We start from the raw sequence: 136,797 nt of genomic DNA on the forward strand, positions 1-136,797 counted from the left end.
CCTATGGGGCCTTCCTAGAACAGACTCCAACCCCTGCCATATCCTCCACCTGCCTCTTGTCTGTAGAAAAACTACTAGCTTCCTAGGCCTTCCCCAAGTCCTGTGTGAGTGAAAGTCACTCAGTTGTGTCCGACTCTTTGCTACCCCATGGACTGTAAAACCCATGGAATTCTCCAGGCCAGAATACTGGAGTAGGTAGCCTTTCCCTTCTCCAGGGGGATCTTCCCAACCCAGGAAGCAAACCCAGGTCTCCCAACTGCAGGTAGATTCTTAACCATCTGAGCCACCAGGGAAGCCCAAGTTCTAAAGAGTACATTAAATCAGAGAAGTGAGAAAATGCAGAAAGAAAAACAGTCAAGCAAGACAACATAAGAATAGATTAGCTATTAAAGTCAAGGAACTTTAGTTCCTCCTCCAGGCCTATAGTTAATATTCTGAGCTGTGTCCTCTGAGCTGTTTTGCAGATACCCAAATCCCACCAGGTGGAAGAAGCTAACTGCCTGCTGCCCATAAGCACACAGACTCCAGGCCAGTTAGAACTAGCAGGTTGATGATGTTGACTCCTGATTACCTCACTACAAACCAATCAGAAGAATGTCGGAGCGCTGATCACGCATCGCCAGGCCCCCTCCCTCACCCTGTCTTTAAAAACCTTCCCTGAAAGCCTTTGGGGAGTTCAGGACTTTTAAGCACTGCTTGTCCTGGACTTCTTGCTTGCTGCCTGCAATAAACACTCCATTTTCCTTCACCACAACCTGGTGTGGGTAGATTGGCTTTGTTACGTTCAGACAAACAGACTCAAGTTTGGTTTCCTGACAGTTCAGCCATACAAACAAAATTTAATGTAGCTTATTTTGCAAGAGTAACTTGCCTGGGGTCATTCCTTCCTTCTGTCTCTGGAAATCATAAGCACAGCTGAAACTGTTTCCCAGAATTGGTGTGAGGGAACCAATTCCCTATCACTTAAGAAAATCCCAGCATTATTAACATAACCAATCACGGTGAAGATTACAGTCAACAGCCTCTCACTGTCCGAGCTGCTTTATAATAACATACCCTGAGCCTTATTCTGTGTTTTGCTTTGAAAGCTCTCTGTTCAAGAACTGTCTTTTGCACAATCAACTTTTACTATTGACAGTTACCACTTCGACTATTCATGGGCTCCCAGGTGACGCAATGGTAAAGAATCCACCTACCAATGCAGGAGACCCAAGAGACACGAGTTTGATCCCTGGGTCAGGAAGATTCCCTGGAGCAGGAAATGGCAACCCACTCCAGTATTCTTGCCTGGGAAATCCCATGGACAGAGGAGCCTGGAGGGCTACAGTCCATGGGGTCGTGAAGAGTTGGACACACTGAGCGTGTGCACACACACACATACACGTGTAATGATTCGTGGGTTTATTCCTATTTCTGCAGTTTTGACAGGTTGTGTAAGGCTTTACCCCTATTCAAGATATATAACCAGAACTTTATCTTTGCACTGTCTAGCCACAGCCGTATCAGACCGGAAGAGCAAACACCAGAACACAGCACCATGGTTCTTCTCGGGTGAAGGGTCAGGGCTGATTTTAGTTCGTGTGCAGGTTTGTGTGTATGTATTTTCTGCAATGAGCATGAGTTACACCTGGGGTTGGGAAACTAGCAATACTCTTAAAATGTCAGGCACCTGGTCAGCCCAAGTGCTGAGCATCAACTTTTGTTCAAGAAAAGCTTAAAGACCTGAGGGGGATGAATTGACAACTTTTGCAGGCGGTGGGGCTGGCTAAGGGGATCGGGGAGGAGGGCCACGTTGGAAAGCTAGGTTTCCTGTGTTCCTGTGAACTTGACCCGGTGGGGCAATGGTGAAGATGGGGGCAAGAATCCCAGAGTTCTGCCTCACCTGGTTCTGAGAAAACCAAGGCTGAGTCTCAGCCCCACTACTCATTCAGCAGCGACAGATGCTTCCTGCACATGGCAGAGTCGGCCTAACAAGCAGCCACAGCCCTGCCCTACCCGGGCTTGGGGCTCAGCTCGAGACAAACACCAAGCAGGTGATTGCAAAACCTGCTCCATAGTTGTAGTTGTGGTCCATGCTTTCCACAGAGAGCACTGAGGAGCTGGCCTGGTCCAGCTGTGGGAGAGGGCCAGGGCATGCTAGGAAGAGTCAGCAGGGAGGGCATGTGGGCCTGGGGCTTGGTGGGAGCATGTAGGGTTAGATGAGAGGTGGTTGGGGGTGGGCTGGTTTGCTTGTGAAAGAGGGGCTCCCTTTGCTGTCCCTCACTAGTGGCTAGCCTTGTGCTGGAGCAACAAGAATACCAAAAAGGAGGACTTCCTGGTGGTCCAGTGGCTAAGACTCTTGAGTTCTCAGTGCAGGGGGGCCCAGGTTCGATCCCTGGTCAGGGAACTAGATCCCACATGCCACAAAAAAGATCAAAGATCCTGAGTGCCACAACTAAGACTGGCACAGCCAAATAAATAAATATTAAAAAAAAGAAGAAGGGACTTCCAGTGGTTCCAACTCTGAGCAGCCAACACAGGGGTTGCAGCTTTGACCCCTGGTAGGGGAACTAGGATCCCACATGCCATGCAGCATGGCCAAAAGATAATAATAATAATTTTTTTTTTAAAAAGAATAAAACAAAAAAATAACGGAAATTCCCTGGCAGGCCAGTGGTTAGGATTCTGCACTTTCACAGCCAAGGGCCAGGGTTCAATCCCTGGTCAGGGAACTAAGATCCTACAACATGTACAGCATGCCCCCCTCCCTCAAAAAGTGTCAGTATTAAATATATATAAATATACACACACAAAATAGGCTTCCCAGGTGGCACTAGCAGTAAAAATCCGCCTGCCAATGCAGGAGACATGGGTTCGATCCCTGGGTAGGGAAGATCTCCTGCAGGAGGAAATGGCAACCCACTTCAGTATTCTTGCCTGGAAAATGCCACGGACAGGAGAGCCTGGTGGGCTACAGTCCACAGGGTCGCAAAGAGTCGGACACGTGTGCACATACAAACGATCTAGTTAATATCACTGGCCCTGGGAGGAGCAGATGCCAAACAGGCAAATGCAGAGACGCGGGCAGAACAGGCACCTCCTCAGAGCCGGGCCTTGAGCAAGGCAGCCTCACTGTGGGATTTCCCTGTTGAGAGTTCGCTAAGATACTCCATCGTTCTGCTGCCTGGTATCCACTGTGGCCAACTGCCTGGAGAGACCTCAAACTGACTCGAGCCCCTTCACACACCCGCACACCCTAGATAGCAGCCTGTTCACCAGCAAACACATGCTCTTGTGATCAAGAGTCTCCCCACTGCCTTCTAGTGCCTCTATGTCTAAGACCCCAGTTCAGTTCAGTTCAGTCGCTCAGTCATGTCCAATTCTTTGCGACCCCATGAACCGCAGCACACCAGGCCTGCCTGTCCATCACCAGCTCCCGGAGTTCACCCAAACTCATGTCCATCGAGTCGGTGATGCCATCCAGCCATCTCATCCTCTGTTGTCCCCTTCTCTTCCTGCCCCCAATCCCTCCCAGCATCAGAGTCTTTTCCAATGAGTCAACTCTTCACATGAGGTGGCCAAAGTACTGGAGTTTCAGCTTCAGCATCAGTCCTTCCAAAGAACACCCAGGACTGATCTCCTTTAGAATGGACTGGTTGGATCTCCTTGCAGTCCAAGGGACTCTCAAGAGTCTTCTCCAACACCACAGTTCAAAAGCATCAATTCTTCGGCACTCAGCTTTCTTCACAGTCCAACTTTCGAGCAAAACCCTACTCTTTTGGCTTGAATTAACCAATCCAGTCCTAGTCTGAGAACCCCTAAGTACTCCACAAAGGGATCCTGATAAAGGACTACGCCCCAGGGCCTGCCTCTCTCTGCTTCTCTGCACTCTGCCTAGGCCTCCTGCATGACCCCTCCAGGCACGCGGTGTACCTCCTCCAGGACCTGTGAGTAATAAATTTCTCTGTTTCCATTTCTGTTGTTGACCCTCTGCCAGCCATCAGTTGCCCTGTCTTCACTCACATATGTTAATTTCACAAAATCACAACATTCCCCCCTAACAGCTGGGGAGTAAGGAAACATGGTGGTCAGTCACTGTTAACTCTCTCCTTGGCTGGGGCTTGGTCCCCAACCTTGTCCCTGAACGTGTGAATGCCCTACTTTGAGCTTCCCTGTAAGCTCCTCTCAGTTGTGAGGGCGGGCTTTCTCATGCTGACCCAGCCACCCTTCATCCGCTTCCCTCTGCCCAGGTCCTCAGGACTCAGGAGGCCCAACCACTTCCAACCCCTCATCATCCCCTCTCCGCTCAAGCCCATCAGAACCATCCTGTAACCCTTGCTGAAATGGGTTAATGCTTCTTCGCCTGACATCTCCATGTTAGTCTCTCTTGCATATTTCAGTTTCATCAAATATTCATGGAGGGCTCACAGTGCAGCAGGAGCTAGGCTTGCAGAGAGACCTGATGCCTTGAGGACATTGTACAACAGGAATAGGTCGGTATCTGCCTTCTTGGACCAGGGGCACAGGTGGAATCCAGCAGACAGGGTCCCTTCTTCCCAGCTTGTCTAGGGCTCAGTCAAAAAGTCATCCCACGACTTCTGCCCACCATGTAAGGGGCAGGTTGAGGAGGTCAGGAACTTGCTGGCCAGAGGCAGTGGGGGACCACTGAAGGCTCAGGGTCGTGTTAAGAAACTCGAGGAGGGAGGGATAACGTGGAGGCTCGGCTGGCATGGAGGGCCAACAGGAGCAGGGCTAAGCCTGTGCCCAGGCAAGAGGACTGGACCTACGCGCTGGAGGCAAGGGCTGACCACTGGGGCCGGTGCGGAGGTGACAGCGTGCTCTTGGGTGACTGCACATGAGGCTGCAGAACCGGTTCTAGTTTCCAGTTCGGGTCACGGGGCTCAGGAGTCCGACCCGCCTCTTGCCCAAGCACCCCACCCCGACCTTGCGGCCCTTGAGATTATTCCGACGCCTCCTACCGCCACCCAAGGCATCGCGGAGGTGCGGGCAGAAGGAACCTTCTCGGAGGCCGCCCGACATCTAGAGACTACTGCAGCCAGTTGCGAAACCGACTGGCTTTTGGCTTTTGCAGCAAATAATAAAAAACAACCCGGCGTCGCGGCAAACGGTCCAGCTGCCTAGGCGGCCTTCCAGGCCCAGCGGAAGGGCCCGGCCAGGCCCACGCATGCGCGGCACCCTCAGCCACCAACCAGGACTACAACTCCCGCCGTGCCCCGCGCCCGCCGCCCCGCCCCCTGCCGGGCCGCGTGCCTCCCGGAAGTGGAGCCCCGGGCGGGGGGCGTCTCCGACCTTTACGCGGCGGCGGCGGCGGCGGGAGCCGGGAGTCAGATGCGGTCGAGCAACGCCGGAGATGGCTTCGGCTGGAGGCGGCGACTGCGAGGGCGCCGGGCCCGAGGCGGACCGCCCTCACCAGCGGCCCTTCTTGATCGGCGTGAGCGGCGGCACCGCGAGCGGCAAGGTAAAGGGCTGGGCGGCGCGGCGGGGCCTGCGAGTCACCCTGGGCGCCCCCGGGTCTCCGCGCGGCCTGTCGGGCCTCATTCCAGAGGGAGACCCCCGCCTCTAGCTGCCTCGAGGTGCCCCCCACCCACCTCCCGGGCGTGGACAGGGCCGGGGGCGGAGGGGCTGGGGCCGCGGCGGGCCAGGCGGGGAGCGGGTTGCTGGACCCCGGGGCACCCCCGCAAGCTCCCGGCTGGCCTGGCCGCTCGTGGCCTCCGGGTCCGCGTTGCCCCTGCTGGTGCACCCCAGCGCCCTCCCCGCCAGGCGCAGCCGCTGACCCGGCGGCCGCTCGGGAGCTGATGCGCCGGGGTGGGCGTCTCCAGGCGGGGCTCCTGTTTGTGTGTTTCCCAGTCCACTGTATGCGAGAAGATCATGGAGCTGCTGGGACAGAATGAAGTGGATCACCGGCAGCGCAAGCTGGTCATCTTGAGCCAAGACAGGTTCTATAAGGTCCTGACTGCGGAGCAGAAGGCCAAGGCTTTGAAAGGACAGTACAACTTCGACCACCCAGGTAGAGGCTCTGAAGGTGGGGAGAGAGTGAGGGAGAAGGGCGGACCGTGGAGACTGGATCCAGAGTTGGCCGTGGATGGTGAAGAGGCCCCGGTGGTCCCTGGCTAAACCTCTGTGGAGCAGATTGGGGTTAAGCCCGGGGTCTCTCCTGTGCACTCTGGACCCTGCAGGAGCTCCAGGCTCCATCGGTTGGAGCCGGTCAGGGAGTCTGCAGCTCAGAAGGGCCTTCAGGCCCACGGCTCTGCAACAGTTGTGGTAGTGGAGAAAACTAAACGCCTTCTTGCTATCAGGGGCCTGCTATGCAGACCGTTATTTCCCAGAACTAGAAGCTAGACGCCTAGCTCACCTACCTCCCGGAACTGGCTGATCAGGAGATCCGTGTGTTCAGACTTGTGGGTGGGACAGCGGCCCAGGCGGTGACACTGCCCGGAGGACAGGTCCAGCCTGTGGTTTGCAGAGGGCCTTGCTGATGGAAGCCGTGGGGGCTCCTCCGGGCCAGACATTCCTTAGGGTCGTTGGCAGCACTCGCACCCAGCAGACCCCAGGGCCGAGCGAGTTCTCAGCATAAAGACTTGCCCTGTTTTCTGTTCCACCCCTGCAGATGCTTTTGATAACGATTTGATGCACAGGACTCTGAAAAACATCGTGGAGGGCAAAACGGTCGAGGTCCCCACCTATGATTTTGTGACCCACTCAAGGTAAGTGGGTGGTTCTGGGAGGAGAGGGCTGTGTCCGGGGGACTGGTGAGGACACCCCTCCCGCCCTGGGGCTGTGCCCCACTGGTTCCCAGGACAGCCCCCCTTATCCATGCCCAGGGTCTGATGCTGATGGCAGGCTTCTCCCCTGGCCTGTCCCGCAGGCTTGCGGAGACCACGGTGGTCTACCCTGCAGACGTGGTCCTGTTTGAGGGCATTCTGGTCTTCTACAGCCAGGAGATCCGGGACATGTTCCATCTGCGCCTCTTTGTGGACACTGACTCCGACGTCAGGCTATCTCGGAGAGGTAAGGCAGATGCAGGCCCCTCTGCCCCTGGCCAGGCTGGCCCCAGGCCCCCCCGGCGTGTGCAGGCCCCTGCTCTCTCCTATCACTGCAGTTCTCCGGGATGTGCAGCGGGGCCGGGACCTGGAGCAGATCCTGACGCAGTACACCACATTTGTCAAGCCAGCCTTCGAGGAGTTCTGCCTGCCGGTACCGCCTTCCACTTGCCCAGGGACCTCCTTTCCCCTCTTGTCAGAAGGCCCCCCGGTGCCCATTCTGAGAGCCGAGTCGTGGACGGACGCGGTCTGCTGTATACGTGGAGAAGTTAGCCTCTCGTTCCCACAGTCCCAGGGAGTAGTCTCAGCTGGGAAAGGGTCCTTTGTCCCTCGCACCCCTCCTCCCCACACCAGGCTTCACCCCGTGCACCGGCGTCGCCTCCCCCCGGGCCCTCGTCTGCATCTGTCCGGGGCACTGCTCGTCCACTGCCCACACTGTGCCTCTCCTTCCCCCGAGCCGTTCTGAACGGGAGCAGGGGGCCTCCGTGGGGGCAGGGATCTCTGTCTGTTGGCTGCCAAAGTGCTGTCTGGCACACAGTAGGTGCTTACAAACTTCTCCACACTGTGTGTCTCTCGGGGGTGGAGGGAGGTCCAGCTGGTGTGTCGAGGAGGGATTCACTGTGTGCGGCCGTCTGTCTTCTCCCTCTCGCCTCTCTCACTGGATAGGATGGCGGAGAGATTCAAAGGGAAATTTCACAGTATCGTTTCTCAAAGGGTAAAGTGAGGTACAGAGGAATTAGAAGCAGGATTCCTGCTTTAGATAAATGGGACAAAGGAGTTCTGTCTTTGCTAGTTCATGAAAACATTTTATTTTACATTCATGGTCTGGGAGTTTCTAGAAAATGATTAGGAAATTGATTGTTCCGCAGTCTCTTATCCCCAGAAAGACACTTTTGAAAAGTAGGTGGTTTACCGTGAAGCTCTGGACACTAGGTGTGATCGGGTGCGCCCGGATGGAGGCAGAAGTGTGCTCAGCCAGTCCCTCCCCGCCTTCACAGGGAGCCTCGGCGAGGTGACCGAGCTGCCCGTGTCCCAGTCGCTAGGACCTTTCTCAGCCCTCTGCTGGTCGCCCTCGCCTGCCCCCACAGCCCAGCAGAGTGGCCCAGCCCCGTGGGAGTTCAGCCTTGGGTCTCCTCTGCCTGCAGACACGGCTGCCCTGGGACCCAGTCTGTCCCTGTTCCCCCCCACCCCCGCAGCTCATCTCTTGGGACAGGCCTCCTTGGCCCAGGCCCACACACCGGCGGTGCTCAGCTGTCTGCGGGCCCCCTTCCCCCGCCAGCAGCACTTGGGGGTCCCTCCTTGGCGGCACCATAGTGCCGGACAGGAGTGGGCTACTCGGTGTGGGAGCAGAGGAGAGGCGGAGCAGGAAGGGGAGCAGGTCCCGCGACTTCCTGCCTGGGGTGCAGCCCTGCTCTCGCAGGGTTCCACACCCTGTGCACTGGGAGGGTGCCCCACCTCAGCCGGCCCAGAGCACCCAGCAGTCAGCGCAGACCACTGGCCCTGACGGCGGTGCTCTCAGAGACGAGCGTCTCCGAGAAGCCGGCAGACGCGTGCCATCCCTTCCCGCTGCTTCGGGTCAGCTTCCCTCGCTTCTGGGCTCGTGGCCTCTCACCTGAGCCCCTGCCCCCGCCTCCTCACCCTTCAAGGTGGTCTGCGCGTGCGCCCCGCATCTAGGCCCAGGCACGCCCAAAGCATCTCACAAGACCCTCCTTTTCTTGCCTTGTAGACAAAGAAGTACGCAGACGTGATCATCCCTCGAGGGGTTGACAACATGGGTAAGGAGCAGGCCTGTGCCACACTCCCCCACCAGGGCCATGCGGCAGGCCTGGCCCGTCCAGGTTACTGAGATGCCGCTGCGGGGCGAGGCCCATCCACGTACATGTGTGGCAGAGGTTCACAACACACTTAGAACACGCAACATGTTTTACACCTTAAGGTGACATAGCATATGACATCAGTTAAGTTTCAGTAAAGGTGGTGTGGGAAAAAAAATACACGGAGGACTGCTTGACAGGGAGGCCCTTGTTGGCAGGAAGTATTACATCCAGGGTTAGTTAACAGAAACCCGCGCCACCACGCCAGGTCGATTTTACTGTGCCCAGCCCCAGCGGGCACTGGTCTACCTGCTGAGGCTCGGTGGCAGGCGGATGCCTGTGGAGGGAAACGTGTGCCTCGCGGGTGGCGGTGGGTGGCGGCTGGGCGGGCGGGCGGCTGACCCCGCCCGTGTGACCCCACAGTGGCCATCAACCTCATCGTGCAGCACATCCAGGACATCCTCAACGGCGACATCTGCAAGTGGCACCGCGCGGGGGCCAACGGGCGCAGCCACAAGAGGACATTCCCGGAGCCGGGGGAGCACCCCGGGGTGCTGGCCTCGGGCAAGCGCTCGCACCTTGAGTCCAGCAGCAGGCCCCACTGAGGAACGGGCTGCTCGGCACCCGGCGGGCCCAGAGAGGCCCGCCTGCCCCAAAACATGCGGCCACAGATGGGGCGCTGTCAGGGTCCCGGCTAGCTAACCCTGGACGAGTCATCCAGGCGGTATGACAGGTTCTCTGCCGGAGGCCCTGACCTCCTCTCCCGCTTCCTCACGTCACGGGGGCTGGAAGCGCTCTTTGCTGCTGAGAAAGGCCACAGAACATGGCGGTACGCGAGGCCCATGTTTGGGAGAACAGCCTGGTCGCCGTGATTTTGATGGTGAACCCCCGGCAAGAGAGACTAGTGTGACCTGGTTCACTCACGTGTAACTGGAACACAAGTTTGAAGATAACCCTCTTCCGTTTTACTTGTTATACAACCACATTTTCTGTTTACTCTGGTTTCCTAACACCATGCTCGCTGTGACCTAGTAACCCAACTTCATGACCCTCCAGTGGGTCGTGGTCCTGGTACACACTGATCTGGTACGCAAGGAGCCAGAGAGAGGCGTCCTTCCTTTTGGCCTGTGCTCCAAAGGCAGAGCCAGGAGGGAGCCCTGGGGAGCAAACTTTTCCTTAACCGGCACCAAACACACAGATGGGGTCCCCCTGGCCCAGCCCTGGCCTGCTTTCCTGCAAGCAGTGTCCTGCTTGGCACCCTGGAGCCCAGGCTGCCATCTGGACAGGCCTTTCCTGGTGTTGCCCATGGCCAAGGTGTGTGTGGATCAGGAAGCGTGAGCAGATGCTGTGGCCCACAGTGGCCCTGTGCTTGCCTGGTGACCTTGCCTAGTGGTCTAGGCAAGTGGCCCTCTGCTTGCCTAGTGACCAGACACTAGTGGTCTTGTCCTGGTTTGTGCCCCATTCCATGTGGCAGCTGTTACTGTAAAAGTGGTCCCTCCCCTTTGCCGCCAGCTTTCGAGTACTAGTTACACAGGGACGTTGGGTGAGCTTGGCTGAGCTCGAGGGCCGGTTTCTGATGACTATGACGGTTTTGTCAAGTTTACTGTTCTTTTTGGAGAGAGAACCAATAAATAACACCAAATGTGAATGCCAGTTTGTCCCTTTTTAATTACATAAAAGCAGAATCAGGACCAGGAAATGTGTGGATGATAGGCTACACACAGCAGGCTCTGGGTGGGGGTTGGAGTCACAGCTGGCCTCCCCCAGCCCCCTTGGGCTGGCGTTCGAGGTCTCACAGGCCACTGAACCATGAGGGGGAGTCCCCGGGGCCTCCCTAAGTCAGGAGCAGGGGCCCAGGTTGAGCCCACCACCAGCCTCTGAGCAAGACTGGGCCTTGTCTGGGTCGACTAGAACCAGCCCCTCCCTGCCTTTTGGCTGTCGTGCGTTCCACCCAGCAGCTCCACACTTGAGTGAGTGCATGGGGCTCTTATAAGGCGGCTGTGAGGAGGTGCTCTTTATGATCAGGGAAAACAGACTGCTGGAAACAAGGTGCCTGTCGGAGGGCCATTTCTTCAACGAGACCAGGGCAGAATCTCAGCCAAGCCCATGTCCACCAAGCTCAGAGCCCCTCTGCCAGCCCGCAGGAAACACGCCTGTCTAAGACCTTGTCCCGCCCCAGCCCTGCCGCTCGCCAGTGAGTCCGTGTCCCACTAGTATCTCCGGATCAGGATGTCCCAGCTGTCTTTCCAGCGAAGGGCCTTGAGCTCACTGGGTGACAGCGGCCTGTCCCCGTAGGTCAGCGGGCGCAGCATGTTCGACACGTGACAGGCGGAGGTGAACCATGCCACGACCAGGGCCGTGAAGAGGCTCCTCTGGAGCTGGGACCTGCCAGCCCGGAGCAGAGTCCGGTGAGGGGGGCTGGCCCTTTCCACCGCAAGGTCCCCTCGGCACCCCGGCCAGAGTGTCAGCGCTCGTCAAGTCTGGCCTGACCCACTCGGCGCCCCTCCTCACTCGCTCTGCTTCCTGAACTCCACACTCCTGCTCTGTCGCAGCAGTGGGAGCACGGAACCTCCCTCCTGAGCTGCCCCGGGCCCAACCTCCAGGACCCGCTCTGGTTTACAGGCCCCCTGGTGTATCTGCTGGGCACCACACGCCTCCCTTTCCTTTCTTTGTTCCTCTAGGCCAAAGGTCCTTCCGTGTGTATCCCCTGGTTTCACCTCCCACCAGCCTTAGCTTTGTGCTCGGAACCCCAGGAGCCTTGCTAGTGCCTCTTCTGGCTAACCCTGTCCACACCACGCTGCAATCACCATTCATGACTCCCCCTGGACCCCACCCCCCTGACCCAGGGCGCGTGGCTGCCAAGGCCTAGTACCTGCACAGGTGGTCGCTGACGTGCTCCAGGACCACGGGCAGCAGCAGGATCTGGAAGGTGAGCGCCGGCAGGTAGTGGTAGAGGAAGAGCGTCTTCTCCATCAGGAAGAAAGGTATGTAGTTCACGGCCCAGCCCCCAGCGCACAGAGCCCCGGCCAGCACCCAGCGCAGCCAGCGGTCTGCAGGGAAGGCCATCTTGAGCCGGGAGGCTCCCTGCCGCCGGGCAGACTCACCTTGTCATCCACATGCGAGCCCGTGAACTCGCGGCCCCTGTTTTCTGTCTCCTATCCCAGCCCCTCCACCGTCTCTGGAAGAGCAGACTGTGGCCTAAGAACCTCCCGGACTTCCTGCTGCCCCTGCTGTCCCAGTCCTGAGACACGCCAGCCCTGGGCCAGGCCCAGCTCACTCCTGATTCCCCACGGGTCTCTGGTCTCACTCCTCAGGGGGCAGGGCAGGCCTGCACTGTGCACCCGCCCAGGAGCCGGGACTAGTGGACAGAATGACCAGCTCAGCTGAGCCCAGAGAGGGTGCATCCCTGCCCCTGGCGGCCTTTGGGGCCCACCCCAGGCGTTGGCTCCTTTCCTGTATCAGAACGGTTTTAAGGGAGGTTCTGTTCTTGCAAACCACCCGCCCCCAAGTGCCTCCTAGCAGCTCTGTCCCATCAGCCATTTCCAGGGGTGCTGGGGTCAGGGAGCAGTTCAGGCCCGACACCTGCATGGCCCTGGAGAAGTCTTGAAGGTGACATGGGGACTGGAGCGTGGCATCCTGTCTCTGGGGAAGAGACAGAAGTGCCCTCGGGGCAGAAACACAGAGGTGGCCCAAGGCCACGCTTGCTGATGTAGCCCTAAGCACATGGAGCTCTGGCCCAAACCAGAGGGACGGGGCGTGAAAGGCACGTGGGCCGCGGCACAGACCCTCAGGGAGGTCGCAGACTCTCCTTCTGCGTCTGAGCAGATACCAGACAAACAGCAGGGCGTACGCCAGTGTGGCGAGGCTGGCCGAGGCCCAGATTACAACGTTCCCGAGCAGGTGGATCTGCGCCTGTGGGAGGGAGAGGCCGGTTGGTGTGCCTTGGGGCAGGCGCGGGCGCTGCCCACCCTTGGCCCTCGCGGCCAGGACGGACGTGTGAAGGTGCTCGGCTCTGTAAGTGGAATCAGAGCCGGGAGTGGATGGGGTTGTTTCTGGACAGCAGAGTGGCTCACAAGGAGGGGGACGGGGGCCCTGATGCAGAAGGTCCTCAGTGCCCGCTTCTCAGCAAGCCACGGCCTCCCACATCTGCAGAGGAAAAGGGGGTGCACCCCCTAGCTTAAGTCACTACCAGGTACCGACCACGTGCTGCGTTTTCCCTGCCAGGTGAAGACACACTAGACAGGGAAGCAGAGCACTGACCGGCCTGGACACCAGGTGCCAGAAGGGGAATCAAGTGGGATGGTTTTAAAAACCATGTCGGCTGGGCAAGGGGAACCATGCGCCGCCATGGCAGCAGCAAAGCCGGGTATCCCTCCCTGCGGACGCGTGGGGACCTGACCCCTTGGCACCTCAGGGGAGCTTGGGCCCCGTGCTGCCAGAGCACTCGGAGAACAGCAAGCCCTTGGCTTCTGTCAGGACGGCGCGGGAAGGCCGGGGCTTGGGCGGATGCAACGGCTGCTCTTAACATCACAGGCCTCGGGCATGGGCTGACTGCCCGCCGACGCTGTGCTTACACTGGTCCTGGGGTGCACCCAGTAAGCGATGTTGGTGTCCAGCATGACCCAGTCCAGTGGCGTGGAGCTGTACTTGTGTTCCGAATCGTCACTTCTCACCGTCAGCATCCGCCACTGCAGACAACAGAGGCCACCAGGAATCACCGGACAGCCAGATGCCCTTCACAGGGAAGGGATCTGCCAGGGGACGGAGTAAACCACTGCCCTTTTCAAGGGGCGTCCAACCTCAAGTTCACTCAGGTCACCCGCAGAGGCAGCCCAGGAGGTGCCTTTCCCGGGTTCCAGTTTGTGGATTAAGGGATGGGATGGGGCGGTAAGGGTGCCTTGACACTGGGGACGCTGAGTGCCCAGTTCCGACTTCCCTGGGGCTGTGCCGTGTCGACCGGACCTGGGAGCAGTGCCACACTCCTGCATGTCTCCTTGGCTCCTGACGGTCACTGCCAGCAAAGCCACACAGCAGGGGGGCCGGGGGCTGACGGTGCCGGGCACGACATGGAGAGGACACAGGGCAACGGCCCTCCCTGCCAAGGCAGGTCCCAGTTTGAATGCTGACGCTGGACAGATCATGAGGCCCTCCCGGCGAGGGGCAAGGTCAGCTGCCCATCCATCTGCCCGTCACCTGTAGCTCGGAGAATCTGGCCATGAAGCTGAGGTTCCTGCTGATGTCCACCTGGGTCGGGGAGTGCAGCTCCAGCTCCCTCTCCTTCTGCTCCTGGCCTGGCAGGCATACAGGGACCGGAGGACGCAAGCAGAACCCAGTCAGGGAGCCGCCCACGGCAGCCGCCGCTGCTTTCCAGAGAACCCGCAGGACACGGTGCACGGTCCCCCACCCGCCCGGCCGTCTCTCCAGTCAAAAGCTCTCCTTGCCCTGCCTTCCGGTGGCACTGTCCCCCTCGCCCGCCCGGGAGGGGGTGCGGGGGGACGGGGAGGGTCCACAGTAGGGCCTGGAGCCCGCGGGCTGTCCCGCCCCCAGGAGCCGCACGCTCACTCCTGCCGTAGCGATGCTCCTCCACATTCCACACCGTGCTCTCGTGGTAGGCCCGAAACAGCTTCTCCCCCACCACTTCCAGCTGCCGAAAGCCCCAGTCCGGGAGGGGCACTCCACTCAGCTGGCAAAGCAAGATGGTGGGGGGATCATGATGGAGGGCCCGGGCCCGCCCAGCTTGGGGGAGCCCACCCCAGGTCACCCACAAGGGCAGTGGCTCTCCTTCAGGGAGCTTCACGCCAGGGTTCAGTTCTGCGCAGTTACAGAGACCCCACAATCCCCCACGGCCCCCCTTCAGTCTGTCCCTCTGGGCAGGACCGAGGAGGCGGTCGCTGACCTTGAGGATGGCCGAGGTGTTCACGTGCACAAAGCGGACCTCTGACAAGATGGTCTTCCAGACATCCGTGTCTGACTCCCTGTTCACGATGTCCTGTAAAAGCAGATCTAGGCCATTAGTTCACTCTTTTTCAGATTTCCTTAAATGTAAAGATGAAGACCAGTCACCACGGTGAGACTGGCTTGGTCTGATACAAGGGGACAGTCCCCCAAGGGAAGCTGACACAGCTGATCCCAGACAGTGCCATCTTAAGTGCGGATAGCCTTTCCAGCGGGGATTTAAGGATGGTGCTCCTCCCTGAGCTTCTGTGATGCCTGCTCCCTGAGACCTCAGGCCAAACATGAGGACAGTGCAGCGGAAGGTGAGAGACTGTCCCCGCGAGACTCCACCCTGAGAGGGGGCTCCTGGGGATAGGGAAGAAAGAGCTGACACTGGAAGAGCTTGGCGGGTGCCTGGCACGACCCCGGGAGGTCCTGTGGCTACTGACAAGCCAACACCAGAGGGGCTGAGCAGGAGCAGGACAAGGAGGCCACACCCTCCGCTTGGCCATCCTCTCTGCCCATCATGGAGCTTCAAGTCCTGGAAATGGGCAGGTGGGGCTGAAAGGGGCTGAGGAGCAGAGAAGGGGTCAGCGATGGGCCTCACCAGAGAGGGGAGCAGGCAGGACCTTCAGGACAACCCTGAGGACAAGGAGCTGGGGTGACAACCACATCAGAGCAGCCTCAGGGGAAGGACAGAGGCAGACACATGGAGCACCCGTGTGCGGCACCCAGGGCCCGGGCCCCGCTGGGCACGAACACAGAGGCGGCCTTCACGGCCCCTGGCTTCACCTCACACCTATTGAGGGGCTGGTGCTACGAGGGAGCGGGTATGGAGGCTGAAGTGAGGCGCGCCTCTCCCAGAAGTAAGCCCAGTGCGATCACGGCCCTGCTATTGCGTTTTGCACTCACGACCCTGACTTCAGATGGTCCAGCAGCCCAGCCATGGAACTTCCCTCCTGCAGCCTGGCCCAGGACACAGTGTGCCAACCCTGAAGAGCCCGCAGTAGGGCCCAGGGCCCAGGGGGGCAGTGCCAGAAATTGCCCCCACTCCTCCATGGCCCTGCCTGTCCGCGGGCGAGGGTTGATCAAAGAGGCTCCGGGTGTGTCCAGGCAGCTGGTCTGAGCTCACTGTGGGAGGGGCCTCCTCCCTGCAGCACTTCAATACCCACCCACCATCCCGCAGCTCCTTCCTGGACACAGGAAAATCCCCTGGCTCCCCCTTTCTGTAGAACAGGGGGTCACTTGTTCCAGAGCACTGTTCGGAAAGGGCCATGATGCCCATGCTCGAGGTGGCCGGGGACTCACCAGCCGCCAGAGGTTCTGGGGGGGCATGGAGATGTTGTAGTCAACATAGCAGGAGACCTCCTGCGCGTGGGGGCTCAGGGGGGCTGCGACGTCATGCCTGGAAAACCAAACAGCGCTGCTGGGGGCAACTGAAGCTCTCATGAAAGGCACTCGCTTTTCTTCAAGGAGAAAAAAAGCACTTTTTTCTCAGGAAACAAAGCCAGCTCAACCTTCAAGCACCTCGGCTGCCATTCCCCGGGGCGCTAAATCCCTCATGGAGGGCAGAGGCCCTGCAGTGACCACGCCTCCAGGGACGCACATGATGGGGAAGTAGGGGGATGTCCATCTAAACCACGGGCTCAGCATCCCCTCTGCAGAGGATAAACCAAGCTGGGAGCACAGCCTGGACACTGGGGGCTCCCTAATGGCAGGTCATGGAAATGGCAGGGGCACCAAGAAGACTGTTGGAAAACAAGTGCCCAGGGACGTCAGTTCCCCTTGTTTACTTTCAGGGAAACCATGCTTGATCGGACTTTGTGTGGGACCACATCAGGGGAGGACCCGCAGTGAGCAGTAAGGAAGAGGCCCTCACGACCCTGGAAAAGTCAGATATGACTGCAGGCCCTGTGAGTGCCACGAACAACACTGACCCCGGCGGGCACAGTGCGCAAGAAATGCTTTTGGTGCAGGGAGATTTCAGCTGACCCCTGAATAAAGTGACTGCATGGGGGCTTTCCTGGTGGCTCAGTGGTAAAGAATCTGCGTGCCAATGCAGGAGACACGGGCTCTATCCCTGCTCCAGGAAGGTCCCACCTGCTGCAGGGCAACTGAGCCCGTGCTCTAGAGCCCGGGAACTGCAACTATGGAGCCCGCGCAGCACCGCTGCGGGAGCCTGAGCTCTGGAGCCAGTGCTCCGAAACAAGAGCAGTCGCTGAAGTAGAAGCCCAAGCACCCCAGCTAGAGAGCAGCCTGCAGGCAGCAGTGAAGACCTGGTGTGGCCAAAAGTATAAATGAATAAAATCATTCTTTAAAAAAATGAAAGCGTGGGCCATGGTGGGGATGGCAGTGGGGTCTGAGCTGAAAAGCATTCCAGGCAGAGTGAGCAAAGGCCCCAGCGAGGCTGCATGGGGTCATTTTGGGGACAGCGGGGGGCTAGGGTGACTGGCATGAAGTCTACCAGGGAGTCAGTGGGCCAGGTCCCGGAGGGGGGCAGCAGCCAGGGGAGAGTGGGGAGTTATTCTGAGTGTGACAGTCACACTGGGTATCCCTGGAGGCTCCTGGCAGAGACGTGAGGTTGGTCAAGTGCGAGTTTTCAGAGGGAGCAGTGCCTGCCATGTGCAGAGGGTGGGTGATTCCCAGCAGGACTGGGAGTGAGGGCAGGAAGGACTGGAGCCCCGTGGATTTCCCGACCCAGGGACGGCAGAAGGGGGAGAGGACAAGGCGGACGCGGCGTGGAGAGCCCAGATGTCCAAGGGGGGAGGGCGGGGTCCCTGAGGCCATGTGGATGACCTGAGAGGCCGGGTGGAAGGACAGCAGAGGTGGCCCAGAGGTCAGGCCAGGTAGGGTTCCTGGCTCTGTCCCCCAGCTCACAGCCTTCTTGAATTTGCTTCTCCTTTCAGCAGGTGCCCCCATCTGCCAGGGCGCCCCACACTTCACTCTGGGTGGCACTCTCCTTCCCAGCCCGCACGCCATCACTGAGGTCTCCCCTCCCCGCCCTCGACACCTACTACAGAGCGGGACCTGAGGTGGTAACGCAGGCACGCCCGCTCTGAGCAGCGGCAGGGACTCACGTGTTGAGGAGGCGGGTGGTCATGCCGTGCACCAGCTGCACAACGTCGCCGTGCCGCACGGGCCTCGGGGGGTTGTTCACCACCAGCTGGTGCCTGGAAGAGAGCACGGCCGGATTCGGCGGTCCTTGCTCAGGCTCTGTGGAGTCTCACAGCCACCCCATCAGCATGTTCCTCATACGAGGAACGTTTTATTTAACTCTTTTCTGAAACTTCAGGTCACTTTCCACGCATCCTGGCATGGCCCCCTTTGTCATCATCACATTGACCGCAGCTGTGCTGTACTTCAGTTTGAGTCTGAATTTGGCAATAAGGAGTTCATGATGTGAGCCACAGTCAGCTCCAGGTCTTGTTTTTGCTGACTGTTTAGAGCTTCTCCATCTTTGGCTGCAAAGAATATAATCAATCTTATTTCGGTGTTGGCCATCTGGTGATGTCCATGTGAAGAGTCTTCTCTTGTGTTGTTGGAAGAGGGTGTTTGCCATGACCAGTGCGTTCTCTTGGCAAAACTCTATTAGCCTTTGCCCTGCTTCATTCTGTACTCCAAGGCCAAATCTGCCTGTTACTCCAGGTGTTTCTTGACTTTCTACTTTTGCATTCCAGTCCCCTAACATGAAAAGGACATCTTTTTTGGGTGTTAGTTCTACAAGGTCTTGTAGGTCTTCATAGAACTGTTCAAATTCAGCTTCTTTAGCATTGGTGGTTGGGGCATAGACTTGAATTACCATGATATTGAATGGTTTGCTTTGGAAATGAACAGAGATCATTCTGTCGTTTTTGAGATTGCACCAAGTACTGCATTTCGGACTCTTTTATTTGTACCACATTTTGGACTCTTTTGTTGACTATGATGGCTACTCCATTTCCTCTAGGGGATTCTTGCCCACAGTAGTAGATATAATGGTCATCTGAGTTAAATTCACCCATTCCAGTCCATTTTAGATCGGTGATTCCTAAAATATCAACATTCACTCTTGCCATCTCCTGTTTGACCACTTCGAATTTGCCTTGATTCATGGAGCTAACATTCCAGGTTCCAATGCAATATTGCTCTTTACAGCATTGGACCTTGCTTCCATCACCAGTTACAACCACAGCTCGGTGTTGTTTTGGCTTTGGTTCTGTCTCTTCATTCTTTCTGGAGTTATTTCTTCACTGATCTCCAGTAGCATATTGGGCACCTACCGACCTGAGGAGTTCATCTTTTAATGTCCTATCTTTTGCCTTTTCATACTGTTCATGGGGTTCTCAAGGCAAAAATACTGAAGTGGTTTTCCATTCCCTTCTCCAGTGGACCACATTTTGTCAGAACTCTCCACCATGAGCCGTCTGTTTTGGGTGGCCCTACACGGCATGGCTCAGATCATGAACTGGTTATTGCCAAATGCAGACTTAAACTGAAGAAAGTGGGGGAAACCACTAGATCATTCAGGTATGACCTAAATCAAATCCCTTACAATTATACAGTGGGAGTGAGAAATAGATTTAAGGGACTAGATCTGATAGACCTAGTGCCTGATGAACTATGGATGGAGGTTCGTGACATTATACAGGAGACAGGGATCAAGACCATCGCCAAGAAAAAAAAATGCAAAAAAGCAAAATGGCTGTCTGAGGAGGCATTACAAATAGCTGTGAAAAGAAGAGAAGCGAAAAACAAAGGAGAAAAGGACAGATATACCCATTTGAATGCAGAGTTCCAAAAAATAGCAAGGAGAGATAGAAAGCCTTCCTCAGTGATCAGCGCAAATGGAGGAAAACAATAGAATGAGAAAGACTAGAGATCTCTTCAAGAAAATTAGAGATACCAAGGGAATGTTTCATGGGCTCAACAAAGGACAGAAATGGTATGGACCTAACAGAAGCAGAAGATATTAACAGGTGGCAAGAATACACAGAAGAACTGTACAAAAAAAGATCTTCATGACCCAGATAATCACGATGGTGTGATCACTCACCTAGAGTCAGATATCTTGGAATGTGAAGTCAAGTGGGCCTTAGGAAGCATCACTACAAACAAAGCTAGCAGAGGTGATGGAATTTCAGTTGAGCCATTTCAAATCCTAAAAGATGATGCTGTGAAAGTGCTGCACTCAATATGCCAGCAAATCTGGAAAATTCAGCAGTGGCCACAGGACTGGAAAAGGTCAGTTTTCATTCCAATCCCAAAGAAAGGCAATGCCAAAGGATGCTCAAACTACTGCACAATTGCACTCATCTCACACACTAGTAAAGTAATGCTCAAAATTCTCCAAGCCAGGCTTCAACAGTATGTGAACTGTGAACTTCCAGATGTTCAAGCTGGTTTTAGAAAAGGCAGAGGAACCAGAGATCAAATTGCCAACATCCATTGGATCAAAGAAAAAGCAAGAGAGTTCCAGAAAAACATCTACTTCTGCGTTATTGACCATGCCTTAGACTGTGTGGACCACAACAAACTGTGGAAAATTCTGAAAGATGTGAATGAATACCAGACCACTTGACCTGCCTCTTGAGAAACCTGTATGCAGGTCAGGAAGCAACAGTTAGAACTGGACATGAAACAACAGACTAGTTCCAAATATGAAAAGGAGTACATCAAGGCTGTATATTGTCACCCTGCTTGTTTAATTTCTATGCAGAGTACATCATGAGAAACGCTGGACTGGAAGAAACACAAGCTGGAATCAAGATTCCCAGGAGAAATATCAATAACTGCAGATATGCAGATGACACCACCCTTATGGCAGAAAGTGAAGAGGAACTAAAAAGCCTCTTGATGAAAGTGAAAGAGGAGAGTGAAAAAGTTGGCTTAAAGCTCAACATTCAGAAAACGAAGATCACGGCATCCGGTCCCATTACTTCATGGCAAATAGATGGGGAAACAGTGGAAACAGTGGCAGATTTTTCTTTCTGGGGCTCCCAAATCACTGCAGATAGTGACTACAGCCATGAAATTAAAAGACACTTACTCCTTGGAAGAAAAGTTATGACCAATCTAGATAGTATATTAAAAAGCAGAGACATTACTTTGCCAACAAAGTTCCATCTAGTCAAGGCTATGGTTTTTCCAGTAGTCATGTATGGATGTGAGAGTTGGACCATAAAGAAAGCTAAGCGCCAAAAAGATGGTTTTGAACTATGGTGTTGGAGAAGACTCTTGAGAGTCCCTTGGACTGCAAGGAGATCCAACCATTCCATCCTAAAGGAAATCAGTCCTGGGTATTCATTGGAAGGACTGATGTTGAAGCTAAAACTCCAATACTCTGGCCACCTGATGCAAAGAACTGACTCATTTGAAAAGACCCTGATGCTAGGAAAGATTGCAGGCGGGTGGAGAACGAGACGACAGAGGACGAGATGGTTGGACGGCATCAACAACTCAATGGACATGAATGTGAGTAAACTCCCAGAGTCGGTGATGGACAGGAAGGCTTGGCATGCTGCAGTCCATGGAGTCGGAAAGAGTCGGACACGACTAAGCGACTGAACTGAACTGAACTGTATTGTACCTGCTAGGAACGCTGCTATGTCCCTGACTGCGGGCTTCTTTGCACAGACTTGGTCCCGAAGCTACGAGGCGGCCAGCGACTGAGGCCAGGCTGTCCCCCAACCTGTACTCACCTCCCGGGGTCCTTGACAATCCACCAGTTGTTGACGTCCTTGAAGGGGTAGCAGGTCACCTGCTGCTGGTGGGAGCTGCCACGGCCGTTCTCATATCTGCAAGAAGGTGCAACTGCGGGTGGGGTGCCAGGGGCCCACGCCCTCCCCCAAGTCCCTACAGGCGCCACCCAGCGAGGTGTCAGATATGTTTCCATCCCAGAGGGGCTGCTCCCCCCATCGATCGTATATAATGAGATTCAGTGACACCAGGGTCCGAGAGCTCCATTTCTTTTATCTCACAAACTCCTTCACATGAAGTGAAAGCTGGTAACAGCAAAAATGTAAAGAAAAAAAAAAAAGCCCCAAAACATGGTATAATCTCTGGATTGAAAACATGACTCTCCTTACTTACATCATAGGGTAGGTGCTCTGGTGAGAGTGAAGCCAGCAGGGCACGGGTTGGCCAAAGACATTCTTCAGGGTGACCTGGGAACCGAAGGCCACCTCCAGGGGCTGACCTTGCGTGACCCTTGCCAGCCCGCCCTGAAACAGGAGCACAAGGTTGGCCAGTGGAGGAGAGAGACAGAGAGCACACACGTGACTCCCAAGCCAGCCCCTTTGACAGCCCCTCCCCACATCCGGGCCATAGTCACACCATCAACTATGGTCAAGTATGACATAATACTGGCACCTTACATATTCCCAATGAGTGGAGGCAGCCCCCGGGGAGGCGGACCCCTCGTCCCCTCCCACGCCACTAGCATATTCAGAATTAGTGTAGAGAGAGTGAAGACATGCCTCACTTCCCCGATTTGGTTTTCCCTCTGATGCTCGCCTGGGGCGGTTTACATTAAGAAAACCCTGAGTCTAGTGTGGCCGTCTTTCTAGGGTGGCAGTTTTACCTCCAAGCTGGCCTGGAAGGCACTGGACATGATCTGGTCGTGGGGCCCGGAGCGGTAGAGCAGCAGCAGGTGGATGTAGAAGAAGAGCAGGTACACAAGGGTCGGGAGCGCCACCAGGGCCACCGCTCGGGCAAGCAGGTGGCAGAGCACGCGGACCTGCCAGAGGACGGAGGGGACATCACCCCACCCAGGGGAAGCGGCCCCAGGCCAGTCCTCCTTTCAGGGTTCTCATCCTGCTCCCTGCCCCGACAGCCAGCCCTGCCTCACCCCCGACCCCACCATATCTCTGCCCTGCCCTCAGCTCCACCCCCACCCCAGCCCCGCCTCCTGCTCCCCCAGGATCAGCCTCACTCCTACCCCAGACCTACACCCTTGATCCCCACCAGCCCCACCCCACCCCTGATCCCCCAGCCTTGCCCCCCCCCCAGCCCTGCCCCCAGGCCAGCCCGGCCCCACCCCTTGGCATCAGCACCTACGTTTGACAGCGTCTGGTCTCCTATCACATGCCAAGCGTGGACAGCGGCAACCCCGAGCACCAGCAAGTATGTGAACACACCCACGTACTTGATGCTAAAGACACAGGATGAAGAGGAAGTCAAGACGAGACACATGTGGAGGCAGTGGCTGCCGCCTCAGACCCAGTGCACCAGACTCACCCAACTGCACAGGAGCAGGCCACGCCCGTCAGCACCAACCAAAACCACCATCTTGGGGAGAAGGGCCTGGAGCAAAGCACAGAAGCAGAGCTGAGGCCTTGGAACGTTTCCCCCGAAGGCCAGAGAAGGCACAGCCTCAGAGATCTCAGCTGGCTACGCCGAGCTCCAGGTACAAGGGAAAGATTTCTCATCTCCCCGAAGAGCAGTCCTCCTGATATAACTTCTCCTTTGGGTCAGAAGATGTTTCCACGTAGTTTACATTATAGAGAGATGAGAATTATTTATGAAGTCAGTAGCCAAGAGCCAGTGGAGGTGCCTGGGGCAGCTGTCCCCCGTGGAAGGGTATCAGACCTGCTCAGGTGGACAAGCCCCCGGACTCCTCTGTCTCATTCTCCATACCTGTGTTTCTGGGAGTTGGAGAACTTCAGGTAAGACAGCACAGCCAACAGATTGAAAAATATCAGCACTGATTCCAAAAGCATTAACCTTGACTGAGTGATGAGAGCGTTCTCTGTTGGGAGAAGGACACGGGCATCAGGTGTCGGGGAGTAAGAGTGAATGTCCACAAAAAAGGGTCCTTGCCAAACCAGAGTCTGGAGGTGAGAAGTGGGGGCTCGACCTGGCTGGAAGTTACTGGCCCTCCTGAACCTTCGTTTTCCTCATCTGCAGGAGAAATACCAACTCTGCAGGGTGCCTGGACATTCTAACACTCTGTGGGCATGGGCCCCAGTTAGGGTTGACACTCAACAGACATGAATTCTGGTTTGTTTTTCATCTGACTTAACTTCATTTGTTCACAGACTTGGGCTGAGAGAGTCCGCTCTGAGGAATACCCACTCATTCCTGAATCTGTCTCCACTGGTCAAGGGGGGTGGGGCACGGGGGAGGTTCTCATTCAAGGACAGACTGGGTTGCCAGGGGCGATGGTCCAGGGGTGGGGGTGCGTACACAGGAGCATCATTTGGGCAGCCCCGCTACATGTTGGCTGCCCCTCCACAACATCACTGTCTGAACACACAGACCTATGCACAACCCCCGGCCTGGGAGTGGGGTGACTGCCAGAGTCTGATCTGGACACCCTGGACACGCTTCCTTCTGTCCTGCGAGCAGCAGACACGGGAGGGGGCACACCCACTGAACCCCGAGCCCTCCTGGGCCACAGAGACACAGAGATCAGTGCTGGGGTCGCCCTGGCCCCGCGGAGCAGGGGGACGCCTGGGCCTCACCGATCAACACCAGCAGAGCGGCCCCCGTGGCGGCACAGTGAGAGAAGCCGAGCTCCCGCACGATCTCATAGGCCATGGGCACCGACAGGGCCCCCGAGAGGGCCGGCAGCAGGCGCAGGGACCACACGGGCACATTGCTGCTGTATTCTGGAAGAGCGAGCACAGAGGGGCTGAGCGCATGGGGCACATACCCCCCTCCCTACACTGCCACATGTCCTCACACAGCGCACGTGCCCACGGACCACAGCACAAGTCTGCAAGGCTGGGTCTCATCAGGGACCGAGTGTGTGGGCCTCGGCTTCATGTGGTCGAGTGCCGGTTCTCAGTAAGTACGGGAACCTGAGGGCTCTGAAATGAGTTAACGCTTATTTACAGATTTACCCAATCTGTTTCCAAAAACACTGTGGCAACACATGTATATGTACAAAAGGTATTTGCCACATACAGTGGCATGCACAGATGCCACGTACAGCGTGCTATGTGTACCAAAGACCAAGGGCAACACGCTTATGACAAGTAAGCACTAAGGAATTTACTGGACTTTTTGAAAGTCTTTCACTTGTACCCAAGCTATTTATCATACCCTGGATTCAGATGAATAAGCTGTAGTTGTTAATCTCTAAGATAGCTACTTCCTCTCAATTCTAATACGTGCACATTAATAAGGAAGATGACAATGATATTTTACCTGCTCCAATTCTGTTCCACAGAAAGTTACCATCGAATCCTCCTAAATAACCTAAAACAAAAGATGAATCAATAACTATCCTGTTCAGTAAATACCTCTGAAGCACCAAACTGCGGCAGGCAATAGGCGAACAATGATAAAGAAAAGAATAAGACCCACGGAGCAACTAAGCCAGTGTGTCTATGTGTGGCAACTACTGAAGCCTGTGCACCGTAGAGCCTGCGCTCTGAAACAAGAAGCCTCTGCAATGAGAAGCCCGTGTGCCACAATGAAGACTAGCCCCCCTTGGCACAATCAGAGAGAGCTGGTGCAAAGCAATGAAGACCCAGGATACCCCCAAACAGATAAATAAATAAAATAAGACACCGCTTCTGCCCTCTTGAACTTCCATGTTTAAGTGTTAAAGAGCCACTTCTCTTACTAAGAAATCCTACCTCCCAAGGCCAAAAGCATGTGGCCAAATGGTGGTCCACTGCCGTCCAAAAAGAAGATCCGCTTCATGTAGAAAGAGATGTACTGCCCGTAATACACTTCATCAAAACTGTAAAGCAAACCCACGTTATGTTCAGCTAGAGATCCTAACTGCACAAAAGGTACGAGGGTCAATGTACACCTTTGCTTCCAAATGACTTTGGAGAGTGACCAGTCAAGGTTGGAATCTTTGCTCCAAGTGCATGGCGTCCCTGAATACGAAGACACGTGTGCAGCACCACATATCCACAAGGATAGGAGGGAAAACGCCCCCCTGGAAGTTGGGCATTCAGGAGGCTTTCCTGACACAGATTCTACTTCTCTCCCTGTGTGTAGGTTAGGGTGTACCACGAGCCAGTCTACCAAAGGCCTCCTGGACACAAAGCTGATCTGGCTGTCCACCTGCGTGTCTGCAGCTGAGAGTCAGAATAAGAGCTGGTGACCCAACAAAACAGTCGCAGGTGTAAAAGGGAGAGGCGCCAACTGCAGCAAACCTCTTTCAGACAATCAGGGATGTTTGCTGACACGGAGGAACTGCTGTCAGTTTCTTAGGCATGATGATGCTACTGTGACCCTGTGATTTTCAAGAATCCTGATCTAAATCGATACTAAATTGTTTAATGAATGAAATATAGTGTCTATGATGTGCTTCAAAAAAATCCACTGCAGGGAGGGAATTGGCTATTAGCTGGTAACTGTTGCAACTGGGTGACTAACATATCATTCTCTGTACTTTTGTATATGTTTGATGCTTTCCATAATAAAAAGTTAAGTGAAAAGAAACACATATATTAATCACATCATTAACAGCCCTTTAATAATAACAACAATTTCTCATTATGACAAAGAACACACTCTACCATCAGCGAGGACTCGCTTCCAAATTCCTCAGTCTTCTGCCCTCCACTCTCTGGACTGTCAAAGGTCACCCATCATGGATACTGCACCTACTACTGACCTACGGGGCAAGACTGAACAGGTGGACTCTGCAGGGGCTGTCCTGGGGACCAGCTGGTCTCTCCTCTAACAGCCAAGGGATCCATCACCAAGGAAGCCCAGAAGTTGGCTCTCCCATTTTATGGGGCTCAAAAAGGCACTTCCAGCCATCAATGCACTGAAAAAAATTACAGTTCCTTCTGGAGGCCCCCAGAATCAAGTTGCTTGACTTACACCACGGCCCTTGGATAAGCAAGCTGCCATAGTCGGCTCAGCAATCCCATCGCGGTCAGAGCTACCATATTCAAGTTTACCTCAGCGGTCACCATCACAGGGTGCTGCAAGAATCCCAACATCTTGCAGAAAAGCAGGCCGGGGGAGGAGGATGCCCTGGAAAAGCAGAGGAAAAGCTGTCACCAAGAACACCGGTGGCTCCCTTGAAGGCTAGGAGGCTGTGACATCAGGACCCTCTTTCACAAGCAGTCACACGCGGTGAGGTGGCCACCTCAGGACTGAAGAGTCCCTCACTCAGCACCACCCGCGGAGCCCTTCGGGTCAGTGACAGCGTTGGACCCCGGGGCCCCTGCCCACCTGGGCAGTGCGGCCGGCTGACAGCCGCTGACCTCCGTCCGTCCCCCACCCCAGAGACTCAGAGCCTCCCCGTCTGCGCCAAGGGCCGCCCTCCCGTCGCGTCCCCTTTCTCACCTCGAGGGCGCGTGTACACCGGGCACCCTGTTTCTTTCCCGAGGCTCCCCCCATCCCTCGGGTCCACTTTTCTCTGGAGGCTGCAGGTGCCGTGGGGGCCACCCTCCCCCGCGTTCTCACAGCAACGCCGCCTCTGGCCTGCGGCGGCCCCCTTCTGTCCTCAGGGCGACAAGCTTCCCTCCTGCTGCTACGTCGGCCCAGGGCACCCCCTCCTCTCCGGGGACCCTGTCCTCCCTGGGAGCCCCTCTTCTCTGCCCGGCACTCCGCTTCTCTCCCGCGAGTTTCACCTGCCCGGGGGGCCCGACTGGGCTCTGGCCCCCGGCGCCACAAACGTACTGCTGTTTCTTCAGGTTCCCGCAGAGCCGCTCCCTGCGCCTCAGACCTGCTAGGCCGACCGTTGGTAGGGGGTGAGGCCGCTCGGCACTCTTCGCTGCCCACTGGTCCGCTCGACGCTCGACTCGCCGTGCCTGCGGAGCCTGCCGGGGCAGGGAGGGTGCAGTGCGCATGCGCACTGGGCGAGCCGAGATCGGCGGTCCAAGAATGTGTGACATCCCGGAGGGCTATCAGTCTCCCGGCTGGGGAGTCTAGGTTCCTTTGCGCTACGGGACACATGGCTACATCTGTTAAACGACACAGTGCGAACATATCGGCATTTCGATCGGTGTGAGGCGGAGGCTCATCCCCGGCGGTGCCCCCCACCCTCCGGCCCATGGGGGCCCTCCGAGCCTGCTCTGCAGCGGGACAAGGCGTCTTCCAGTCAAGGGAATGACCCGACGATTAACGGGCAGGAAAGCAGCCCTGCTCTTCAGCCCACCTTCGTTTATCTGGGAGTCAGTACTCCTGACGGGCTTTCCTGGTGCCTCAGCGGTAAAGAACCCGGCCTGCCAATGCAGGAGAGGCGATTCGATCCCTTGGGTGGGGAAGATTCCCTGGAGAAAGAAATGGGAACCCACTCCAGTATTCTTGCCTGGGAAATCCCGTGGACAAAGGAGCCTGGCGGGCTACAGTCCATGGGGTCGCAGAGTCGGACACGACCTAGCGACTAAACTGCATGGAAGGATACTGCAAGTCTAATAAGGAATTACGATTCTTTCCTGCCTTCCCCCCGTCACCCAGCATTAGGTGGTAGTGCAGGTGACTCACCCCAGCTGTGTAGAGGGAGGGAGCGCAGGCTCACCTGCTTGCAGCCAGAGGGCGTCCTGGGACCCAGAGGAGTGGGGCTGGGCTCTCAAAGTAGGGGCCGTCTGGTCCTGAGGACCCAGGGCCTCCTGCCTGTTGCCCCCCCACCCCCTCCCTCACAGCCAGGCTCCTGCAGATGTGAATTGCCGGTTCCCAGGAGCAGGGAACCCAGGGCCCACGCCTGCCCAGGGTTTCTTTTTGGAAAGGGTTAAACTTACTGGATATGTTTCCTACATCCTTACCTGGGGCCAGGCATTGTACTGAACGCTCCCATGGCCTCTGCATCCACAGTACCCTGCCCAGTAGGTACTGTTTACAACCCACATCTTGTAATTATGGAAACTGTGGCTCTGGGCGGAGGTGTCTCTCCCAAGGTGACACACCTAGTGGAGGGCAGAACCGAGAACTGCTGCTCAGACCCAGATCCTAGCTTTCCATCCTTCCTGGCCCACACCCGGCCTGCTCTGCTTTCCCAGCCCAAAGTACCGCAAAACTTTGTACTTTATTACCGCTCCTATTACAGCAAAACAAAAGGGACATTAGAAGTGGCAACAAAACACAAGTCAAGCACTTCACTTCTGTGACCCACCCACTCCTCAAGGGGAGTGGGGTGAGGGGGGGCAGGGGGCAGGCAGTGCTAACGTCCACCCACTGCGAAGACCCACCTTAATAACCCCAGGCTTCAGCCCCTCCTTGCCCTCAGGTTGCCCAGTCTCTCTTAATTTCTACACATGGGGAAGACGCTTCCATTTCTAGTCAAGTGACAAGGTGGAGGAACACACAGCCTAACAAAGCATGTGTGGTTTCAGTGGGTCTTTTTTTTTAAACTTTTTTATTTAAATAAGGAGAATTCTTTCATATGGAAAGAGCTAGTACAATCACATATTTGAAAGGAGAAACAACAGGTACTGAACCGGAGGGAAGGGTGAAGGAGGGTGTCACCATGGCCTGGTAAATCCAGGGTTCCATTTTCCCATCTAAGGTAAAAGCTCCCCCAAACCACATAGAAACAAGCTGCACATTACACCTTTTAGCCATCGTCTGCCCTTTCAAATATCTGGTCTACATGAAAAGACAAAGAGCGGAAAGGCCAAAATAAGATAAAAAAGAAACAAAAACAAAAAACAACCCTCTCTCAACAAAAAAACCCGAACGCTTTTCACTATGCAAGGCATGAGGTCGAAAGCTTGGTGTGCAGGACCCCCTTTTCACAGTGGAAGGAGGTCATCCACAGAGAGCCTCAGCAGAGAGTTCCACTATGAGGCTTTGTAACATGCTGAAGGCAGGGCCTCGGGGACACTGATGCCTCTTGGAGGTCACCTAATTGGGGTGGAGAAATGGTGAACGGCAGGATGGATGCGCCTGGAAGATCACTGGCCAGATATGCACTGGTGGTCCCGGTGGAGGGCATGGCTGGATGACAGCGTCTGACCCCAGCACTGAGCTGCTCCTGTCCTGGTGATGTCTTACGTCCGGTTCACTTTTCAAACTGGAAGAGCCAGCTTTCTGAAGTCTGCATTTCCCAGTCATCACAGAACAGTACTAAGTTCAAGTACCCTAGCATCCTTGGTGCTCAAAGGCCATTTCCAACAGACCTAACCCAGGCCAGCTCTGCAAGAAGAAAAATGGGACAAATACAGATTTGAGAGGTAACGTGCAGCTACTCGACGGAGGGGAACCACACAGGAGGGAGGGGGCTTCAGCCGCTGCCCCCACGCTGCCTCAGCAGGCCAGTTCTGAGACCATGCCTGTGAGTGCACACTCAGCCTCCACAGCCCTTGGCAAACCTCATCAGCCGTCCAGAAGGCAGATCTACAAGACAGGAGGGTGAGGGCAGAGCTGGGAAGAAATGATGTCAGAAGTTGCTGCCCTGACCATGGCTTTGGAACCGGACTGACCGATTTCTCTGGGTAATAGTCATTCCTTAGTTTTCTCCCTGTAGGAACCTGGAGCCCAAAATGTAGGAATTCCAAGTTTGAAAACAGTAACATTGATTCAAAACAGGAAACAAAAACCAGACCAAATACAGCTGGCAAAGAAACCTTCAGGGAGTGGATGAGGCTGCATGGGTACATGAGCTCACGCTCTTGGGTTTTACCACATAGAGGAACTGATGCTGGACGACACACAGTACTAAAGGGTCACTGGTTGCAGAGGAACAGGATGCATCATTGGCGACCAGGGTGGAACAGCCAGCATGGGAAAGAAGGGTAATCTGAGTAGCTGAAGGCCAAGTGAGAGGGCTCTGACCCCTGACCCTGCCCAGGAGCAGAAACGTTGAGTGCTAGTCTTTACGTGTCCTGGCTGGTCGACCCAAGGCTTTCTGGCAGAGGCCTCTGTGTGGATTTGCACTCTGAGGATGGGGATGTGAAGGCAAAATATGACCCCAAGTCCTATTACCTGGAGATTGGCTCTAAAACCACATGAAAGGAGAGAGACTGCCCCCCAAGACATCTCTGCACTAATTACTGCATTTCATCAGACCAAGGAAGGGATGGCGTGCTGCCCGCCATCTGCCTCCAGAGTTCAATGTAAAATCTGTGTCTCACCCAGAAAGAGACTGCAGCTTGGGCACACAAAGGTGGTAAACGCACTGAACTTCACATGCAATTTTCCTGGCCTTTCCTGCACAGAATAATTCAGACATTATATATAAATAGAGCAGTGAAACATTTACTTCTTTTTCCACCTAGACCTACGACATCAATACATATAAATAAATTCTAGTGTTTTGTTTTTATTGGGGGTGGGAGGAATACAGGGGTAGGTAGAGAAAAGGGCTGGAGAACAGGTGACCCTTTTTTTTTTTTTTCTCAAACAGGAAGTATTGTCACTCTGAGGGCAGGTTCACCTGAAAGGACACATCTTAAAGAGTTTGTAACAGCATCCAGGCCTGTCCTGCTGAATTTCAAAACGAGAAAGCCTTTTTTCCTTTTGACCATGTGCACTGGAATCAGGTGTGAGGGGTCTGGCCACGTTTCTGTCTGTGAGTCTGAGGCCCCTGAAGGGGCCACCGGAGGGGAGGGGAGCCCTGTCTCAGTGGGGACAGTAGCCAGGCGCTTGCAGGGGAAGGGAGAAAAGGGCAGGTGAGCACACAGGGAGCTCCGTCCAGGGGCAGCCCTGCAAGAAAGGACTTCAGAGTAAAGATTCCGGGGAGGAAGGAGAAGAAAAAACAAAAAAACACGCCAGTGAGAAGTAAGGTCTGAGTGGAGGCAAGGAGGGGAGTGCCGGACACCACTGATTAAACGCTGAAACCCTGCACCTTTTGCCAGAAGCCTGTTGTTCCCACACTTCCTTAAAGCAGCGAAGAGCAATGAGTAACTACAGCGGTTCCTAAGGCCCTTCTTTCGCAGTGTTCCGCACTAGACAGAGCCTCGAGTCTCAGCCCGAATAGCCGTCACCACCTGGGGCAACGCTGCAGGTGGACCCTGCGGGCCATGCCGTCTCCCTGCTTCCCATCCTCCGAGCCAAGTCTTCCCCAGACCTGCCAGCAACAGCAGGTTGATGAGCGCTTAGTTCTCTCAAGAGCATAGGCAAAACTTCAAATTTCCCCTCACCTTTCCTTGGAATTTAGGATGATTTCCTTCTAGTTCTTATTTTAAAAGCAAACAGAGACCTAGCGTAAAATGTCTCCACATTTGGAAGGCAATAGCTCTGCACATGTTAAGAGGCTAGGCAGGCTGTTTTGGCAGCATCGCCAGCCCTGCACTCGCCCAACTCCCCTTGGGCCCTGCTCTGGCCTCTGGAAAGACTGGAGACCCCACTGCCCCCTTAGGCCTCTCCGGCCCCACAGCCTGGGCCTGCAGCTGGGAGGGGAGAAAAGGAAAGCAGCAAGCCCTCCCGCCTCCTCCCAGAGCTCAGGCCGAGGCTACAGACCCGACCACACCCGTCACCTCTAGTGACAACGGTCTAGGCGCCTGTCGCCACAGAGGACAGCGGGGTTTCCAGTGCCGAGCTGCAGGAGAGGTGGATGGACAGAGGACCCAGAGAGACAAGGCAGCTCGGAAGAGAGGGGGCATGAGAAGACATCAGGCCCTGTGGGTGCAGCAGGCACTGATAGGGGGGCAGGGGGGTGGCTGGTGCTGTCAGCTCGCACTGCCCTGGTCAAGACAGGAACACACCACTGCCTTTTATTTCCATGATTCACCTCAGGTTCCCAGCGGTCAGTGTCCCCACCAGCTTTAGGAAGAGTCTGAGATAGAAGTTCTGTGTCATTCTTAGGCTAAAAACATCAGTGTCAATGGGCTGACCATAAGCTCCCTGTGGTCATCAGCCCAGAGGCTGGAAGCCATCAAAATGCCAGCCCATCTGCCCGCTCCCCGCCCCCCGCAAGTCACTGCTTCCCAAGCTCAGGAGCAGTGTCTGAAACCACTTCTTTCTGCAAGTAACCAGCGGAGAGAGAGCAGGAGAGGCGTGCTCCCAAGCATCACCCCTGCCGGTACTGCAGTGACCTACCACATCGAACAGGGGAGGTGACAGGAGGAGGTCAGGGAGAGGGCAGCAAAGGACAGATAAGAGTCTAGCTATACATAGCTTGTGTTTCTGTTTTCTTTTCCTTTCTCTTTTGTAAAAACCTGTAGCTGCTTTTTAAAACAAAAAGCCTCAAACTAAAACGGCCCTGCTGCCAGCCCACGGTGCCCGGGGACGGGAGGCGGGGAGGGGAGGAAGCGGGAGAGGGCGGGGTTAGTCTGCACGGCATGACGCTCGGTCACTCTGCGGTCGTGATGGAAAGGAGACGGGAATGGAGTCGTTTGCTTGTTCGTTTCGTATTAAAGCAAGCAGGTCAATGCCAGAGATCCATGGGTACAAGCCGGTTGGACAACGGAGCTTTCGGGAATGGAGGAGAGAAGGGAGATCTCGAAGTCCGGGCCAGGCAGGTGGACAGGGGATCCCTCGGCGAGACTCCCCAGCGACGGGCGGCGGCGAGGCCAAGGGCAGAGTCCTCCCGGGCAGGCCGGGCCCAGCCCCTCAGGCCTTGCTCTCCTCCACCTTCACTGCCCGGGGCTTGATCGCTCCGGTTCGCTTCAGCGGGGAAGCGGCTGAGGGAGGCTCCTGCAGCTTCACGGCTCCCAGGCCGGGCTTTTCATCCACTCGCTGCTTTGCCTTTGGACAGATAGACAGAGACAGAGGAAGTCAGCCTTGTGCGGACATACCTGCCAGGAACCATGGCCCCACCACCTGCTTCCTGCTCCTACGTCAAGAGGAAAGCTACCCTAAGAGGCCCATCTTTCAGTCAAGGACCAGACTCAGAAATGCCTCTCCTGGGCAGGACCCTGGCCTGAGAAGGCTCTGCTCCCTCCCAGGGCGCTGAGTGCAGTGATTCAGAGAGGCAGGAGGCCCGGGTCCCGGGGAAGCATCTGTGCCGCCCAGGGGCCTCTGCAGGAGTGGCCCACCCAAGGCCACCCCAGGGACCTTCTCAAATCAGCGCACCCCAGCCTGTGCTGCAGGAGCGGGGGGCCTCTCAACCAACTCAGCCTCCCAGATCCTCAACCCTCCCGACTCCCATTTTGTGGGAGCCTTTCCCCAAGCCCCTAATGTGACCTCCAGAGTCACAGCCAGGAGCCACTTACGCTGCAGCTCTGCACAGTGAGGGGTGTCACCGAGTGAGCAGCCTGGTTCTGCCCCTCACACGGTGGTGTGAGTTCTCAAGGAAGCTTTAGAAGCTCAGGCCTAGCAACTCAGAGAGTGACCCTTGGGGAACTGAGTTAGGAGAAGTGAACTGAACAACAGAGCCTCTACTTCCACCAGCCAGGAAGGCTGTCTTGCTAACATCCCACACCTGACTTGTCTGAGCTCTGGAGCCCGGTCACATTTTACAGGAGTGAAGAGATCGTGCCAAAGGCAAAGATGCTGAGCCAGCCCTCTCGTTATAAACAGGAGAATGTCAGTCCATCTAGACCCCACCCGGCCAAGAGAAGAACGAGACACAGCACTTACTAGGCCAGCACACACAGGCACACACGCCAGGCGCATACGCGCCCGCATACCCCCGGCTTCTAGAGCTGACCCCCGGGCCTAACCGGGTCCCAGTGCCTTCACAGCCCAATTGCTACGGAGGGAGAGTCCCCCTTCCGGCGTGACCTCCTCCATGGAATCCGCATCCTCCCTTCTCAGCAGGACAAGGAAGGATCCAGACGCCCGGCAAAAGGAGAAGCGCCTTCTCCAGGAGGGACGCAGGCTCCCAGCGCCACTCTCTAAGCGCCAGGGCATGTCTCTTTCTAAGAGGAGCACGCAAACAGGCTGGACAGTCCCTCCTCTTTTGGCACTTGGCGACGGGCCTAAGCATCCGGGGCTGGAGGGTCTGGAAAGCCATCTTCTACCTGTTGAACGTAGTGTCCCTGCACAGAGCCCATGTTAACTGCTGATCCAGAGGGCTTCCCACTGGGGCTAGCAGAGCTAGGCCTGAAAAAACCAAAGGAGGGGGTGAGAACACACGCGTCACCACGGAAATGGAGTCAAGCCTCCATCGGAGGACACAGACCCAGACAGCCAGAGCACAGGGGGCGAGGGTGTCGCCACGGGGCCCTGGCACCTCCAACCCAGTTCACAGGGACACACCTGAGGGGCGGTGGCCAGGTCCCACCATGGGCAGACACCGACCAAAGGACAGTCACCAATCGTCTCTCAGGTTTGGAGGGTCTGGACCAACTTGATGCTCCAGACAAAAGGGCTATAAGACCTGATACATGAAGGGACTCCCTGGTGGTCCAGTGGTCAGGACTCCGCTTTTCACTGCCGTGGATCTGGGTTCAATCCTTGGTCAGGTTATTAAGATCCCACAAGCCGACTGCCACGGCAGGTACATATGTGTATATATAATTGATGAAATAAATAAAAAATAAAAACGAGCTTAAACTCCAATAGGAGTTTAGACTTTAAAAAGAAGGGAACTCCCTGGTGATCCAGAGGTTAGGACTCAGTGCTCACACTGTTGGGGCCCAAGTTCAACCCCTGGCTGGGGAACTAACACCCTGCAAGCTACACAGCGTGCCCCCCCCCACCAAAAAAAGCCTGATACATGAGCTATGCCAAGTATCCTTCTGGTCTTCATTTGGGAAGTAGAGGGTAGTGGGTAGCAAACAATAATACCAGAAGTAATAAAAATGTAAATCATCTTTCTACATGTGTACCACTGATAGACAACTAGCTCCAAGGATGTTAATTAACCAGGTGCTGTGTGGCAAAAAGGGCCTCCCTGGGGGCTCGGTGGTAAAGAATCCGCCTGCCAATGCAGGAGATGTGGCCTCGATCCCTATGTAGGGATGATCCCTTGGAGAAGGAAATAGCAACCCACCACTCCAGTATTCTTGCCTAGGAAATCCCATGGACAGAGGAACCTGGTGGTCTATAGACCATGGGGCCACAGAGTCGGACACCACTTAGCGACTAAATAACATGTGGAGAAGGATTCTGTGGTCAAAAGTCATGAGAAGAGCTCAACAAGACCCCCTGAGGGCCAGGGGAATGTAAGCCCTCTGCTGAGGTGCGCCCTGACTCCCCAGCAAGCCCTCCCGGGCTCACACCCCCCTGCCAAGTATCTGGTCAAGGAACCCTTCTTTGACAGGGCATGCATCCGAAGCCCTGTCTCCAGAAAACTTGGGCAACACTGCACTATAAACCACTCCCATTCTCCCAACCCCACTAAGACACCAACAAAGGCTACCAGCTACGCTTGTCTTTTCTAAGCATTCTCCCAAGAACAAAGCCGCTGCTGCCATGCCGACAGCGAATGGACACAGGCGACTCTTGTTACGTGAGCGTGCCTTTTCCGGGTTTGCCTCCAAGGAAGGCTCTCCAATCAGATGGGATAAAACCTGCCTGTGGCAGCAGGGGAATCCCTTTGTGTCTGAGCTTCCTTTTTCTTACCCAAACTCACTGTTTGCTGCTGCTGCCCACAGATACTTTTTACAGGTCTATAGTTTTGGCCTGTATGAAAAATATGCTTGAAAACAACAAGAAAAAAAGTCAAGCCGAGAGAGTGAAAATAAGAACAGGAAAGATAACAGAAACAGGGGGCGACTGACAAGAACCCCTTTCTCAGGAACTGCATGCAGCTGGAGGACTGACGTGCAGGAGGGCGACTCGGCCTCCACACTCCGGGTCGAGGGGGCAGGCGGCTGGCTGTGTGGGGGGGTAAGCTCAGCCATAGCTACGCGGTCATCTCGCATAGGCACTGCAGGTCACGCACACCAGTGTTCCTCATGGGCAAACAGGAGGGAATTCCAGGAACCCTCTACGGTCAACAAGAGTCGACTGTACCAACCCTTGGGCCAGACCCCAGAGTGTGGGGCCTTCCCAGCCAGTGCAAAAGCTGTCAGAACTGGACGCTCCCTAACTTCCTAACATACTAAGAACTGCTGACCCTTGAACAACTGCACGGAGTCCACTTACACGCAGATTTTTTTCAATATACACCTACTACATAGCCCACAGTCGGCTGAATCCTCAAATATGGAACCGTGGACATGAACGGCTGTGAAGTATGCTTGACTTCTCAACCGCATGGAAGGTTAGCACCCCTACCCCCTGTAAGTTCAAGGGTCAGCCATAACTCAGCCCATGGCTTACATACACCAAGCCCCCTCTGAATCCAGCAAGCGACCTGGGACTAGAGGTGGAGGCGGATCCAGAGGAGGTCCACTCGCGCCCTCGAGCCCAGAGCAGCAAGCCCTGGTGGGTCAGAAGCCCACGGGGGACATGCGGCCTAGGGAGAGGAGTCCCCGCTGCAGAGTGCGCACCCCCATGCCAGGGAGTCTTTTATGAAGAACCTGGTGAGAAGGCTGCCAGTAGCCAGGGTCGGCCCTGATGTTTCCGTGACATCAGCCTTTCCTCTCCCTATCTCTCCACAAAGTTCTCTGGCATCAGAACAGTTTATGATAAAAAAAGCAGAACCAACCCCGAGTCTCCTGCATCCCCGCACTGCAGCTTCCTGGTGACAGGTGGGCTGACAAAGGCGACCCCACCTCAGCGCCCTGCTCTCCCAGGGCCCATGACTGCGCCTTGAGGGCTCGCTGTGAGCACCCAACCCCAGGGTGGTGCTTTACCTGTAGGTCTGCGGTGACGGCACGGAGCCTCCTGCAGGAACATTCTGTTTACTGTCGGCAAAGTGGAAGCCCTTCATCTCCATCTGAGAGGACTAGAGACGCCGGGAAGGGGAGCGACAGAGTCACAGCAGGGCCCTGGGGACGGCTGCCCCCACACCACCACCCTGGGCAGAGCTGGGGCTGCGGGGTGGGGGTTGGGGGTGCCACGAGATGAGGAGGATGGACACGCACCACCGAGGCCGCCCTGTGTGGAACCTGGAGCTGGCAAGGGCTCTGGCCCCCGGACCTCAGCAGCAGCCCCTAAGGCCCTCCTGACCCGTGCACCCAGGCCTGTCCATGCTGTAGTGACAGGTGAGCAGGAGCTCCTGCCTTGGGACCGAGAGGACTTGGCAGAGAGCAGGAAGCCAGCCATCTGGTGAGGCCCAGAGCCTCCACGCTGCACGACAGCTACGGCTCCTGACTTACAAGGAGGGTCCCCCAAGGCCAGGACTCCCCCGCCCCGCATCCCAGGATCATAGCAAGACAGAGTGAGCCTCACCTCTCTGCTGGTGTTGAGGATCGAAGGCTGGGACCCAGGGGCGAGGATCCTGCGGGGGGCCCCGACTGAGAGGCTCTGCGCCTGGGGCAGCTGGATGGACTGTGGCAGGAGCAGGGGCTGCTGCCCGGAGCCGTACCGGGGCAGAGGCAGCTGGGAGCCAGGCAGGGGCATCGTCAGCTGCTGGACAAGGGGCACAGTCAGGAGGATGGCACGCATGTCCAAGAGCAAGCCCATGTCACACTTCAGGGTCTCTCATTCCAAAGGAGGAAGCAAGGGCCCCCCTAGCAGAACAGATTCTTGACAGACTGCAGCAGCAATCACCCTAATTTTGCACTCTCGGGAGAGCAGGAGAAGAGAACCACAGGCTGGCTGCAGGGGTTGAGGGGAGGGAGAGAAAGGTCAGCGAAGGCCAGAGACCTCCTCCTAAGCAGTGGCCCAGCGAGTCCCCCAAAGAGGAGAGCTGGAGAGCAGCTGGAGGGCTGTCTGTGGGCCCTTTTGTGGCACAAAAAGGCAGGAGTCCCTTATGCTTTGCCTCCAAAGGCGACAGAAAGCAGCCGGGGTCCAGGGCTTAGGGCTCCCAGTGTCTCTGGGTCCTTCTGAAGGCTATTATGATAGGACAAGGCGGGGACCACCAGGCCCAAGGGAATGCTCCTGAAGGCTGGAGCGAGGTGTGAGAGAGCAAGGAGGTGGGCCCGGAGACCCAGGAGGGGGGCCGGGGGCCCCCACGTGTCGTCTCTCAGTCCCGTCCCTCTTCATCTCCTGCTACTGAGCCCACAGTGGGGGTCAGAAGGGCCTACTGGGGCCGCGTCACTGAGACGAGTGGCACTCGCATGTGCCCTGGGCAGAGCCCTGATGGGGGTGAGGGCGGGAGCGGGGTAGACAGGACGAGAAAGGCCCAGACTCTGAATACTTTTCAGAGGTACAGCTGACGGAATGGGCTTAGGCATCAACAGGGGCTTGGGGGGAACAGAAACAGAAAGATGACCCTGCTGGACGTGAAGTTTGCTTCCCTTAAGTTTGAGATACTGTGAGTTGTGAGCAGAAATGGCGGGCAGCTCACTGGGTATGAATTCAAGTCGAGAGGCCGGTCTGGGCTGAAGACAGAAGCAGGGAGAGCTGCGCTGGGATGAGGCTCAGAAGCACAGGTCTAGACAGAGCCCAGGAGGCACACTGACTTACTGCCAGGGGAGGCGAGGAGGAGGCGGCAGAAGGGACGGAGGAGGAGGGCCGCGGGGAGGGCAGAGAGCCAGGGGCAGTCCCCGCAGCCCAGCGAGCCTGACCCCTGGCTCAGATGCTGCTGACCGGGCAGGAAGAGGAGGGGGAAGGGCAGGCTCAGTAATGTGGGGCGGGCTGATGCCCTTAAAGGGTTTCCTTTGTTAGAAGAAAGTGGAAGACAGGGTTGCCTGGGGATGCGGCCGAGGGTGGCAGGTGCTAATACATGCTAGGGCAGCACCCGGGTGGGTGAGGACGGCTGCCACCCTTGCCCCAGGGCCCTTCCTGGCCTTCAGAGATCCTGGTTACGAACTCACATTTCTTTGTGGACACAGGAGGAACCGTCAAGGTGGGGGAGAAGGCAATGAAGAGGCGAGGTACCAAGACCGGGAACTGTGCGTCCAGGGAGGCTGTGCGTCGGGTGGGGGGCCCCTGTGTGAGTGCAGGGGGCTGTCTGGAGAGAGCTGTATTCAGTCTGAATCCAGCCACTGGGAACTGTGCATGCAGGGGGCTGTGCGTTGGGTGGGGAGGGCCCTGTGTCTGTGGAGGGCCATCTGGAGGGTCTGTATTTAGCCTGAATCCATTCACAGGCAGAGGCAGAGACAGGCCAGGGTCTAACCTGGGTGAGCACAGAGGTGAGGGTGGGAAGCTGAGTACAAACGACAAGGAGTGGGGAATTCCCTGGTGGTCCAGTGATTAGGACCCCACGCTTCCACCGCAGACTACACGGGTTCAATCCCTGGTTAGAGAACTAAGATCCTACAAGCCATGGTGCACCCCATCCCACAACGAGTAGGGAAGTAGGAGGGTGTTAACAAGTGGTTGGAGGTAGTTGGTCACTAGAAGGAGGGGGTGAAAAAATTCAAGGTGGTGACCGGGTAGGACCCTTAAGCCCAAGACGATGGGAGAGGTGCAGCTGCGAGCAGGGACCAGTCCAGACCGTGGACTGGTGAGCGGAGCCCCGGGGGTGAGGAGGCTGCAGGAGGGTCATCCACAGAGACGTCCGCCCTGCCAAGAACCACACGGGAGTGGAGCTGAAGACTGATCCAGGGGCCAAAGGAAGGGAGTGACCCTCGGAACAGTCTAATGTGCCCAGGGGCCAGGGGCCAGGAGGACATGGAACCAGAGATCCTGTCACCTGGCGCTTGCAGCACACGGTGGGTGGGAATGAGGCCAGGGTTAGAGGGTCTAGAAGCACGAGTGAGCACGAGAGCGGACCCTCAGCACCCCTGAGCCCGGGTAGTGGGAGAGGCTGCAGGAGAAGCGAGGCCTCGGAGCTGTTCATGGTGGGTGGAGGAGCCGGCCCAGGCCTGAGCCCAGGCACCAGTCCCAGCGGCCATGAGCCGCACAGAAGCCAGGGCGCGTCAAGAGGAAGATACGAGGGGAAAGGGTCATGAAGAAAAGAGACCTGAGGCTTGGAAGCGGGCATGACTGATTTCCTGACCTGCGGGAGCTGGGAGTCCAACATCTGGGAGGCGCCGAGCCCGGCCGCCTGGCTGAGCGGGCCCTCGTAGACCAGGGCTTGGCTCCCACTCATGGGCTGGTAGGGAGAGCCGGACTGGGGCTTCACCATCTCCAGGGGCTGCATGCCAGGGAACGCCGAGTAGGGGGCCTTCAAGGCTGTGCCTCCGGAGAGGATCATGGTGCTGGGCGGTGACAGGCTGGGGTGCATGTACACCTGAGACCTGCGAGAGCCAGACGGAAGGGCAGGTCAGGCACGCGGCTGCGCCAGCTGCTCTAACCTCAGACCCCAGGCACTTGCTCCCACACGGGCTCTTGGCTCAGCCCCAGGGGTTCTGACTCAGAAGCCTGGGATGGGGCCTGAGAACCTGCATTTACAGCAAGCTCCTAGACGCTGCTGCTGCTGCTGCTAGTCTAGGGACCCCAGTTTGAACATCACCGTATTAGGCAAACATACAGGCTATATGAGACACAGGAAAACCTGTATGATGCCAAAAGCACAGGACAGACACACTGAGTGCGCGGGCCGGGGCGGCAAGGAGGGAGAGCAGGGAGGGGGCAGGAGGACGCGGGCACAAAAGACAAGGCTGGGCCGTGGCCTTGCCCACAGCACGGCTCACCCCCGACTCCCGGCCCCCTCGGACATGCGCGCAGCAACCAGTGGCCGAGGGACCAGCCCCACAGACTGGGAAGGCCGGAAGCCCTGGGGGCAAGCCACCAAGCCCCCCAAACCCGGGCATCTCACCTGAAGGGCTGCAAGGAGCTGAAGATCTCCTGAGACTGGGAGACGGGCAGCCCACCCCTCAGTCCCAGCTGGGCTTGAGCTTGCAGAGACGTGTGAAGGGAAATCGGGATCTGCTGGGCAGCGGCAGCCTGCAGACGGGAGGCGGGCGGTCATCGCGCTGCCCTGAAAGCTGCTTCTCACAGCCCGCCACTGGCACCCCCTCACCCCCACCCCGGCCCTTCTCCCCGGGGCAGCCGACACCGCCCTCAACGCGAACTCAACAGTCTGCCTGTGCTTCCTTCCTTCTCGGGAGCGAGCAGAGAACTGGCAGCAACCCCAAACCAGCACAATCGTCCCTACACTGGACCCTGCACAGTGGGACAAACAAGTCCGAGCTCCACGGCCAACAGAGGTGGGTTCAGAAAATGCCACAGACAGAGGAATATGTGCGGTATGACCCAATTACGAGACCTTGCAGAACCAAACGACATAATGTTTAAGGATGTGCTCTGAAAAGACCAGGACGGGCCGTGTCCTCTGCCCCTGGGGCGGCGCTTCACCCTGGTTTCTGCAGGCACAGGACCCCCCGTGGAAGGCCCAGCACCGGCTTCAGGAGGAGACTCCCACACGCGGCCCCTGGCAGCACAGCAGTGTGCCCACTGTGCGTGAACATAGACACCTGCTCACTTCTACAACTACCTCTTTCTAACGCATCCATGCCTGGGAGTCTAGGCCTTTCTTCTCTTCATCAGAAGGATACCTGATCACCAAAGAGAATTCCATTTCAGTGAATTCCCCAGCTAGGGTGCAGGAGGGAGAGCGTCAAGAAAGGAAAGCTAAGTGGTCCAGAGCACTCAGCTCTGTCCCTCCTCCTCGGCTCTCACGTGCTCACTCAGTAAACAATACCTGGCTGCTGTAACGTGCCAGGCACAGGGCAGTAACGTGAGGGGTGCGAAGCACGAGACAGGGAGGGAACGGGCACGTGAAGCAGCCAATCACGCCCCGTGCTGCGCCCTCCCCCGTGTCCCTGGGTCGCCGGTCTCGCTGGCATCACCTGTTGGAAACTCTGCTGCTGAGGTATGGTCTGAGGAACCAGCCGGGGCTGACTTGCAAACACATGGCCATCCAGGTAGAGAGGTGGCAGGTGGCTGCCTGGAAACAGAATTTGAGGCAGGGGAACAGGATCGTCTCACTGTCCCAGAAGGTCCAGCGAAGCGGTGGGGGAGGGAACGTGGCAGAGCTGGCCCCGGGCTTCTGGGCAGCCTAAGGGGAGGCACCGCTGCAGCCGGCCTCCCGCCTTGCCCACCACCCCGCACACCCAGGAAGGGCTCAGTCATAAAGGAGGCTGCCATGGTCTCTCAGTCACGTTCCTCTTCATCCCCCTGCTATTGAGTCCACAGTGGAGGGTCAGAAGGATCTATTGGAATCGCATCACTGAGACGCTGGCAGCTGGGCCCCCTGAATCCCCACGGGCTCCTTCAGGCACTGACACCGTGACCAGGACAGTGACAACTGGGGTAAAACTGGCTCCCGCTTATTGAGGCTCAGTTGATACAAACCCTTCCCAGGTGTGAGCTCATCTTATCAGCATGGTGACCCCACACCTGGCCCTCACGACCCTGTGCTACTTCACAGAGGAGGGGGAAAGGCTCAGACAGCTACTCATGCGACAGAGTCTCTGCTGGGGCCTCTCTCCAGGAGGTGAGAGAGCCCTGCCGAGGTCACAGAGTCCTGTCGCCTCCCAGGGTTGGAGGCCAAGAGCAGCAAGTGCCAGAGACCAGAGCACACAGGAATCCGTGGCTCGCAGCCGGGAACGCGCCCCTTAGGCCAAGGCAGGGAGCGCTCAGGGCTACAGACCCTGCATTTCCCTCGAGGCACTGGAGCAGCGTCCCTGAGCTGGGCCAGGGGAGAGGTACCTGGAAGCGATGCAGAAGGTGCAACCGAGGCCACGGGCACGGGGGGCATGGAGACGCCGCCAAAGGAGCTATAGCTGACCCCGCTGGAGGCCCCCCCGGAGGATGCGGGCTGCAGGCCCGAGCCGGCGCCTCCTGGCGAGCTCTGCTCCGGCAAGCTGGGCGAGTTTTCCCAAGCCTTGCGCGCAGACTCCATCTTCGGAAACAAGGAGGCGGGGGAGATGGAAGTTACCACCCAGAAGGCAGGGGGCGGTACAAGCTAAGCCCCGGGGTGCGGGGAGCGGGTGTGCTAGGGTGGGCTCTGCTTGCTCTTGCCCCCTCACAAGCTGGGCCCCGAGTTACCTTCAGAGTGAGGTCGGCGGTGGGGAAGGACATGTGGGAGAGGCCGATGGCCCTCTGGATGTGGTGGTCCCGCCGCAGAATGGGGATGCTGGGGGCCAGCCCGGCCTGGAGGGAAGGACACGGTGGGACCCCTGCAGGCGGGGGAGCCACACCCCTCCTGCCTGGACCCAGCCTTCCAGCAGGGCTGCCATGTCTCGGCAACAGAAGCACAGCTGGCAGCCAGCATGCAAGCCCCGCTGCACAGCATGGAAGTCCCAGTTCCTGTCTCAGCCCCTTCCCCCAAACCGTGAAAAGAGGCCCTGAAAATATGGTCAGAAACCTAGTGCGAGAGCCCCTTCCTGCCGTGCCCAGCGCCCACCTGCAGGTCACAGGATTTCTGAGAAACTGCAGAGTAAAGAAACTTTGTTTATTTAGCACAGCATTCTCAAACGTGTGTGACCATGGAACCGGGAGAGTTTCGACTCACCAAGTGCCAAACACACCAGACCTTAGGAGTTACACCACTCCACTTTAAGTGCACAAAGCCAGGGCGTGGAACAGCTTGCCACGCGCGTGGAACTAGAGACAGCACCAAGACACAAACCGAGCTGGGTGGTAGAAGCACAGACTTACATTACTGGCCAATGCGTCCTGAAGCTTGACAACTGGATTCCCCGCGGGACCAGAGGCAGAGCCGGGCTGCAAGCTGAAATCAGAGTCCTAGGGAAATAAAAAGGGGGAACAAAGCACACAGAAATCACCTTGGCTCACCTTCTGGCAGAGACACACACGAAGTAGACCCATAGCCTCAGCAACTCAAGAAACCCAGTATGGGACTTCCCCGGTGGTCCAGGGGCTAAGACTGGGATCCCAACACAGGGGGCCTGGATTCAGTCCCTGGTCAGGGAATTAGATCCCATATGCCACAACTAAGATTAAAGACTCCATGTGATGCAACTAAGACCTAGCACAGCCACATAAATAAATAAGCAGTATTCACCACATGAACAAAACAGCCAGCTGTTCCCCGACAGCCCCCAAGCAAGGCGGCCATCCCCTTCTCTGTCAGGCTTCCTGCTTGGTCTGAGAACCTGCCTGGCACTGGCAGGGAGACAGGGCCAGCCCACAGCAGCTCTTCACCCACGATGCCACCCCACAACACCCTCTGGAGTGCTGCCAGCACCTACCACCCTGCTCCTCTAGGAAAGGCCCCTCCTCCCTCTCCAAGCACCAGAAACGGGGCTTGGGGGGCGGTGGGTAGAAGAAGCACTTCAAGCCTCACCTTCGGATTGACTCCAAATTCAATGGGTGGCACCGGCAGCACAGAGTCCACGTGAATCTCCACCCCGTTAACAGGGGGAACCACAGCCCCTTGCAGCCGTTCGGCCCCCTCGGAGCCCTTTCTGTTTTTCAGAGAGCGCTCATTGCCGATGGGTCCTGGTCTGTGCTCCTTGCTCTGTCCGGAGCCTTGTTCTGAATCCTTGACAGAAAAGCAAAGAGGCTAAGACACACAGCCTGGAGTGACCCTGACCTCTAGCTTCCAAGGAACTGAGAGCCAAAAAAGAAGACAAAAGACACCAGCCCTTGTGCCTAGCCTGGCCCCTGAGAGCCGGGCTCCAGATTACCTTTGGCTCTGACTGCTTTTGAGTCTGCTCCTTGTGGCCGTCGGCCTTGGGCTCCAGGCCGGGCCCGCCTGCCTCCTCGGGCTTCAGGGTGCCATATGGGGAGCTGCGCTGCGAGGAGGTCGCTGAGGACTCTCGGGACTCGGCGCTCAGGTCAACACCGCTGTCTCCCTGGCTGCTCTTAAAGCCCTGCTGTGCAGGACACACGGCCAATCAGCACCTGAGTCCCGCAGAGCGAGACCTGGGGGATGACATGTCTCCCGGCCAGAGCCTGTGATCCCCAGTACATGTGGGCCCCTGCACTGTGAGCACGGCCAGACGCCAAGAAGCCAGGATGGGTACTCCCTGGCCATCCCCTCTTTCTCCTTCCCACACACCTGAAAGCAAGACTGGAGACTAGCAATGAGCCAGGCTCACCGTGAGGCCAGGGAGAGCCTGGGTGGCGGCCGCGACGGCCCTGGGCTGTGAGCACATGCTTGGTGCCTGGGGGCCACTCACCTCAGCAGAGCCAGGCTCAGTGCTGGTGAAGGCAGTGGCAGCTTTGGTCCAGGAGTCACTGGTCGAGGCCTGAAGAGGGAGGGCTGCCGAGGAGGAAGACAGAGTCAGGACATCAAAGAGGAGCCACCAAGCCAGAAACACGACCACGGGCAGCTCGCACAAACTCGTCTCCAAACCACCTCCCTCCTCAGTCTGACACCTTCACTCGACTTCCCAATGTCCCCAGAAACATCTCCATAAACGCGCCTCCCAAGATTTCATGGATGATGAGCTCCAGGTAAACACACCAGCAACTTCTCACTCATAGGGACTAGAGCTCCGTATCACTGCCTCTGCTGTGGTAAAGCTTTTTTCACATAAGCCAACTATTTATTTCTACAAATTGGCATCTCTCTACAAGTCTTTGATGGAGAAGGCAATGGCAACCCACTCTAGTACTCTTGCCTGGAAAATCTCATGGATGGAGGAGCCTGGTAGGCTGCTAAGAGTCGGATACAACTGAGCGACTTCACTTTCCCTTTTCACTTTCATGCACTGGAGAAGGAAATGGTAACTCACTCCAGTGTTCTTGCCTGGAGAATCCCAGGGACGGGGGAGCCTGGCGGGCTGCCGTCTATGGCACAGAGTCAGACACGACTGAAGTGACTTAGCAGCTTAGCAGCAGCTACAAGTCTTTAAACAAGTCAAGCTAATTATTACCCAACTGTTGTTAGCTCAACCATTCTTAAGAATCCAACAAAAGTCACGGACCCTGTCTGTGTGCACAAAACCTCCCAAGCTCTTTTCCAAGATCCAGGGCCCTTCTGAAGCCATCCACACACCCCTGGTCTGAGCAACCACAAGACATTGCACAATCCAGGAGGGAAAGCCTTGATGGCCAAGGGCAACTCCTGAGTTGGTCCACCCTGCTTGACCAAGCTGGAAGGTATGTATTTTTGGACATTTACGCTGTGACACCCACCACTCTCACAGAACCAAACTGACTGATACCAAAATTTACTAAAAGGCTATTTTACTTTCAATCAGAGTTGATAATTTCCCAATATTACATTGAAATGTGTTAGAATCAAGGTTTTAATCAGAAACATGAAGACAGGCCGTGTGGTAAAATTGAGACAATCAGGCTCAGAACCCAGGCTCTTGGGTGTCTGTCACGTGGCTCCAGAGTTGTCACTTCACTCCGGAAGCCTCCGCTGCTCTGAATAAAAGAGCTAGCGATGGATGATTTCACCAAGTTCCTGCTGCCCGCCCTGCAGGGCCTTGCCCAAAGCAGGAACTCAAGAACAATCTGCTCAAATGGTTTTGTATTTCAAACTGAAAGATTATCAGAAAAATGCCACTGGATAAGAAATTTTCTTAGCTTCAGGGAAACAGGTTTTCTATAGATTAAGGGACACCCTAGCCTGGTTTCAAGTCTAAGACAACATTTGGAGAGGAGTTGACAGAAACCTCCTTCTGGCAAGGAAAGGGCGCACAGCACAGACGGGAAAGCTCTGGACTCCTGTTCTCCCAAACAGGCATCTGCTCCTCGCCCGCAAGGCAAGAAGGAAGGATAGCTGACGTGGGCAACAGTCAAACCAACTCCTGAGCGACCTCGGCCAGGCGGGGTGGGGACCACTCTTTCCTGTCACTGGATGCGGAATGCTCTGCTCGCCACCACGCTTCTGGCAGGGAAACTTTGACATCTGCTCAGAGGCTGCAGCAGCACGTGGTGCTCAGGCGGCATTAACCCCAGACAGAGGAAGCCAGGAGACAAGCAGTGCTGTGCCTATGCTCATGGCCCCAGGGCAAAGCCCTCCCTGAGAAGGGCCCCAAGCCTGGGAGGCGGCCCGAGGGCCGAACACAAGCTCTTACCCTGGCTGCTGCTCTCCCAGATCTCGGTGCCCAGGCTGCTGCTGGGCACAGGCCCATCGCCCTGCTCCAGGCACAGGTTGTTCTGCTTCTTTGCAAACCGAGGAGGAATTCGAGAGGAGAGACTTCGGCCTTTGACAGGAACCTACGGAGAAGAGGGTGATACGGTCCAGCCTCGATGGCAGACAAGAAAAATGAGTTCCCCCCAGGAAAACGACTGTGGGCTCCAAAACCACACCCAGAAACTGCTCCAGAGAATTCACCAACCGTCGGTTAAGACCTCAACCACGCGGGAACTGCAGTGCCGACCAAACCACCCCTGCAAGTGCTCAGTGGGTTGAGATCTGAGACCACAGTAGGAGTAGGCTGGACTTCAGGAGCTAACAGAGGTCTGTGTCCTGCTCAGCCCGTTTCAGCTGGTGTCACCAAGCATCAGTTACTCTCTGAGACCAGGGAAATCACACCATCTATCCCATGGAGCACAGTGACAGTGGGCCCTGGGAGGAAGCACCTGCTGACAAGCATGCCTTTCTTCCTCTCCCAGCCCGAATTCAGAACACTCTGACGCCACAGGCTACAGGTGTCCCTGCGTCCCAGCCCCGTGCCCCTCACAGCGCGCCCCGTGGCCCCTCACAGCGCGTCCCGTGGCCCCTCACAGCGCGCCCCGTGCCCCTCACAGCGCGCCCCGCACCTGCACGGCTTGCTCCTTCTTTCTCCTCTCCTCCTCCAGCAGGCGGCGCTGCTTCTTGGTCAGGACTTCAATGAAGCCTTCGCCCACCAGAGAGCCCACCTCACTCTCTTCCCCAGGGCTGGATCCGCAATTTTCAATGATGGCATCTGAACCAAGATTCACAAGGAAGAGCAATGGTTCCATTTACTGAAAGCTAAGGATAACCTAACCCTACAGACACCTGATATCTAAGCACTGAGTCAGCTCAAAAGGCCAGGGGCTTAGCTGGCTTGGGCCTCAGCATATTCACCATCACCAGGCTCTAGGAAACCCAGTGAGGATTTCTACACCCTTCTCACAACCCTGCAATGCACTGTTATCTCAAACCAAACAGGTCACAGTTAAGAAAACAGGCCTCAGAGACACACACACCTAAGTCCCAGCTCTACTCCTAACCAGCTGTGTGACCCTGGATAAACCACTCAGCTTCTCTGGGGCTCAGCTTCCCATCTTTAAAACTGAGACACTGCAGGGGTGTTACGGGAGTGCAGCAGAGCTGTGAGCAACACAAGGGCAGGAATCCTTCCTGTTTTGCTCTTAACCCAGTACGTATGTGGCCCAGAACCTAAGATATTCAGCAAAGGGCAAACTCAGCAGCCCACAGCGGTGGCCATGCCCACCTCCCCCATTTCGCCTGGACCCTCCTTCCCCTGGAGATGTGAGCTGACACTCACGTCCGTAGCTCAGGTCGAACGGTTTCACGGTCTCTCCCTGCTCGCCTGACCTCTGGGCGGCCAGCCTGGCCTCCTTCTCTGCCTCCTCACAGGAAGCTTCGGGGACGTCAGTGGCAGCACGGGTTGCCCGCTCCAGGGTGTAGTGGCCGCTCCCACTGCTGCAGCCAAGACCTCCAGGCAAGGCCTCGTCTGGGGACCTAGAGAGGAAGGAAGATCTCGTCAGCTCAGAAGTGGCCCAAGAAGGTGAAGCTGCATACACGCCCAGCACACACCCAAGCTCAGCCCTGGTCTACGTCATTCCCTCCAGCTGTCCCCTCCACCCAGCAGAAGGGGTGGCTGGTTACACGCTGTCTCGAGCCTGTGGGGAGGCTGCCCCAGACCGCTGCTCCAGCAAAGACCCTGGGAAAGCTGCTCTGTCCTCACCCTCTCCCCTGGCTAGTACTCCTGTCCTTTCCCTTTGCCTACCACACCCAGTAGGGCTACAGAAGAGAGATAAGGGGCAAGGCTTAGAACTGGGCCGCAGAGGGAGCCCAGGCCTCGCTCCACTGCCAGTCCCCTGGGGCAGAAACCAGAAGGAAAGCCAGGTCTTGGCGTCTGGGGCCTAGAAAGCTCCTCCAGATCCACACCGACAAGAACCCACATTCTCCTGTGGCGCCTTGTTCAGAGATACGAGTGAACTACAGGCCAGGCCTCTGTGCCCTGAACCCTTGAGGAGGCTGGGAAGTAGGATAATTGTCTTCCTCGGCACCTGGGCGGGGCCAGAGCCACATCAGGGATGTGGGCTGCACGGGCTCTGCCCCTACCCTGATCCCGGGCCAGCTGTGGGCAGCGAGCAGACACTGAGCACAGGGCACCCACCTCAACACCTCTGAGTCCGGAGAGGCACCCTTTGGGCCTCGGTAACAGTAAACAGCCCCTGTTTACTGCCTGGCTATCACCAAGTGTGGGCGTTATCCCCGGGGTGGAGTTGCTTATCTTTTGTGGAAAAGCAAAGGCACTCAGGGAAGATCTCTCTGCACGGCCAGGAGGCCAGCAATGCCCCAGCGAAGAAACTGCCTGGCACAGTCAGAGGCCGAGGAGTCTGGGGAACAGACCAGTGCTCACCAGGCGCCACGCACAGGGAGCGACCCCAACCGTGTGGTGGTGGCCCTTTGGCTGGACTCCGAGAAGACATACGGAGACTGAACCCTGGAGTGGTACTGGGACAGCCACTCCAGGGGACCACCGGACGGGGCCTCTGGTCTCGGTTCTGAAGCAACAACAACACACCCCAGAGAAGCAGACAGCAGGGTGAGAGCCAATGATGGAGGTGCCCACACACGATGGCCTCGGTGGGCGGTCGCCCTGGAGCACAACGAGAGGGGAGGAGTCGGGGCCCTGACACACGGCGGGACAGCATGCGTGAGGTGCTGCCGGAAACACCGGCTGACAGAACCATAGCAACAAGTAAGAACCCGGGACTCTGCTTCTGGTTTACCTTTTGGCTTTCAGAGGCGTCCCGTTCTGATGACTCTCATAGCGGGGAGAAGTGTCACCGCCACCTGGCCTAACAGACTTCTCCCCAAACCCTCCCGGCTCCAGCTTCCGGGTCTGCCTGTCCACCAGGGGTCTCTGGCCTGAGAAGCTCCGCTTGGCCAGCTCCTTCTTCTCGCCTGCGCTCACCCCAGGGGGGCCGCCATCAGCCTGGGGGTCCAGCTCGGGGCCGGCCCGCCGCTCCCGCCTCTCACTGAAGTCACTGCTCTCGGAGGCCGTCTCCCACTCCTCGTTGGCATGGTCGGAGGAGTTCTGATAGGCGAGCTCAGGGGACCTGCGGCCTGAGGCGCTGCTCCTGTCCCCGGGGCAGGGTCTGGGACGGCCCGGCCACTGGCCGGCCACCAGAGGTGGCTCGTCCTCCGGCCCCCACAGGCCCAGGGCCTCCCGTTCTTGCCGGAGGCGCCGGAAGCGGGGCGGCTTGTCCTGGCGTGGGGGCCGCCTTCGCCGGAAGGGCCGGTTCTCTGTGTTTTCGGACTCTGCAGCGTGGTCATCTTGGAAGAAGGCCCTCCGGTCCTCCAGGCGGCCATCTTCGAAGCCCCGGGAGCCCAAGGCGTCGGGGCGTCTGTAGGCGTCTGGGATATAGTCTCTGTCTAAGGGCCGCCGGGCCCCACACGCATCAGGGGGGCCAGGCTCCTGCCAGGAGGCGCCAGGACCCCGGCTGGGCCAAGGGGCCACCTCCTTGGCCGCGAAGGTTCTCCGGCTGTATGCACAGTTGCTCAGGCGCGGGGGTAGGGCACGCCCGAAGGCCCGGGGGCCTCGGTTCTTGGCCTCAGGCCCACCGTGGTCCTCGGGGTGCATCCTGCCGGACCGCCAGGACTCCCTGAAGTCGCCCTTCCTTCCCGTGGCCTCCTCCCGCTCCGGGAGCGTGCCCTCATCCCCAGGCTCGGCGCCTCGCTGCCGCCGCCGCTTGGGAAGCTCCTCGTACTCAGAGCCCTCGCTGTGGGTCTCGCTGGCAATCCTCCGCCGGGGCTTGGCCCGGGGGAAGTCATCCGGCGGCCCAAACTCCCGCGGCCCCCGGCCCCGGCCACTCCTCTGACTGCCGCTGTAGAGGCCCCGTGCCCCAAGGACGCCCCCGCCACACAGGCCACTACCAGTGGGCCGCCCGCGGAAGGTGAACTCTCGGAACCCGCGGCCTCGGCCCCGGGCTGGCCCCCGGCCCCCAAAGGCTTGCTCCTCATCAATAAAGATCCAGTTATTCCTCTTGGTCGGGGGTGTGTGGCTGGCCTCCCTGGAGGGTCTGGCCTCCGGGGCCCCATCAGGCTTGTTGTCCTCCTCGGGACAGCTGGCCTCACGGCCCAAGCTGCCACGGGCTGAGCCCTGGTCCTCTGAGGTGGCCAGGGCCACATTGGCCAGTGCGGGGTCGTTCTCTTGGTCCTCATCCTCAGCCACTTCATGGACAGGCCCCGTCTCCCGGGCCAGGCGGGTGTTCCCCTCTGCCAGCTCCGGCTTTACTTTCTCGAGCTCCTTCTCCTTGTCCTCCACCTTGAGGGCCTTTAAGACAGGTTTCTTGATGGGGCCGGACCTACGGGTCCTGCTGGTCTGCTCCGGGTGCTGGCTGCTGGTGCCCCGGGCTTCTGGCGTCCACTCAGGCTCCAGAGCCGGCGGCTTGCTTGGGCTCCCTTCCTTCTCCCAGGAGGAGACGCTGAAGGGTGGCTCCTCCCGTGGTACCTCCTTCTCAACCGCAGCGTCTGGGTCGACAACCTTTGACTGGTGGTTCACATCCCAGTCACCATACTCAGGCTTTTTCTCCGTGGGGGCAAAGTCAGGCTCCAGTGGGGAGCACCTGAGGTTTGGGGTGTGACTCACAGGAGTGCCTGCTTCCTGACCATTTTCTTGGGGTGGAAACAAAAGCTCCTGGCCTACTCTCTGAGAGGAGACACGGGAGTCACAGTCTGCTGGGGCCTTCTTGTCAGAAGCGCTCAAGTACTCCTGCCCTCTCTCCTCAAGGAGCTCGCGCTGGGCACTCAAGCCCCCTGACCTTCCGGGGGAGGCAGAGTAAGAGCTTTCACTCCTGAAAAGGAACCAGAAAAATCAGTCAATGTGATTGGAGCCTGGTTCCTGGTTTCCATGCTGAACACAGTTTAAAAAAAAAAAATCTTTTTTCTAAACGAAAAAGAAAAAAACATAGGCACGAACATTCGCTCTATCTTTAAACAGGCCTCAGAGATGCTGGGCCATGGGCTGGTGGCGGCCCCTGGAGTCCAGAGTGATGATCAGTGGCTGGTGGACTCCACGAACAGCTGGGCATCCTCTGGTTCAAACACGCTGGAGCCGGAAAGTCCAAGAAGAGTCTGGGGTGCTGGGCCGGCAGAGCCAGCTCACCTTACTTTCACAGGAAGGAGCCGTAACACACATGCTCAACCCCACCCCACGGCCCTGGCCCAAGATTCTGTGGGATTTGCCTCTGACCCCAGGATTCCTCCTTGACCTTCAGTCACCATCGGAGCCTCTCACATGAAAGCACCCAGCCATCCTCATCTCACTCTCCTTTCCCAGAGCACACTGATCTCTCTCAAGGCGCCCCTTTCCTGAGGGCGGTGTCTCCCGGGACGGCCTCCTCCCAGAGCCCATCTCACTGAGGACCGAGATTCCTCCTTCAGCTGCAAGGCAGCAGGACCAAGTGTCACCTCACCTGACATGCATGTCCATGGCCAAATTGTCGCTGGATTTCGGGTGGGGCAGCGAGTAGCCCTTGCTCTGCAATGCCATGTAACCCTCGGGGCTCCACACGGGGGCGGGGTCAATGGCGGTCACCTTCCTTTCTGGCAGCGGGGGCACACAGCTCTGGTCCTCAGAGCGACAGGCAGTCCCACTAAGGGAATCCGGGGGCATTATGGGTTTCATCAATCCTGAAGAAGGCAAACAGCCAATTGGTCACCTCGTTCAGCAAGCCATGGGTCGCCCACAGGCCCAGAGGAGACGAGCTGCCCCGACCATCCCGCGGATGCGGCAGCCCACCTGCTTCACGTCATCTGATCATAGAGCCTCCAAAAGCACACAGGCACGCCATCTGAAAGGCCTGTTTGAAGGCCCTGGAGGTCCAATCTTAGTTCCCGATGAAGATCCCCTATGTTGACAGATGTTAAACAACTGGCAGATGGAAACAGGACACAACCAACTAGAGAGCCCGTGGCTGGCAGCAGAAAGCTAAGGGGCCAGACAGCCAGCAGCGGGAGATGCCCGAGGGTCTCCTGCACAGACACAGGGAAGATGAGCTACACTCCAGGAAGCCTACATGCACCCAGGAGCCAGCGTCTGCCTGCTTCCAAACCCTACAAGAAGATCCAGGAAGCCTACATGCACCCAGGAGCCAGCGTCTGCCTGCTTCCAAACCCTACAAGAAGATCCAGGAAGCCTACATGCACCCAGGAGCCAGCGTCTGCCTGCTTCCAAACCCTACAAGAAGATCCAGGAAGCCTACATGCACCCAGGAGCCAGCGTCTGCCTGCTTCCAAACCCTACAAGAAGATCCAGGAAGCCTACATGCACCCAGGAGCCAGCGTCTGCCTGCTTGCAAACCCTACAAGAAGATTCAGAAAGGGGTCTGGACTTCAGCTCTGCTTGTTTCTGCCCCTGAGCTTATAGTGATAATCCACATTCTCTCCAGGGAACGGGAGAAGGGGACACACAGATGACAATTCTTAACTGGCCCGAGGAAACAGGGATAAGCTGACATCTCGGTCCAACCAGATACAAACCAGCCTGGGAGACAGCACCCCCTCACTAGGGCCCCTCTGTCCAGTTCTAACAGATGGGATGCTGTAGACGACATTGAAGGCCTCCCATTTGGCCAGAGTCTGTGTAGAAAAGAGGGTCTGATTTTTCAGATATTTCACAAAGCTAATTACTGGCCAGCAATGTTTTTTGTGCCCATTTTTAAAGCTGAGATAATCTGATCAGGAAAATGATTCTGCATCAGGCTAGTGGTTTTATACTTTCTTTCAGCTGTGGATGCTCTGTCCAAAGGTTACCAATATACAACTCCGGCACAAAGGTAGTCTGAGTCATGTGGTGGCGAGGACCCTCTCTGGAATCCTAAAATTACACCCCGTTCATTAAGTATTGATCACGAGGTAGGCAGAACTGCTCAGCACCACACAGAGCTATTTTTGGCAATATGGCAGCTCATCACCTGAAAAAAACCTCCTATCACAAAAACACTGCACAAAACATATTACACATTTCACTTGCAGAGCTCTGCTCCCCAAAACCAGGAATCCCCCAGGGAGCGGAAACCACAGCCGTGGGCAAGAGCCATGTGCCAGAGGCACGAGCCAGGGCTCCTGAGAGGGGACGCAGGGACACATCTGTTAGATGTAGTAGCCTATAGCTGTGCTCCTAAATACCACCCCCTCACCGCTCCCGACAAGAGATGAGGCTTCTCTGCATAAGGCAGAGAATTACAGCCGAGGTGCTGCTTACACAAAGACCCTCAAAGGGCTATGCATTCAATTACAAGGCAGACCAGAAAAACCTCACACTTTTTAGGACAGGGAGATGATTGAGCTAGTGTCCCGGCCAGGGTCAGGTCAGGGAAAACAGTCCCCAGTGAGGAATTCATGGCTGCATGCCAGCTTTCACACAGGCTTGGGGGTAGTAGAGTGGAGTTCAGATTTACACCCCTAGAATTCTCCAAAAACTTCCTGAGTTACAATGAAAGGTAGTTCTAGGCTGGTAGATGAAAATACAGAGCCACCCTGGAGGGATACACTCTCAAACGAAGCTACACCGAGTCCCCAAGGTAAGAATAGCTCTGCCGGAAACGAACTTATGCGTCAAAACTCCCAGAACATCGCCGGGAAAGCAATCCATCACGAGTCCACAGCACGTCCACGGGATCACGCACCGTTCCGCAAAAACTTCAGAACACAGCACGTCCACGGGATCACGCACCATTCCCCAAGAACTCCAGAACACAGCACGTCCACGGGATCACGCACCGTTCCCCAAGAACTTCAGAACACAGCACGTCCACGGGATCACGCACCGTTCCCCAAGAACTTCAGAACACAGCACGTCCACGGGATCACGCACCATTCCCCAAGAACTCCAGAACACAGCACGTCCACGGGATCACGCACCGTTCCCCAAGAACTTCAGAACACAGCACGTCCATGGGATCACGCACCGTTCCCCAAGAACTTCAGGAACAGATCGAAACGTTAAACACCAGAGAATTACGGTTTACTTGATTAAAAGCAAATAAGAAGGAACTGAAAACTCACAAAAAATGTAAGACACGAGAAAAAAAGATTTGAGAGGAAAAGCCTAGTAATAATACAGTCACTGAAATTAAAAACCCACTGGACAGTAAAAAATACAGACAGCAGATGAGGCACAGCTTGGGAGAACGAGGAATTAGAGAATAATTCCAGGCATTTTCCCAGAAGGCACCACAGACATCAGCTCTCATGTATTCGAGAGACTCGGAGGCAATGTGCGAAGCAGCCTGATGATGCAGGCATTCGTACAGCACAGTCAGCACAAATACTCGAAGTGGGCGACACAGGCAGAAAGGACACAGAGAATGAAAGAAGGCAAACAGTCAACACAGTAATTAGAAGAGAAACTCCCAGAAGTGATGAAAGCAATACAACCTCAGATGTGAGCACTGTGCGTTTTAAGCAGAATAAAGTAAGGATGGATATAGATACATACCTAGACACAGCATTTTGAGAAAGAACTACAGGAGGCCAAAGACAAAGCGGTCTTAAAGCAACACAGACTAGACACAGGAGCCAGAAGAAAAGGAATACTATCTTCACAGCCCTGAAAGAAAGTGACCGCAAGCCTAGAGTTCCATACCCAGCTGCGCTATCGTTCAAGAGAAAGGCTGCCGTAGGTGAAAAATAGTGCTCAGTTGCGTAGAACTCTGCAGCCCCATGGACTGTAGCCAGTCAGGTTCCTCTGTCTATGGGATTCCGCAGGCAAGAATACTGAGGTGGGGTGCCATTTTCTCCTCCAGGGGATCTTTTAGACCCAGGTTTGGAACCCATGTCTCCTGCACTGGCAGGCAAATTCTTTACCACTAGTGCCACCTGGGAAACCCCATGTGAAGAATACGTATTGCCAAAAAACTTTCGTAGAGCCCTTGACAGAACGTATGTTCTGAAAAAAATAAATGGAACCCAGATGGAAGGATAAGCAGCAAAGACACTAGTAAACACGGAGGCAGATCTGAACAAGCATGGATTGAATAAAACAGCAAAGAGAATAATTTGGTAAGCATCAAAACAAGGGAAGAATTAAAATTCCAGGCAAAGATTAAAAGGCTCCTGAATCAGAGCTCAGGTTCAGGGTAATCTGATTAGCCTCTGTTAAGTCAAGGGTGCGTGTCAGAATTTAACCTAACCACTCACAGTGGAAACAGAATGGAGAAGGAAAACAAAGAGAAGACTTGACACCCACGCCCCCAATCTAAAGGGAGCAACTTTGGTGACTAAAGTCACAGCTGACACATCTTAAACGTGCAAAGACATTCTCCTCCACAAAGGGCTCAGGCTGACAATAAAAAGTTGGGGTAAAAAGACACCACCCGAATACTAATCAAAAGAAAACTGGACTGAAATTATCATCAGATAAAGCAGACGTTAAAGACAGAAAACCCAAGAAACAAAGGTGCTATATGAAGATACAAGAAACAAGATGCAGTCATCTCAAGCCTATATGCTTCCAGGTAGGTCAAACAAAAACTGACATGATTACAAGATTTGACAAACCCACAATCACGGTGGAAAATGTTCACACACCTCTTAGAAACTGATCAAGGGGATAAAAAAAACTGTGATGATAGATATTTATACAGCACAGTTAGCAGGCACACTTTAATGGACCATGTCCAATAGGAGAATATATTCTTTTCAAGCCCCTGAGTGAAGTTTGATCTGCCGCTTGTTAAAAATAAAGTTTTATTGAAAAGCAACCACACCTATTCACTTACTATTGTCTATAGCTGTTTTTGTTCTACAACAGCAAAACTGGAGTAGCAGTTCAAAGACTAAAATATTTATTATCTGGTATTAATGGAAAAAAATTGTGACTGCTGGTCTGTATCATACAGACCATGATATATGACCAACAGGCAGCCACAGTAGAAATTAACAACATACGGATGATATTAAAACTCTGTATTTGGAAATTTTACAATATACCATTAAAAATCACTCAAAATCAGACTAATATTTAAAACTGTACAGTAATAAAAATGTTATTTTAAAACTCAGTGGCTCATAAACTCGGGTGAGATGTAAATACATCAGAAAACTCAGAAACTAGTGATCTAATTAAGCATCCAACATAATTGGAAAAAGAACAAAATAATTTCAGTGGAAATAATGGGGGGGGGCAGAAATTAATGAAATAAAAGCCAAATAAAAGGCAGGAATTAAGAACCTCAAAAGATACTTTTTTAAAAATGGCATTAAAAAAACGGCATTTGATAAACCTTGGGAAAGACTAATCAATGAAAAAAGAGAACACAAAAAGAACACTTAAGAACGGAAAGAGGGACAAAACTACGTGGCAGAGATATGAAAATTAACAAAGACAATTTATGATTCAGAATCTTAAAGCCTCTTCCTAACAATTGTTTGTGGGAGGCACTACTACACACTCGTTTTGCAAACAAGGAAGTTATAACACAGACTGGATATGTGACTTGCAAAGAGGTCAGACTGGAATCCAGGTGGGGTCTGTCTACCTCCCAAGGCCATGCCCTTGACCACACCACACACCCTGGCCTTCACTGCACCTTGGTGCTTACCTGAAGGATGCAGGGCCGAGGGGTAGAAATCCACTGGGGTCCGAGTAGGCGGGATCCGGGGGTCCATGTAGGAGGGTATCATCATCCACCTGGGGTCGAAGCCCAGCATCTGCGGGTGGTGCGGGTAGAAGGCGCGCTGCGGGTGGGACGGCGGAGGGTACACCGGCTGCCAGTGCTGCGTCTTGTACAGCTGCTCCTGGCAGAGAGAGACCGGGCTGCACAGGTGCCGTGGTGCCCGCACACACACGCCTCCAGGGAAAACCCACCAGACAGAAGACCAGAGAGGGCAGGCCCCAGTGTACGCATGACCACGTTCAGGCCCGGGCCCTCTCCCAGGATGGATGCACAGTCATCCCATCGTCACACGGGGCCCTCAGGCTCCTCCACTACACACGGCAGCTTGGCTGCTCACGCAGATCAAAGGCTCTCCCGGAGCTGACACATGACCAGCACCCTTCCCAGAGCACCCTCCCCAGTGCTCCTCCCCTTCCCCAGCCCCCACTGTCCCTTCAATTCGCTCTCCACACTCCAATGCCCTGGCCACGGCCAGAGTCTTCCTGGGCTCTCCACAGCTCTCCATCCAACAGCCGGAATCCCACAGGGCTGCATGTGATCTGCAGGGTCCTGCGGGTCCTGACCCATCTGCCTCTCCAGCATCACCTCCCACTACTGCCCCGGCCTCCAGTCCACACACCTGCCTGCCGCCTGCTTCAGGCCTTGGAAACATGCTGGGCCATCTGTTCCCTGGGCCCCAAACCTGCTCACCCACACCCCTCCTTCAGGTTTCAGCTTAAAGAGAACTTCCTCTGGGAAGCCTGCCACAAGTTCCAAGGAAGATCAGGTCGCCTGTTCTCAGCGCTCACAACACTGATGTTTCTCCTGCGGTTGCCTCCCTCCCTGTATCAGGGGATCGCGAGTCAAGTTCACACAGCCCGCTCACCTCTACTGCCAGACGTGGTGTGGAAAAAGTTCACTGCATGAATGGATGAACTAACACTTCAACAGAGTATTAAAAATCAAGGACCCAGACCCAGCGAGGGTTCACTTCAGACCTGCTCCACAGCACCGATGACCCCTGGGGCTTCCCTCACAAGTGCATCCCGAACCAGCGTCCTAGGCAGACACAGGTGCAGTCAAACAAGCGGGACAGCTGGCCCAGCACACCCTATCCCAGCCGGCTGGCTCAACTCCAGCCTGGGCTGGGTTCCCCGGATGGCTCACCGGGGGCCCTAGCACCTCTTAGGAGCGCTCAGCACTCAGTAAGTAGAGCTCTCCAGGGCTCTGCCCACAGCTCCTCCTCCTGTCTAGACCCCAGGTCCCCAGGGAAGCTGACCAGACAGTCCATTTGCCAGACTCCCTCAGGCTATTCTGGCATGTTCAGCCTTCCTCCTACTCTTCAGGAAGGATTTACCTGTCACTGCCCATCCCCACCCTCCCCAGAAGACTTCCCTAGAGCAGCTGTTACGACTGTGTCTGGCTGGAGTGACTCCAGAGATCTCTCCAGTCGGCAGTAAATCTTCACCAAGTCCAGGAGTGACTGCACGGCGCCTGCTCACGGTACAAAACTATAGCAGCACAATGAGCGCACCTAACTGTCTAGAACACAGGCCACGGTGGGCTTCTGGAATGCTTCCTAGGAGCCCAAGGAAAATAGGGTCTGGGGTGAACGTTGTAAAGGCAACTTTAAAAAAATTTTGGGTAAAGGTACAAAATTTGATCTGTTTCCCCAGGGCACCCAGGTTTTGGAACATTTTCGATTACTAACAATAATTTACCAGACTTCCCTGGGGGTCCAGTGGTTAAGAATCCACCTTTCAATGCAGGGACACGGATTGATCCCTGGTCAGGGAACTAAGATCCCACATGCCATAGGGCACCTAAGCCTACGCTCTGCAACCAGAGAAGCTGACATGCCACCGCGAAGACCCAGCACAGCCAAAACAAAGAGAGAGACTCAATCTTTTAAGAACATTGATGGAACACCAATAAAGACACTACTGGACCATCGATAAACTAGTCTACAGGCATCACAGAACCCCTCACCGCCACGCAGAGGCAGGGCTTCATTCCTTCCACTTCACACTGACCTGTCCTAGGCCCCACATGGCTAGATAAGCAGAACCCAAAGCTGTTTGATGTGAAACCTACAAGCCTCCACCCTTAACTCAAAGCCAACATTCCTCTCCAGTGCTGTCCACAGAGCCCCCAGGCCTCTTCCTCCTGGGTAGGCTCCAGGGTGGGGCCGCCATCAGTGTGAAGAGTGGCCACACTGTACACCTCGCAGTGAAACACCACTCAGACACCACCAGCCATTCCTTTCAACGCTAGACAACAGGGTCCCCAAACTACCAACAAAGGTTTTCATCCAGAGGATGAATTACCTGGAGAAATGAAAGGCCAGGGCTGATCTGCAAGGCCCCCACTCTCCACGTCCCCGCTGGCGACTGGGGTACAGGAGGGTGGGTGTCATCTGCTTTAATTGAAGGGGCCTGGGAGATGGAGGGGCGGATCTGTTTACAATATGGGCTAGGCGTCTCCTGTTTACCTGCTGCTGCTGCTGCTGCTGCTGGCGCTGGAACCTGGGAGGGAGTGACTTTTGGTACTTGTTGAATTCCTGCACAGGGGACCCAGCCTCCCTGGGTCCCTCCTCACTGCCGCCACTCTGAGCCACTGCTGGAGGAGCTGTGGGGGCTTCTTCTGAAAACGTGCTGGCGGTCTCCTGGGCAGAGAACTCAGGGGAGCCTACAGAACAAGTAAGTGGAGAAACGGCCAGGTCAGTTCATAAAAGCTTGGCTGAGTGAATATTTAATGGCAAATGCTTTTTCTTGTTGGCACATACTTTCTACTGCTAAACTATTTGCATCCCCAAACCCCGGCACTGGCTAACACCTCCCATGCCCGAGCTCACAGCCTCCCCCCGCCCCCCAATCACAGATGAGAAAACCAAGGACGGAGAGATCAGATGAATTGCCTGAAGTCGCATGGTCGGCAGTAGAGCTGGGATACAATTCCAGGTGAGAGAGGGTCTATTAAAATGGACCCAGTGCAACAGAGTGGATGAGGCCTCAAATAGAGCCCACGTGCCCCCACCTCCACCCAGAGTTATGCGAGTCAGGCCGGCCAGGCAGCCCCTCTGAGGATGACAGCTGCAACTACCCCACGGGGCTTCCGGGAGCATTAACTGGGCCAGTCCACGGAGTGCGCTTCAAACGGGATGCTCCCCACGGTCTCCAAGACCGTGCCCCTTGGAATCCCCTGCTGTCTTCCCCATCCCAGCTTTGCATTCTTTCTTCTACCTTCATTATAACTGATGTTTGCATTCTCAAGAAATCTACTGCAGAGAGCAAACACCAGTGCAAAGCCTGGAGGTGGGGCAGCGTCCCAGAGGAATGCTGATAGGCAGGGCGGGTATGGAAGAGCCGGGGACACACCTCACACCCAGGCCCAGCCCACTCTGCACCCTGCCGTCCACTCCCTGACTCTCTACTGCCCCCTCAGTAGGTCCCCGACACTGGGCCCAGGCTTCACCCAGACTTCAGTGACACGGCATTTACAGAAGGACCAGGGTCTGAGTTCCTTGGCCTGAAGGGTGCTGATCACCACGAGGTCACCAGAATACCCTCCATCTGAGAAGCTTTCAGCAACTGAAACTAACATCAGGCCCTTCTCTACTTTAGAGACTTTGAGTTCACTTAAGAAAGTCACAAAGAACATAACTGATCATATTATTAAAACCTAGAGCAAGAGACCCTCTCCACCACTTAACACTGGTGTGTCTAGTGCAGCCACGTGATCCAGTCCTTTTAGGATTAACATCAGGGAAAATGTATTCTAAAAAGCGGGCAGGCTTCCTTCTGCGTCACAGAGAGCGCTGTGCTCCTAATGAGGTCCTCCGGCACCCACATCTCCACTGCCAAGCAGTAGTGGTAATGAAGACAGTGCTTCGTTAGAAGCACCCGTGAGAAGGCAGGTGCTTCTGCATCTAGAAATGTGCCACGTGCTTCGTGACATCATCTCCCAGGACTCTGAGCCCAGGGGGTGGGTACAAACTCTCCCCAACCCACTTCATGGGCGAGGAAAGTGGGAAGTCAGAGGGGAGGTGTCAGAGGGGAAGCAAGTGGCCAGCTGGCTTCAGTGGTGAAAACAGGACGTGAACCCAGGCCCCTAATCCAGGCCTGAACTCCTAACAACTGGATCCCTGTGTGTCCAGCCATTGGCCACAGTTCGTGCTAAGAAGCCAGGGAGATGCCCAGTGACACAGCCCTTGTTTTCAGGTCAGGGGCCAGGCTCACTGCTCACCTTTGTGGACGGCAGGGCCATTTTCCTGGGGAGTCACCTTCTCAGCCCCCGGAGAGCGGGGAGCTTCCTTCTCCGCCTGCTTCTGGGCCTCGCTGGCCCGCTGAGCCTGCTTGCACTTCTGGTCAAGCTGCTTGAGTTTGGCAGCACAGGCAGCCAGCCTTTCCTCACGCGCGCGGCGCTCCTCCTCCTCCCGGCGCTTCCGGGCTCGCTCCACAGCCTCTGACATCTCCGACTGGACGAACTTCTGCCGCGGCGGGGGCTTGTCCTCTTTGTCCTCGGCAGACTGCTGCCGAAATAAGGTGCCCATGGAGGACTTCTGCTGAGAGAAGACGGTCAGAGGATGTCACAACTCAGAGACAGGCCACCACCTGGAGGGTGTCAGCTCCCTTCTCAAGACCCTTGGGCACCTTCAAGAGGCCTATGGCAAAAGGACCTGAGCTTCGATCCTGCTCTGCCCTACGCTATATTTGGAAAGAGGGCTGGGCAAGCACCAACAGTCTAAACCCTAATTTCTCTTTTGGAAACTGTTAATAATCAAGGAAGCCCTCCGGGCTGTAAAGGTGTACGGAATTGTTTGCAAACCTCTTAACACCATGACTGAAATGCAGGAAACGCTCACGAGAATGGGCACTCCTGCAGCCACCTCTGGGCATGCAAGGTCAGGGTGTCCACAGCTAAAGAAAAGGAGCAAAAAACCACATGCTCATCACTCCTCAGCCACAGAACTACCCTACTGCTCCTCCCACGACAGCAGATGAACCTCTGGGTACAAAGAGCCCCAAGACACCAGAACTCACACTCACACGTGAGGTTTCAAACTGATTAATGTAAAAACAAAACAGCATCTCTAAAAACATCTCTTCAAGGTATTTTACCTACTTTTAAGTCTCAAGTTGATTGTTAAGTTACTAGACAACCAACAGGGCACCAATGATGCAGTGTGAAAACCTCTCAGTTCTGGGAAGATTTCTTACTGATTTGCAGGAAGAGAGGCTGCAGGCAGAATCTGCAGCAGGACAGAAGATGGGCTGGGCCCCTGGACCCAGCCACTGGAAGTCGAATGACATACAACTGGCAGAAAACCACACAACTTCTTGTTTTGAGGGACAGTTACACAGATGAAGGTAACTGTTGAAAAGTCATCAGACATATGAAACCAAGGTCTGTTGTGTCTTTTCTTGTATTTTAATTGTCATCGTTCAGTCTTGTATGACTCTTCTGCAAACCCACAGACTATAAGGTTCAAGAGAAAGGCTGCCTCAGGTTTAGAATAGTGCTCAGTTGCTCAGTTGTGTCTGACTCCTTGTGACCCCATGGACTGTAGCCCACCAGGCTCCTCTGTCCACAGGACTTTCCAAGCAAGAATACTGGCGTGAGTTGCTATTTCCTTCTCCACAGGACAGTCCCGACCCAGAAATCAAACCCATGCCTCCCGCACTGGCAGGCAGGTTCTTTACCACTGAGAAGCCAGGGAAGCCCTTTCTGTAAATTACACCTCCATAAAAGCAGTAAGTAGCAGTGACAGCAGAGAGTGATTTTTCTCCTGAAAACTAACTTCCTATAATCCAGAGGCAATTACTACAAGATTATAAATGTCTAATTTAGAATCACAAAGGTACTTTTTACATGATATAATTGGGGCCAAGTGTGCACTCTCCTTTTACTCTGCCCCGATCACTGCCATCTGTCCAGGGACCTTAACAGCCACGTACTGTCTCACCTCGAGTCTCCACCAAGACACATCTCACTCCCTGATGCTCAGGACACCTGGATGATCCCTAAGGCACACCCCTGTTACTATTCTCTTCACAATTTCCCAGAAAGTAAATACCAGAATCAAAGGATATGTGCATATCATCAAAACTACAGACATGCCTTTCAAAACTGCGTGAAGTGAGCTATCATTTTATAAACTAAATATTCTGCAAAACATTTAAGCTGTGACAATCTTTTCAGAAATTTGTATTCATGAAATGATAAGAGATTTTATCTTTGTTGACTCTAGATAATAATAAAAACACTCAAGATAATTCAGGGTTGCTATGAGCAGATCAAAGTAAAAAAAATCTTCTTTTGAATACTGAGCAACCCCAATATTGGGATGAAATCTGGGTTAATCGCAAGATAATTTATAAGCGCTGTACTGTGTCTGTTTTCATTCCTGTGTCCCCTGTACCGAGCACAATGCCTAGCAAGACACGATATGTGCTCAGCACAAAAACTCAAGATAAAAAGTATTTTCACTTTACAGGAAGATGTGGAAGTCCTTTAAACAGCACAGTGCTCTGGAAATGGCAAGTCTGCCAAGTTTCTTTAAATGAATGCCTTTCCCTCCGCAGCTTGCCCTTCCAGCTCAGTTCCATTCCAAAGCCAGGCAATGTGGCAGCACCAGGCCAGCACCAGGGGGTCAGACAGCTCAGGGCAGGCGGTCGGAGCCCAGGCAGGTGAACAGGGTTGTTCACATGGAGGTGGGGCTGACGAGGAAGGGGAGCCCAATCAAGTGGGAGGAGGAAGGAACTTCTAGAAGAGATGGCTCAGCAGGGAAATTCAGGGTCTCTGGGAGGGGGGGCTGACATGTGAGGAGCTGAGGAGGGCACCTGTGCAAGGGAGAGGGTGAGGGTAGAAACAGAGAGACTAGGGAGATAACGGGAAACAGCCAGAATGAAGTGTGTGTGTGTGTGCTTCGTGTCTCCCACTCTCTCACATACATACATTCCCTAACTGTGTGCGTGTGTGTCTGTCTCTCTCACGTGTGTGTGTTTCTCTCTCACATATATACAATCCCTAACTCCATGTGTGTGTCTGTGTGTGTGTCTCTCTCATGTACATACATTCCCCAATTATCCATGGAAAAGACCAGAAGCAGCAGCACTCCTGGTGCCCACGTACCGGTTTATAAGTGTCATTAAAGGCTGACTCCAGGGCCAAGGCTAGATAAGGACAAAATGAGCTTGGAAAAGCTTATTCTACCAGAAAGCAAGGAATCTCTCAAAAAAAGAATGGAGACAGTGAAAAGCACACGGCTGCAAGCCTGAAGCTCCCAAATCAAAGACAACCTGAACATCCAAAGAAACAATATTAATTAAAAATCTGATGAGAAACTAGATATTCATAGTCTTAAAGTAACTAGCCACAAAACTTCTATCAATTACCAATCTGTGGTACATGTGAAAGCTCGATGTTGTGAAACCCAGTAGCCAGCACCTCAATCCTGAGATTAAAGTAAGGCTGTTACAGTGGGCAGAGAGGGACCAGGGTCATCCAGGCGGAAGCAATGAGAAGAGTCAGTGCCAACTCTGAGAGACTCTAGCCAAAAGAGGGAGGCCTTGAACCCCACCATGAGGAAGCTCCAGACAAACGGCACACTGCACAAAGCACTTGGCTTCTGATCTTCCAGAGCGTCAACCTCAGGAAAGCGGAGCAGAGGCTGAGGGTCCACTTCACACTGAAGGACACCTGACCCTGAGCCAGATTCCTGTGCATACGGACCATCAGCTGGACAGCGGGGGCAATGGGATGGAGTCTGCCGACAAGGTGGCAGTGCGAAGTCAACGCGAGCTTCCTGGATTTGACTGTGCTTACGTGAGAAGCATTCTGTGGTGACAGAGCCTGATCGGACTAGCAACTTACTCTTCAAATGGCTCAGGAAAAATGTTCTTTGCGTTACACCAACTTTTCTATAAGTTTGTGACTAAAGAGGGACTTCCCTGGAGGTCCAGTTGTTAAGACTCTGCCCCAATGCAGGGGGCTCAAGTTCAGTCTCTGGGCAGGAAACTAGATTCCACATGCTGCACAGCGCGGTCAAAAAAAAACCAAAAGGGAGGGAGGTTCAAGAGGCAGGGGACATATGTATACCTAGGGCTGATTCATGTTAATGCAGGGCAGAAACCAAGACAATGCTGTAAAGCAAATATCCTCCAATTTAAAACAGCTTAGAAAAAGAGAGAGAGAAATGTCTGCTTAGACTTTTTCAGAAAACCGACCAGACCACTGAACTCAGTGAAACCTAATTGACTGTCCATCTGAAAGAGTGAGACTCTGGCCTTAGTGACCAGGGACACACACTGAGTCCCCAAGCCGGCCACCACTCAGTGTTCTCTCAGCTGGCTGAGACTCCTCCTGCAGGCCCCACCCAAGATGGGCTCCTGAAACCTCCCTGGCTCCACCCCTTCCTGTTCATTGTAAATGCACAGAACAGCCTTTCAGGTGACCTGCTGGAGTCTCTGCCTTGGATCTCTGGTCAACTGAACTTGGAAAGGGCTTGTGTGTGCACACACGCACATGCATGTCCCCCAGCCAAACAGGCACAGAACCCCTCCCCCGCAGTGCCCAAGGTACCTGGTAGTCAGGGCCTGACGCCCAGCTGTGCAGCTTCCTGGAAGGCGGCTGAGGTTCCGGCACCTTCCGGACAACACGGGTCACGCCTCCTGTTTCATTCCAGTCTTTTCCTTCCTCTTGGGTGCGCTTGGCATCAGCACTGTCTGCAGAGCTCAAGGACAACTGCCGCTGCCTCCTGGGGTCCCAACTGTTCCTAGGACAAACCGTGAAGACTTGGTTTTCCTGGTCGGCCCAGGCATGGTCTCATCAGACCATTAGCAATTTGAAAGTTAGCTTCTACAAACTGATTTCCTTCATAAAAGACCCATGGCACATCCACTTTATGGCTGAGAGGACACGCCCAGAGCACCTACACCAGCACCCATTTTACCAAGTCAGTCTTAAAGACACAGCTCCAGGCAGGATGCCTCACACCCATTACTTCATCTACTACAAAAAAAAAACAAACAAAACGCCTCTACTTCCTCCATTTTAAAGAGCTCGTCAGTGAGTCTCTGGGAGGTTGGGGAGCTGTTCACAAGAAAGAGCTAACAGAGTTGAACCCAGGCCTCCCACTGCAGGCCCTTCTGTCTCTGCCAAAGCCCCGTCCCAGGACTGAACAAATGTTCCGCACAACAGCAGAAGAAGGCTTGCTGAGTGATACATTACAAAGAGCAAGAGGAGCAATGCACACACTGGATGGAGGAGGAGGAGACAGACGCCCAGCAGAGGCTCCAGGAAGGCTCGCTGAGTGGTGCTCACCTTTACACGCTGTCGTGCAAACAAAAGCTCTGTGACAAAACACGTGTGCATCTACTCACACCTCTGCTAGTGCAGAAGTGGTGCCCAAAAACCCAGTGGGAGCACAGAGAAAGTCAGGGAGTCAGGCCTGGCTAATACCCATGCTCCTGCACGCACACGCACACACACATGCACAAACGCTCCGGAGGTGGAGGGAGGTGAGGCGGGTGAGGAGAGGCAGGAGGCCAGACAGAGCAACGCCTGCCAGTGCCTCCTGGTGGCGAGCCGAGGTGTGGTGCCCACGGAAGGTTCCCGACCTGCCAGGAAAGACCCAAGTCTATCAAGACGGTGACTAAGCCACAGGGTGAGGGGGACAGGGAAGGAGGGACCGGCTGGCCAGCCTCTGGATGGTGCATGAAGGAAACGATGCAGGTCCCTGTGGTCCCAGAGACAGTGAACAGGGAGGGATGGAGCCAGGGAGGTTTCAGGAGCCCATCGTGGGTGGGGCCTGCAGGAGGAATCTCAGCCAGCTCAGAGAACACTGAGTGGTGGCCGGCTTGGGGACTCCATGTGGTGTGTCCCTGGTCACGACAGCCAGAGTCTCACTCTTTCAGATGGACAGTCAAGTCACATCAATTCAGAGAGAGGAATGGAGCGGACTGCTGCTCCAAAGAACCTACAAAGCTTCACGTTTCCACTGATTTAAATTCTGGATCACATCTCCTTCTGAGCTTAGTTCCAAAAACTGACCAATAAATATTTATTTCCCAAGGGCATCCAAAGCTTCAGTTGAAATCAAGCAGCATTAAAATAAATTTCAGAAGCCTCAATTAGCTAACTGTCTGTGTGCCAGCTGAGGAAGAGTGACAGAAGATCGTTACCAGCTCCCTGCAGAAGAGGAGCTGTGAAGCCAAAGATGACACAACAGAGACTTGCAGACCCAACTACATAAACGTTCAACTCCTGACAGTGAAACAGACAAAGGGGAAAAACACCAAAGCACTGCTATCTAAGCAATATAGAACAGTGATCACATTTTAACTTAGAGCACAGCAAGTCTAACAGATATATATGTACAAAGGAAACAGGCAATTCCATACAAAGAGAAGCATCCATACTTCCCAACACTGGGGTGGTGGTGGGGTGGGCACACAAATTAAAGTGACCATAGCTACTATTTTAAAAGTACAAGCCAATGCTACTGGTATTCTGCTAAAAACTAGACTGGCTAGACTACAATTTAAGTATTTTCCAAATGGTGTTGGGAGCAAGCATCAGTCCAACGAAATGATCCAAAAAAAGAGAGAGAAAAGATTCAAGTGGTCAAATACGGTTAGGCAACGTGGCATGCCCCGCTCTCGGCTTCTCCCCCACTCCCAGATTCCCAGCAGGCTGTAGCACGCACATCCTAGGCTCCGGGCACTCTTGGAGTAGAGCTGAACCCAGGCGGTTTCCCAAATCTGCTTGGCCAGAGAAGGCTTTAGGGGCACCACACACTCATGGCAGTCTGCAGAACAATCAGTCTACAAGACACACTTGGGAAAAATGCGGGCTCAGTGGCTAAATGGCTAGGACTCAGCCAGCCACGCCTGGTGCCCACCCTGGCTCCCCACCCCCAAACAGCTGTCCTTCCATCTGCAAAATGGAAACAGTATCTGCCCACATGAGGTTGCCGGGGTCAGCGCACGGCAGCACGGAGAACACCAGTGCACGTACATCCGTAAAGTGTCACACGTGCCCCCTCAACCCCCAGCATTGGGAGCGGTGCTGTGAGCAGGGATGGCGCCCTTACCACTTTGGCCTGCCGTCCTTCACCACTTCCTCCTCCTCCTCATCATCACTGAACTTCAGCTTCTCGGAGTAGTCCACTTCTTCATGGAGGCCTGCAACAGGAGGAGGGCCAGCGAGAAGGATACAAGATGCACATCCCAACAGTGGTAAGAGCACCGCTGGGGTGGGGGGAGCGCTGCCTCCAGGCAGGAAGGGCGCCAGCCCACCTGGCTAAGGGGCACCCCCGGCTGCCACCACCAGAGCACACACTGCAGAGAGAAGTGGAGGACAGGGACTAAGACTCCACGCTCCCAATGCAGGGGGCCCAGGCCCGATCCCTGCTCAGGGATCTGGATCCCACAACTAACACATGATGCAGCCAAATAAATAAATAAAAACCATATTAAAACAAATACAAGTGACCATATGTAACATAGATAGCCAATGGGAATTTGCTGTCTGGCTCAGGAAACTCAAACAGGGGCTCTGTATCAACCTAGAGGGGTGGGATGGGGAGAGGGATGAGGGAGGTTCAAAAGGGAGGGGATATATGAACACCTATGGCTGACTCACGTTGAGGATTGACAGAAAACAGCAAAATTTTGAAAAGCAATTATCCTTCAATTAAAAAATAAATTAATTAAACAAATAACAACAAAAATACAAGCGAAAGACCGTACTGGCTTTGGTCACAGCACAGTAGCCTCCCTGGTTAGATTAACTCTGTTAAGAGAACAGTCCTTAAATCTGTGCAGACCAAGTGTTCTGCAAGTGTGTTACAAGGTGAGGAGTGAGCAGAAGCAGGCAGAAACCAGCCAGGAGGCCTCCCTGCCAACACACACTCCTGAGAGGTGGGATCTGTGACCGAGTGGCTCGGGTGGCAGAAAGTGTCCATCAATGGATGAGCGAGCACACAAAATGTGGTAGATGCACACAATGGAACAGGATTTGGCCACATTAAAAAAAAAAAAATAGTTCACACACACGCTACAACATGCCGGCCCCTGCAGACATCATGCTGAGAGACGGAGCCAGGTGCGAAAGGCCTCAGATCCTGCTGTGCGACTCCATTCATACAAAACATCCAAAACACACAAATCCACAGACAGAAAGTAGACGGTGCTTGCCAGAGGTTGTGTGTGGAGGGAGGGTCACCGGGAGTGAGTGCTCATGGGTACGGGGCTTCTTCTGTGGGTGATGGAAATGTTTGGGAATTCAACAGTGGGGATGATTGCACAAACTTGTTAATATACTAATCATCTCTGAATGGTAGACTTTAAGGGGGCAAATTTTATATAATACGAAAATCTGTCACATGAGGTATATCACTGAAAAAAGGGACGTGGCAAAAAGCCCAATCCAGTTTAAGAGTTAGATCTGACGACAAAGCAAATGTGATCACATACTATCTCCCAGAGCCTCGCGGTGCATACAAACACCAATGGGCTGAAGGATGCGGATGCAAAAACACAGCACGACAACAATAAATACAGCCAGAACGTGACCTGACACAGGGTGAGACAGACTCCAGGCAAGAGGCGGAGGAGAGACCAAGAGTATGTGAAAACAACAGAAACGGCCAGCACACCAGTCATAAAAATAAAAAATGGGTGTAACAGCTTCAAAATAAATGAAGCAAAAATTGACAGAATTAAAGGTAGAAACAGATAAATCTGCAACTGTAGTAGAGAGTCTAACACCTTACTTTGAGTAACTGATAGAACTAGACAAAAATGTTATGAACAGCACTACCAACCACCTGACTCAACTGATACATACAGAATGTGAACTACAGAACACACTCTTCTCACAAGCACTTGGACTACTCAGCAAAACAGACCACGCACCTTAGTGATAAAACCAGTCCTGATAAACTGGAAAGAACGGGAGTCACACAGAATATGCCCTTGTGACTACAGTGGAATTCAATGAGAAATCTAGAAATTTCCAATTAAAATGATCAGTGAACTAGAAAACAGTCAAAACAATGGAGAAAATTAAAGCCAAAAGTTCTTTGTAAAGATGAGTAAGACTAATGAGCCCTTGGCAGAAGTGAACAAGAGAAAAAATACAAATTACCTACTTATCAGGGATGAAAAAGAGTGATATCTGTATCATTACAAATCTTACATACATCATTTTCAAAAAAAAAGATTCTAAAGTTATATGAAAATGGACTTAGAAGAGTAAAATAATCTTAAAAATGAACAAAGCTGGGAAATGTACACTAACTTACTACAACGCTACAGTGTGGTATTGGCGGAAGGATGAATAAATAGAACAAACAGGGTCCAAAATGAGACCCACACGTCTACGATCGATCAATTGCTGGCAAAGGTGTCAAAGCAATGCCACAGGGAGAGAGAAGTCTCGTCACAAATGGTGTAGAGCAACTGGGTATCCTGTTGGATTAAAATGAACCCTGACTCCCATCTCACACCATATACAAATTAATACATGGCCCACACATCTAAAAATCAGTGTTAAAATTATAAAACATAAGGGAGTTATCTTTGCCACCAGGAGGGACAAAGATTTTTATAAAAGACACAATAAACCATAAAAAACACAAATTTATACGTTAAACTTCATCAAAATTTAAAACTTCTGCTAATTAAAGTGCAGTGCTGAGAAAATGGATCAGGCAGGCAGTGGGAAAAAACTTTTGTGAAATACTAAGTCTCCAATGATGTGTATCTGAACACTCAAAAAAGATACCAGTAGCCAAATCGGCATGAAAACAAGCGTATGATTACTCATCAGCAAGATGCAAATTAAAAGCACAATGAGCTAACGCTACACACCCACTGGAATGGCTAAAATTAAAGAGATGAACACCAGAGCACTGTAAGGATGCAGAGCCAAGTTCTCAGGACTGCCGCTGGAGCACACACCAGCCACCACGGAGGTCTGCGTGCTTCTGGCAAGCCTCATCACACACCTCCCCTTTAACCAACGACTCCACTGCTGGATATTAACTCAAGAGAAATGAGAACAGCATCCATAATAAACTTTCGAGCAAACTACAGGATTTGATACAATGACACACGCCTCAGTGATTAAAAGCAACCACTGACACACGTAATAACACGGGTGGTCTCACAAACCTTACAGCAGAAGGGAAGCCGCACCACTCCGTCCATCTGCAGTTAGGACTCATCAGAAGGGGGAGGCCTCGGGCAGTCAGGAGGAAGACTGGCTGGGAAGGGATGGAGTGAGTACTGTGTCTTGACGCGGCTGTGCTGCTCAACCACGTGGGTTTATCAAAACCCTACAACTAAATATGCGCCTTTTACTTGGCAACAAACCTCCAGAAGAATTTTAAAAGAAAATAATCAGATCGGGAGTGTGGGTAATTATGAGAATGCAGAATGTTGGAACTTGCTGAAATGCAGTGACAGGGTGCTATGTGGGGCTCATCACCCTCCTGTTTTAACTCTTTCGTTACACACACTCTTTCTCCCTCTAAGAGTAAGACGAAAGACCAAGACAGACAACGTGGCTGCATGAGGAAGCAACTGCTGGTAAGGATCAGCAAGGATCTCTCAGGCCCAAGGCTGTCTGCTGCCCTCTGCCCCCAGGAGTTCCTGTAGACACTGTGTCGCAGGAACTGCCAACCTTGGCAAGAAGCAGAAACAAGAGTGCAGTCCCCGCCTGCTAAACCGTCAGTCGAGAGCCCGCCAGCAAACGCCACCACCCACCTGCCCAGCCATCGTCGGCGTCAGTGTCCAGGTCATCGAGGCCCTTCAGGTTTTCTGCGTTGACGATGGTGGGTCGTGGCACCCGCTCCACCAGCGGCCTCAGTGGACGGATTGGGCGGCTCACTCCCAGTCTATTTTCTTTTCTGATGACAGAGAGAAGGGTAAAGACACTGGGCTGGTGTCAAGTACACAGATGGAAGCAAACCCCAATACTTCTCCAGAACTATGTCCCCCACTGCAAAGGTTCACGTGTGCCCTTGATATTATAATCCTCCCCTTTTTAAAGAACATGTAATCAACAAATACATCGCCAAGAGAAGTTCTGCTTCATTTTAGCTGCTCGGTGTTAAATCCACGGTGATAGCAGTGCACAACTGGCAGGGAGCTGAACTCAGAGCCCCTCCTCGCCCTGCCCAGGAGACCACCCCCCATGCACCCTGGGCATCAGGGTGCTTTCCAGCTTCCGAGGCCTCCGGAAGCCAAAGCGCTGTCCTATGTAAACCCACTGTACTGCCCCAATACCACCAACCAGGGTGGCTTCTACATACGTGGCTACACTGCTTTGGCCTTACCCGTCTTGGTCATTCATCTGGAACTGTCTAAAAGGAACACGGGGTTCAAGACGGAGCTGAGGAAGGGGAAAAGATCCTCTTTCCACTGTACCCTGGTTCTCTGATGACTGTGGCGAACACATCTGAAACATAACATCAATGAACAGGGTTTTCCAGTAATGGCCCAGAGTCTAAGTTCCACTGGCATAAGAATTTGTTCTGGCAAAAGGGAAACAGAAACAGGAAAGTCTCGGGGTTTCCCAATTAATCCTATCACCATCTCCCCCATTTTTCCTGCTATCAGTACACAAATCTGGGGACTTGTGTCTTGGGGAATACCTGCCTCTCCTTCTTCTAAAAGAACCAAGGTTAAGATAACATCCACATAGCCAGGGAAAGAAGCCAGAGGCCCTTAAAACTTGAAACGGGGGAAGTGAAAATGCAAAAGTAATGGAAACCTCCAGGGTAAGGCACCAGGGCAAAGAGACTGGGTGGGGATGGGGGACGCCCACGGTGGACATTCAACCACGTGAAGTAGGTTCTGCTGGACATGAACGATCTGACTCTGCGGGGACAGAATGCACACTCTGAAGACTTACAAAAGCAGGAAGCATGTCATGGTATGTAGGTGGGTGGTATACACTCCCCAAGAACTGTGAAGCCCCTCTGCGGGCAGGCTGAGCCGGGCGGAGAGAGGGGTCCTTAGAACCGCTGGCGCATGCCGAGGAGGGGGCTCCGTCTCCTGCACTCGAGTTCCTGCTGCCCAGCTCAGTTGGGGAGGCGCTCAGAGACGTGGCAGAAATTATGTTTCGCCCACCGCCCTCCCTCCAGCTTGTCACATCTGGAAATTGAAAGGGGGCAAAAGGGGAGAGGAAAGAGGAAGGGGGAGGAGGGATTGTATGAGGTTCTGAAGGTCAAGGGACCCCCCTCACTCACCAAAAATTAAAAAAAAAAAGTGAAGAATTGAGTTGACTGGTCAAGTCTGTCAGGGAAGGTGGGGGGCAGACATCTGGCCAATGAGTATGAAACTGCTGAGGGTGTCTGACTGTCAGAGAAACACAAAACACAGTCTGCTCAGAGGGAAGGCAAGTGTAAACAAGGGGTGGTCTTCCTTCATCAACTCAGAGACCACACAACCTGAGACCTAACACCCCAAAGAGACCCAGAAGCCCCATAAGAGCAGTCTTGGGTCACTGTTTCCACTAATACTGACCCAGTCCCATCGGGACTGGTACCAGGCTTGGCACTGGACTTGATGTTGGAACCAGAGTTCCTGACGCGAGTTCAAACCCTGCTCTGCAGTGCCAACTCTAGTCAGGGACTCCCTAGCTGTGATGTAGAAAACAGCTACTGGCTCCCTCAAGTAGGCACTGGAAGGGGCTGGGCCCCCTGCTCAGGCCTCATCCCACCTGCTCCCACAGTGGCCAGGGGACCTCCTGCAGGTCACAGACTGAAATCTGCCAATCCTCTCTGACCATCGTTTTAAGATGACGCTTTCTCCTGCTCAACGTAGCAAAGCCTGGTGGGATTATAGGCCAACAAGGAATCAGATGCGCCAAAAAGACTCCTCTTTTTGGTCAACTTATAGTTAGAGAGAAGTTGAAACATGAAAGGTTCTTGAGTACTTGACCCCTAAGAGAATGGAACCCAGGATCGGAGCCACAAAGTCACACTGCTCCCAACTCTTCAGCCACCTTGTACATGACCTTAGCCAAGCTCTGGTCACCTGAGGTCATCTGCTTCTTCATCTTCTCAAACAAGGGGACAGAACTGATTCCAGAAGCTTCTTCTAGTTCTAAATTGTTACAGTCCTACAACAGCTCATCTTAATTAATCCCCAAAAGATGATGTTTCTGGCCTAAGGAATCTGATTATATATTTGGAACAAACAAAATAACCCAGCATAGACCACTGAGAAGACAGTATGTTTTATTAAAGAGCTTCACGGTTATCATTTCATTTATAGGATATCCGTTCTGACTCTGGGATACCTTGGGGATTAATCAAAACAAGCAGATAAAAAAGTCTCTCATATTTCAAGACCTGATCAACTCCCTACCCAAGGGCTATTTCAGAATCTGTGATTAGAACTGATGGGAAATCCCATTCCCAAACAATACCTTAAATTCTAACTACCCAAGGCTATGAAGAAAAAAAGTATTACCAATAAGAATTGCTACACAACCCTGCTTACCCCTTGGCCAGACCCCCAATTAGGGGCCATGGAGATGAGTGGTGGGCTGGCTACGCAACCAGGGAAACATGTTAAAAAACAGATTCTAATTCGGCTGCGGGGTAGGAGAGGGCTGGAAATCAGACTTAACGAACCCCCAAGTGATTCTGACAACACTCAGCTAGCTCTGGAAACCATTGCTTAGAAAATAAGCTCTTGAACTGGGAGTCAAGTTAACTTGCCCTTGGTTCAGCTGTCCCTGCCGTGACCACCCAGGCACAGCACAGCCTCTGATGATTGCTGGGAAGACGGACAGGCCTGGACTGACCCAAAGGACGGGAAGGGAGGCGCGACCTCCAGCCCAGCCCAGGAAGTGAGTCCACAGACATAAGAACCCAGTACAGGATCGCCAGCCGTGCTCTCCAGGCAGGGAGCCTGGCTGCTTGAGAGATGGCTCGTGTCTAAGAGGCAGAAGCTGAAGGGGAACTTTGCTGTTCCAGATGGAGGCTGCAGCTCACTTACTCTGAGGGCGGAGGCTTGGTCCTGGCCCATACGACAGATCTAAGACGCCCTTTTCTTTGCCAGCCTTGTCCTGCCCTCCAGCTGCTTTCAGCGTCGGAAATTCCTCGGGAGAGAAGGATAACAGTCGGCTTGAGGCCCTTAAACCTGTCAAGAGAATCAGAAAGACTCAGGGGTCAGGTGAGACTGGTGTCCATGGTTCTCTGCTTCAGCCTCGGAGCACACTGGCGGCCCTACCACCCTGAAGGGCACTGCCTCCCGCGGTGCCGTCTGTGCTGGCCTTCTGTGCCCACAGAGTGGCACCAGGGTTTCCTGAGGGTGACGAGGGGAGGCTGCCTGCAGACCGCAGCAGGCCCCCTGCCAGAGCTGGTCACAAACAGCAGAGGTTGGGTACAGCAGATACTGCAGTCTGAGCCTCCCTTCCCACTCCTGGAGGAAGGCAGTACCGTCCTTTCGGCGGTGGTCCTGAGGAGAGGGGAGACAAGCACAGTCTTTGGGGAAACCTGTCTGAGGTCAGCGGCTTTTGGGTGGAGGTAATGCCCCTCCCCAACACCTCACAGCTCACACTGCCTCCTGGATTGTCTGTCCACTCCAGTAAACCATTTCCTACAAAGCTCCTCAAGCCCTGCAAGGCCAAACACTTTAACTCTTATAATCCCGGGAACAACTTCTTTCCTTGTTCTTTCATTCACTCTCCAACACTATCAAGCCCTGCAGAGAAAGCTTTTCCTGAGGGCTGCTCCTATCACTCAGAGCAAGGGGCACTGGGACCCTGCAATCATCTTCGATGAACGGGCACTGACAAGTGATGCACTTTAGGGCTTGGAGTGGGGTCCGGTCCCTTCAGTGAACACACAGCGCACCTGGCAGCACCACACAGTAAACATCCAACTGTGGCTCACCCTGACCCCCAGGCAACACACCCACGTCTGTCCCCAGGAATTACTGATCAGAGCACCTGCTGACCGCCGCAGACTTGCTCAGAAAGAGGCGGCAGGGTCAGTGCAGAAGCTCAAGGTGGCCATCCATCCACCATCCCCCTTAGTAAAAAGGTACAGGGGGGTCAGATGAACCCACCACAGGGGTAGACGGACACATTACTAACCAATGCTTCACTTGAGAGACAATCGCCAGGTGTCACGAAGGAGGACCAATACTCTCACAGTTGCCTCATTGTATCAAAAGGTCACTGGCAGGAGTGAAATATGAAAGTCAATACTTTAAAAGTAGGAATAGACGGACTTCCCTGGTGGTCCAGGGGTTACGACTCCGAGCTCCCACTGCAGGGGAGCACAGGTTCCATCCCTGGTCAAGGAATGATCTCACGTGTCATGTGGCCACACACACAAAAAAAGGTAGACAGTTTGAAGTTAAAGTAATAACCAAGAAAACAAAAAAAGCCTAGTACTTTTTCCCTGTCTTGATAATCATAAAGGTGATATTCTAATTATGAATAAAACTTGCCCTCCAGAGATAAAAAGGGCAAAGTGAAGAGCTCCGACATTCCCAGCAAAATCACATCCCTAAGGTTCCGACGCCCTGTAATGCTCACCCAGCATTCCCCCCTGCCCTCTGTTCTCTGCCAGGAGGAACAGAGGCAGCACAATCAGGGGCTTCTTGCAAGGCCCCAGAGGGAGCTGCTGGTGGTTTAGGCAGCAGAGCCTGCGGGCCACGCACCTCCCTCTGCCTGAACCACACAGGCAGACCTAGGCCTGGGCCTGGTCCAAGTGAAACAGGCCTGGGACTACCCTCCACGTGCAGAGTCCGTCAACTCAGGAAGGACATCGACAGTTCCAAAGTCGTGACAATGTCTGTGCACAGCCCTGGAAGCCTCACAGGCTATAACCCCCACGTAGGAGGGGTCATAGTCAGCACACATCTGTTCTTTCCTCTTGGGCTACTGGGTTCTGCCGCCTCCCAGACGAGCTACCACATGTTGACAGGATATTTTACTGTGTTTTAAAATTATTTTCTAAACCAAGTTTCATTTCCATAAATAAATCAAAAGGTTCAAAGGTAAAAAGCCTTAAAGAAGAATCAACAGAAGCCCTCCTCCCACCCAGGTACTCCATCTTTCCACATCAAAGAAAAGTGGAAGTGTCAGTTGCTCAGTCGTGTGGGACTCTCTGCGACCCCGTGGACAACAGCCCGCCGGGCTCCTCCATCCATGGCAAGAGTACTGGAATGGACTGCCATTTCTTTCTCCAGGGGATCTTCCCAACCCAGGGATGGAACCTGGGGCCTCCAGCTTCCCAGGCAGATTCTCACTGTCTGAGCCACCAGGGAAGCCCTGATCTACATCAAACGTCCTCACAAAATAATGCACTTTTCTGTTCTGTTCCCTCTCTTCCTTCCTCTTATGTTTCCCTCTAGAGATCTTTTTTTTTTAATGCACATACATTTTCTAGAAACGTATTTTCTCTCATCCTGATTTTTTGCACAAATGGTAAAATACTCTACGTACTATTCTATGCTTTTTTCACTTAATAATATGTCCTGGAAAGCTTGCCAGATCAGTAGAAAACTGCATTTTTTTCCTTCTAGCCAAACAGCATTTCATTAAAGTACCATCATTTGATGGACATTTCAAGTGGCTGCTTCCAATCTTTTGCGGTTATAACAGGGCAGTGAGATCTTGTGTTACACAGGTATCACTTGCAGGGTGATCGCCCCGCAGAGGAACTGCCAGGTCAGAGGGTATCAGGCTCGTACTGATAGGCAGTGTCAGGCTGCCCTCCATAAGAGCTGTGCCAACTTTAATTCAAATAACCTCTATCGTTCCTGTTAATTAAAAACAAGTACATTGAATTTACTTAAGAATATTTCAACCTCACAGAAATAGAGGCTACAGAGAGCAAAGACCCACTGTGAACAGCCCAGTGAATGGTCTCCACAAAGCCTCTGGAAGGACCTTGTCTAGGTCTAAAAGGCCCTGTCACAGCCCCCACCGAACCCTCTCTGCTTGTCTGGCTCCCTCCACCTCGCCCTCCCGGCTGAAGCTGCGCGTCCCCGCCACACCGACTGATTGACATCCCCATGGAGACGGAGGAAGGGGCAAGTCTTCACCCGCACGGCAACCCAACCCAGAAGGGCCCGTGCTCAGAGTGGCAGAGCAGCCAGGTGTGCAGGGCAGCTGGCGCGTGGAGCTGGTGTCCACTCTCAACCATGACACGTGAGGCCTGGCAAGGCCTTGGCCGGCAGGGACACGCAGAAGACAGAGGCAACGCCAGGACAGGGCTGACGGTAAAGACGGTGGCCTGTGCTGGTCACGGAGGAAAGGGCAGCTGTGGTCAAGCCGCTCACACCTCTATCCCTCTCCTTCCAGCTCGAGGCGTTGGCTGGTGCTGTCTACACATCATGCTAGAAACATGCCCCCAACACTGGAAAACCAGGAGAGTCCAGAGAGAAATCCGGATGTTTGGCTCCTTGCAAAAACACCTGCTGACCTGGGCCCACAGCCCAGATCCCCGCCCCACCATGCAGCCACTGTACCCTGGCCTGCCCTGGGGCCATCTCAGAGCGCCACTCGGCACTGACCTAGGGCTCTGGACACTTCCTCCTCCCACACGCCCTCCGCCGTCCCTGGGCTGAACAGCCGTCTGAGTGTGTCTCCCTGTGTCAGGCGGGACACCATGGCAACAAACCCCACATAACCTCTGCCTGCTCTGGTGCCACCGTCCAAAAGCAAGCAGCTCAGCTCCCAGAGCTGCTGATTTACAAACCCAGGCCGCAAGCCAGCGTCCCGCACATGATACCTCGCCCCACCAGGGAGGAGACGGGTGCTCGCTGAGTGAGGACTTGTTCCTTTAGCAGCTCAGCCAACCAGGGTGTGCTGGGGTCTCCTCCACACACCCGGGGGACTGTCTTCAGTGATAATGTTCAATGAGACCAGAGAGCTGATGTGGTCCGCAGAATCAGCACCTCCACGCCAGGCAAAGGCAGTACCTCGCTCAGTGAGGAGAGTCCACAAAGCTTCAGGCTGTCTGAACTGAACTGGGACAGTCCAGAAAAGGTACTCGTCCCTCCCACGACCCAGTGCGACACCACACGCTCACTTACCACCTTCGTGTCCTGCTGGCTTTCCATTCAGCTGTGCCCATGACTTTGGTCCACCTGGAGCTGAATTTGTATTCTGAAAGAAGGAAGAGAATGAGAACAGGGCCAGCCCAGCAGGCTGCTGTCCGTGCCCCAACCATGTCACAGCAAGGTGCCCCGAGGCTACATCGCTGTACCCACTACCACCAGCTGGGCAGGACCCAAGCACACGTGCTTGCCACATAGCCTTCCACTCAGGAAGCAGCCTGGGCTCAGGAAGCACTGGCCACACGACAGATGCAGAGCAGGCCGGAGGGCAAGCGGCCAGCCCAAGGTCACAGAGCAGAGCCAGGGCCACAGCCTGGAACACACGCCCACACAGAGCTCCTCTGTCTTGCTCCAGGGACAAGACCAAACCCAACTCCAGCACGTGCCTTAAAAACTGTGCTGCTGCTAAGAGAATACACGTATGGGAAAGCTGACGTGCCTGCTGTGTCGCTGGCCAGCCCAGCACCACTTCCCACGGCTCCTGTCATCCTCCAAGGCCTGACTCCCCAAGCCCAGCCTTCCGCTCCCACCTCATCTGGGCGCACCTCATCGGCACACCTTTGCTGAAAGCTCCCTACATGCAAGCCAGGTGCCAGGCACACCAGGGTCACGTGGGTTAGACACCCAACTAGGGAAGGAGGACCAGGACTTGTTCCCACCCTACCAGGGTCCAAAGCCCCTTCAGGTCCCCAACCACTGAGTTCAGCTGCCTCTCCCAGCAACATGCCTAAACAACTGAAGGTAAAGATACACAAAACCAAGCTGACGCAGCGTGACGTCTCTTCACCCACTGGACTGGATCCCAGATCAAATAATTCCCTTCTTCTGTCCTCCCCTGCTGCCACCTCCACACACGCTCAGGGCAGATGGTGGTCTCTCCAGCCTCCAAGGCAGAGCTTAAGTGCAACAACCCATTTATCACAGACTTGCTCCCAGTGACCTGGAATGCCCACAGGTCCCGGGGGGTCTGAACAGCTGGGGGCCGGAGGTGGGCCTCCAGACCAGGAGGCAGAGGCCCCAGGTCACTGCTATCCCACAGCCACCTCCTTGGGGTCTGCAGTCACAGGGCCCCTGGCCCTCGCCCACCAAGGGCACCAAACTGGAAGAGAAGGCCTATGAGGCCGGCGAAGGAAGGGTTACTAACACTGCAGCAAATCGTGTGCCCAGAGTCAAACTGCCTCTGAGACGAGGTTTCAAAGCCGGAAAACACTGGGGGCCTCATCCTCTCACCATCTCTGCAGGAAAGGAAAGCCAGGAAGCGCCAGAGGGGCCGCGGGCTGGCTCCAGGGCAGGGCCTGATCCGGCCCCGACGGGCCCACAGCACCCGTTCTCCATAGGAGCCCAGGCCCTACACGGCAGGGACGCGGCGAGCTCATCTCCAACAGGCTCACAGAGCCAGCTCTGACACCGAGCCAGGGCTGCAGGACAACCAAGGCCCCCTAACCGCACTCGGTCTCAAATCTGGGAAAGAGACACGAACTCCACGCTACCCACTGTTCAACAGGCCTCAGTGGACTTAGGCTGGTGAACATGGAGTCTCACATGAATATAGATTTTTTTTCTTCTTCTTCTTTTCCTTTGATTTAAAAGCACAGTTCAGTATTGGCTGGAGGAGGGTGTCCCTTTGGCAAAGCGGTGAATGTTCCCCACAGAGTGGTTCTTTTCAAGAGAGCCAGCGAGTGCCAGGTATCTGTCCAGATTTCCAGCTACCAGCTGCTAGCCTTTGTAACCCACAGATGCTGATGAACCAAGTACAATACGAGCTCTTGATTAATCATGATTTTCTGTTTAGAGAGGTGTCTGAAATGCATTGACGAATGAAGGATTATAGCTCATTATTCCACAAAGCATATTCTGAGAAACACTAGTCCCCAGAGACAGTCTGCTAAAAGACATTTCCAAGGACAAGTAAATTCGGGGACTGCTGTCCACAATGTCCTTCACCTGGAGACCCAGGACACATCAGCATACTGAAGATACAAAGAGAAAGTCTGACGCTAAGAATACCCATGAAGGTGCCTGCTTTGTTTTGCTTTCCAAACTCACCAGACTGTTGAACCTCCTGTGGCTTAATGCTTGCTGTCTCCTTATGGCTCTTGCTTCTGAGGAGACACTGCGGGGCCCCGATCTAGCATGCAGCTGCCCAGGTGACTCACCTGGAGCTAAGCCAACAGGAATCCAACTAGGCATCTACATTCTATCCTGAATCTGGGGTCTTTTTTGAAAGCCACTCTTCAGGTTGGCCTCTTGAACGGGCAGGTCACAGGGAGCCGCCCTTCTCGGTGACGGGGTCCCCAGCACCTACCTCCTGACTGATCGACTGTGTCGGCTTCTGCAAACTGGAGACAGATTTCTGCAAACCCGGCTGCGGCAGCAACTCCGGCGGCTGAGAGGCCGTCACACTGGAACTGGACAAAGGCAGGAGACACATGAGGATCAGAGGCCATGACCTCAGGGTCCCTCCACATTCCAACCTCCTCTGGCGGGTTACAAATACCTCCCCCCGGCAGACTCCTAGGCTGGCCAAGAGAACGAGAAACTGGACCACATGTGAGGTCTGCTCACCGACCCCTAACAGGACGGCCAGCACAGCTGTCTGCCTTCCTGCACAGCTTCTGCCTGCAGAGACTGAAAGCCCACTGTGAACAACAAAGGGGCGAACAACAAAGAGACAGAGAATCTGCCACGAAGGCGGCTACAGTGGGGGGTGGAGGGGCCCCCGCCTCTCACTCCTGACCAAGGATTCACAGCTCCTCAGGGGCTGACCACTCTGAAACAGGAGATCCTTTTTTAACCTATCAGTTTGCGAAACAAAATATATGCTCAAGGTAAAAATAAACACATACCATACAGAATGTGTCACCATGTCATCCTCCAGAGAGAAACTCTAGCAGACTTTTCCACACACATTAGCATAGTACTTTCTAACACAAGTAGGCTGACACCACACACATCTCAGTATGGCAACACGCGTGAACCCACCGCTTTCTCCTAATGACACAGGGGGAAGGCCTAGAACGTGCCAATCTCCAGATTCTCCGCCATGACAGATAAAACCACAATGAACTTTTCTGTGTACTCCAAACACCGAGTCCCAGTGGGTGTGGTCCTCCCCACTCGGCCACCTCCCTGACCACCAGGGAGGGGGCAGCAGAGACGCAGCGCCAGCATCTGCTGCCACTACCAACGCGCTCCACCTCTCGCTGGCAAACATGCTTCAGCACACCGGCCCCGTTCCAGCTGCCCGATGCTATGCCGACGGGGTGTTAAGACTGGATAAGAGGACGGAGCGAGGTTTTGTCCTAGCTCTCTAGAACTAGCAGTAGCAGAGGCACTTCACTGCTTACACGGAAACGTGCAGCGCCAGTTTCATTAGAGGCTGCAGTGTCTGTGACTGACAGGAAGAGTAACACTGACATCTGCCACCCACCAGGCCCTGTGCCAAGCATGTCACCTGGGTCCTCTTGTCCCTCTCCTGTAGCCGCCCCTGGAGCCAGGGGTTATTTGTACTTCACAGGAGGACACTGATGGTCAGAAGTCAAATGGTTCCCCAGCTTCCACAAAGCTAATAAACGGCCTGGCTAGAAATCACACAGCAGCACCTGTTCTACACGTCACACTACCCCATGAATGGGACGATCCCTATTCAGACTGTTAGGAAATGTTTACAGTATTTGCTTATTACTGATCAATCACCTGGCCTAATAATCTGTTCACTCTCTACATCTTGTCTGAATTAACTACAGGAAGCTTTGGGCCATTTTCAATTAGAGAAAAGGACCCTGGTTGGCAGGCCGTGATCTGGGCCACCTTTACTTTCTGGGTCTGGAGTATCAGCAGCTGGACCTCAGGGAAACAGGGCACAAAGGTGGACGAGGCCAAACTGCTCCATTTCCACTGCCTGACAAGCAAACCCCAGCAGCCGGGCTCTGCCTGCTGGCCTTAGTGAGGCCCTGTCCCTCCCTGATGCCTTCCTACCCGTCCCCGATGCAGGGCAGCTGCGCACTGACCCGGAGTACCTGGGCCTGGCGTGGCTCTCCTCAGTGACCAGGTCGTGGGGAGGAGAGCAGCCACCTATGTGGGGCGCTGTGATCCCTCAATGCGGAAGGTTCCTCCTCCTCCACTTGGGGCCCAGCACCCAGGGACCCCAACCAAAATCAAGCGCTCGGCTCTGTCCACAGTGGGTTGTTCAGGAACTGGCTCGAGTCATTGCATAAGCTCCTCTGGGAGTGATGAGGGCTTTCTTAATAAGGCACGAGGGACACTGATCACTGGGGACGAGGTGGCTCACAGAAACCCTGCCGCTTTGGCTCCAGGAGCCAGGAAGCGAGAAACAACTCGGCAGCAGGAGTAGAGGTGGAAGAGGCGTCCTCCAACTCCCACCTACCGCCCACCCCTCGCTCTCACCTCTTTGGGTCTTGCTGGTCCTGCTTGTTTGCCCATCCTGTTCCGTCCTTGGGTACTATCACGATGTTGGGGTCGTTTCCTTTGTTTTCAGACTTCAGACTTGGCAGGTTTGCAGGCGGTGGCATGCGCCGGGCCGTGGCAACTTTCCCGAGACTTTGTAAGCCATGTCGAGGAATAACTGCAGGGGGAGGGATGGGAAGAGATGTTGCAGAGGAAGTCACGGAAGCAGAGATTCTGGGTTCACTCGGCTGCTCTTCTAAACTCTAAGTGATGATGACAATGGCAACCAAATGAAAAACAAGGGACAAATCTGCCATGAGAAGGAACTTCCCTGGTGGTCCAGTGACTTAAGACTCTGCAGTGCCAAGGCAGGGGGCTGGGCTCAATCTTTGGTCAGGGAACTAGATCCCACATGCTACAACTAAGAACCCGCATGCCGCAACTCAAGATCCTGCGTGCGGCAACTAACACCCAGGGCAGCCAAATAAATAAATCAAAGTATTTTAAACAAAAACACACAAAAGTGCTTGGTCGTAACTTATAGTCACTTTACAAGCTTCAATTGTGGTGTTGGAGAAGACTCTTGAGAGTCCCTGGGACTGCAAGGAGATCCAACCAGTCCATTCTGAAGGAGATCAGCCCTGGGATTTCTTTGGAAGGAATGATGCTAAGGCTGAAACTCCAATACTTTGGCCACCTCATGCGAAGAGTTGACTCATTGGAAAAGACTCTGATGCTGGGAGGGATTGGGGGCAGGAGGAGAAGGGGACAACAGAGGATGAGATGGCTGGATGGCATCACGGACTCGATGGACGTGAGTCTGAGTGAACTCCAGGAGATGGTGATGGACAGGGAGGCCTGGCGTGCTGCGATTCACGGGGTTGCAAAGAGTCGGACACGACTGAGCAACTGAACTGAACTGAACTGACAAGCTCTTCACCAAGGACTTCAAAGACACTGGCTGCTGAAGCCACTGTGGAGGCTTCCGGTTATTTGTGGGCAGTAGGCTCAGGGAGTTTAAGTTTAGGACACAGTAAAGAGCCAGGCCCCAAAACCTCCGTCCCACACAATCAGCAGCCCTGTGCAAGGGGAGACTGCTCTGGCCTCATCACAGCAGGACTGCGGGGACTCAGCCAAGCCTAAGCAGGGACCCCAACATTCAAAAGATTCTCAGGGGGTGTGGACAGAATCAACAGGAAATTTTCCCACCAAGTTCCGGAATAGCAGAACCACAAAAGCTAAAAAGGGTAATTCTAGTGCAAATTAAATTCCATTCTACCCATCGGGCTCAAAATAGCCAGAGCTTCAATAAGACAAGACAGATGAGGAAATAATCCTGCTACAGCAGTCAGGAATAGTCCAGGATCTGAAATAGGACATCACATAGAAGTAGAGGGTAATGGGCTCCCCAAGAACTATGGGGGTGACCCCATAGGCCCAGAAGACTGGCTTGTGTGGACCACATCTGTCTAACCAGACAGGGGACCCTAGGTTTTCCTGGTCCTAGACCCAAAAGTCTCCCTAAGGGAAAGCATAAGGTACTGGGCCCCTACCCGCTCTTACCTGAGGACCTGATTGAATCTACTGATTTTCCTTTATACTTGTCAAACAGGCTGAGAGTCGAATACTTGCTTTTCCCATCCTTGCCCTTGGTTATTTGCCCCAAACGATCGGACATTGCGATGAAATGTCATCTAGTAAGGAAATTTTTCTCGGCACCGCTCCCGATCTGCCTTTGAAATGGGGGAAAAAAGTGTTAATCCACCAGAACCTCTGATCCAGTGAACTGAATCCTTAGGGATCATGGATCTCCTTGAAGATGTGAAGAAAGCTTCGGACTCTGTCCCTAGAAAGATGCCGTTCCCACGCAGGCAGCCTTTCTCACATTTAAAGAGCATCTTGTAGACACCACCCCACCTCCAAAGATAGGAACTCTCCCTGCCTGAAAATCAGCTGCACTCTCGCACTCACCAGCCACAATGAGAGGTAAACTTCACACATCAGGCCCTCTGAATCAAGGACAGCTCCTCAAGGTAGAAAAACAAAGGCTCATTCCCTTGTAGCACAACAATGTAACATCACAAATAACGCCTTCCTCATGGAAAGCTGTCCATTACCAGGATGAGCAAAACCAAGCCAGAGGGAAGCGCACAGCCAGGAAATCACATGAAGCAGCTGGTATGGGCGCTTTTCAAACCAAAGAACCAGCACCCAGAGGGAAACACCTGTTCAGGCGCCAAGAGCAGGCCATGGACGGGAGAGAGAGCAGGCCCCCTTGGGGAGAGGAGCCCATGTGGGCAGTACTGTCCATGCCTGCCCTCCACTGGGAAAAAATCTTGAAAGGCCAGCCAAGGAAGCAGCGTCTCCCAAGTGCCACCTTCTACCTTTCCGCCGGCTCCTCCAGAAGCACCTTCCTCATTCACTTTGGCATTCATCGATATGAACACCCAGTGAGGCCACGTGCCAGGCACTGAGGACCAGCAGCTCCAATGCTTTCATTCTACGCTCACCCTGGCTTTAGGTTCTAAATTTGATCGTGCGAGAACAAAAACTTGTACAAGTGACTGTAACTTCCCACTGGAATCAACGTGTGGGGAAAAAAGCTAAAGCATCAACTTAGGCCTACTGATAAAATGTTTTCAATGACAAAAGGGAAGTGAAAATACCCATGACTCACAATAGGCACCTGGCATAGCCGCTGCAGGAAGGTCAGTCATTTCACCCTATTCTGAAGCCACCTCGGCCAGAGGAGCACACCCAGTGAGCTGGGTGCATCCGTCCTTTCCTTCATGTCATGTGAAATGTGATACTCAAGCCCTGCCAGTCACTGTCTCGGGTGCAGGAACAGATAGGCACCCATTCTGTATCTGGAAACATTCCAGCACCTCGATGGACACCCAGGGCTGAGCGTACTGAGTTGCATACGACATGCAGGGGTCACCTAAGTGCCACTCTCCTCCCCACAGGCCTTCAGCCACCCACGTGCGGTGTGGCACGTCTGACTCTCAGGACCCCATGAACTGTAGCCCGCCAGGCTCTTCTGTCCACCGGATCTCCAGGCAAGAATACTGGAGTTTCCTCCTCCAGAGGATCTTCCCAACCCAGGGATGGAACCCGCATCCCCTGCATTAGCAGATGGGTGGGTTCTTTACCACTGGGCCACCAGGACAGAGCCACCCAGGATGGGTACTTAACTCCCTTCCTCACTCAGATCCTGGTTTAGGCAGCCACAGCCGGCCAGGGAGAGGCCCCCACGCAGCCCAGTGCTCAGGCCCCAGGTGGCCAGGAGAGGAGAGCAGGCCCCGTGAAGGAACAAATGAGGACTGATAATCGCAAGCGGTCAGCAAGACGGCCCATCAGAGCGCTCCACGCCAGCTCCCTCTCTGGTGCCTGCTCATGTGCCAGGGGCTACACACCCTCTATCTTTAAATCCCTGCCCCTAAAGCGTCACACAGGGAGCTTCTGCCACAATCAGAACTGGTAATAACTAACTTCCCCAGGCTGCTTCCCAACCCTGGGCTGCAAGGCCCTAAAGAGACTGGGTCTTGTACCATGTCAGAATGATCAGTAATTAATAATAAGCTTTCAAATGGAAAACCACCTGAAATTCTCCATTAAGACTAGATGAGATCTAATTTTCAGATGTTTCTGTCAGATAGAAGAAACAACAGAAAAGCTCACTAGGGTAGGAACATGAACCCCTCCCAATACACTCACATGCGTGCACGCATCGCACGACTAACCAGAGCTCTTGAAAACTGTCCCCAAGGTGATAGCCATAGGCAGCCCCAGCCTGCAGGGTTCAGTCCAAAACATGGGTTGGCAAAATACTAGTCAGGCACCAGTCAATGGCTCATTTTCTAAGGCCCTCAAGGTAAAGGTGACTCCCCCCCCCCAACATTTTCACACTTGTTTTTAAAAAATATGCAACAGGACATGTGGTTGGCAAAATCTGCTGACTCTGGGTCTAAAAGGAAAAGTCCTGAACATGGGAAATAGATGGGCACCCCTGAGGAGGCCCTACAGCTCCAGCAGGGGTCCAAGCAGGGGCCCCCCCAAAGTGGGAGCAGCCCAGGCAGAGGGGTGGAGTCTCTTATTCATCAGTAGGGGACTACTCCACTGAGGACGACTCTGAGCACTCTCCACAAACTCCCGTGGCCTGCTGAGTAACGTAAGTGTGGATGCCCTAATTCCCAGAACCCATGAGTATGTTACCTTCCCAGCCAACAGGGACTTTGCAGGTATGATTAAATTGAGGATCCTGAAATGGACCGATCATCCTGGATTATCCGGGTGGGCTTAATGTAATCACAAGGGTCTTAGAGAGGGAGGCAGGAGGGTCAGAGTCTGAGTGGTTAACAGGAGCACAGGTTGGAGTAAGGCTCTTTAAAGCTGGAAGAGGACTAGGAGCAGAGGGGTGCAGGCCACCCGGAAAAGCTCACCAGGCCAGGAAAGCCCCCAGGAGAAACGCAGCCCTGCCGCTGCTTCGATTTCAGCCCAGCAGCATCACTGCAGACTTCCAACATCCAGAACCAGGAGAGAATGTGTCTGTTTTGTTTTCAGCCACTAGAGTTTTATGGTCATCAGTCACAGCAACAACAGAAAACTAATATATTCACTCATTCAACACGTCTTTACTAGGCAGGCACTGCCATGTGTCCAAGCCCTGAGCTGGGCCTGGGACACAACCCCGCCCCACGTCCAGCCTACACGTCTGCAGTCACACAGCTGATTAATAAGAAGCATGTTCCAGAATGTCTCACTTTAGCACTGTCGTGGGAAATGCTAAGTCTCAGCCACATGTCTGCTGCCCCTGAACCTACAAACACTTCTAAACAAAGCCAGCGGTGCCCTCCTCCCAGCGACACGACCTGCAGGACTACAGGTGCAGCATCACCATTTAAATCCAGGTACACTATTCCCTACTGAATCAAAACCCAAACCAACAAAGACAAGCGAAATAAAAATTATTCATCAGACATTCTGGGCAATCAAAAAAATCAAGACTTGAACTATCACATGATCCTGACAGTCCCACTTCTGGGAATGTAAGCAAAGAATACGAAAATACTAATTTGAAAAGATGTATGTACCCCAATGTTCATTACAGCATTATTTACAATAGCCAAAAGGATGAATGAATAAAGAAACTGTGATACATATACACAATGAGATACTACCCAGCCATTTAAAAAGACAAAACGTTGCCATTTGTGACAACAAGGATGAACCTTTAGGGTATAATGCTAAGTGAAATACGACAGATGTAGAAAGACAAATATTGTATGATTTCAACTCACAGGTGGAATATAAAAATTAAACCAACAAGCAAAAAATAAATGAAACCAAAGCAAACACACAGATACAGAGAGCAGTGGTGAGCAGCAAGGGAGGGACAAGCAGAGGAAGAAAGGGCAGAGGGTCATCTGCATGATGATGGATGGAAACTCAATTTTTGTGGTCAGCATGCTCTGGGACACAAGAAATAGAAACACAAAGTTGTACAGATAAAACATACAATGTTATAAACCAGTGTTAACTCGATAAAAAGGAAATCTTAAGAAGTATTCCTTAGTCCAAATTTCCACCAGTTCACTGATACAAACAGATCTCCCTGATTCTGCACTGCCTGGGCCCAGGGGTAGAGGTCAGAGTGCACAAAGGTCAGAGCGGACACAGAGCGCTCAGTGGGTCTCCTGATGACACCACACCACTCAGAACTAACCAGTCCCCACACTCACCCCCAGGAAGCACTAGGGAACCAGAGCCTGACCGCACCCCCACTCTTGGCATCCTGGAAAAAAATAAGGAAAATATCTGAGCCAATGGGAGCTAAGAAGTGTTAATCGGTCAACAATTGTTGCTTGAATTACGTCCTCTAAATAAACTCAATCCCTCAGCAAATGCTAACCGAGCACCTACTACGTTTAGGGAACACGCTTTCTACTCCTTTTGACAAAAGCCCCTCAGTGAAGCCAAGGCAGGAACGTGCTGGACTAACACCTGCTCTGAACCCACAGGCGTACTTTTTGGAAGGCCCCTTTCCCACTTTTTAACCAAGTTATGCACTTGAGTTTTCCCACACAGACTGAGGGGCCACAGCCAGATTTCACAAATGCCAACAGGTTCTAAAATGAAACATACCCAATGTTAATAACCCATGGCCATGAAATTATGCGGTTTATTGTCAAAGCAGCGTTTCACCACACATCGGGACTGGATTCTGCATTGCTACAGAAATCTGGGGTGCTAACAGGCAATGCGACTGAGTCCCCATTGCTAAGGAAACAGCCCCTGTGGGGGAGGGGGCCTGATACTCGTTCACCATAAGGCTCCACATAGAGTGCACAGATGGGCATCCTTCAGGCCCAACTCCGCCTCCAGCAGGGCGGGCCAGTTACACACAGCCAGCCTGCGGAAACTGCAAGAGGCCGCATGGGGCCCACAGAGCAACAACTACTGGTATTTACCTGGCCCTTTACAAAGCAAGGTTACAGACACCAGCCTCAGGGCATGCGAGGGTTCTTTGCACGAAGACTTCACTGAACAAACACCAAATACAAATAAAATCATTCTGGTTTCCCCACCAGCACACACAGGTATCCATCTCCTCCAAGAATCGGGGTCATGTGTAGGGCCCAGCTCTGCTCCACCTGCATCTCTGGCTGCTCTGCCTACCCCTGGGTTTTCACAAGCATCAGGCCCAGAATACTGTTAGTATGGCTTTATCCAGCTTATGACTATCTGCTGAGTTTCTGGTCTGTCAATACACACGCAAAGATTACACAAGGGCTCGACTAGATGGCAGAGACAAACATGTGGGTGTGGCTCGTGAGGCTGGGAGGCCAGAGAACACGCTTCTGGTGGGTCAGGGGCATGTCCGTTCAGCCTGGCTCGTTGGGGACGAACCAGTGGAGACTCCAGGTTCTGTGGGCGGCACAGGGCAAGCCGGGAGCCCAGCCAGGGCTCTCGCTCTGCACGCGCTCCCTTTTGTAGGCAGCAGAATTCTTTTCTGGGGTGTTGCTTCTTTTTTCTAAACAAGATCTAATTTGGGTCCTCGGTACTCCATCTACAGCAACTATAGGACAAGGGAGCCCCGTCCCGCCCTCCCGCTGGAAGCCCTCCCCACCACCCAGTCCCGCACCACCCCCCCAGGCCCTGCCTGGGTCCCTGGGCATTCTCACCTAGAAAGAAGGAAAAAAAGCACCCCAAATCCGTGTGAAGACAACTTTAGGGGAATGAAGAAAAGGACATCTACTCTGGCAACCTTCCTAAAAGTGCCTAGAGGAAAGGCTCTGTAAGAACAAAGGAACCAGAAAGATTCACCAACAAAGGCAACTTAGTCCAGGCCCCGCCCCTCCCGACAGTAGTCCCAGCCATCAGGTCACCAGAAGACGCTTGCTCTCATCCACCAGAGGGAGGACCTCCCAGCTTCCAGCTTATAAAAAGCCGTTTCCGAGTAATAGGATTCATTTCACTTCCACTTGGGTACTAGCCAGTGGCAGACGCCCGCCCAGCTGGGGACTCCCCGGGGTAGCCCTCAGGGCGAGCTGGGCACCCGCTGACACTCACTGTCCTCCATGCTCAGAAGACACTACGGTCATCAGCCCGCTTTACAGAGAAAGACACTACATTATGGTCAGGACAGAGCAGTAAACCGCCCAGGGTCACAGGCCATTGAGTGCTGGGGCAGGCCTGGAGCCCGGGCGGGGACAGCTGGCTGCAGACTCTCTGCCCAGGGACCCTGACTCCAGGCTGCTGGGGCTCGGCCGGGGGGACAGCGAGCGCCCCGGCCCAGCCATGTGGCAACCCTGCCTCTAAGGGTGCCTCCCAGCGACTGCACAGATGACGAGGCTAGACAAGGTGCTTAAAAACAGAACATTTTCTACACGCCAACACTGCTGGCCAACACCAGCCAGCTTTACATCGGGGCAAACCCAGGCTTTCACAGGTGTCCCTGAGTCTGGCAACATTTGGGCAAACCTCTGCTTTCCTGAGCAGTCCACAATCCTGAGGACACCTGGAGCCAGCACCACATGGCTCTTTCCTCCAGTCACCAACAAAGAAGGGCCCACTGCGTGCTCAGAGAGGAGGGGTCCCCGGGGAAGACCCACAAGCCACAAAAACAGTGTAGTCAGCCTAGGTGCCACAGCCACCAGGCACAAGCAAAAGCCCCCAGCCTGGTGTGAGGAGAAAGGAAAGAAAGATCCCACTGCCACACAGAACACACCAAAAAGCATGAACCGTTCCAGAATGGAAGCGGAGAGCGGGGCTGGATAAACAGGTCAGGAAATAAGCAGGTCTGGAAAGGACATGGTCACCAGACAGTATGCTTGTCCAGTCTCAGTCAGAACATAAAGAACCATCACCACACAATCCAGGATGAGATGAATAAACAATGCCATCCTTCTCCAACATGTCAGCGTCTGTGAAAAAAGAACGTTAACACAGGGGTAGGTGCCAACCACCGAGTTCAAGTTCTCAGATGTGTGCTGCCCACTCTGTGGCTGCCAAGGGGTTACTCAGTGCTGGGCATGTGGAGGCAACAAAGACCCCAGCCCGCCCTCCAGAGCAGGCTCCACAGTGCCTTCCGTGGAGGGCCAGACTGAGCATCTCCAGCACACGCCAACCACCCTGCCCTGCGCTGCTGCGACCAGACAACAGGAAGCAGCAGGGCTGGCTTCCAGCGAAACTCCTTTCACCGAAACAGGAAGGGGGCCAGAGTTGGGGGCTGCAGCCAGCGGACCCCTAGTCTAAAGGGAGAAGTAGATATGGAAATGGACTCAACAAAAAGGGGTTCACATATGCCCCAGGATGTGGTGGGGGGTGGAGAGTGGGGAGCCCCACTGGGTTTGCAGGGGAGCTTCTGCTATCTCGCCCAGTGATAGCACCACCAACTCCACACCTCCAGCTTTCAGTGGCTCCCTTCAGGGCCCCAGTCAGAAAATCAGGTTGGCCTGCCAGAAGCAGGGGACCCGCCCTAACATCCCTCCAGGCCCCAACAGGCAGGAGCTGGCCCACCTGCAAAGCTGGAGCTCAGGCCCAATCATTCCACCTGCAGGAGCCCCAGGCAGGTGAGGTTTCTGCAGGACAGGCGTGAGGTATGACTGCAGAACACAGCACACACCTCCACAGGCAAGGACAGGCAGAAGAAAAGCAAAGGCCCGAGGGACACAAAGCGGGGGACGATGCAGGAGAGACACACACCCCCCAGGAGACAGCACGCTCAGGAAGCCACTGAAGTGAAACAGGAAGGCAGTAAGGGCGACGGCCGAGCTGCAGGGCCTAGAGCCCTTCCCCACCCCCACTTCTCCGGCACACTTTGGGGTCTGCAAGCCCCGCCCCCACTTCCCTGAACCCCGTCCAGCCTTACCCGCCCCCCACCAGAACCAAACCAGGTCACGGGCACCTGCTCAGACACTTTCAACCTCATCCTGATGCTCCCTGGAGGGTCAAATCCAGGACAAACAGGCGACCCCACACCCCTGCCACTCTCATCCCCACCCCACCCCTGCCACTGCTCTCCTCTCTCCAAACTCAGGTCGCATGTCACCTCCACACTGGCCAGTTTCCCTGTGGATTTACTGAGATGAACACCCTGCTATGCACCTCAAAGGTCTGGCATCAGGAATAAATGAATAAAGAACACAACACACGCAACCCAGGGCTCTCCCGCAGGTTGGGCCCCAGGCTCAGCACCACCACTGGCCCTGCAACACTACTCAATTTTCTGACTCCTCTGCGGCCAGTGACACCTCCAGCTTCCTGCCTACCTCCAGGCTCCAGGGACCTGACCCCTCTCTGCAGTCTCACAGCCTAAGGACCCTGACGGCAGAGAGCAGACCTGCAAACCAAGACCGAAAATTCACGGGGGTTCAGGATCTGCCTGTGGACACCTTTAATTAATTCTTAGGAGACAGAGATATGCTTTAATGCTCAGAAACCCTGGAGATCAACACTCCACTGCGACCGCATTTTGAACAGCACTGAGCTGCCCCCGTTTCAAGGCATCCCACGTGAGGGCAGTAAGCAGGGGCATCCAAGGCAGCCACACGCTGGGGTGAGGACAGACTTGTGGTGGACAGCCCTGGTCCTGCTCATTCATTTACCCCCAACATGTCTTAGTAACAAGGAATAGATGCTTGATACAAAAAAACCGTGAAGCTTAAAAAACAAAATGAAAAATGATCACCGTCACCCAGTTCCCAGCCAAACTGCTGGACCTCTCTACCAGCACAAGTCCCTGGGACGCAGGGGCCACCGGGCTGCAATGCTAATTATCTGTCTCCTGCTACTCTTCCATTGTGGTTTTGTTTTCTACTTCAAGAGTTCAGCAACGGAAGTCAAAAACTACTATCTAAATTCTAAACAGATCTTCGTTTAAAAAAATTATGAAAGTGATTTTAAGGAAAGCTTAGAGAACACTGCAGACAAGCTGAGCTCAAGCGCTGGAGGCCGCCGTCCCAGCCAGCCGCGCCTGTCACTCTCCCGCCCCATGCAGCCACCAGCAACGGTGTTTACACCCAAAGTCCTTCCTGTAGGAACGTCACCCGCAGCAGCTGGAGTCTGGGCACTGGAAGCAAGCGAGAGGACTAACTGGCAGGAAGTGCTTTTCTTTAGCCCAGGAGACAGCACGCCTTCCAACCTTGCCAAACCCCAGGACCTCACAGATCCACTGCTGAAAACAGAGGATGGGGGAGAGAGAGAGAGAGAGAGAGAGAGAGAGAGAGAGAGAGAGAGAGAGAGAGAGAGATTGGCTCTATCACCAGGGAGCAGCGACTGCTGCCGCATGGGCTCTGGGGGCAAGCCCGCCCCACGAGGACCAATTCCCTCCAGCAGGCAGCAGCTCTCTCCACACAGACTGAGAGGACGGAAGGAGCCTGTGAGCCCAAACCCTGCTGTGGGGACAGAAGATCTACTTGGAAGGCTGTTGCAGAGACTAGAGATAGTGGTCCCAAGGTGCGATGGAGACCTCCGTGGCAGAGCAGGAATCCACCAACAGGCCTGGTCACTCCCTTACCCCCACCCACCTTGCACCTTCAGGGTCCCTCCCTTCTCAAGAGAACAGAGAGCTCTGTAAGGACATGGTGCCAACCCACCCTTTCTTCAGGGACTTGCAAACCTCTGCAGCCACAACTGCAAAGGCAGCTCTAGATGTCCTGACGCTATGAGACAACCACCACTGACCACGTGGAAAGAAGCAGCTGAGTGGGGTCATCGACAAGCACACACAATTACACATTCGTACATAAACGTGACTGCATACCTATCTACATGTGCACACACATCCCAGAAATGACCCTTCATTCAATTTCACTTGATTCACAGAAACTCTTTAAAAAGCAGGGGTGTTCTGGCTAAACACAGCATAAAGACCACAGGCATTTACGGTTCATCTTTCCAAAACCCTCTAAAAAACGACAACAAAGAGAACCCAAAAGACAGGGACAACTTTAGCAAAGAACAGACATGAGCAGTAACAAACAGGAGATTAAAGGATCCTAGAAACTGAGGACTCCAGAGAGCTCAGGAAGTCCTAGGAGCACTGGGCACCCTGTAAGACTGCAGGGCTGGGGCGGGGGTGGGAGGAGGGGAGAGGATGTTAGAGCTGGGAGCACTGCAGAAAGGCTGTGTGTACCACAGCCAGCCTCCCACGTCAGCTCCCTCTTCCCCTCCTCTCTGGATAAATTAAGAGAAGTCTAGACTTGAGAACACCAGGTCAAAGAGGGTGGTGGGAGTGAGGAAAGGAGCTAAAAACAGAAGCTAAGTGAAAACCTGAGGCCCAGCCCTGAGGGCCTGAAACTCCCTCTGCAGTTGGCCTCACAGGAGAGAGGGAGACAAACAAGACTGCCTCCCTCGAGGTCTCCACACTCCTGGCAAAGAAGGGGTCTTCTCAAAAAACGCAGGCTCTTGGGGACTCAAGAATATAAGGATGGCTTCTCACTCACCCACCCCACCCCCAAGAGCTCCTTCTGACCCACCCACCAGGTTTTCCAACCAGCTGTGCTCATCTGAGACCGCAACTGAAAGACAAACCAAACAAAAGAGCCTGAAGGAAACAGACAGTCCCGGGAACCAAAGTGTTTTTTTTTTTTTAATTAATGTCCTGAGGAAATTAAGAGAAGATGCTGCGTGCACACATCAGGATTTTTTTTCCTCTTAAGGGGCAATCAGAAAACAGGAAAAAGCCCGAGGAAGAATTAAAGACATGACAGCCAAAACCCCATAATGTCAGGTTAATCATGAGAAAAGTACCAGAGAAATCACAACTAGGAGCATTCTACAAAATATCTCTTCGAAACTCTCAAGGTCACTGGAGACAAGGAAAACCTGGTAATTGCCAACCTAAGAGAACCTAAACGTGACAACTAACGTTGTATCCTAGAACAGAAAAAGGACATTAGGCAAAAATCAAGGAAATATGAAAAAAACAGACTCAATGTATAAACACTGGTTAAGTCGCCAGGACAAATGGACCATAATAATGGAAGATCTTTTTAAGAGAAACTGGGAGCAGAATACACAGAACCTCCAACTTTTCTATAAATCCAAACTATTCTTACAAATTTTAACTTTCACATCAGTAGAAGAAATGCAAGACAAAGGATCTCTCAGAAAAATTAACAAGGGGGATAAATGAATACTAGTCTCTACTCCTACCCCAAATTAGATTAATCCAAGGGTCCAAATTTAACTAAGATTTCCAGAACCACAAGAGGAGGGAAATTATCAAATAAAAGTTACATGAGAAATTCCCAGAGCTGAAGTATACAAGACTGCAAGGACCTGCCAAGTGCTCAGAGAAATGGGTGTAAAAAGAACACAGGGTACAACGGGAAATCTCAGTACCTACCCCAAAGCTGCCAAAAGCCAACCATCACCCGCAAAAAAGGTCCCAGGGAGGAACAAAGGGATGGCAGTGAGTCCTTATGAGCCAGTGACTTGACTCTCCTGAGCATCATTAACCCTCCTATCCAGCTGACCGGGCCAAGTGTGGGGATGGAAGGACGTTTTCAACTCGTGACACAAGGCCACAAAACATTTAAGTTCTTAGAAAGTTGCAGGGAAAGATGCTCTCATGAACAAGAGGCAAATAAATGCAGTAGCCATTCCTGCCAGGAAGCCAGTTCTCCCTTCTTCCTTTCTAGAGGAAGTGACCTAGTCCTCCCCCAGGCAGACAAGAGGCCTGAGAGGCTGGCCCATACCCAGCTGGGCGAGGGGCACGCCTGGTCTAAGGGAAAAACTCAGCCTCCTTACCAGTGACCCACCTGGTTCATTAGGGACACCCCACACAGGACCAACACCCAGAGCCTGCCCACCTCTGGAGTTCTTATTTGAGCCAATAAATGTCCTTATTGTTTAAGACAGCTTAAGACAGTTGCTGTTACTCGATGCTCACGCTCCCCAACCAATGATACACACGGGATGCAAGACACAAGGTATCCAGCACAGAGGACAAGACCCAGAGGGACCACCACCCAAGGCCCAAGGTGGCAGCTGCACTGCACAAGAGGGGACCGGCCCTGACGAGAGCAGGGCAGGGGTCCCCAGGGCAGACAGAACTGACGACACACCTTCTAAGGCATCTGGGCAACTACAAAACAGTATGTGTTGCATTTTATTGGAGCATGTGTAATCAAATGCTCCAGAATAGAGGAAGTTTAAAGTACACTTCAATTTATAAATCTTTCCTAATTTGGTAGTGCTTTCTGTATCCTATTTAAAGAATTTTGTCTTCTCCAAGATCATAAAGCTAATTCTCCTGTTTTATTCTAGAAGCTGTTTTCTCTTTCATGTTTAGCTTTCTGTAATCTACCTAAAACTGATCCTGGATAGGATTTGGGGTTGAAAAATTCTCCCCCCACCCCCATACAGAGAATCCAACTTTCCCAGTACTTTTTATTTAATATCATGTTTTTTAAAAAATGTTGGCCACACCCATGGCATGTGGAACCTTAGTTCTCCAACCAGATACTGAACCCATGACCCCACGCTAGAAGGCTGAGGCTTAACCCCCCGGCCACTGAGGAAGCCCCCTCCCGGTGCTTCTGAAAAGGCCGCCCTTCCCATTTGCTATCTGACACCTTTGTCACAAACTAAGTGGCTATTCACGTGCAGCCTGTTTCAAGGGCAGCTCTGTGCTATCCAGCTATTTGCCTATCCTTCCGCCAACACTGCGATGCCTCACTTACTGTAGTTCTTACCAAGTCCTCACATCTAGTACCGTGTTCTTCAGTACATCAGCTGTGTTCTTCGAGGATGCTTTGATTATCCTTGGCCTTTGATTTTCATATCAATTTCAGAAATCGGTCACGGAATCCTGAGAGCAGTGTGGGGAGAGCTGACACAGCCTGACGACAAGCGCTGCAGTGTGGAGGACACTGCTCCTGCCCCGCGGCGGGCATGGCAACAGCTAGCATCTCTGAAAACAGGCAGCCGTCCACCCAAGCCGAGCGAGGGTCTCCCCTGTGACCTGGCAGTTCCACTCTTAGGTATGAATCCAAGAGAACACATACTCACACGCATGAAAGATGTGTCAGAGTGTTAATGGCAGCCAGCACTATTCGGGATAGCTCAAAATGGAAACAAGCTAATAAATCTATCACTAGAATCAACAAATACTATATTCACATGAAAGTGAAAGTGAAGTTGCTCAGTCGTGTCCAGCTCTTTGCGACCTCATGGACTGTAGCCTACCAGGCTCCTCCATGGGATTCTCCAGGCCAGAGTACTGGCGTGGGTTGCCATTTACTTCTCCAAGGGATCTTCCCGAGCCAGGGATCGAACCCAGGTCTCCCGCATTACAGGCAGACACTTTACTGTCTGAGCCACCAGGGAAGCCACTATACTCACATAACAGAATACTATTTAACAATGAGAAGGAACAGACAGATGGTAACTCGGCTTACCGTGGTGATCTTTTGAAATGTGGGAAAATACTGAATCACTACGCTGTGTACCAAGAACCAATAAAGTGCTGTGGGTCAACTAAACAAAGTACCAGTAATTAAGTAACTAAGTAACTATAACTCACTCACAGAAAAAGAGAGCAGATATGTGCCTACCAGAGGGGAGTGGAGAGGGAAAGGATGAAGGTGGCCAAAAGCTACAAATTTCCAGTCACAAGGTAAGTAAGTCCCAGGGATGCAATGTATAACACGTAAACGTAATTAACACTACTGTATGCTAGATACGAAAATCTGTTAGTAAATCCTAGGAGTTATCATCCGGAGGAAAAAAAGCTTTTTCTATTTCTTTAATTTTGTTATCTGTATGAGATGACGTTCGCTGAACTTACTGTGGACAATCATTTCACAGTGTATGAAAGTCAAGTCACTATCCGGTACACCTTGTCAATTATATCTCAGTAAAACTGGAAAAAAGATAAATGAGAAGGAATAAACTCACACACAACTACATGGGTGAAACTCACAAATACATGTAACAACACTGATGAAAGAAGCCAGACACAAAAGCAGAATGGAAAGAGTCACTTTCACATGGGTAGGAAGTACACTCCACAAAGAAAATATAACCGTCATGAACCTATATTTATAGAATAATTTAAAAATGAAAAAAAAATCACTATAAGTAGAGAACACTGGAAAACACAGAAATCTCTAAACCTGGGTCTTAAGTAAGATTTGATCTAAAGCCCACTCAAAACAGAAACTCATGAATCATGTGAAAAGGTACATCAGCAAACATGTTCAAAAAGTTACTCTCTATGTATGACTTTAAGGAAAGCCCCAAATCCTGAAAGAGCAAAAATCTCTGACCACAGTGCAATGAAACAAGATGTAACGAAAGGAGAAGTAACAATAATGCTATCCGTTGGAAAACCTAAAACTCCCTCTTAAAAAACTTTTGACTCAAAGGGGAATTCAAAATCATAGTTGCAGGATACCTAGAAAATAGCACAGATGGAGAAAGAACACCACACGTGAAACAAAGACAAATTTGTACTCAGAGGAAACTTAATCTAAAAACTTAAAATTCCTAACAGAAAAGAATGAAATTAAGCATCTGATAAGAAGTCAGAAAAAAGACACAACTGAATGTGAAGGCAAGCAGAAACAATTAACAAAGAAAACAGCCAAAAGTAACTTAATGAGCATATTTGAATAAAGCTGAAATTTAAAACAGGAGTTCTTTAGAACAAAAAACAAAATAGCCACTCACAGAAAAGTACTTATACCCTCAATTACAGGCAAGACACCAAAGCTCAGGGAAGTTAAATGACTGGCCCAAGGTCACTAGCTTCAGGTTAAGGCACAGCAAAACCTGAACTTGAACCCAGTCAAGTCTGACATCCAGGAGTGCTGGGCACTGGAGAAACACCTGCTACTGTGATTACAGGGCCCACACTGGCCACCAACGGGCCCAGGCCCAAAAAAAGGCCCACAGTTCTCCCAGACTCTGTCCGTACCCCTGGGGCCACGGTGACTGTGCAGGAGAGTCTGGCCCAGGGTGGAGTGGGGTCTGAGCAGGAAAGCATCAGGTAAAGAATCCCACTCTTAATTTAGGGTCTAACGGGCACATGGTGTGCGCCGGCTACACGCTCCTCACCCACTGGGGTCTGCCTTGTGTCTCCCCAAGCACAGCACTTGCTCAATGGTTCCGGTGACCATCGTCATCATTGCTGATCTACTTAAAATTCTTACAGCTCCTTCTTTCACGGGCAGTGGGGTCAGTCCCTGTTCACCTAGCTCAGCGGCACACTGGCTTGAGCTGAGGCCTGAGAGAGGACTCGGATAGAAATTCATTTGCAATCTGCAGAGAGCTACTGGCCTATTTCACCTTTTCAACATGCAGTTCACTTAGCAAGTAGAAAAAAATTTTTAAATAAAAAACTTAAGGCAATTTCAACATACAGCCAGGGATGGACAGCTGGACGGATGTGCCACATAAAGGTCTCCCTGCCCAGGGTCAAAACTTAGCAAGGACCTGGCAAATAAAAGAAACACAGGACACATAAGTTCTATTTCCGTTTCTCCTTCCTTTCCTGCCTCCAAATAATGGCGAATTATCAAGTGAGAAGCACTCTGCAAATGCCATCGCAATCTATATTGTAAAATCTGATTTAGCAGAGAACAGAAGTTGGAGATGGCATTTGTATTGGATTGTTCCTTTTAACCAGCTCAACAGAGCAATTTCTGAGGACCAGTGATATATAAACAGACATGACTGAATTGATTAGATTCCTGTGACCCCCATCAGGGCCCCGGAACCAGGAGGTGAGGCACTTGGGGTGAGTCTGAGCAAAACTCAGAGTCTGGATGATGCTCTACCAGGGAAGAGCCAGTAAGGCACCAACCCGCACCAACCCAGGGGTCTGGCCCATAGGTATGTGTCTTCATTTGAATTTATATGGGTTACCTCTGTAATTAGTTATCTCTGTTAACTAATAGGTATTTCTAATACACATTCAGTGTAACAAATTCAAATGGTCCTAAAATAGGCAAAACAAGTCAATCCAACTCAAAAGGTAACAATGTGAACTTGGTGGATGCTGTGTAAAGCTATCAGCAGTTTTTTTTGTGCTCTTGGACTTTCACTCTATAGATGAGGGTTGTTACTGTATCATGCAGAAACTTGCTTTCTTTTATTATTGCCTGCTTTCTTTTTATTATACATGTGGTCTTTTTTTTTTTTTCAAGAAAATGCATACCACCGAGACTCTTTTTAATGCCTGCCTAGTATTTCACTGCACATTTGTGCCACATTTGTTTACCCATGCTCTCCAGACATGTAACTTATTTCCAACCTCGTCCTGTGACAAATAATGCTACAGCTAACGTCCTGCTACATATAACTTTACACGTGGGCCAATACTCCTGTACTGTCTGACATTTCTACGAAGCCTATTTTTAGTCTGTGCCCAAAGAACCGCAGGGCAGACAGGGAGGTGAGGAAGGAGAGAACTGGGACGCCATCCAGAGAAACCAGCAGGGCTCAGACCCCAGACCTCTATAATCAGGTGTATCACATGGGAGGCCCTCCGGCAGCTCATGCCCACGGGGATGTGGCACACAGCACCCTTAGAACAGACCCTGCCCTCCTCAGGCAGCCCTCCTCCACCCACCTCCTCCCCAGCTTCAGGCTGCACGCGGCCCCAGAGGAGGCTTGTTAGCATACAAAGCATTCCACCTGGAGGGCAACACCTCCCTCTAATCCGAGCAGGGAATTACTCCACCAGGCTGGCAGAATAGTAATTACAGCTGTGCAGAGGATCCTGCCAACAACGCTGGGGTGGCCGTCCTCACTGTGGCCCCTATAGATGAGGGAGTGGAGGCTGAGAGGTGAAGGACCAGGCCAAAGTCGCATCACGCCCTCTCGCACTCTATCATGCCCATTCAGAGCTAAGCCGCGTGCAGCAGGGTGTGTGTGCTGTGACAGAGATGGTCCATCAATAACTAAGCACCCCAAGCCACTCCTCTTTGAAGAAAATAAAATCCCAATATACTGAAGGCAGGGCTTCCCTGGTGGCTCAGATGGTAAAGAATCTGCCTGCAATGCAGGAAACCCCGGGTTTGATCCCTAGGTCAGGAAGATCCCCTGGGGAAGGGAATGGCAACCCACTCCAGTATTCTTGCCCTGAGAATACCACGGACAGAGGAGCCTGGTGGGTTACAGTCCACGGGGTTGCAGAAGTGTCAGACACGACTGAGTGACTAACACACACATACTGAAGGCAGGGGCTAAAAGGGCCAGGTTGGTTTCAACGCTCTCCAACAAAGTCCAAAGGACTATAGCCCGGGAACCCGGATGCCATTTATTCTCCAAGCCTCAGACTCCAGAGGAAACCCAGGACAATGACAGTCCAGGGCCACCAATCAGGCAAGACCAGGTCTGAAAAGGAAGAACCCCAAAAAGGAGGGTCAAGTGTTGCCCAGGGGCTTTCAGGAGGATGCCAATCTGTCTTTTCAGCACTGGAGAAGAGGAGCCATGCGCCCTCATGCACACAGGCTGCCTTTCAGTTCAGTTCAGTCGCTCAGTCGTGTCCGACTCTGCGACCCCATGAATCACAGCACGCCAGGCCTCCCTGTCCATCACCAACTCCCGGAGTTCACTCAGACTCACGTCCCTCGAGTCTGTGATGCCATCCAGCCATCTCATCCTCTGTCATCCCCTTCTCCTCCTGCCCCCAATCCCTCCCAGCGGGTTATTAATGAGAACTGGCTATCACAGGACCAGCCCCCTCCAGACAGAGCTCTGCTCTTGCAGCCCCAGTTGCCCAGCTATCACAGACTGTGCTGCCCCTTCCTGACAAGGCCACGTCACAGAGCACACGCCCACCTTGCCCCCGCTCCCCAGACTCCCCACGCCAACACCTTGTCACTCGCCTGACGCTCTGTGGAGAGCAGCGCCTGGCGAACGCTATGCTCTGCGGCTGCCAGACACGACCGACACGGCACGAGGACTCACCCAAGCAGAGAGAGCGACCATGGCCCTTTCTGGGCAGGAAAGGACCAAAGTGACGGCGCTGGGGGGCCACATACAGCATGTCTTAAGTATATACACTTAAAGATAGGTTCCTATCTCCTGTTTCCCGGTGGTCACGTCAGGGTAACAGCTCACAGGTGACTAAAACATTCCCATTACTAGAAAACGAAATTATTTAAGACAGCACTCATCTCTCAATCTGAAAGAGAGAGCAACTGCAAGGAATGACTTGTTTCCTACTCTGTGTACTTTCTGGAGTGTCTGGGGTTTGTGTAACGGGCCTGTCCTGTCATTTCATTGCATTCTTTAGTGTTTAGATAAACTGAGCTGTGAGAACCCCTGCTGGCTCAGTCAGCAAGGAACCTGCCTGCAACGCAGGAGACCCGGGATCGACCCCTGCATGGGAAAGATCCCCCAGAGAAGGAAATGGCACCCTACTCCAGCATTCTTGTGGGGATAATCTCATGGACAGAGGAGCCTGGCGGGCTACAGTCCATGGGGTCACAAGGGTCGGACACGACTGAGCGACTGAACCACCACCAAACCTGGCGGTACGGAAATCAACACGGCGTCCTGCTTCTGAGCTGACCAGGTGTCATCAGCACAGCAACCCTGGGAGGCAGGTTCCATCCCCTCTGGGCAGATTGAGAAACAGGGGCTCACATATGGAAACAGGGGTGAAGGAGGTCTGTTTAAGGTCCAGAAGGTCTGTCTGCCTGACGCCATCAACTTCAACAAACCTTGTCTTTATTCTTTTCAAGACATTTACCTAAAACTCTCCAAGAAAGAACAAACTCAGTGAAGGGCAGCAGGCAGTGATCAGACGCTCCTGTTGGGCGTGTTTACCTTGGAGAGAGTGGACAGTAAGGAGAGCGCCAATGCCCCAGGGAGGCCCTTGGTTACACTGTCTGAGCTCCTGCCCGTGAGGGGGGTGCTGTGAGGCTTGGGTTTAAATCTTTAGCACAGGGCTGAGTACACAATTAGAAACCTCAACCTCCAGCGAACTAAAGAGCCCCAAGTGTATAAGCCTGCCTGCTCCAAACCCCCAGGCCCTCAGCTAGTGCTGGATCCAGGAGCCATTAATAGCTACTGTTTACTGAGCGCCTGCCCACCTGTGCCAGGCACCTTAGAAGCACTTCAGCACAGGACCCACTGAATCCTCCCCAGTGCTAGGAGGCAGGTGTCACTGTGACATTTTGCAGACAAAGAGAATGGAGACTCCAGAAGGTTACATCATCTTAATCACCCAGCTCACAAGTGGAAGAACCTGGATATGAAGACAGCTGACCAAAGCCAAGGGCTACTCTCCCTCAGGAAAAGGAATTTAACGGATTCTCTCCAGGTTCCAACTAACAATAACAAGCGCAAGGGCTGGCACTCTATTCCCCATGGCACCCCGCCCTGGGCACTCGTCTCCCGGAGCACCTGGCCTGATGAAATCCCACCCAGGCGTTTCCAGGGGCTTCGTTTCCGTAGTCACTTCGCCCACTAGGTGTGAGCTCCCAGAACAGACAGGCGGGGAAAGTGGGGGCCAGAGACAAGTGGGTGAGTAAAGAACTGGGAGCAAGAGGGCAGCGGCCTCCAGATAACCCCTCCCACACAGCAGCCGCATCACTAGCAGCAAGACCACCGAGGGCTGTGATGCAAGCCTCAGAAACCCCCGGGAAGGCTGCTGTGAGAACTCCCCAACGGGGGCAGTCCCTGAATGCACAGAGGCTAGAAGAAAACAACTGTGCCAAACCCCATGACTTCAACTGAAAAGGAAAATCAAAGGAAACCTGGCTGCCTATGCCTCTCCGCACACCAGCCCCACCAGCCCCCATCGGCCTCATCTGAGCAGATGCCCAGGCACCTGCACTGGAGTCCTTGGGAATGCCACCTCTGCTGTGCCTGTCAATGCCAATCAAAGGCTGAGATCCTACACCAGACCACAGGAAGCCTTCAACAGTCGCTGCTTTTAATTTGGGAAACGTGTGCGCCCAAAATGACCTCAAATGATGATTCATTTAGAAAAGCCCCCAGTTCAGAAACACCCACTCTCGTATACTATTTTATGTAAATTGGCACAAAATTTTTTAAAAAAGAGTTTAACGGAACTCTTACCGAAACGCTACTCAACGGGAAGACCCCACACTACAGAAACACAATCGCAAGTGCTATCACATACAAATTATATGTTTATGAAGACAAATTCGACTGAATTTCACCAAAATTGTATTATTATCCAAAAACTAGAAATAGCCCAATGTCCACCGATAGGAAACAGGGTAAAATCATGTGAATCCACAGATCATTCTCTGTAGTCACTAAAATAAATGATGTAATCAGTCTACACAGGTGTCATGGAGCACACCAAGACATTACGTGAGGGGCAGCCTGCTGTAGGTCTACACACACACACACACACACACACACACACACACACACACAGGGAATGGATACACACGACATTAAGTGAGAGGGGCAGCCTGCTGTAGGTCTACACACACACACACACACACACACACGCACACGGAATGGATACACACACATACACACGGGGAATGGATACACACACACACGACATTAAGTGAGGGGCAGCCTGCTGTAGGTACACACACACACACACACACACACACAGGGAATGGATACACACACACGACATTAAGTGAGAGGAGCAGCCTGCTGTAGGTCTACATACACATGCACGCGCACACACACACACACACACACACACACGGGGAATGGATAATGTGCATAATTTTTCTTCCCTGCTTTCAAACAACGGTCTCCTTTCAGAAAGACTGGGGAAGAACCCTTATATTTTTCAATATAGATTTAATTTTCCTAACTACTTTCTAAAACAAATCAACTGGGACTATCTGGGCCAAGGTTAAGATTAAGACCTATTTTTGTTTTCTTCTTCCATACACGTGCATATTTAAAAAAAAACCTTACAAATATTATTTTAAAAACATTAACAATATGATAGACCTGTATATATTAGTCTGGGGGAAAAAAGCTCATGATTAAGTTTGAAAATGAAGAAAAGAACAGCATGAGCCCACCTTTGCTCTTTAGTATGAGAAGGATAAACACACCGAACCATAAATGACGCCTATTGCCTTGGAAGCTGAAGAGAAGAGCATTCATTTTTCTACACACACTTGCTTTTTTTTTCCCCAGTAAGTATATTTTTGCAATTAATTTTATATCAGAAAGAATTCCACTTTATGCTTCAGGGCAGTGTTCCACTCTCCCCAACTATTTCTGAACACTCAGCCCATTCAGACCCACGGACAGGTTGGCCCTCCCAGACCAGCCTGTGTGTTCTGCACGCCCTGGAACAGAGCAGTTCTTTAAGCTCTGAACTGGATGTAAACAACACCTGCCAAAAAAAGCTCTAAAGAAACAAAGGAACCGTGGAGAGAGTGCTGGAGGTGACCTCCTTTTTCCAGTTGGTGCGGCAGTGGGATTCACCCCCCCAATTCCACACAGAGATGAGCTCGAAGCACGTTGGGAAAATCAACTCAAGGCCTGGAGCTGAGGTCCTACCCCACCCCCCCAGCATTCTCACCACATCCACACTGAAGGGCCTCGTGCTCTGGAAAGCAAGCTGACTCACTAGCTTTCTTCTGCAGCCCAGGCATTTCAACTTAGAAACACATTTTTAATACTCCAGGGCTCCCTATTTTCAAGAGGAGCTTACTTCAAGTCAGCTACGTTCTCCAGAAGGCCTTCCCTGACCTCCTGAACCCGGGCTGAGCTGGGCTCAACTTCTCACCCGACATGTACGGATGGAGGGCCATCTGTGTGAGACGCAGAGCATCAGGAGGCGGGAAGTGAAGAATCCGCTTCACGTGACACGCATTCCACTGGGGCGTAAGGGCGAGTCAAAAAAACACAACAAAAATGTTGGGCAGTTCCCAGGCAGTCCAGTGGTTAGGACTTTGCACTACCACTGCAGGGGGCCCAGGATGGATCCCTAGTGGGGAAACTAAGATCCTGCATGCAGGGCAGCACAGAAACAAACAAACAAACAACAAAAATAAAAAAACCAAAAGTATTTCTAAGTTGCAGGCCATCTACAGACAAAGGGATAAACGAAAGGCGGTCGCTGAGGGCGTAACATAGACTGCTGCTGCTTGGTCGCCTCAGTCGCGTCCAGCTCTGCGTGAGCCCAGCAGGCTCCTCTGTCCGTGGGATTCTCCAGGCCCTCCTCCAGGGGATCTTCCCAATCCAGGGATCAAACCCAGGTCTCCTGCATTGCAGGCAGATGCTTTTACAGCTGAGCCACCAGGGAAGCCTGTAAGAGACTACTGTTCAGCCTTAAAAAGGAATGGAATTCAGACACATGCCACAACAACACAGATAGATGAGCCCTGAAAACACGCTAAGTAAAAGAAGCCATTCACCAAAGGACAAATATTGGACAATTCCATTTATCTGAGGGACCCAGACCCATCAAACTCATAGAGACAAACAGTAAACTGGAAGTTGCCAGGGCCTGAGGCAGGGGGAATGGCTGGTGGAGGTCGGGGGGCGTGTTAATCAGTGCAGAGTTCCAATGTGCGGGGACGATCAAGTTCTAGAGACAGACAGTGGTTGCACGACACCGGGCATGTACTTAATCCTACTAGGCTGTACACTTAAAAATGGTTACAATGGTAAATCTTATGTCATTTCTATTCCACAATAATTTTTAACAAAACAACAATGAAAAAAAAACAACCCTGTATTTAAAGTTGTGGAAAGAAAGCAAGAGGAAAAAAGCAAACAGAGAAGCAGCAAGGGCTAGGAAGAATCATGGAGGGTGACGATGGAGATGGGCGGAGCGGCTTGGAAGGCCTCTCTAAGGAAGTGCTATCTCCCCCCACTGGACATGAGCTCCTGAAGAACATGAGTGGAGCATCCACATCTAAGTCCCAGAACAGTAAGTGTCTAAATCAAGACCTCTGTCCACATCCAAGCCAGGAAACAGAGGAAGACCCCAACTCCACTCATCAAAGGGCTTCGCCAGGACTGAGACACCCAGAACTCAGGGGTCTAAGAAGGAAGCCACTTTGTGACCGAGGCTGGACATAGAGGTAGCCACGGCTGCAGGAGACACTGTTGCTGAGCCAAAGCAGGAGCCTGCACACCCTCCAACTGGGAATTCCACCTACAGGAAACAGCAACGTGGACCCAAGGCTTGGTAAGCAAGGATGCTCCCTAAAGTCTTGTTTGTAAGAACACAAAGTGGGTAACAACAATCTAATAATGGAGGATTAAGTAAATCATGACATATCCATGTAACAGCAACTATTATTATTATTAAAAAATCATGTTTTCAACAACGTGGGGAAATATACTATAACATTAAGAGGATCTATAATCCCTGAATAGTGTATATAATAGTATTTTCTAATTTTGAAAAAAACATATAATCAAAGGAAGGAAATCCACGAGTCTTAATGCAGTTGCCTCTGGATGGTGAGGTTAGAGGTGATTTGTGTTTTTATTTTTGTCTTTATTTCTTTCAGTATTTTGCAGTCCCCCTACCCCTCAGGGGAAAGGTTGTTTTTTGGGGAAAAGTACTTAAAGGGCCTTGCACCATGCCTGGCCAAAGTCCGGCAGTGACTTCTAAAAGCAACACGTACTGTTTTTGCATTACCACAAGGAGGAAAAGGCTGGCAGCTTTCTTGAAAGGAAGGACACCAAGCAGAGCTACAAAACCAGTTGCAGAGGTGAGAGTGGAAGGAAGTCACCTGGGAGAATGTGAAGGACTGCCAGCAACTCAAGATAGACCACACTCTGCCCACAGACACCTCTCCACCTGCACAGCTTCATAAGCCAACACCCTCACAGGAGCAACCCAGCCTTGAGCTCAGGCCGCACAGAAAACCACCACCAAAAAAAAGCAAGCACAGCTCAGAACAAGCCCAACCAAGACTTTTGGCTCAACTCAGGAAGGCAGGCCTCCCTCCCAGAGCAGATTCCCACGTGCCACCCAGAGAGGCACAGCGACATCACCTACAGCAAAGCCCAGGTCCTCCTGTTCCCAGGGGAGACGCCAGTCCAAATGGCACCTCGCTCACCCAAAAGCCTGTCTAAACAATTCTATTCCATCAGGAAGCTCACCCTCTCCCACCTCTCTCTCATCTGTGCTTTTTCTTTTTTTGCTTTACTTTATTTTTTGGTTGTGCCACAAGGCACGTGGGATCTTACTTCCTTGACCAGGAATCAAACCTGCACCCCGTCTGTTGGAAGCACAGAGTCTTCTAGTGGTCTTAACCACTAGACCACCAGAGACATCCTTACTTTTCTTTTTTAAATTGAAGTACAGTTGATTTACAACATGTTTAAGGTGTACAGCAAAATGATCTAGTTACATATATTTTTCTTTTCAGATTATTTTCCCTTATACACTATTACAAGATACTCAATATAGTCCTGTGATATACCTCGTTGCCTCTTTTTCACTGAATTTTATAGTTGATTTACAATTCCTGAGTTTCAGGAAAATGACTCAGTTATATGTACATATATTTTCCAAATTATGCCTTTATTTCTTTGTTCAAAGGACAAATCCAAGGTTTAAGTCTGTACAAGCCCCAGGAAAAAAAATCTTAAGAGAGAAATCAAGCTATGATTGGAAAAGAAGCCAGTCTAGTTTGCCCTGACTAAAATATGAAATTCAGGACACAAACCCCAACACCTCTCTGTTAGAAATTTTCTTTTTCACAGGGAAATGCACTGCTTTAAAATCTAGTGTAGATAAGGCCCTATTTAACACCTGCCCACCCATAGCAAGATACACACCTTTGACAAAAGAGAAGCCTCATTATCAAATTTAGAAATACATGTACTGGCCCAACTGGCCTATTCTGGTTTGAAATAGAAACAAATACAGAAATGAGCAATCTTAAAGCGGTAGAACAATGAGACATACAACCAGCATACAGCCATTAGCAACATGAGTCAGTACTTTGTGCAATAAAAAAAAAAAAAACTTGGAAGCACAATAAAACAATCCTTCAGAAAAAAAAAAAAAAACCCTGATTTTTAGAAGGGAGTAGGGAATGGGCCAACCAAAAGACTTAACAAAAATCCCTGGGCCAGGCTCCAGGCAACTAGACCGGGCAGGAACTAGTTCTGACTTGCCATTCCTGAAATTCCTCTCTCCCAAGGTTTTCTGGCTCTTCCTTCCCCAGACTCTCTTTTTACCCGTTTGGGCTTGAAGGAGACTGGAGAGGACCCAGAATGTTTAAGGAGAGACAAGCACCTACAATTGGCTGAAACAAGCCCCTCCACCGTGCAGGTAGCATTAGGGAGCCAGTCAGAGCTGAAATTCACAGGTAAATAAAAAGGTTGTGGAAGGGGCAGTGAATTCATCACATCACCACCCAGCTAACCTCCACAGTGCTGGGCCAGACTGAAATCAGACGGAAAGGATGGGCCAAGAGGCAGGAAGTAGAGAAAATTGAAAGGATGATTAGACCCACTAGAACGTCTCAGTCACACAGCCAGGAGGCCAGAAGCTTCCAAGGAGGTTTAAAAAAAAAACCACACACAGAGAACAAAACAAAACCAAGGTGGTTGTGGGAATGCCAGAATGAACTGAAACAAATTCCCCACTGACTGCAGAACCACCTTATGTTCAAGCAGAGTCTCCAGGGCCCTTTACAAACAAGCTATAGGTTTGGTCCAGAGGTAACTTAGGTCTCAGTCCTTACCCATGGCCAAGACTGAGGTCTCCCCAAACTAGCCTCAGTCCTTCCTATGGTCTCCCATAAACAGCACAAACCTCAGACTTGGCTGAGTAGCCTCTCTCTTTTGGCTTTTCTGGTGCTACAAGGCAAAATAAAAACATCAGCTACGGACAGAATTTTGGTGGTTCCACCAAAATGACAGGAGCAAAAGATCAGGAATTAAAAAGACACCAGAAAACCAGATAACCAACAAAAACATACATACATACATTTTCATCACCCTCCCATGGATGGAAGTGCTTTGCTGCAAATAGTATGTGAGGCTCCCAAGAGCCCCAACAGATACCCAAGGCAAGGTGTAATTATTCCCATTTTACAGATGCAGGAGCTGAGGCTGAGACTTGCGTAAGCTAACCCAATGAGGACCAGAATCCAGGCTCCAAGGGACACATGTGTCCAAGCAAATGTTTATTTGCCATTCCCGACGGAAAGCAGTTACCCTCAAGAGGCAAGACTCCCTGGGCCTCTGCTTGTTGTCCTCAGCCTCCAGCATCTCATGTTTTCTGCTGTGCCTTAAACCCAGTTGCGGGAACAGCCTCAGAAAGGGCAGGCACCCCGATCCCAAGGGAGAAACCCACTGCCACACAGCCCAGATCGATGGAGTTCCTGAGTGCTCCAAAGCCTGCTCTTCTCCAGCCTGGTCTCCCCACTGAGCCCCAGTGCTGAAGGAGCAAGAGCCCAGTGATGTTCCGTGCCCTGCAATCCTTCTCCCTGGCCGTGCCTCAGCCCAGCACCTGTGGCATCTGCCTGACCGCTCAGCATGAAGGGTGGCACCACCAGTGGCTCAGCTTCCATCCTAGGACTTGATGGCAGGTGTACAAACAGCCACAAGAGAAACCACCATTAAGCACCAACTATGTGCCAGGCCTTAAGAGGGAGAGGATGCAAGGTCCCTACCTGTGTCAACGAAGGCTCTGGGAATCTGAGCTATTTGACAGAAGCAGGGCTTGCACCTCAAAGTCAGGGCCTCCCCAGGCCCACTTAACACCCCAGCACTGCGCAAACAGGGCTAGATGGCTGCAAGTGGATTCCCAGAAACCATGCTGAGACTTCAAATGGACGGTTACAGACACCAAACTGGATGATGTACAAAGCCACTTAAAATGCACACAAAACCTTACAGAAAAACAACAATCTCAGGGACAAGTGAACAATCCTGTGAACCAAAGCCTTCTAAAGGTTTCGAGCAGCCATGTAGCAAATGACACACTCCGGAGAGCTCTCAGCCCCCCTCCCCCCCCTCCTTCCTTCAAGTGACCATTCGGCTGAAAAACACCTCCTCGGCTCGCCTCAAGGTGGGCTTGGACCTCCCACGGTATTTCGAAAGAGGGAGAAAACGGTTAAAAAAAACGCCTTCCAATTTTACGAAGGCAAATCCACTCTTCAGAGGCCCGCGATTTCAACAGTGCTGGGTTTTACTTGGGGCGGGGAGGAAGAGAGGGAAAAAAAAAAACCATCTGGCAGGCCCTGAGCGGGGAGAGATCCAGTTTATTATTGAACATTTTCAGCAACAGAGCATTAAGTGTTTTGAAAATAATGCTCTCGTTCCCGCACTCAAAGCGCGGCCTTCTGGGCGACTGTGAGCCCCCGGCCCCTCGCACCCAGGCTGGCAACCCTGATCACCAACTTCGGGGACACCCGGCGAGGGGCGAGGGACTCCGCCCCCCCGGCCCCGAGGGTCGGCCCCGGGCCCCGGCCCTGCATCCCGCGGCCGCTCTCAGGAGGAAGCAAGATGGGGGGCCGGGCGGCAGGAAACCGGCCCAGACTCCTCGGGCCGCCGAGACACCCGCGGCCGCCGGAATCTGGGCCGGAAAGGCGACTCCCCGGGCTCTCCGCAGCCTCGGCCGCCCTGCGGCCCCTCCCTCGGAGGCCCCCCAGCCCCGGGGGCGCCCCGACCCCGCCGCGCGCCCGAGCCTAGGCCGCTCGTCGCCGCCACAACAATGGGGAGAGGGCCGCCCGCCGCACCCCCGCCCCACGGTCGCCCCCAGCCCGGCCCCGCGGGCCGACGGCGGCGGCGCGGGGCGGGCCGAGCCCCCGCGATCGCGGACAAAGGTCGGCCCGGCCCGAGCGCCGCTGTCAGTCAGCAGCCACCGAGAGACAAAAGCCGGCCCGGGCCGCGCCGCCTCCATCTTTCAGCGCCGCGCCCGCCGCCGCCGCCCCGGCCCCGCGCCGCCCCCCGCCGCCCGGCGCCCCGGGCCCACCTGGTCTAGTTCCGCGGGCGCGACTGGGCCGGGCGATGGCGATCGGGCGGCGGTCAGGCGGCGGGATGGCGGCGGATTGCGAGGCGGCGGCGCGGCTGCTCGCTCGCTCGCTCGCTCGCTCCCTCCCTCCCGGGCTCGCTCGTCGCTCGCTCTCTCGCTCGCTGGAGCCTCGGAGCCTGTGTCTCGCCGCTCGCCTCCCTCCAGCTCTCGGCTCCCCGCCCCCCCGCCTGCCGCCGCCCCCGCCTCCGCCCGCCTCCTCCTCACGCCGCCACCGCCGCCGCCGCCGCCTCAGCCCGCAGCCGCGCCTCAGCCCGCGCAGCGCCCCCTGCCGCGCCTCCGGGGACCGGCGGTCGCCTCCCGCCTCCGGGCCCGAAGAGGGGGGGCTGGGGTCCCGGGAGAGGGGGGTCGAGCTCGCGCGAGGGACCCAGGGAAGGGCCTGCAGGGCCTAGGAGACGAAGCCGGGGGTCGGGGGCCCGGGAGAGGGGGAATCTGGGACGGGGGCCCCCTGAAGAGGCCGGGGAGCGAGGGCGGAGGGGGGCCTGAGGGGCGGGGCTGAGGGAAAGGGAAGGAGGCCCCGAGGCGGGGCTGGGTCGGGAGGCGGGCAGAGCGGGCCGGAAGAGGGGGTGCCGGGCTGGAGGGGGCCAGGGGCGGGCGAGGCCCTGGCGCAGGGCGGCTTGGGAAGCGGGGGGGAAGTCGGGGGGCGCGCGGGGGGCGGTGAGAGCCCGGATCCCCGCCCCCCGCCCCCCCTTCCCGCAGAACTGCGGCGCCCGCCGCCAGACGGGGCGCCCGGCTGTTGTTACAACACGTTATTTCACAGAAGCCCGGAAAGGGAACCGCAGGCATCATGCATTGTGAATTCAAAAGCAAGATTGTCGCCCAGTCTAGATACTTTATTACATTTTCGTAAGACGGACAATAATAAACTCAGCCTCTTGAGTGTGTGTGTGTGTGAAGGCCAAACAAAAGGTCAGGGAGAAGGCACGCTGCTCCGGAGACCTCTGCGGTTTGAGGGCTCAGGGGGCATTCTCGCCTTTTATTCTGGATACTTGGGCACTTAGGAAAGCAAGCGATTTGAAAGAGCAAAGACAAAGAAATGTATCTGGAGCCGGGAATCCAAATCGTCTCTGGCGCTTGTCCATACACACCGTCAGCACCGACGGGGAGCGGCCAGCCGCGGGGGAGTGATTGGTTTCGTTACATCCCAGCTGCTGGGCGGATATTGATTGTTCCAATTCACAGGTGAGACACGGAGACTCTGAGAGGTGAAGGAACTTGTCCAAGGCCACACAGCCAGACTTGGGAGGAAAGTTAACCCGTTTCAGCTTAACTCGGATCAGGGTGAAGTTTATGCTTAGCACTGAGCACCGCAGTGCCTGGCACATAGTAGGCGCTCAGTGAATATTGGTTGGTTTGTAGAATGGCGATGAATGAGTGTCTGGCCCTTGACTCTCTTGGCTGGAAGGTAAGGGACTCTGGAACTCTTTAAGAATCAGGAGGTTATCTCTTTTATTATCTGGAGAGAGAGGACCAAAAAAAAAAAAAGATGAAAAGTTTGGAGGGTTTTGAGTGCTCTGGAAAACAGGTGAGGAAATACTACAGATGGCAGGCAGGGAGAAAGTCAAATGGACAAGAGAAAGGAGAGTGACGCCCTCTGGGGACAGCAAAGGCTGCTAAGTCCCTGGGAGTTGAAATGGCGTGCTTCACGAGCACCAGGAAACCCGGCTTTTGTCCCAGTCTCAGGAAATCATTTTCATCCTGCACTTCTCTGGGGTGACAACAGCCACAATGCTAGGTACTGTTTATTGAGCACTTTTCCGGGCTGGGCAGGCTGGTAAGCACTTTACAAGAGATAACTCAATACATGGGAAACAGTTATTATTGTTCCCACTTGATGGATAAGGAAATTGAGGTCATGGGTGGTGGAGCAAGGATTTGACCCCAGCTGTGCTGGTCTGTGGGGAAAACAAGGCGAAGATGCTGGAGCAGGGAGAGGGGCTGTTATCCTTGGACTAACACTGTCAGTTAGGGCTGGTACCTGGGGTTTCTCCAGGACCCTGAAAGTGTCCATCAAGCTCTCCCAGAACTGAAGACCCAGAGAGGACAGAGGTAGGAAGGAGAAAGGGATCAGAGTATGAGGGCTGGACCAGGGCTGGACTTTGGGGTCATTTATCCCCAAGAGACCGCGGGCAATGTAGAGGGGAACAATCAATGAGCCAGTTTCATTTCGTTAAAGTTACTAAGAGGGCGACAGAGGATGAGATGGTTGGATGACATCACCGATTCAGTGGACATGAACTTGGGCAAACTCCAGGAGATGGTGAGGGACAGGCAAGCCTGTGTGCTGCAGTCCATGGGGTCGAGAAGAGTCAGACATGACTTGGCAACTGAACAACAACTATAAACAGCAGTAGTCAGAGCTGGAACATTGAAAGGAAGTGTGAACTGAGTGGCCCAAGCAAGGCAAAGCTGGGGAGAGCTGGCATGAAGCAATAGACAAGAGATAGTTCAGTTTTTTGTTTTTTGTCATTCAGTAGCTAAGTTGTGTCCTACTTTTTGCAACCCCACGGATTGCAGCATGCCATGCTTCCCTGTCCTTCACTATCTCCCAGAGTTTGCTCAAACTCATGTCTATTGAGTCAGTAATGCCCTCCAACCATCTCATCCTCTGTCACCCGCTTCTCCTCTTGCCACAGTCTTTCCCAGCATCAGAGTCTTTTCCAATGAGTTAGCTCTTTGCATCAGGTGCCAAAGTATTGGAGCTTCAGCATCAGTCCTTCCAATGAACATTCGAGGTTGATTTCCTTTAAGATTGACTGGTTTGATCTCCTCGCTGTCCAAAGGACTCTCAAGAGTCTTCAGCTCCACAGTTCAAAAACATCAATTCTTTGGCACTCAGCCTTCTTTGTGGTCCAACTCTCACATCCATACATGACTAGTGGAAAAACCATAGCTTGTTCAGCTTAGGGGTTCTTCTTCTTCTTTTAAATATTCAGAAACTATGCTTATGAGTGGAGAAATCTCTTCGAACCCCCAAACTGAGTCAGAGGGAGGATTCCATCTATTTCTCACAGCCAATTGCAGATTTTATGAATCCATAATTTTATTTGTCCCAAAATGTGTTCACTGTTCTTGGTTACATTGAAATTTAATATTTTTGTATAACACATGCATATATTTCTTCATTCATGATTTTCTTTTCTAAAACCACATTATGGATAGATTTTTATTTCCTTTGCATTAATTTCACATGGAACATGGAAAGCCCATCATTGGTCATATTCAGGTCTTTTTTTTTTCTTCTTAGCCCTTTGGAAAGTTGCCTCCCTTTGTGCCCCCTCTTCTTCCTCTCTCTCTCTCCTTTTTTCCCCTCTACTTTCTTCTTCTTTAACCCCCAGTGGCACACTCCAACCTTCCCTCTATCACAGTCCCAGTCTTCCTGGTGGTCCTCATCTTTGTACATATCTGTGGCCTCTATAAGACTAGGAGCTCCTCCAGACAGACTCAGTGAATTCTTCATTTTTTAAATTCCCCTAGCCCACAATCTGTATCACATCGCAGGTGGTTAATGAGAGATGATTGAATGAAAGAAGAAAAAAAAAAAATGAAGGGACAGAGAATCTTGAAGGTCAGAATTTGACCTCTGCTGTGCCCTATAGTCCTGGCCTCAAAAGGAAGCCAGAAAAGCTGCCCCTCATCACTCCACTGCCTGGAGAGCCTGAGACTTTGCCGGGTTTCTTTCATGCCTCCCTCAGGAGTATTCACCATTGGGACTCCCCTGGTGGTCTGGTGGCTAAGACTCAGTGCTCCCAATGCAGAGGGCCTGGGTTCCATCCCTGGGCAGGGAACTAGATCCCGCATGCTGCACCTTTGAGTTCACATGCTGCAACTAAGACCCAAACCAGACACACACAAAAAAAGAATAGTCACTATTTATTGAGTACTTTGGGGTAAGGAAATTAAAACACAGTTTTGTGGAGTTGCTCGAGTTTCCATAGGGAGCTGGTGACAGAGCTGAGTAGAAAGGAGTACACACACTTATTGAGGGCTTGTCACACTGCTCCCACTTTCTGCATATCACAGCCTCTTCACCATGATTCTGTGAGCTAGGGTCTATCATCAACCCCGTTTTACAGATCAATCTATTGAGGCCACTGGACCTTCATCCACCACCACTGCCTGGCTGTGAGATGGACAAGAGAACCTCTCTCGCCCTCCAGACCTCAGAAAGCTCAGGCAAATCAGTGTCCCACTGGAGGGAAGGGAAGTGGAGGACCACTAGACACAGAACACAAACAGGAAGCCAGCCTTAAAGCACTGACCCAGGCATGGAGTCCAGGGACAGGTCTGCAAGCCTCTCCTGGTGGCCCCATCTGGCTTCAAAGCCAAGCCTCCCTTCAGCCACTCAGAGCCTGAGTCTTGTCCATGGCATGGCCATGCACACAACCCACAGGTTCCAGTAAGGCCCAGTCAGCTCACCTGAACTCACGTCTTCGGTGGGTGTCCACGCTCAACCCTGAAGCAGGCACTGAGTCTATGCCCTTCCCCTGGGCTTGCCCCCAGCCTGGAGCCATGGTCTGAAACGAATGCAGGATTCAAAGTCAGACACCTCTGAGTTAGATTCTGTCTCTATTCTCATTTACTGTGTGTCTTTACACAAGTGGCTCTGACTCACTGAATCTCTGAAAACTGGGGAAGAGGATTGTCGCGAGAATTGAATGAGGTGCTGTGCACACTGTATCAGCTGTTAGCACAAGCTGGCAACCAGCAGGCGTTCAGCACATGTTGCTTATTACCGCTACTCCTTTTTCATCTCAGACACCTTGGAGCCTGCCTTGTCAGTCATCAGTTGCTTTGTAACAAGCAGCCCCAAAACTTAGGGGCTTAAAACAACAACAGGGAATGCCGTGGTGATTCAGTGGTTAAGAATCTGCCTGCAAATGCAGGAGATACGGGTTCAGTCCCTGCTTCAGGAAGACTCCACATGCCTCAGGGAAAAGTAGGCCCGTGTGCTGTGACTACTGAGCCTGAGCTCTTGAGTCTGGAGCAAGAGAAGCCACTGCAAGGAGCGATCAGCACACCACAATTAGAGAGGAGCCCCTGCTAGCCACAACTAGAGAATGCCTGCTGGAGAAGGCACTGGCACCCCACTCCAGTACTCTTGCCTGGAAAAGCCCATGGGTGGAGGAGCCTGGTGGGCTGCAGTCCATGGGGCCGCTGAGAGTCAGACACGACTGAGCGACTTCACTCTCACTTTTCACTTTCCTGCACTGGAGAAGGAAATAGCAACCCACTCCAGCGTTCTTGCTTGGAGAATCCCAGGGATGGGGGAACCTCCTGGGCTGCCGTCTATGGGGTCGCACAGAATCGGACATGACTGAAGCGACTTAGCAGCAGCAGCAGCAGCAGAGAATGCCTGCTCGCAGCAACAAAGACCCAGCACAGCCAAAAATAAATAAATACATAAATTTAAACAACTACAAATTGTAATTTCTCACAATTTGGGGGGGTTTGGATAGGTGGAAAAGTTGGCTTAAAGCTCAACATTCAGAAAATAAGATCATGGCGTCCGGTCCCATCACTTCAGGGGAAACAGATAGGGAAACAGTGGGAACAGTGGCAGACTATTTTTCTGGGCTCCAAAATCACTGCAGATGGTGACTGCAGCCATGAAATTAAAAGATGATTACTCCTTGGAAGAAAAGTTATGACCAACCTGGACAGCATATTAAAAAGCAGAGACATTATTTTTCCAACAAAGTTCCTTCTAGTCAAGGCTATGGTTTTTCCAGTAGTCATGTATGGATGTGAGAGTTGGACTATAAAGAAAGCTGAACACCAAAGAATTGATGCTTTTGAACTGTGGTGTTGGAGGAGACTCTTGAGAGTCCCTTGGACTGCAAGGAGATCCAACCAGTCCATCCTAAAGGAGATCAGTCCTGAATATTCGTTGGAAGGACTGATATTGAAGCTTGAAGCTCCAATACTTTGGCCACCTGATGCGAAGAGATGACTCATTTGAAAAGACCTTGATGCTGGGAAAGATTGAAGGCAGGAGGAGAAGGGAACGACAGAGGATGAGATGGTTGGGTGGCATCACCGACTCAATGGACAGGAGTTTGAGTAAACTCCAGGAGTTGGTGATGGACAGGGAGGCCTGGCGTGTTGCAGTCCATGGGGTTGCAAAGAGCCAGACATGACTGCGCGACTGAACTGACCTGGCTGGGTTCTTTCACTCCACCTGGTACAACAGGGATCACTGGGGCCGCTGCACTGGCTCTTCTTCCACGAGGTGTCTCATGCTCCAGGGTTTTCCTTGTAGCCCCGCTCTCCAGAAACACAGTCTGGGCTTCCTTACAGCATGACAGCTGGGTTCCAAAGGAGTGAAAGTGGAAGCTGACAGGCCTCTTACACGTGCCTCCCGTCAGTCAGTGAGTCAGTTCTCAGAACCTCTTGCCTTCCCTCACCCCATGTCTTAGCCAAACCTCCACTCATTCTGTCTAGTGAAGACATTCCATCCGACTGAAAAAATTATTTGTGTGTGTGTGTTAGTCACTCAGTCGTGTCCAGTTCTTTGCGACCCCATGGACTGTAGCCCGTTAGGCTCCTCTGTCCATGGCATTTCTCAGGCAAGAATACCAGAGTGGGTTGCCATTTCATTCTCCAGGGGATCTTCCCGACCCAGGGATCGAACTCAGGTCTCCTGCATTGCAGGCAGATTCTTTACCATCTGAGCCACCAGGGAAGCCAAAAAATATTTACTGAGATCCATCATGGCAGCCAGTCAGATGCTAAGAAATGGCAAGGTGAGAAATAACTCATCTCTTCATTCAAGAAACTTTGAAGAGGAATTTTTTTAAAAAAACCAACAAAACCAAACCCAACAAAAACAAAAACTGATTCATCAAGCTCTCACTACCTCCAGGTGCCACCGAGTTCAAGCTTGTATTCTTGTGGCAAGACAGGGCAATAAATTGAGACACGAGTTGTTGGAGCAAGGAATGGCAATTATTCTGAAAGCTGGCCAACTGAGAAGATGATAGGCTCATGCTCCAAGAGCCATCTTGCCTGAGTTAGAATCCAGATTTCTTTTATACTAAAAAGAAGGGGTAGTAAAGTCAAACATTTCCTGGTTCCAGTCAGCCTCTGGAGTGTCTGTGTTCATTTCTGCCTTCCTGCAGTCATTTACCAGGTGGGCCTGGTCAGGAGGCTTCCTGGTGAGCTAAACAAAGGTATTTTAGTTTAACACTCATTACCTGGGAGGCACGGTTCTCAGAGATGGGCTATTATGTATCATTGAAGCTTACAGGCAACATCCCTTTAGTGATTAACGTGTAACAGAATACAAAGGCTCTTCCCTACTACACAGGCATAGGCCTGAGCTGGGTCTGAATCATCCAGGCCTGATTCCAACCTAGTAGCATACTCTCCCAGAGAAGGCAATGGCACCCCACTCCAGTACTCTTGCCTGGAAAATCCCATGGACGGAGGAGCTGGTGGGCTGCAGTCCATGGGGTCGCAAATAGTCGGACACGACTGAGCGACTTCACTTTCCCTTTTCACTTTCATGCACTGGAGAACGAAATGGCAACCCACTCCAGTGTTCTTGCCTGGAGAATCCCAGGGAAGGGGGGGAGCCTGGTGGACTGCCATCTATGGGGTTGCACAGAGTCGGACAGGACTGAAGCGACTTAGCAGCAGCAGCACACTCTCCTGGCTCAGAACTGCAGTAACTTGCGGTACAATCTAGGAATGTGAGCCTACAGCTTGTGCGGTGATCCCACACGCCAGGGATTCCTGGATGGGCCTGCTGTCATATTCTCTGCACCTGTTCTCCAAAAGGCAATTGTACCAGTGACAGAGAGCCTGAGTCCCAATTACTGTTCAGAAAATGTGGTCATCTTAAGGAAAAAAAGACCGTAGTCTAGGGAGAAATTGTTTCTAGCCGGGGAGGCTGGGGGAGCCTTCTTGGAGCAAGTGCTTTTGACACCAGGCTTTGAAGGAACAGTGGAGTTTAATCAGAGGAGACTGGGGAAGAACATTCCAGATGGAAGGACCAGCTTGAATGAAGGGCCAGAGATGGGAGCATCTGCGCCCCAGAAGGGGACCATGGGCTGGCTGGTGGCCATCGGAAAAGTGGCCACATCCCAGGAAATGTGCCCTCTGGCAGGAATGGGAGCCTTGGGCTAAAAATATGACGCTTGGGTCTGAACAGGCAGCCTGGGCCCTGCACAGACCTTGGCGTTCACATCTAGGTCTCAATACCTCACATAGAAGGGCTTAAAAGCGAGGTCTCCTCTGAGGGGCTCATGACAAAGGGAGTTCAGGGCTGGAGTGCTGTCGATTTCTCAACGCCACACCTGAGTCTTACGAATTTGCCCTCTGTTTTCCACCACAGAGAGAGAACGAGCCAAGACTGGGGAAGCAAAGATGTGCGAAGATAAGAGATTTAAAACCTGGCACCTGTGGGACTTCCCTGGTGATCCAGCGGCTCGGCCTCCAAGCGTGCCGTGCAGGGGACTGGGTTTGATCCCTGGTCAATGAACTAGATCCCACATGCCACGACTAAGACCTGGTGCAGCCAAATAAATACATATTTATTTAGTTAAAACTTGGGCAACCTCGGCTGAGAGAAGAGGGTGAAAAATCTGAGGGACAGGGCTTCCCTGGTAGCTCAGCGCTCCTGCCAATGCTGGAGACTCAGCCTCGATCTCTGGGTGGGGAAGATCCCCTGGAGAAGGAAATGGCAACAGGCTCCCCTATTCTGACCTGGGAAATCCCATGGACAGAGGATTCTAACAGGCTACAGTCCATGGGGTTGCAAAGAATTGGACACAATTTAGCAACGGATCATGAGGAGGGAAAGGAAGGAAGAAATTCACTAAGGAGGCTTCTAAATGAGGATGGGATGGCAAGTACCAATGGCAGGACTCCTGAATTGTGGTCCTCTTTCCCAGTGAGAATCTTCCCACTTTTGAATCTTCCTCAGCATGGAGCCTGAGAAGCCATACCAACTGACGGAGCTGACACGTGACCAGGAGGTAAGGCCAGTGGAAGAATAAAGGAGGGTCGCTGGCAGGAGAATTTAGGAATCAGGTCTTGCCCTCTGCGGCAGGATTCCAGAAATGTGGTACTAGAGAAATAATAGATCTCAAAATCTAACTTTCTGGCGCAAAAGGGAGAAGAAAACCCAAACTGAGAAAAAAGAGTATTTGCTAACCATATATCTGAAAAGGGTCTGATATCCAGAATATCTAAAGAACACATCTCAGTAACAAAAAGACAAACAACTCCATGAAAATGTGGGCAAAGGGCTTGAATAGACATTTCTCCAAAGAAGATAGACACATGGCCAACAAACATAGGAAAAAAGGCTCAACATCATTAGCCATCAGGGAAATGCAAATTAAAAGAACAGTGAGATACAGCTTCATACCCTCTGGGATGCCTGTATGGAAAATAACAAGTGTTGGTGAGGATGGGAATGTATTGGAACACTCATATATTCCTGATGGGAATGTAAAATGGTGTACCTGCTTAGTAAAACAGGATGGAGGGTCCTAAAAACATTAAACATAGAATTATCACATAACCCAGCAATTCTATACCTAGGTGTTTACCTAAAAGAGTTGAAGACAGAGGTTCAAACAAAAGCTTATACAGGACTGTTCATAGCAGCATTATTCACAGTAGTCAAAAGGTAGAAGCAACCCAAATGTCCATTAACAGCTGAGTAGATAAAATGTGGTAGGCTCGTGTGCTCAGTTGCTCAATCGTGTTCCATGCTCTTCGGCCACATGGACTGCAGCCCGCCCAGCTCCTCTGTCCATGGAATTCTCCAGGGAAGAATACTGGAGTGGGTTGCCACGTCCTACTCCAGGGAATTTTCCTGACCCAGGGATGGAACTCACATGTCTTGCATCTCCTGTATTGGCAGGCGGATTCTTTACCACTAGTGCCAGTGAAATATTATTTATTTAACTATTGAAAGAAGTACTGTTAGGTGCTATCACATGGAGGAACTTTGGAAACATTACCCAAAGAGAAAGAAGCCAGATACAAAAGGCCATATGTTACATAATCCCATTTATGAGACATACCCCAGATAGGCAGATCCATAGAAACAGAAAGCAGATTAGGGTTGCTAGGGGCTGGGAGGAGTGGGGATAGGGAGTGACTGCTTGCTGGGTATGGGATTTCCTTTTGGGGATGATGAGACTAGATAGAGGTGAAGGTTGTGCAACATTGCAAGTATACGAAATGCACACATGTTAAAGTAGTTAAAATATTCAACTTCACGGCATGTATATTTTACCACAATAAAAATATTCCTCATTTGAAATGGCCCTTTTGCTGGGATCTTGGTCAGTTATGTTACTGCCATCTGTTCACATGCATATATTTATTGTTTTAATTTTAAAGAACTATCTGTTTATTTATTTGGCTGCCCCAGGTCTTTTATTTAGTTTTTAAAAAGCTCCAGGTCTTTTATGTAGTTCCAGCACATCTTTTTTGGGGGCATGCAGGATCTTTAGTCACAGCATGAGACGTTTAGTTGTGGCACGTGGGATCTAGTTCCCAGATCAGGGGTCTAGTTCCTGGACCAGGGGTGGAACCCAGGCCCCTTGCCTTGGGAGCACAGATCTCAGCCCCTGGACCACCAGGAAAGTCCCTTGTGTATCATTTAGGGTTCCAACCTGCCTGGTGATATTTACATTTTAAGGGAAATACACACTTTATTTCTAAAGGGCTTATTCATCTGAGTCCAAGGGGAAACGGGATTTGTGGAGTCAAGGACACTTTCTCCTATGGCATCTGAGGAGTCTCCTGGGTCCCCATTAGGAGTAGATGGCCTAATGATGACGAGGCTGGCAAGCTGACGGCAGTCAAGCGGATGGCAGGTCTATTTTACAGCCCAGTCTGAATGGCCATAGCGGTCATCTGTCTTTCAGGAGAATGGTGATCACTGACTGAGAAAAGCAGCCAGTTCAGCTGGCGACTGAGTCACACAAGTGCCTTTCTTGGAGATGACCAGACTTCTTTAGTCTGCCTCAGAGAAGTGCGTTTGTGTACTTCCCATTTTGTCAGACAAATACTAAAAAGGTACGTCCTTCAGAGTTGAGCTTTACTGAAATTTTACGGCTTCATCAGTGTCATTCTAAAGCAGAAGTGGCCTTCCTTTTTTTCTGCAAAGAGCATGGCAATGCAGAATGCAACTTTTAATAGTACCATTGGGAGCTACTGCTTTGATTCAAGCTAGGCAGCCAGCAGTTTTACCCACCATAGTAACTGTCTACACAGTGAAAAAGCAAATAGTGTCTTAGTATTATTATGAAAATGGTTTTGACTCTTCTAGGTCCTTAAGAGGTGAGGGGTCTGTAGGCCACAATTTGGAAACAGTGTGCCTGAGTGTGTTTCTCCTCTCATAATTCAAAAGCAGAAAAAGGAACTCCCTGGTGATCTAGTGGTAAGGACTCTACTTTCACTGCCAAGGGCACTTTCAATCTCTGAGGAATTAAGATCCTACACACTGGGCAGTCAGAAACAACAGCAGAAATAAAAGCAGCGGCTACCCCGGTGGTCCAGTGACTAAGACTCTGCTCTCAACACAGGGGGCCCAGGTTCACTCCCTATTGACAGAACTACATCACACATGCCCCAAAGAAGATCGAAGCTCCCTTGTGTTGCAACTAAGACCAGATGCAGCCAAATAAATAAATATTTTTTTAAAAATTTAAAAAGCAGAACAGATAAAAACTACCAGAAGCAGGCTCATGTAGAGTTACTTTTTGAGCACACGACTCATAATTCGTGCCTGCATGTGTACTAATAGGTGCTCAATAAATACTTTTTGAATCTTGAGGAATGGCTGCCGCCTACAGGGCTTACTACATGCCAGGTATTGTGCTAAACAGTCCACATACCTTGTCTCACTGAATCTGTCATCCCCATTTTACAGATGAGAAAAGCAAGGCTCAGAGAGAGTAGGTAACTAGCCAACACAGCTAACGATGACCAGATCCATGAGTCAAACCCAGTTTTGCCTGATTTCAAGTCATTATGCCATACTGAATTTGTTTGGCAGCAAAATCTTTGGTGTAGCATTAGATGAACAAAAAGAAAGGAAAATAATTGGAGGAAAATTTAAGACAATTTTGGAAATAAGTTTGAATAACTAGGATGTCTGCATAAATATGTTTACTTCCTAGTTAACACAGTGAATGAAGACATGATGGTTCCATTTGCCTGGGCCAGTGGGTTAGCACCTAACTGTATAGCTGGTCTAAAGAGGGTATATCAAGAATGATGGGGAATTCACTGGTGGTCTAGTGGTTAGGACTCAGGGCTTTCATTGCCATGGCCTGGGTTCAATCCCTGGTCAGGGAACTAAAATTCTGCAAGCAGTATGGCACAGCCAAAAAAGAGGATTGACGGGCAGCAAGCCCCTTGTCACAAAGGCTGGGTGTGGATGTCCAGAACTGTGTCATCCCACCAGAGGGCTAGACACAAACAATAGTCAGAGAGAGGAAACGGCATGCCGGTGGGGCCCAGCTGCAGAATATGAAATGTAGCAAGATTCCACTGCAGGGGGCTCCGTTTCGATCTCTGATCCAGAAATTAGGATCTTGCATGCCACAAGGCAAGGCCAAAAGAAACAAAAATGAAATAGCAAGAATAATGAGATGATTGGGCTGCCCTGGGCTGGGTCCCCACTGGTCAGGGGCCACACCTGCAAAAGTTCTTCTAGAGCAACTTGCTCAGTCACTAAGTCACAGCTGACTCTTTGCGACCCAATGGACTGCAGCACGCCAGGCTTCCCTGTCCTTTACCATCCCCCAGAGCTTGCACAAACTCATGTCCATTGAGTCGATGATGTCATCCAACCATCTTATCCTCTGATGCCCGCTTCTCCTCCTGCCTTCAATCCTTCCCAGCATCTGGGGCTTTTTCCATGAGTCAGTTCTCCCCATCAGACGGTGAAAGTATCGAGCTTCAGCTTCAGCATCAGTCCTTCCAGTGAATATTTAGGATTGATTTCCTTTAGGATTGACTGGTTTGATCTCCTTGCTGTCCAAGGGACTCTTAAGAGTCTTCTCCAGCACCACAGTTCGAAAGCACCTAGACTGGCTAAGAATGGCTTTTCCCTGAGAAGCTTAACTGAGTGACTCCTGAGGCTGTACCTATTCTTTGCAGGGGAAGAATTAACCAGTGAAACACCAGATGATGGTCTTGTCAGGTGTTCATTAATGTCGCAGGCCAAACTCCTTGGACTTCTGAAATATGATCTGATCCCTCCTGACCTCTCCAGGCTCATCTCTCGCCCCATCACTGTCCAGGGTCATAGCTTTCGCCAGCCGACTTGGTACCACATGTTCCTTTTGCCTGGAATAAACTGTCCCTGGACCCACACAACCTCCTTGGCCTAGTGGAATCCTACTCAACCCTCAACACTCAGGCTGGACACCACCTCATTTTTTGTTTTTAATGTCCCTTGGTTTAGTGTTTTCTGATTAATTTTGTTTGTTTGTTTTGGCTGTGTGGCCTGGCATGCAGGATCTTAGTTCCCCAAACAGGGATCAAAGCTGTGCCCCCTGCAGTGAAAGTTTGGAGTCCTAACCACCGGACCATGAAGGAATTCCCATGAATATCACCTCTTTTAAGAACACTTTCCTGTTGACACCCACCTCCAAATTCCCATAGTATCATATCTCTATGCCTTGTTTGGCACTAGTCCCAGGATACCAAGGCTCACAAGACAGATATGATGCTCACGGAGCTTATGGGCCAGTGTTTTACGCTGAAAATCCTGCTTGCTTGTCTTGCCCGTTAGGCTATAAGATCCTCTGACTGGGATGGTGTTTGCGTGTTCACCACTACGTCCCCAAATCTCACACAGTGCCTGGCACAGAATAGGAGGGAGTTCAATAAATATTTGCTAAATAAATGAGGTAATGAAAAAGGAATCTACAGAGGGTATGGAGAAAAGGGACCCCTACTACACTGTTGGCGGGAATATAAATTGGTACAGCCGCTATAGACAAGAGTACGGAGGTTCTCTAAAAAACTAAAAATAGAGGCACTGCGTGTGTGTGTGTGTGCGCGTGCTTAGACGCTCAGTTGTGTCCAACTCTCTGTGACCCTTTGGACTGTAACCCACCAGGCTCCTATGTCCATGCCCATGGGATTTCCCAGGCAAGAGTACAGGCGTGGGTTACCATCTCCTCCTCCAAGAGATCTTCCCAGTCCAGGGATCGAACCCATATCTCCCCTGTCTTCTAAGCTGCAGGTGGATTTTTTTACCTGCTAAGTCATGGAGGAGGCGCAAGAGCTGCCATAAGATCCAGCAACCCTACTCCTGGGAATATGTTTGAGAAAACTCTTATTTGAAAGGATACATGCGCCCCAGCGATCACAGCAGTCCTATTTATAATAGATAGCAAAGACATGAAAGCAACCGAAGTGTCCATCGACAAAAGAATGGATAAAGATGTACACGTACACAGTGGAATATTACTCAGCCATAACGAGGATGAAAGGATGCCATTTGCGTGGGCCTAGAGATTATCAAACTAAGTGAGGTAAGTCAGAAAAAGACAACTATCATATGATACCACACGTGTGGAATCTAAAACAATGATACACAAGAACTTATTTACAAACCAGACCTCAAAAACAAACTTACAGTTCCCCAAAGGGAAGAGGGATAGACTAGGAATTTGGGATTAACATATACACACTGCTATATTAAAATAATCCATAGGGACCTATTGTATAGCACAGGGAACTCTATTCAGTTTTCTGTAATAACCTAAACGGGAGAAGAATCTGAAAAAGAATAAAGACTTGCCTCATACTCCAGTAGTTAAGACTCCGTGTTCCCAATGCCGTGTTCAGCATGGCTCTGATTCCTGGTCATGGCACTAAGATATTGCAAGCCACACAACGTGGCTGAAAAAAATATATGTGTATGCATGCATGCATGTGCCAAATTGCTTCAGTCATGTCCAGCTCTCTTGAGACACCATGGACTGTAGCCCGCCAGGCTCCTTCGTCCGTGAGTTTCTCCAGGCAAGAGTACTGGAGTGGGTTGCCATGCTGTCTTCCAGGGGATCTTCCCAACCCAGGGATCATATCTACATCTCATGATGTCCCTTGCATTAGCAAGTGGCTTCTTGACCACTAGTGCCACCTAGGAAGACCATATATGTGTATATGTATAACTAGATCACTTTGCTGTACACCTAAAACCAACACAACATTGTAAATTAATTCTACTCCAATACACAATTAAAATTTTTAAAAACAGGAACCTGTAACAAGGAGAGGAAAGGAGGAAACACAGGTGAGCTAGGAATGTGATGAAGTCGGGAACAGCTTCTGCCCCCATCTGTGGATAGTTACCCTCGCATCATTCCACAGGTGCCACTGGAGGATCTGGGCTCTGTGGGTGTGGGACTCAGGACTAAGAGGGAGTGTGCACAAAAGAAACAGCTCAAAGATGGGTTTACAGTCCTGCTGGGGGGCAGTGTGCACACATTTAAAATGCCACCACCAAACAGCATACTTTTGAAATGTAGAACAAATCTTGTGCCAACTGAAGTCAGGAGAGTTGAGATTTCAAAAAAAAAAAGTATGATAACAAGAGAAATGGCTATGTATTAGGTTGGCTCAAGGCTGTGACAAGCAACCCCAGCATTTTAGCGGTGCATTTCAATTCAAGTTTATTTTTTTATTTCTTCCACGTGGGTTTTCCTATTTCCTTCTGTTCCAAATGGAGCAGAATTCAGGAACTCTGGAAATTCCTTCGGGAATTCAGGAACCTTCCATCCTCTGGTTCTACCATCACTCCAGAGAAAGGCAGGCCTTGGAAGTGTGTGTATTACTTCTGCCCACACTCCACTGGCTAGAAGTCAGTCTTGTGTCCCCACCTACCAGCATGGGAGGTTGGGAAATATAGTCTAATGGAGTGCCCTGGAGGAAAAGGAAGTGGGGATTGTTGAACACATTAGTCTCTGCTACAACAAAAATGATAGTTCTTTTTTCAAAAACTAAGAATCTACTAAACGTCAGGCACCGAGATAAATAAGTTACACTCATGTTGTCATTTTATCTGTACATCATCTCGCATTTGGTTGGATCCCTGGGTTGGGAAGATCCCCTGGAGGAGGGCATGGCAACCCGTTCCAGTATTCTTGCCTAGAGAATCTCCATGGAGAGAGTAGCCTGGGGGGCTACAGTCCATGGGGTCACAAAGAGTCAGACACAACTGAGTGACTAAGCACAGCATAGCACGCCTCTCATTTATGGAGGAGGAAACGGAGGCTCAGAAATTTAAGTACATTTTAGAAGGCTATCCTAAAGGAAATCAACACTGAATATGCATTGGAAGGACTAATGCTGGAGCTCCAATACTTTGACCACCTGATTCAAAGAGCCAACTCATTGGAAAAGATCCTGACACTGGGAAAGATTCAGGGCAGGAAGAGAAGGGGCAACAGAGGACGAGATGGTTGGATGGCATCATCGACTCAATGGACATGAGTTTGAGCAAACGCTGGGAGATAGTGGACAGGGGAGCCTGGTGTGCTTCGGTCCATGGGGTTGCAAAGAGTTGGCTTCGACTTTTTGTGACCAAACAACAACAGCAAGGAGGTGAGAGGCTCATGCTTGAAGAATAAATCAATATGGAACCAGATCACCCTGACTCCAAATCCAGTAATTGAAAAGAAGTAAGGACAGATTAGCAGTAGGGAGCTGCTCAGACGCTACGCCTACTCACCCATTATTATTTAAGAGCTTATCCTGTGCCGTTAGGCATTGTTCTAAGCACTTTCATATTATTGACTCACTCCATCCTCCCCCAATCCCCTATGAGACAGATATTGTTAATACTCCTATTTTAACCATGAGGAAACTGCACAGAGAGGTTAACTGACTCGCCTGGGGTCATTCTAGGCAGACTTTCTCCAAAATATAGATAGCATTGCCACTCTCCTGTCTCTGAAGACAACAAATGGACTTGTAGGGCAGAGCCTCCAAAGTGAGGCGCTAGTACTCCGGGGAGAATTCCACCTGGTCCACTGGGGAAGAGGGAAATATGATACTTTTATTCACCTTTTATCCTTTTCTTTTTGGTTGTGCCATGAAGCATGTGGGGTGTTACCTCCCTGACCAGGGGCTGAATCTGTGCCCCTTGCATCTCTGCCTTGAAAGGTGGAGTCCTAGTCACTGGACTGCCAGGGAAGTCTTGATTCATCTTTATTCTTTTTTTTTAACTCACACAGGGAACTATATTCAATATCCTGTGATAAACCATAATGGAAAAGAATACGAAAGGGAATATATAGATGTATAACTGAGTCAGTGTGCTGGGGAACAGAAATTAAACACAATGTTGCAGATCAACCACAGTTTAATTTAAAAAAAATTTTTAAATGAGTGATATTAAACTTTGCCAGTATGTATTACACAGCTTGATCCTGTCATCCTCTCTCAGTCTGTATATGTATTAGAAAAATTTTTCTGTGTTCAGTCATGTCAGGCTCTTTGAGACCCCATGGACTGTAGCCCATGGAATTTTTCTGGTAAGGATACTGGAGCGGGTTGCCATTTCCTACTCCAGAGGAGCTTCCTGACCCAGGGATCCAACCTGCGTCTTCTGCGTCTCCTGCACAGGCAGGCGGATTCTTTACCACTGTGTCACCTTGGAAGTCCCCATACTACACTTGGTCTTAGCCCAAAAGCCAAGAAGTGATTAGTAAAATTTAATATTACTGATTTTTTTCTAGAATAAACAGAAGCAGTCATTGGATAAGGGGATCAGTGTGATATGTTTAGTTTTGGCTAAGCTAGCTCTGGACAAGAGGTTTTAAAAGATTCCTGTAAAGAATTAATGATGACGGGATGCCCGCCTTAGGGAAGCCTCCACCCTAGCCGCCCCAGGCTCCATCACGCACGCGCAGAACCTCCGCCTCGCAAAGTGGGAGGCGGGGCCCTGTGGCCACACCCCTTCAATTTCCCCCGCCTTCCCAGTTTCTTCCGGAGGCGTCCTTGGTTACTTCCCCTAGCGATTGGGCGAGCCGCTTGTGGTCGGAAGGACACAATTGGACAGAGTCGCCGCCTATCTACCGGTGAGCATCGTCGATTGGCCGAGGTGCTTTGAGGGGTAGGCTAAACCTTCACGTTGTCCCAACGGGCGACGCGGGGAGTAGGCTCGGGCCTCGGGTGGGCGCTTGCTTCCCGCTGTTCTTTGGGCGGCGCGGGTTGAGCCCTGGGCCTAGAGGGTGTGGGGCCGGTCAGGCGATGCGGCCCGAGGATGGAGGAGCCGGGGGAAGCCAAAGGTGCAGGCAAGGCGGGATGGCGGCCGCTGCCCCCGGAAGGACCTGCCTGGATGCCATCGGGCACCTTGGTGGAGGAGATTGCGCTCAAGCTAGACGTCGTAGTCTGTCACGAGACCCCTGGCAGGGCGCCCACTTTGCCACTGAACCTTGTTGTTTAGTCGCTAAGTCGTGTCTGACTCTGCGATCCCATGGACTGTAGTCCGCCAGTTTTCTCTGTCCATGGGATTTCCCAGGCAAGAATACTGGAGTGGGTTGCCATCTCCTTCTCCAGGAACCCACATCTACATTGCAGGTGGATTCTTTACCGTTGAGCCACCTGGGAAGCCACCGAGCCTAGGAAGCCCTAAGTGGTTTGGAACCCAGAATTGGAGGAGTCTGCTCAAGCACATAGCCACAATCCGTCTGGAGCAGTTATAGGAAACTGGGTGTGACTGAGCAGGTGGAGCTTCTCTGGCAGAGGAATGACCTGCCCGCCAGAGGTTTATAAGCAAGGAAACTCTGAAAAGACAAATCAAAAAGCTGTTTGCTAACAGCGAGGACTTTCAGCCTATAAACTCATCTCCAGAGCCAAATGGAGGAACTGAAGACATTTGGCTAAGGGAGAAGGATCCAGGAGAAATGCGATCAGAAATCTGTGCACAGCTTCTCCAGTCTGAAGCTCTGTGACCTGGGGGGCAAATAAACCCTGTCCTGAACATAATTCTTGCAGAAGAACAAACATCTGGGGGAAATGAGCTAATCTGCCGGGATCATCTGGGAATTCCCTGGCAGTCCAGAGGTTAGGGTTCGGGCGCTTTCACTGCTGACTAGGTTTGATCCCTGGTCCGGAGCTGAGATCTCACAAGCCACCAGGCATGGCAAAAAAACAAAAGTCATAACGTTGAAGAATTTAAATGGAAGGCTCCACCCATCACCACAAAAAGCCAGACATTTTTCTGGATCAACAATTTAATCAGTGAGGTGTCTGAGGCCCCAGATCTGATTCACTCTCTGGGAGAAGGTGCTTTGCAAGCTTACTCCGAGTTCTCAGCGATGCACAGTGCACTTGCCTGTGGGATTACGATGGTAAGAGTGACAACAGCAACAATCGGAATAAAGTGCAAAATTTCCGTGGTATCAGAGACAACAGAAAACAATAACGATGGCTCTTCTTGTGATGCCCCTTGATTATATTTAATAAACGGAAGCGAACTTTCCCATCTAGTGGAAATCCCTGCAACAGCGCACCCTGGCCTTGAACAAGGGTAACATATTCTCAAAAGGACCTGCTGCTGCTGCTGCTGCTGCTGCTGCTAAGTCGCTTCAGTCGTGTCCGACTCCATGCGACCCCATAGACAGCAGCCTACCAGGCTCCCCCGTCCTTGGGATTCTCTAGGCAAGAACTCTGGAGTGGGTTGCCATTTCCTTCTCCAATGCATGAAAGTGAAAAGGGAAAGTGAAGTCTCTCAGTCGTGTCTGACTCTTAGCGACCCCATGGACTGCAGCCTACCAGGCTCCTCCACCCATGGGATTTTCCAGGCAAGAGTGCTGGAGTGGGGTGCCATCGCCTTCTCCTCAAAAGGACATAGTGATACTAAAAGGTGAGGTCCGTTAAGCCAGTCATCTTCATAACAATATTTCCAAGAGACCCATGGGAACACGGGCACATAAGGAGGTGCCATATAAGACAGAAATAACACAGGAAGGACTTCCCTGGTGGTCCAGTGGCTAAGACTCCATGCTCCCAATGCAGGGGGCCTGGTTTTGATCCCATGTGCTGCAACTAAGAGTTTGTAAACCGTAGCAAAGATAGAAGATTCCAAATGCATCAGCTAAGACCCAGCACAGCCAAATAAATATACATATATTTTAAATAGACAACATGAACAGCATTCTACCTTATAGCTGTTTTGAAAATGCCCCCAAATCAGATTATTAAGAGCATTCCAGATCATTCAATTTTCTAGGAAGATTAAAAACACTTGAGATTATTCTATCAGTACAGGACTAGCCATATTTTTACTTTTGTCACATAACCAAAGCTGATAAATCGGTGAGTTCTTCAGAACCAGCAGGGGGCAAACATGCTGAAACATCAATCAGTTCAGTTCAGTTCAGTCACTCAGTCCTGTGTGACTCTTTGGGACTTCATAGACTGCAGCACGCGAGGCCTCCCTGTCCATCATCAGCTCCCGGAATTTACTCAAACTCATGTCCGTTGAGTCGGTGATGCCATCCAACCATCTCATCCTCTGTCATCCCCTTGTCCTCCCGCCTTCAATCTTTCCCAGCATCAAGGTCTTTTCAAATGAGTCAGTTCTTCACATCAGGTGGCCAAAATATTGGAGTTTTAGCTTCAACATCAGTCCTTCCAATGAATATTTAGGACTGATTTCCTTTAGGATGGACTGGTTGGATCTCCCTGCAGTCCAAGGGACTCTCAAGAGTCTTCTCCAACACCAGAGTTCAAAAGCATCAATTCTTTGGTGCTCAGCTTTCTTTATAGTCCAACTCTCATCCATACACAACTACTGGAAGAACCATAGCCTTGACTAGATGGACCTTTGTTGGCAAAGTAATGTCTCTGCTTTTTAATATGCTGTCTAGGTTGGTCATAACTTTTCTTCCAAGGAGTAAGCATTTTTAAATTTCATGGCTGTAGTAACCATCTGCAGTGATTTTGGAGCCCCCAAAAATAAAGTCAGCCACTGTTTCCCCATCTATTTGCCCTGAAGTGATGGGACCAGATGCCATGATCTTCGTTTTCTGAATGTTGAGTTTTAAGCTAACTTTTTCACTCTCCTCTTTCACGTTCTTCAAGAGGCTCTTTAGTTCTTGGCTTTCTGCCATAAGGGTGGTATCATCTGCATATCTGAGGTTATTGATATTTCTCCCAGAAATCTTGATTCTAGCTTGTGCTTCATCCAGCCCAGCAATAATAATAACTAATACTACACAGGGGGCTTCCCTGGTAGCTCAGATGGTAAAGTGCCAGGGTCCAGCCCCGGTGGATCCAGGGTGATTCGAAGGTGGGGACGGAGTCGGCGTCCTGGAAAAAACTTATTTAATTACAGATATAGAGGGAGATTAGAAGCAGATAGTGTAGTAGAATTAATGGAGAAAAGGAGGCTGAATAACTGGTTTACATGGAATACCAATCACCACCTACGTAGGCCACAGGCGTCTTTCCATTCTCCCAAAGGAGAGGAGGCACTGAGGCCTCCCCGGTCCGATCTTAGAAGCCCAGGCAGAATTAGCAGGGTTGGTGAGTACCCACATTTCAGATGGGAATTTAGCCAGGAAAATGGGGAGCGAGAAAGAAACGACATGGGGGAATCAGTCTTTCCAGAAACTGATCCAATTTCTTTATTTTTCAGGTTTGTTTATATGCCTTTTTGTTATACAATAGGGATGAATACAGAGTCACGTGGGGGTCAGCAGACCTGACCCTTGTCACAATCAGGTGCTTCATGTAAAACTATACAAAGGTCTTATGAGTTTCATCATCTTTTAGCCATGAGGTCTGCTGACATTTTATGGCCCTTTCTGATACTGGTCAGTTAACCAGAAAACTTATTTTTCCAGGGGTGATTTTTTCTTAAATCAGGCGCCACCCTCCAAATAAAGTTGCATTCCTATAGGATGAGGGTGTAGTGAGTTACAATCAAGAAAGGAATTTACTTAACCTAAGGTTTAACATGATTAATCTTAAAGGCTAATACTTATTTATATGCTAGTTATATTCATTATGCTGCTGCTGCTGCTGCTGCTGCCAAGTCCGACTCTGTGTGACCCCATAGACGGAAGCCCACCAGGCTCCTCCGTCCATGGGATGTTCCAGGCAAGAGTACTGGAGTATAAGGGCAGGAATATGGAGATTTAGCAGCAAATATTGGCTCAACAAATGTAAACCCTTCACCAATGTTCCCCTTAAGATCTAATTTGTCTTAAGATAGTGATAAAGTTACATTTTTACGTAGCATAGTGATTTATAGTGATTTATAACAAAGTACAGTGATCTATAACAAAAGAGAAGATTCATTAACTCAAAAAGTCTAGTATTGCTAACATCAAAAAACTACTATATTTCCTTTTCTATATTCCAAATACATTGATTAATATATTCCCAGTTGCCTAAGGATATGGAGGCCTGATGGCAATCATTGACTCATCAATGAAAAAAGCGCTACGCTAATACTGCAAACTCTCTGTGCTGTTTATGGTTGAGAGGTTGTCACGCAAGCTAGTCTGTCAGCAGAGAGGTTTGACCTGAGACATCCTTGTCACACCCAGGGCAGGGAATTAGCAGTAATTATTGGCAGGACAAATGAAAAAACCCTTCACCAATATAATTCCTAATCAACCTACTAATGCTATACTAATAATCTTCTAACTTCTCAAAAGAGTCTGTATTTAGAAAGTTTTAAAACATCCCGTGCCTCTCACAGTTGG

At 52.4% G+C, this 136,797-nt stretch overlaps 3 protein-coding genes and 2 non-coding genes across 15 annotated transcripts; 1 reads left to right on the plus strand and 4 right to left on the minus strand.

The window, feature by feature from the left end:
• Positions 1 to 5,289: 5,289 nt before the first annotated feature.
• Positions 5,290 to 10,427, plus strand: UCK1 (uridine-cytidine kinase 1). Of its 7 annotated transcripts, none has more exons than XM_068964365.1 (7): positions 5,290 to 5,458; positions 5,848 to 6,007; positions 6,608 to 6,704; positions 6,866 to 7,008; positions 7,100 to 7,194; positions 8,767 to 8,815; positions 9,278 to 10,427. In XM_068964365.1, the coding sequence occupies exons 1-7, from the start codon at positions 5,351 to 5,353 to the stop codon at positions 9,457 to 9,459; spliced, it is 834 nt and encodes a 277-aa protein (XP_068820466.1). In that variant the 5' UTR covers positions 5,290 to 5,350; the 3' UTR covers positions 9,460 to 10,427. The 7 variants fall into 7 exon arrangements, with proteins under 7 accessions (XP_068820466.1, XP_068820492.1, XP_068820474.1 ...); XM_068964391.1 differs by having other exon boundaries at positions 6,935 to 7,008; XM_068964373.1 differs by having other exon boundaries at positions 5,290 to 5,431.
• A 134-nt stretch (positions 10,428 to 10,561) lies between these two features.
• Positions 10,562 to 27,452, minus strand: POMT1 (protein O-mannosyltransferase 1). 5 transcript variants are annotated; one of them, XM_068978666.1, is made up of 20 exons: positions 27,365 to 27,452; positions 26,558 to 26,713; positions 25,351 to 25,457; positions 24,917 to 24,967; positions 24,229 to 24,375; positions 23,402 to 23,513; positions 23,003 to 23,068; positions 22,823 to 22,916; positions 22,347 to 22,502; positions 21,857 to 21,987; positions 21,466 to 21,561; positions 17,866 to 17,958; positions 16,097 to 16,193; positions 14,751 to 14,843; positions 14,417 to 14,537; positions 14,048 to 14,145; positions 13,429 to 13,542; positions 12,640 to 12,766; positions 11,727 to 11,904; positions 10,562 to 11,239 (listed from the first exon to the last, which is right to left on the minus strand). In XM_068978666.1, the coding sequence occupies exons 2-20, from the start codon at positions 26,677 to 26,679 to the stop codon at positions 11,065 to 11,067; spliced, it is 2,178 nt and encodes a 725-aa protein (XP_068834767.1). In that variant the 5' UTR covers positions 26,680 to 26,713; positions 27,365 to 27,452; the 3' UTR covers positions 10,562 to 11,064. The 5 variants fall into 5 exon arrangements, 4 of the variants coding, with proteins under 4 accessions (XP_068834767.1, XP_068834756.1, XP_068834746.1 ...); XM_068978655.1 differs by having other exon boundaries at positions 27,316 to 27,414; XM_068978645.1 differs by lacking the exon at positions 10,562 to 11,239 and having other exon boundaries at positions 11,775 to 12,766.
• A 1,601-nt stretch (positions 27,453 to 29,053) lies between these two features.
• PRRC2B (proline rich coiled-coil 2B) lies at positions 29,054 to 114,152 on the minus strand. The gene is made up of 32 exons (XM_068988187.1): positions 114,029 to 114,152; positions 86,215 to 86,384; positions 84,652 to 84,829; positions 82,550 to 82,652; positions 80,221 to 80,293; positions 76,165 to 76,308; positions 74,069 to 74,310; positions 73,491 to 73,612; positions 72,919 to 73,061; positions 69,240 to 69,330; positions 66,728 to 66,920; positions 62,390 to 62,705; positions 60,636 to 60,832; positions 58,091 to 58,283; positions 52,961 to 53,177; positions 50,273 to 52,339; positions 48,796 to 48,992; positions 48,083 to 48,228; positions 47,395 to 47,536; positions 45,541 to 45,623; positions 45,046 to 45,234; positions 44,703 to 44,900; positions 44,054 to 44,140; positions 43,442 to 43,546; positions 43,103 to 43,295; positions 42,241 to 42,338; positions 41,208 to 41,335; positions 40,446 to 40,686; positions 37,790 to 37,966; positions 37,252 to 37,343; positions 34,528 to 34,609; positions 29,054 to 33,310 (listed from the first exon to the last, which is right to left on the minus strand). Exons 2-32 carry the CDS (start codon positions 86,327 to 86,329, stop codon positions 33,176 to 33,178), a joined length of 6,687 nt encoding a protein of 2,228 aa, XP_068844288.1. The 5' UTR covers positions 86,330 to 86,384; positions 114,029 to 114,152; the 3' UTR covers positions 29,054 to 33,175.
• On the minus strand, positions 38,522 to 38,605 carry LOC138093804 (small nucleolar RNA SNORD62). Its single transcript, XR_011146154.1, has one exon. It is a non-coding gene; the product is annotated as a small nucleolar RNA SNORD62 (small nucleolar RNA).
• LOC138093796 (small nucleolar RNA SNORD62) lies at positions 42,541 to 42,626 on the minus strand. The gene has a single exon (XR_011146153.1). It is a non-coding gene; the product is annotated as a small nucleolar RNA SNORD62 (small nucleolar RNA).
• Positions 114,153 to 136,797: the final 22,645 nt, after the last annotated feature.

This window comes from Capricornis sumatraensis, chromosome 1 (assembly GCF_032405125.1).
Source record: "Capricornis sumatraensis isolate serow.1 chromosome 1, serow.2, whole genome shotgun sequence".
Lineage (NCBI taxonomy): Eukaryota > Metazoa > Chordata > Mammalia > Artiodactyla > Bovidae > Capricornis > Capricornis sumatraensis.

Coding starts and splice junctions, on each gene's coding strand:
- PRRC2B (XM_068988187.1), bottom strand. CDS start 86,329: ATGTCCGATCGTTTGGGGCAAATAACCAAGGGCAAGGATGGGAAAAGC. Junction 73,062..73,490: donor CAGATGAATGACCAAGACGG/GTAAGGCCAAAG, acceptor CTCTGTCATCAG/AAAAGAAAATAGACTGGGAG. Junction 45,235..45,540: donor CTGAGCCTGGCTCTGCTGAG/GTGAGTGGCCCC, acceptor TGTCCTGCACAG/CAGGGCTTTAAGAGCAGCCA.
- UCK1 (XM_068964356.1), top strand. CDS start 5,351: ATGGCTTCGGCTGGAGGCGGCGACTGCGAGGGCGCCGGGCCCGAGGCG. Junction 6,008..6,607: donor GTACAACTTCGACCACCCAG/GTAGAGGCTCTG, acceptor CCACCCCTGCAG/ATGCTTTTGATAACGATTTG. Junction 7,009..7,099: donor CGTCAGGCTATCTCGGAGAG/GTAAGGCAGATG, acceptor CTATCACTGCAG/TTCTCCGGGATGTGCAGCGG.
- POMT1 (XM_068978645.1), bottom strand. CDS start 26,679: ATGTTGGGATTCTTGCAGCACCCTGTGATGGTGACCGCTGAGGTAAAC. Junction 21,988..22,346: donor CCTTCCAGGCCAGCTTGGAG/GTAAAACTGCCA, acceptor CTCCTGTTTCAG/GGCGGGCTGGCAAGGGTCAC. Junction 13,543..14,047: donor CCAGATTCTCCGAGCTACAG/GTGACGGGCAGA, acceptor TGTTGTCTGCAG/TGGCGGATGCTGACGGTGAG.